At 42.3% G+C, this 114,676-nt stretch overlaps 1 long non-coding RNA gene and 1 other non-coding gene across 2 annotated transcripts; both read right to left on the minus strand.

Annotated features, from left to right (window-relative positions):
* Positions 1 to 10,231: 10,231 nt before the first annotated feature.
* On the minus strand, positions 10,232 to 50,007 carry LOC139406513 (uncharacterized). The gene is made up of 7 exons (XR_011633999.1): positions 49,495 to 50,007; positions 14,348 to 14,772; positions 13,413 to 13,519; positions 13,120 to 13,303; positions 12,845 to 13,016; positions 12,341 to 12,446; positions 10,232 to 12,191 (listed from the first exon to the last, which is right to left on the minus strand). It is a non-coding gene; the product is annotated as an uncharacterized lncRNA (long non-coding RNA).
* Positions 50,008 to 76,683: 26,676 nt separating this feature from the next.
* On the minus strand, positions 76,684 to 76,824 carry LOC139408121 (U4 spliceosomal RNA). Its single transcript, XR_011634179.1, has one exon. It is a non-coding gene; the product is annotated as a U4 spliceosomal RNA (small nuclear RNA).
* Between the last annotated feature and the right edge of the window lie 37,852 nt (positions 76,825 to 114,676).

Consider the following 114,676-nt stretch of genomic DNA (forward strand, 5'->3'; position numbering starts at 1 on the left):
CTGTTGCTCCTCATGACACGCCACAGACCACCAAATTGTAACGGTTCTCGTCCCCCTCTTCTGAGGAGGAGTAGCGAGAAGGATCGGAGGACCAATTTGCAGCGTGGTAAGTGTTCATGATGTAATATTTAATTAATCAAACTGAACAGAACACTGGAACAAAACAATAAACGTGAATAAACGAAAACCGAAACAGTCCTGTCTGTCGACATACACAAAGACAGAAAATAAACACCCACAAAACACAGGTGGAAAAAGGCTACCTAAGTATGATTCTCAATCAGAGACAACTAACGACACCTGCCTCTGATTGAGAACCATACTAGGCCGAACACAGAAACCAACATAGAAAAACAAACAGACTGCCCACCCCAACTCACGCCCTGACCATACTAAAACAAAGACAAAACAAAGGAACTAAGGTCAGAACGTGACACAAATATTCTTTACATCAACAACATAAGAATCATCACAAAACGTATTGTATTACCTCTTATACACTGTATTAGGCCAAGCCTTTGGAACTTTGGTTTTCCTAGATATGGCTACTATATTGTGATCACTACATCCAATGGATTTGGATAACGCTTTGAAGCAAATTTCTGAAGCATTAGTAAAGATGTGATCAATACATGTTGATGATTTCATTCCTAAGCTCGTTGTAACTACCCTGGTAGGTTGACTCATAACCTGAACCTGGTTACAGGCACTAGTTACAGTTGACTGTGATACGCACTTCTAGGAGTAGTGGGTGCGGAAAACAAGAAAATAGCAAAAATGAACAGAGGAACAAGCCCGCACAAAAGCCGGCGGGCATAACTGGCTTAAATAGCCCTAACCAAAACCTAAACAAGAAACAGGTGTAACCAATAAGACAAAACTAACAGAAAAGGGAAAGGGGATCAGTGGCAGCTAGTAGACTGGTGACTACGACCGCTGAGCGCCGCCCGAACAGAAAGAGGAGCCACCTTCGGTGGGAGTCGTGATAGACTGGCTTTCATCAAGCTGCTTTCATCAAGCTGCATCAAGCTGCTTGATGAAAGCCAGTCAATATTTAAATCATGAAGAAAATATACCTCTCTGTTGATATCACATACATTATCAAGCATTTCACAAATGTTATCCAGATACTTACTGTTAGCACTTGGTCTATAGCAGGGACACAGGCCCCCATCCTTCTTTCCCACAAAGAAGAAGCCTGGGCCAGCTGGGGAGGGTTGATGAATGAAGCCTGCCTCCAGCGACTCCCGTGGACATAGTCATCCATGGCTGCTGCTTCAGGGGCTGAAAGGGAGTAAAGACGGCCCCAGGGAGGGGTGGAGCTAGGTAGGAGCTCTATGGCACAGTCGTATGGTCGATGAAGAGGGAGGATGGCGGCTTGCTTCATACTGAAGGCTTTCCGAATGTCGAAGTATTTGGGAGGGAGAGCGGAGAAGTCTGCAGGGGTACGTGGCAAGGCTCTTGGTGAGGGTCTTAGGCATTTAGTCTGGCAGTCCTTTCCCCAGTCTAGTAGGTGTCCCGTGGACGAGGAGAATCGTGGGATATGCTGCACTAACCAGATGAACTGTAGGATAAGGGGATTCTTGGGAGCAGTGATCAGAAAAAAAGAGATTCTCTGAGTGGTTCACCCTAACCTGAAGTTGATATTCCTCCTGGCCGGAGCCAATGGGGCTCTGAGGGCTTAAATCTGCAGAGGGATGGGGGATTTCCTTCAAGGAATTTGTAATTCTCTGGCGAGGTCCTGATCTACAAAATTATCCGCTGCCCCAGAGTTCACAAAGGCTTGAATTTGGTGCTGATGGTTGTCCCAGTGGAGGGTGCCGGGTATTGACAAGTGGTGACTGGGCAGTCTGAGGGTCACTGCACAGCTTGTCAGGGTCTCCGTCTGTCCTGGCGAGCCCTGGAGTTTCTTGTCGGTTCTGGGCATGTAGAGTGGAGATGGCCAAGACTTCTGCAGTAGAGGCAGCAGTCTTTGTGCATGAGCCTTTCGCGTTTCTGTATGCTCAGACGTGTGCGTCCCAGCTGCATGGGCTCCTCAGTGCTTGGCACGGGGGGCTTGGGGTACTCAGGGACCTGGGATACTGGGGCGCTGTCTCACTTGTTCTCGGATGTGGATGTCAATTTTGATTGCCAGTGTTTTCAGGGACTTGAATGTCCTCTCCCAGTTCCCGAGAGGCCAGTTCATCCCTGATGGAGTTAGACAGACCTTGGTGGAAGGCGGTGACCAACGCCTCTATATTCCACCAAGTCGCAGTGGCGAGGGTGCGGAAATCAGTGGCGAAGTCGACCACTGGTTTGGGCCCTTGGCCGACTGGGTGGTCGAAGACTCGTCGCAACTCGGAAGTGAAGGCTGATATGGAGCTGCAAGATGTTGGTTGCTATTCCCAGACCGCCGTTGCCCACACCAGGGCTTTGCCCGAGAGTAGGGAAATGATGTAGGCGATCTTGGTCAAATCGGTGTGAAACGAGGAGGGCTGTAGCTCAAACACCAGCAAGCACTGAGTGAGGAACCCCTTGCATCTTCCCGGGTGGCCGTCATGCCTCTCAGGGGCTGGAATCTTGGTTTCCCGGTGCAGGTTCCCTGGGGGATCTACGGCGATGACTGGAGCTCTGGGCCCTGAGACTTGGACAGTGGGTCCTCCTGGGTTGGGGGTGCGCACTGGTCAGAGGGAGTTGGTAAGTGCCTGGAGAGTCTCAGATATTTGGGAGAGTTGTTTTTGCTGCCACCCCATCAGTGTTCCTTGGTGGGCTATGAGGTTCTTGATCTGGTCGATCTCTGCTGGGTTCATGTTGGAGGCGGAAGCTTGCTGTGATGTGATGTGGTAGAACCCTGGAGCAGAAAAGAGAACCAGACGAGGAACCAGTGGTTTAGGAAAAAACGTAAATACTATACTGGAAAAAGTTCAACAGAAAGTACAAAGCAAAACTGGGAAAACAACAAACACTAAGACTCGAACTCACTCAGGAGACAACGCACAAAGCTAACAAATCAAGCTTCTGCAAATGGTAACAGAAAAAATACCTCTATGAAAAGGAAATCATAATAAGTAACTGAAATCACCTGAGTGCCATAATAGTCTCTAGGGAGGTCTCTGCTGCACTCTGGTGACAGGTGGAACCATGCCAACAACAAATACAATACGGTCTACAGTGTTGCAGTGTGCTTCCAGAGCATGTGTGAAATGTTCTGTTTTTGTTTCCTCTACTTTTCACAAGGCAAATATGTTGATATGTTATTATCATTAACAACAGTTGTTTCTGGATGTTGTGCAATTTTACAGGCTTGGCATTGCTGTTGTTGATTGGTGCCCATTGTAGCTAAAATAAGTATGTGTATTGTTTTGAACCATTCATGTGCTTGTTAAGCCTTGCTCACACTGGCAGTTTGAAGTGACTCAAATCCTATTTGTTTGCATTAAATATAGAATCGGATATTTTTCCTGCAGTCTGAACAGCCACATCTCAAACCACCTTCATAGGTGTGAGACTTGTGTCTGAATGGTCAAATCTGATTTATTTGCCCTCAAGTGGTTTTTAGACTTATTTGGCATATATTGTTGCTTGCTAGCAACTTTGTTGACCGCTTGACAAGAACAAGTGATAGATAACTAACTTGTTAATTGTTTACAAACAAATAAGTGAATGTGCTAGCAAGCTAAACAGCTAGTTGACTGCTGTGGCTAGCCAAAAATGACACGTTTTGAAATTTGGATCATCTTATCCTTTGAGGTTTTAAAAGTGTTCTTATACTATGATTCCAAACACTCAAAGCAACTGGAAGACATCCATGGCTGGCATTGTTGTCACCTTAGCTTGCTACACAACAACTTCTGAGTGATAAGAAGCACAAGCACTATCACCAATCAGCCTACACCACTGTACACACGCTCACCCACCCACCATTACCATGACAAGTAGCATAGCCATGTTAGCAAATTACTACATTCTGAACATACACAAATCTAACTTGGTCAATTGTAACTTGCTGTTTAGACAGTCAGTATTACAAAAATGATTTGTAAAACAAACTGATTTGAGCATTAAGGTCTGCAGTGTGAACAAGGCTATAGTTACGCTGCGAAGACCTTTGGCTGCAACCAGCCAATCTCGAAGAGTCATCACAGGACTATACTGTACAGTACATCCACTGCGCTTCCCCTTCAGACCTAAACACCATGGTACACTGACAACAGATACAGAATGCTAGACAAATGACCCACAGGAATCATGGTGAGAAGGGTGGATGGAAGGGAGAAAGTGAAGCTATTCTAGTGCATTGAATCCTCATCGTTTCAGGCATCAATTTGTCTGGAAATAGCCTTTGTCAGGGAAATGATTGCAGGCGTGAAAGAGTGGAGATGCCTTGTGTGTGTGTGTGTGTGTGTGTGTGTGTGTGTGTGTGTGTGTGTGTGTGTGTGTGTGTGTGTGTGTGTGTGTGTGTGTGTGTGTGTGTGTGTGTGTGGAGGCAGACATTTGGATGTATCTTCTTTGTTTGTAGAGAGAAAGTGAGGCTAAGTGACAGGAGCTCTGTGGCTAACCAGGTGGTGTGAAAAATGCAGGGTTATTATGTGTGACCTGATCTGGAACCCGACAGAGTTCTGATTCTAAATGACTGTACGGTCTGGAATCCAACATAGTTCTGATTCTAAATTACTGTAGGATCTGGAACCAAACAGAGTTCTGATTCTAAAGTACTGCATGATCTGGAACCAAACAGAGTTCTGATTCTAAAGTACTGCATGATCCGGAAACCAACAAGAGTTCTGATTCTAAATGACTGCATGATCTGGAACCAAACAGAGTTCTGATTCTAAAGTACTGCATGATCTGGAACCAAACAGAGTTCTGATTCTAAAGTACTGCATGATCTGGAAACCAACAGAGTTCTGATTCTAAATGACTGCATGATCTGGAAACCAACAGAGTTCTGATTCTAAATGACTGCATGATCTGGAACCAAACAGAGTTCTGATTCTAAATGACTGCATGATCTGGAACCCAACAGAGTTCTGATTCTAAATGACTGTATGATCTGGAAGCCAACATAGTTCTGATTCTAAATGACTGCATGATCTGGAACCCAACAGAGTTCTGATTCTAAATGACTGCATGATCTGGAACCCAACAGAGTTCTGATTCTAAATGACTGCATCCCTCATCTGACTCTCTGACAATACATCGTAGAAATAGTCTTCTCTACTACTGTTTTGTCTCGTTTGATATATGTGAAGTCTATGAAAAGGATCTTAATCCCTCATTATATTCTGCATTCATTTATGGTATATCTTTTCAGATTCTCCTTTCTATGTTTAAAGACATGTATTTCCCTTTAAATGTACAGTGTGTCATTACAGGCCCTTTTCTCCCCTAATAATCTTTGATGGATCACATGCTTTGGGAGTGGGCCTTTTAATGTGATTTCTAATGAGAAATGCTCTCTCTCTCTGTGATGCTTTCATGCCTGAGACTAAACCCTCTGCTCTCTGAGAGATTAGAATTTAATCACACAGCCTGGTCTCATAGACTAGACGTAACATTGTAAAAGTAAATCCTAGACACTGAAATTAGTATGATACTGTATGTTACGTTTGTATGGTTACATGAGACAGAATGTTACATAACCTTTTCACACGTACCAACACACGGGTGTGATCCTGCTACAGTGGTCTCTGTAGCTTATGATCAAACTGGTGTGATTAGAACGCGTATTTAGAACGTCCAGTTTCGAATGGCGCAACAATCAGCATTTGAGCTGGCCACACAGTTTTTTCAGAAACATTTAGCACAAAAACAGTCCTCACAAAGTTATGTCCAGAATGTGAGCAGTTTATTTTTGGATGCAATGTTCAGACATTCACAGAAGAAGCTACAGCATAACACAATCTTCCAAATCGGAAAAATGTAGGCTACATTTGTCCTAGCAGCTAACTGAGAAAAGATTGATGTAACACAAGCGGTCATATTTTTATCATTCTCAGCTGACAGAAACTACAATATGAATTAGCTAATAGCAATTACTATTTATAATGAATCACATTATGGGTGAGCTCACCATTGATTGAAATAATTGAGTAAAACACTTTGTAGAAATGGAAAGTAATCCGATGATGGGTAGTTTGTGCGCGCTGCCATGCCTGTTTTTTTCTCACATCAACCAAATATAATAAGAGGAGACAAGATGAGTTTGGTCTGTTTATAGTATGCATGTTGAAGGGGTTGTGTTGTCCCTTCATTCACTTCCGGAAGTTTACCCGAAAGATGAGTGAACCATTCCTTCACCTCATTATAACATCTTTGGTCTGGCAGATTACGTGACACCCAGAATACATTGTATAATGTCAACAAATATGGCGCCACACATAGCTGGCAAATAGCTTATGTCATTATAATCAGTGCAACCTTCAGAAAAGTATTTTACACACATCATACGTGTCCATTACAATATATGCAATAATCGGAATGCATTATTTGTTACCAGTAATTGAAAATGTGAATAAAACTGTAAATACATTATGCTCCATACATACATACTGTACAGTAGACATGACTACAGTAGACACGACAACACGATATACAGAAAATAAGGAACTTACTTTGACAGGAACACACACATGTCCAAAGTTATTATATGTAAGTAAAGCAACAAGGAAGGCAAAGCGAGTGGCAGCAAGAAAATGTTCCAATTCTTGCAAAACTGAGCAAATATATGCATTCTTGTCCTGCTCAAACATGAGTGATGTGCAGTGGGTTCGCCTGGAAGAGAGAAGTTTATCTGGCTCAGGAAAGCCTCAAACATAAATTGTCCTCAACGCTGAAATGGATTACTTCTGTATGAATTAATGAGGAGGCGGAACACACCTCAATTCAAACTGTTGTTAGAATTTATTTTTTTTTTTTAAATAATTTGAAATTGACAAGTTGAAACATAGCCTATAGTTAATTAGCAGGCAGCTTGTGTTGCGTAATAATCACATTTTGGAACAGTGAGTGCATTCTGACATCACCTGCATAAAACAACTCACGCTGGGGTGAATGTTAGAGATATTTGGAACTCACGTGTGAAAAGGTTAAAACAAAAATTCAAGTAGAGTGGTTGGTTGGGATGGATGGGTAGACGTGTAACGCAAACAACTAGCAATCCAAATGTTGCGTGTTTGAATTTCAACAACAACATTAGCATTTTAGCTAATTAGCAACTGCTTTTTAGCTAATTTTCAACTGCTTAGCATGTTAGCTAACCCTTCCCCTTAACCCTTTAACCTAACTTCTAACTCTACCCTGAACCATAACCCTAACGTTAGCATTAGCCACCTAGCCAACTAGCTAAGGTTAGCCACACCAAATGTGGAATTCGTAACATATAACACGATTAGCAAATTCCTAACATATTGTATTAATTCCAATTTGTAACATATCGTACAGATTGTGATTCGTAACATATCGTGGATGATGGTCATCCACGAATGAATACATAACACATGAAACATAACATATCATACTTATTTGAGTGTACCAAATTTAAATTTGCTATGTTACGTCTACCCCTGAGTCCAGGTTGAATCAAAATGATATTACAGCAGACTAGAGCAGTCTGTCTCTCAGCTCGCCGAGACAGATTTATTGACGTTCCCTCCAAATGCCATTTGACCATTTTTCTTCACAACAGTGCGAGAGATAACAAGAGAGAGCCTGTTTGTAGACGTGTCAACTGAGATTTAAATAACTCACATATTATTGTCCTCCTCACTTCGGATCAAACTTTGATTCATCATTAGGCTCATTAAAGGGGAATAAAGAAAGAGAAAGAGAGAGCGAGAGAAATGAAGAGAACGTTTAGTAGGAGTTCAAAGGCAGGAAATAGGAACCAGATGTCCTGGCCCCACTTTCCTGGTCGTAAAAAGCATTTTTGTATATTTTTATTTCTAATAACTGGGCTCCGTGCCTTGTGGCCATTTTCAGACACGGTCTTCAGTCCTTACTGGCAAACAAACACTGAAGCAATTAAGTAATAGCTAAATATCCAACCTAGACCACTGCAAACATTTATACTGAACAGCAATATAAATGCAACATGCAACAATTTCAATGATTTTACTGAGTTACAGTTCATATAAGGAAATCAGTCAATTCAAAGAAATTCATTAAGCCCTTATCTATGGATTTCACATGACTGGGCAGGGATGCAGCCATAGCTGGGCCAGGGAGGGCACAGGCCTGTCATGCCAAATAATGCCTCCCAGCCAAAAAGTGTCCCCCTCTGCAGCACAATGGGATTTGATAACTATTAGTGTCCGTTGCTATATCAATGGTGTGATGACCTAAAGATTAGAAGTTTGAAGATCATTACAGCCTAAATTACGTTATTTTCATCATCGCTATGCAAACAAGTATTTGTTTAGCTAATAAAATGAAAACATTACTTCCAACTACTTTTGGGTACCTTGTTAACATTACAACATGAACTCCATGTCTTAAACATTGCTACGTTCATAAGAAAAAAAACGTGTAATCTGCTTGATATTAAAGTTACTTACCTTACAGATCATGAAGTCAGCTAATTTCCACTCCATTCATATGCAAATCCATTTGATTCATACACTGGTTTGTCTGGCTGTCATGTTTTTATTTTATTTTAACCTGTCATTCACTTATCTACACTGAAATAATATCATTTCTGTAGTTCTCTATTATGATAAATTTGTTCTATCTCGCATAGCTCACCAGTACACCCTTGTGGTTGAATATATATGTATCTATTGTGAATAATGTGGAACAAATAAATAACACCAAAGGATACCTTACAACTTACAACGATGAACACCTTGTGAAACAGCTGTGAAAACCAACCTGGCAATATTTAAGATTTTAATACATAAACAGTGATATTTTTTGGTACAGTTCTGTCATGAATTTATTTTTACAGATTTATTTGTACACTCACATGGAAATTATAGACTAAAATACTGAATTCTGGTGTGTGCAATTTTCAAATCAAATCAAATTTTATTGGTCACATACACATGTTTAGCAGATGTTATTGCGAGTGTAGCGAAATGCTTGTGCTTCTAGTTCCGACAGTGCAGCAATACCTAACAAGTAATATCTAACAATTCCACAACAAATACCTAATACAGACAAAGTAAAGGAATGGAATAATAATATATAAATATAAATATATAGATGAACAATGTCAGAGCGGGATAGGCTAAGATAATATATATAGTATATAATACATATGAGATGATTAATGCAAGATATGCACACCTTATTAAAGTGGCATTATTAAAGTGAGTAGTCTTCCATTTATTAAAGTGGCCAATGACTTCAAGTCTGTATGTAGGCAGCAGCCTCTCTGTGCTAGTGATGGCTGTTTAACAGTCTGATGGTCTTGAGATAGAGGCTGTTTAACAGTCTGATGGCCTTGAGATAGAAGATGTTTTTCAGTCTCTCGGTCCAAGCTTTGATGCACCTGTACTGACCTCGCCTTCTGGATGGTAGCGGGATGAACAGGCAGTGGCTCGGGTGGTTGTTGTCTTTGATGATCTTTTTGGCCTTCCTGTGACATCGGATGCTGTAAATGGCCTGGAGGGCAGGCAGTGTGCCTCCGGTGATGCGTTGGGCTGAACGTCCCACACTCTGGAGAGCCCTGCGGTTGCGACCTGCAATTGTCGTACCAGGCGGTAATACAGCCCGACAGGAGACTCTCAATATTGCAGCGGTAAAATTTTGTGAGGGTTTTAGGTGACAAGCCACATTTCTTCAGCCTCCTGAGGTTGAAGAGGCGCTGTTGCACCATCTTCACCACACTGTCTGTGGGGCCCCTGTGTTGAGGGGCCCCAGTGTTGAGGATCAGTGAAGTGGAGATGTTGTTTCTTACCTTTACCACCTGGGGGCGGCCCGTCAGGAAGTCCAGGACCCAATTGCACAGGGCAGGGTTGAGACTCCAGGGTCTTAAGCTTAATGATGAGCTTTGAGGATTCTATGGTGTTGAATGCTGATCTATAGTCAATGAACAGCATTCTTACATAGGTATTCCTCTTGTCCAGATGGGAAAAGGCAGTGTGCAGTGTGATGGCGATTGCATCGTCTGTGGACCTATTGGGGCGGTAAGCAAATTGAAGTGGGTCTAGGGTGACAGGTAAGATGGATCCTTGACTAGTCTCTCAAAGCACTTCATGATGACACAAGTGAGTGCTATGGGGCGATAGTCATTTAGTTCAGTTTCCTATGCATTCTTGGGTACAGGAACAATGGTGGCCATCAGACTGGGCAGCAGACTGGGATAGGGAGAGATTGAATATGTCTGTAAACACACCAGCCAGCTGGTCTGCGCATGCTCTGAAGACGCGGCTAGGGATGCCTTGTGAGGGTTAACACGTTTAAATGTCTTACTCACGTCAGGAGAGCCCACAGTCCTTGGTAGCGGGCTGCGTCGGCACTGTATTATCCTCAAAGTGGGCAAAGAAGGTGTTTAGTTTGTCTGGAAGCAAGACGTCGGTGTCCGTGATGTGGCTGGTTTTCCTTTAGTAGTCCGTGATTGTCTTTAGACCCTGTCACATACGTCTGAGTCATTGAATTGCGACTCCACTTTGTCTCTATACTGACATTTTGCTGGTTTGATTGCCTAGTGGAGGGAATGACTACTCTGTTTGTATTCTGCCATATTACCAGTCGCATTGCCAGGGTTAAATGCAGTGGTACGTGCTTTCAGTTTTGCGCAAATGCTGCCATCTATCCACGGTTTCTGGTTAGGGTAGGGTTTAATAGTCATAGAGGGCACAACTGCTCCTATACACTTCCTTATAAACTCACTCACCTATTCAGCATATACTATACAATATTATTCTCTGAGACTACCCAGGAACATATCCCAGTCCGCGTGATCGAAACAATCTTGACGCGTGGATTCTGATTGGTCAGACCAGCGTTGAATAGTCCTTAGCACGGGTACATCCTGTTTGAATTTCTGCCTTTAGGAATGGAGGCGCAAAATGTAGTCGTGGTCAGATTTGCTGAGAGGAGGGCGGGGGAGGGCCTTGTATGCATCTCTGAAGTAACAATCGTCCAGTGTTTTTCCAGCGCGAGTACTACAGTCAATATGCTGATAGAATTTAGGTAGCCTTTTTCTCAAATTTGCTTTGTTAAAATCCCCAACTACCATAAACTCAGCCTCAGGATATATGGTTTCCAGTTTGCATAAAGTCCAGTGAAGTTCCTTGAGGGCCGTCGTCGTATCTGCTTGAGGGGGGATATACAGGGCTGTGACAATAACCGAAGAGATTTCTCTTGGGAGATAATATGGTCGGCATTTGATTGTGAGGAATTCTAGGTCAGGTGAACAAAAGGACTTGAGTTCCTGTATGTTGTTACAATTACACCATGAGTCATTAATCATGAAACATACACCCCTGCCCTTCTTCTTCCCAGAGAGATGTTTATTCCTGTTGGCGCGATGCACTGAGAATCCAGGTGGCTGTACCGACTCCGACAGCATATCCCTAGAGAGCCATGTTTCCGTGAAACATGAGTATGTTACAATCACTGATGTCTCTCTGGAAAGCAACCCATGCCCTGATTTCGTCAACTTTGTTATCTAGGGACTGGACATTAGCAAGTAATATAATCGGAAGGGGTGGGTGGTGTGCGCGCCTCCGAAGTCTGACTAAAAGATCACTACGACTCCCTCTTCTCCGGCGGCGTTGTTTTGGCTCGGCCTCTGGAATCAATTAAAATGCCCTGGGTGGTGCAGACAAACTATCCTCTTCTCAAAAGTAATATTCCTGGTCGTAGTGCTGGTAAGTTGACACCGCTCTGATATCCAATAGTTCTTCCCGGCTATATGTAATAACACTTAATATTTCTGGGCTAACAATGTAAGAAATAATACAGAAAAACAAAATTCTGCAAAGTTTCCTAAGGACTAGAAGCGAGTAAGCCAGTGGTTGCTGTGTGGGTGGGAGGGTCTGCCTGTCACTTGTTCTCAACAGGCAGCCAGTCTCGGAAGGGGGACATGGAGAGGAAGACTGCAAAGTCCATGCACTGCTGCTCTCTTTTTTTCTGAGGGTTTGCAGTGCTAGTGTTTTTAGTTAATAACAGTAGCTGTAGATTATGTAATGAAAATATGGAGGGTGGCTGGTAATGAAGGACATCAGGTGGATCCACGTCTGGGTGTTGGGCAGAACCCCTAGGTCCTGGAGAACAGGAGCAGAGTTAGAGAAGACAGAGACGTAAACAAGCAAACACACAGGTTACACTTTACTGTGAGAAAATGTGATGGATTAATGCAGTGCTATAAATGGGAGATATGTACTTTTCAACATTTTTGGAAGGTATAGCCTACCTTAAACTGGTCCCCCTCCGAGTCAGAGCACAGAGAATCACACTGATCCAAACTCACTGGTTCTGGTGGATGGAATACCTCCTGGGGGCTTGAACAGTCGATGGTCCTAAAGTCATTTGGAGAGGTAAATTGAAGAGGTATATTTTATAAGCTCAGCATAACTACCATTTCTTGCTTTCTCAAATGACAGCCAAAGTGTCACGCCCTGACCGAAGAGAGCTTCTCTATTGTGGTTTGGTCAGGGTGTGATTTGGGTGGGCATTCTATGTCCTTTTTCTTCGTTTTGTATTTCTTTGTTTTGGCCGGGTATGGTTCTCAATCAGGGACAGCTGTCTATCGTTGTCTCTGATTGGGAACCATAGTTAAGTAGCTTTTTTCCACATGGGTTTTGTGGGTAGTTATTTTATGTTTAGTGTTTGCACCTTACGGGACTGTTTTGGTTTCATTTATTCTTTTGTTATTTTGTATTAGTGTTCAGTTCAATAAACAAACATGAATACTTACCACGCTGCGCTTTGGTCCGACTACTCTTCCTCATCCGTCAACGAAAGCCGTTACACAAAGCTTAAATACTTTGTCTATTGGGCGTCACCGAAGTGTAGGGCGTCAGTGCTTCCAGTGGTCGACCGTCCAACTGCTCCAACTGGAGAAGATTGTGGCTTCCACCGAGTTAACCCTAGGAAGACAGAACAATATCAGTGTTAGTGAAACTAAAACTAGCTTCAGGTTGTTTTATGTGCAAATGCAAATAGTTAATGTATGAGATTTTTTAGATTCACCTTAATAGATGGTGACCCCAGCTAGGAGCGAAGAGCAGCGAGGTTTCCCAGGTCTCGCCTTCCTTTCGTCCTTCTTCCAAACCAAGTAATTCGCCCGGATGTCGTAGCACATGGTTCCATTCTAGATTTTGCTCCCGTAGCTTTTCTTCTGTTTCTCCTGTGCCTTGTCGATGTTCAGTCTCACCTTGATTGATAACAGGAATAAATGTAATTATATTTCGTATTACAAATACATTTCTTACATGTCTCTTGGAGGGCCAGAAAATACATTAACAATGGACTATCATTTTCACCTGGTCGAAAACCTCTACATCCTCTCAGTCCGTGCCTGAAGGTGGGCCTCGAAGGCGTTCTGATCTGGTTTGACAACTTCCACCACATCTGGTGGGGTTTCAGTGATCTGAAAGTACGTCATAGAAAAATAGCAATAGACAAACAACAACACTAAGTCAATTATGGGTAAACTGTGGGTAGAAGATGTCCATCATCGCCTTGTAGGTGGCCTGGCCAGTCTCGTTGTTGATGGGTATCATACAAAACGAAAATCTCTTTTTGGTTCCAAGCACCCTTTTTAATGGGTTATACAGAAGGGAATTTAGAGTCAAGCACATTCTCTTCATTTAATAACCTTAATGGGTATTTCCCCCACACACTTGATAAAGTGATCGGTTGCCGTAAGACACCAGTTATTGCCATTCCTGAATTTCGGGAAGGGTCCGCTGAGGTGCACCCCTGACATTTAAAGTGGTCCGATGAGGTCCACCCCTAACATTCAAAGTGGTCCGATGAGGTCCACCCCTAACATTCAAAGTAGTCCGATGAGGTCCACCCCTAACATTTAAAGTGGTCCGATGAGGTCCACCCCTAACATTTAAAGTGGTCCGATGAGGTCCACGCCTAACATTTAAAGTGGTCTGATAAGGTCCATCCCTAACATTTAAAGTGGTCCGATGAGGTCCACCCCTGACATTTAAAGTGGTCCGATGAGGTCCACCCCTAACATTTAAAGTGGTCCGATGAGGTCCACCCCTGACATTCAGAGTGGTCCGATGAGGTCCACCCCTAACATTTAAAGTGGTCCGATGAGGTCCACGCCTAACATTTAAAGTGATCTGATAAGGTCCACCCCTAACATTTAAAGTGGTCCAATGAGGTCCACCCCTAACATTTAAAGTGGTCCGATGAGGTCCACCCCTAACATTCAAAGAGAAGATTACTTTATTCTTACCAAATCTGTATCATACAGTATGCAGATTTTCATATTTGTCAGGATACTGACACACACACACACTCAACTCCGGCGCCACAGTCTTCCTCCTCTCAAACTTCTGGCAGGATAGAAAGGGTACTGACCTTTAAGCAAAAAGTGACATTAAAACATTGTGTGGTCTCCGATATGACATTTATTGAAATCAAAATCATTTCAGATATAATAGAATGTGACTGATAAACAAAAGGTTATTTAACTTGCCCAACATTCCACCTCCTTGACAATTCTCCATCAGAAGAAGCGTCAGTTGATTTTGGCAATCATGTGCTTCACTCCGAAATGGCCAACATGTATCTCGGTCAGCATGGCCTCCTTCTCCTCCTTAGTAAAAATCACTCTCCTGTGTGGATGGCAATCCTTCCCCCATTGATACATATGATTGCCTAATAGGTTGGAAGAGAAGAGTTGTTGAAATACTCTAGTCTAAGTACATTTGCACTGCTGTCTTTATCTCTCTGTTTCTCTCTCTCCATCTCTCTGTCTGTCTTCCACTCTCTTCCCACCTCTCTCTCAACCTTTCTTTCACACTTTCTCTCCCCCCCCCCGACTTCAACTGTATGTCTGTTATATTGAGCTAGATACCTCAATATAACAGACATACAGTTGAAGTCGGAAGTTTACATACACTTAGTCATAAAAACTTGTTTTTCTCCCAATCCCAAAACTGGCAGGGTAAAACTGTCTTCTTCTCCTGAGCAAGGCAGAAGATGTGGATGTCAATCTAGGCAACCCCCTAAACCTCTCTGATTCAGAGGTTGGGTTAAATGCAGGAGACACATTTCAGTTGAATGCATTCAGTTGTACAACTGACTAGGTTTCCTATAAGTGAGAAACCTACATGAAAAGTATAGACCATTGTAGTGGAAATGTCCTGTATTTACCAAATCATGAGAGCAAACCACACACAAGTCAGAGCTATCATAAAGTCCATCTTTAATTATATGAGCTCCATCACAACCCTGTGACTCTCAGATCAATTCAGTGTCCATAAATTCATTCTCTGAAAGTCCTTACACATTGCAACTGAGATCCTTTATAGCAAAGACACACATGGCCAGACAGCATTGGCTATAAATTATCGTTCAGCTTTGTCTCCTAAACTATGTTCTGATCTCGCTCTCAGGACCATAAAACAAAACCTCATCAACAGGCATATATCAAATACACCCCTCCTGGACAATATCACAGAGACACAGTGAATGGCACACATACATTGTGGAGCCAAGAGATAATTGGTTTAAAAGATATGTTTACATATGAAGACAAGCTTGACCTCTCCCCTCTCTGCGGCCCAAGTGACTGAAGATACAATCTGATGAGAAGTAACTCACAAGCATATAATGAAAATAAAACATCTTATCTATGTTATCTATGTTACCCAACTAATTCTGATTTATCCCCAACACCATACAGTTGAAATCGGAAGTTTGCAAAAACTTAGGTTGGAGTCATTAAAATTTGTTTTTCAACCACCACAACTGTCTTGTTAACAAACTATAATTTTGGCAAGTCGGTAAGGACATCTGCTTTGTGCATGACACAAGTCATTTTTCCAACAATTGTTCATAGACAGATTATTTCACTTATACTTCACTGTATCACAATTCCAGTGGTTCAGAAGTTTACATAAACTAACATTTGAGTCAATTGGAGGTGTGCCTGTGAATGTATTTCAAGGCCTACCTTCAAACTCATTGCCTCTTTTCTTGACATCATGGGAAAATGAAAAGAAATCAGCCAAGACCTCAGAAAAAAAATTGTAGACCTACACAAGTCTGGTTCATCCTTGGGAGCAATTTCCAAATGCCTGAAGGTACCACCTTCATCTGTACGAACAATAGTGTGCACGTATAAACACCATGGGACCACAAGGCCATCCTACCGTGTTCTGTCTCCTAGAGAATAATGTACTTTGGTGCGAAAAGTGCAAATCAATCCCAGAACAACAGCAACGGACCTTATGAAGATGCTGGAGGAAACAGGCACAAAAGTATCTATATCCACAGTAAAACATGTCCTATATCGACATAACCTGAAAGGCCGCACATCACGGAAGATGCCAATGCTCACAAACCGCCATAAAAAAGCCAGACTACGGTTTGGAACTGCACATGAGGACAAAGATCATACTTTTTGGAGAAAAGTCCTGGTCTGATGAAACAAAAATAGAACTGTTGTCACGCCCTGACCATAGAGAGCTGTTTATTCTCTATGTTGGTTGGGGCGTGATAGTGACTAGGATGGGTCATCTAGGTGATTAATGGTTTATGTTGGCCTGGTATGGTTCCCAATCAGAGACATATTTAGGTAGCCATTTCCTCATTCTGCTTTGTGGGATCTTGTCTACAGATAGTTGCCTGTGTGCACACCAGTACCTTCACGTTTCGTTTGGTATTTTGTTGTTTTTGTTTGGTGTTAATTTAATAAAGTATAATGTATGCCCATCACGCTGCACCTTGGTCCACTGATTTCAATGATCGTGACAACTGTTTGGTCCTATGCTGGTCATTGAAGGGGGAGGCTTACAAGCCAAAGAACACCATCCCAACCGTGAAGCACGGGGGTGGCAGCATCATGTTGTGGGGGTGCTTTCCTGCTGGAGGGACTGGTTCACTTCACAAAATAGATGGCATCATGAGGTAGGAAAATTATGTGGATATATTGAAGCAACATGTCAAGACATCGGTCAGGAAGTTAAAGCTTGGTCGCAAATGGACAATGACCCCAAGCATACTTCCAAAGTTGTGGAAAAATGGCTTAAGTACAACAAAGTCATCCCAAAGCCCTGACCTCAATCCTATAGAAGATTTGTGGGCAGAACTGAAGAAGCCCCTCAGGGGTGCATGCTCAGTCCCCATCATTAAGTTTGCCGACGACACAACAGTGGTAGGGCTGATCACTGACCACGATGAGACAGCCTATAGGGAGGAGGTCAGAGACATGGCCGTTTGGTGCCAGGACAACAACCTCTCCCTCAACGTGATCAAGATAAAGGGGATGATTGTGGACAACAGGAAAAGGAGGACCGAGCACGCCCCCATTCTCATCAACAGGGATGTAGTGGAGCAGGCTGAGAGTTTCAAGTTCCTTGGTGTCCACATCACCAACAAACTGACAGTCGCGAAGAGGATACGAAAAAACCTATTCCCCCTCAAGAGACTGAAAAGATTTGGCATGGGTCCTCAGATCCTCAAAAGGTTCTACAGCTGCATCATCGAGAGCATCCTGGTTGCATCACTGCGTGGTACGGCAACTGCTCGGCCTCCGACCACAAGGCACTACAGAGGGTAGTACATAACTGGGGCCAAGCTTCTTGCTATCCAGGACCTCTATAGCAGGCGGTGTCAGAGGAAGGCCCTAAACATTGTCATATGCTCCAGCCACCCTAGTCATAGACTGTTCTCTCTGCTACTGCACGGCAAGTGATACCGGAGTGCCAAGTCTAGGTACAAGAGGCTTCTAAACAGCTTCTACACTCAAGACATAAGACTCCTGAACATCTGATCAAATGGCTACCCAGACTGTTTGCATTGCCCCCACCCCCTCCCTCTTTTACGCTCCTGCTACTCTCTGTTTATTATCTATGCATATTCACTATAATAACTCTACCTACATGTACATATTACCTCAATTACCTCGACTAACCGGTGCGCCCGCACATTATCTCTGTACCGGTACCTCCTTTATATAGCCTCGCTATTGTTATTTTACTGCTGCTCTTGATTTATTTGTTACTTTTGTTTATTATTTGTGTTGGTATTTTTCTTAAAACTGCATAGTTGGTTAATTAAGGGCTTGTAAGCAAGCATTTCACTGTAAGGTCTACACCTGTGTTATTCTGCGCATGTGACAAATAAAATTTGATTTGTGTCCAAACGTTTCATTGGTACTGTATTTTGAGAGCATCTGCTGGAAAACACATTTGTTTATTCAGAAAACAGAAGGGGGAGAGACTTTCAAAACAAACGGGTGAGATTTAATCAGGATTTTCCCTGTATGAAGTTCTTTTTCTGATAAAACTGTTATTTCCCCCAATCTGTACTAACTGTTTCCATGGCAACCTTGCTGCCGTCAGCCAGCTGTCCAAAGTAAGATAGTGTGGCAAATTGGAAAATAGTTCTATAAATTCCCAGTATGATCACATAGATTACCAGCTGTGGTGTAGCGTGTACCTAAAAGTTATTGCCACTATTTACAGTATCTAATTCAAGATGGCATCCACACATCAGCAGAGAATCATCAGCTCAGTGACAGAGAAGATATGTGCTTAACCAGAATTGAAAAGAAGAGACCAGACGATGGCTTGTTTGGTGGGAAAAACTCTGAAACTAGTATATACTGTAAATCAAAATATACGAGGTCATAGCAATCAATCATACACTGTAATCCCACACTGACATGACTTTTTCAGAGCAGTGCAACAATTCTCACTTTCTTGATGCAACATACAATTTACTAAACATTCATTCCATTTTGGTGGAAAGGGAAATCGTTTCTGATTTTATTCCAATATGTTTGCCTTGTTTGGTGAAAGCGAACGACACAAGTTAGTGTGGATGACTGCTATGCTATAAGCAACATAATGTCATGTAGTGGATCTGATGTACAGTATACTCAGAATACATCAACATCTTGTGTCATGAATACTGTTTACCCTCCTGGCTGTGTTCTGTAAGTGTTACCTTTAGAGATGGCATCATCTGTAATGGATAAACCGCCTGCCTATGACATATAAGCCCTGTTTACATGCGTGTCCCCAAGGCAGGGTCCAGGTGGCATACTGCATACACTCTGCCTGATATTGATGCTTAGTCATGATCTTGTAGTAGCCTACATACGGTTCTCATACAGTGCACACTCAGTTCAGTTCATTGATTTGATATTGATGCACATAAACTACAATTCCGCCTAAACCATGTGGAAATTATGACCACAGCCAAATAATTGCTAAGGAGAAGAGTTTTTCATAATTTTGCATTCTGTTTTAAGACAGGACAATGTTCATATCCTTGCTCTACATTTTTTTCCAATAGTGTCTAATAAGTTACCATGACAACTAGAGAGTAGAGAGCATTGCCCTGGTTAAACTATCCAAGGCACTTGCCAACTAGTTTCCCACTCTCTCCCACCAATGATGACTTTTTTGAGTTATACGGTAGAATTCATACCATGGGTTACCAACATATTCAAATAAATATTGACATATTTTAGACCTTGTCTCGGGCCTAACATCACCGTGCCAATATATCTTCCAAACACTGACTTCTTGGGCATTATCACTTAAGTAAAGACACCAACCATGGTGTTAACTGGTAAGACTTGATAGCATTAGTCAGAGATGCCACCAGTTAACTTCTAATATTCTTCAAACAATCAGCATTTGGTCCTCCAGCAGCAATAGGCAGACATTGAGCGAGCCAAACATTGCTCTTTCTCATGGATCTCAGTTACTCAGGCAAGTGTAAACTTAATTTTCTATAAAAACAACATGTTCTGTATAAAATAATAAAATACAAGTACTAACAAAGAAACAAAGACAGGAGGAAGAAGAATTTAAAAAAAGTAAAATCATACATACATTGAAATCATATATTGAAAGCATCTTTATATAAGTGTGTCTTAAGCAGGGATTTAAAAAGAGATACTGAATCTGCAAGTCTAGACTTCTCTTGCAAACCATTCCAAAGTCTGATTATGTGAGGCTTGACTTTTCTGATACCATTCTAATAACTTGATCCCCAGTCAAAGCCTCCTCTTCACTTGTTCTTGTGCTTCGCCCCAGAGGGTGTAAAAGTGTGGAATGACTGCATCTTTCTCTGTGTGATAGGATAGCCTGTCTCTTTGCCAGAGGCAACGCTTTACATGGTGATTCAGAAGCTCATCAACCGGCTCTGTCTGTCGTCTGAGTGGCCGCACTCATCATGATGACAGCCAGGACAGAGGATATGCCAGAAAATCACCCATCATCTCCTCTTCAACTCTCGTGGATAGAAAATTAAGTAGGCAGAACGTCAAACATGCCATTAAATGTAGCACACAAACAAAATATGAAATGCTAAATATAAGCAGAAATATTTAGACAAGAGCTGTACAATCTCTCTCTTATGTTGAAGATCTTCCGGATTGAAGTCTCTCTCATTGATCTTGTTTTTTAAGGGTAGACAGTTTTCATGGGAAATGGCTGTTAGAAAAAAGACCAGTGTAATGAAAGATTGGAGTCATTTTGTCTCAGCTTGTGTCTTTCATTATAGCAGGCGTCATGTCATACCTCTCACTGTTAATAAAGGGATGTGCTTGGGAAACCATCCCTGGACCATACAGCTGCAGAAGAAACACCAGAGGAATTATGGAAAATGACAATTCCAAGTAGGTAAGGCTCCCCCAATTGTATCCACTTTTTGTGTGAGAATAACATTGAAGAGCTAATAGAGATATTAGGGAGATTGTAGATACTTCACGTGAACACAGCATTTTGGCCATCAGCCACCAGAGAATCGGTCTTCAATCTAAATGATGGAAGGTGATATACACTTAGGGCGATGTATAGATAAACATAACCACACAAGAGCGAGCACTTCAGTGTCACAATACTTGCTGCATCAGCATCAGTTTTCTTCTGTAGCATCACAAAGTTCAAAGAGCCCAGGTTTGTTTCTTTGTGCAAGTATGAAACATCCAGGGTTGGTTCATGAGCTTGGAATACATTTTCTTTATTTTTTTACTCACATAAACTACAAAGGACTTTAAATGGGAGAGGAGCAGAGGCATTATTCCCATATTGGGCACAGGGGCACATGGCCCAAAGATTTAAACATGTTCATATTTTATAATTATTTTGTTAAATCTGTTGTTGTTGTTTCTCTGTAATACTACTAGCCACAAGTTGTTTTTAACTAGCCCAGATAGGTTCCCAATCTCCCAAGAGGCCATTTCAGGCTATCAATTAAGTTAGAGTAGCTATCTTATCTAACTATCTTAGCTGGCATAACTGCTGGCAAGGTTGGTAGACTTTAGAAAAGCAAGCAATTACTAAATAAGTCTCACATTCCTTTCAATCTTTTACTTAGATTTTAGCAGAGATGCATAGAAAGAAGCATATTTTGTTTCTTAAAAAAATAACCACCAGTCAGGAGGATACAGACAGACAGCTCAAGAGGTATGCTAGAAACAGTGCACTCGGGATAATATTCAGACACCATCCCTTTCATTTTTGGGAGCGTGGCTGGACAGCTATTTTCAGGTCTCTCTAGAAATGTTTGATCGGGTTCAAGTCCGGGCTCTGGTTGGGCCACTAAAGGACATCCCGAAGCCACTCCTGCTTTGGCTTGGCTGTGTGTTAAGGGTTGTTGTCCTGTTGGAAGAACTTCGCCCCAGTCTGAAGTTCTGAGTGCTCTGGAGCAGATTTTCAACAAGGATCTCTCTGTACTTTTCTCCGTTCATCTTTCCCTCGATCCTGATCAGTCTCCCAGTCCCTGCCACAGAAAAACATCCTCACAGGATGATAATGCCACCCCCACGCTTCACCGTAGGGATGGTGCCAGGTTTCCTCCAGACCTGACGCTTGGCATTCAGGCAATATTGGTTTCATCAGACCAGAGAATCTTGTTTATCATGTTCTGAGAGTCCTTTAAGTGCCTTTGTGCAAACTCCAAGTGGGCTGTCATGTGCCTTTTACTGAGGAGTGGCTTCCGTCTGGCCATTCTACCATAAAGACCTGATTGGTGGAATGCTGCATAGATGGATGTCCTTCTGGAAGGTTCTCCCATCTCCACAGAGGAACTCTGTAGCTCTGTCAGAGTGCCATCGAGTTCTTGGTCACCTCCCTGACCAAGGCCCTTCACCCCAGATTGCTCAGTTTGGCCGGGCAGCGAGCTCTAAGAAGAGTCTTGGTGGGTCCAAACTTCTTCCATTTAAGAATGATGGAGGCCACTGTATTCTTGGTGACCTTCAATGCTGCAGACATTTTTTGGTACCCTTCCCCAGATCTGTGCCTCGACACAATCCTGTCTCGGAGCTCTACGGACAATTCCTTTGACCTCATGGCTTGGTTTTTGCTCTGACATGCACTGTCAACTGTGGGACCTTATGTAGACAGGTGTGTGCCTTTCCAAATCATGTCCAATCAATTTAATTTACCACAGGTGGACTCCAATCAAGTTGTAGAAAAATCTCAAGGATTTTCCAATGGAAACAGGATGCACCTGAGCTCAATTTTGAGTCTCATAGCAAAGGGTCTGAATACTTACGTAAATAAGATTTTTCCATTTTTTTATTTTTAATACATTTGTAAACATTTCTAAAAACCTGTTTTTGCATTGTTGCTATGGGGTATTGTGTGTAGGTTGCTGAGGAAAAATGTTTATTTAATCTATTTTAGAATAAGGCTGTAACATAACAAAATGTGGAAAAAGTGAAGGGGTCTGAATACTTTCCGATAGTACTGTATGCAGAAAAATAAACATATTTTAAGCATAATTATTATGGCTTTAGTTTGCATGAAAAATATGTTTCAGGTGTTTTAAGAGTGCAAAATTTGTGCCCCCTCAGATTTTTTTGGGGTGCATGACACCCCTGGAGAGAAATTGTCTGTCTTAATCAACTTTAAAACGACAGCTGAATCACCAGACCAGTTATTTCCAATATTGTAAGATAACCAATAAGCATTCAAAACCAATCTGATTATTTTTTCCATGCTTCCTCTGTGTGATCTAGCTCACTATAACTGATGTGAGTAAGACCTTTAAACAGGTCAACATTTACAAAGCCGAAGGGCCATACGAATTATCAGGACATGTACTCAGAGCATGCGCTGACCAGCTGGCAAGTCTCTTCACTGACATTTTCAACCTCTCCCTGACCCAGTCTGTAATACCTACATATTTTAAGCAGACCACTATAGTCCCTGTGCCCGAGAACACCAAGGCAACCTGTCTAAATGACTAGCCCCATAGCACTCATATCTGTAGCAATGAAATGCTTTGAAAGGCTGGCCATGGCTCATATCAACACCATCATTCCAGAAACACTGGACCAACTCTAATTAACATACCGCTCCAAGAGATTCACAGATTACACCATCTCTATTGCATTCCACACAGCCTTCTTCCACCTGGACAAAAGGAACAACTATGTGAGAATGCTGTTCATTGACTACAACTCAGCGTTCAACACCATGGTGCCCTCCAAGCTCATAACTAGGCTAAGGACCCTGAGACCAAACACCTCCTTCTGCAACTGGATCCTTGACTCCCTAATGGGCTGCCCCCAGATGGTAAGGGTAGGCAACAACACATCCGCCACACTGACCCTCAACACTGGAGCCCCTCATGGTTGCGTGCTTAGTCCCTTCCTGTACTCCCTGTTCACCCACGACTGCATGCCCATGCACAACTCCAACACCATCATTCAGTTTGCTGATGACACAACTGTGGTAGGGTTGATCACAGATGACGACGAGACAGCCTATAGGGAGAAAATCAGACATGGCAGTGTGGAGACTGAAAGTATTTGGCATGGGTACCCGGATCCTCAAAAAGTTCTACAGCTGCACCGCCGGGTATGGCAACTGCTCAGCATCTGAATGTAAGGCGCTACAGAGGGTAATGCGTACGGCCGAGTACATCATTGGGGCTATGCTTCCTGCCAACCAGGACCTACAGTATGCATAGTCACTTTACCCCTACCTACATGTACAAATGACCTTAACTAACCTGTACCCCCGCACATTGACTCGGTACCGGTACCCCCTGTATATAGCCTCGTTATTGTTATTTTATTGTGTTACTTTCTATAATTTTTTACTTTCATTTATTTGGTAAATATTTTCTTAACTCTTTATTGAACTGCGTCATTGGATAAGGGCTTGTAAAGTAAGCATTTCACGGAAAGGTCTACATTTGTTGTATTTGGAGCATGTGACAAATAAAGTTTGATTTGATTTGGTGCCAGGACAACAACCTCTCCATCAACATCAGAAAGACAAAGGAGCTGATCTTGGACTACAGGAAACGGAAGGCCGAGCAAGCCCCCATTCACATCGAGGGGGCTGTAGTGGAGTGGGTTGAGAGCTTAAAATTCCTTGGTGTCTACATCACTAAGGATCTATTATGGTCCACACACACCAACACAGTCATGAAGAGGGCATGACATTGCCTCCTCCCCCTCAAGAGGCTGAAAAGATTTGGCATGGGACCTCAGATCATCAAAAAGTTCTACAGCTGTACCATTGAGAGCATCTTGACCGGTTGCATCACCACATGGTATGGCAACTGTTTGGCATCCGACCGCAAAGCGCTACAAAGGGCAGTGCGTAAGGCTTGGGCAGAGCCACCTGCCATCCAGGACATCTATACCAGGCGGTGTCAGAGGAAGGCCCTAAAAGTGCAGTGCCTTAGACCGCTGCGCCACTTGGGACGCTACCCGGACTATCTTAATTGACCCTTTTTGCACTAACCTTTTTGACTTATCACATATGCTTCTGTTACTGTTTATTATCTGTCCTGTTGAATAGTCACTTTATTCCTAGTTATATGTACATACTGTATCTACCTCAATTATCTCATACCCCTACACATCAACTCAGTACCGATACCAAGTGTATATAGCCAACTACTCATTGTATATTTCTTGTTATTTTTATTATGACCTTTTATTACTTTTCTATTATTTCTCTGTTTCATTTTTCTCTGCATTGTTGGGAAGGCCCCGTAAGCAAGCATTTCACTGTTAGTCTACACCTGTTGTTTACGAAGCATGTGACAAATAAAATTTGATTTGAATTGATTTGCCACAGTGACTGACCTTTCGCTGGTGAGTGAATTGAATCATCCACTGAGCCTATTTATACGGAGAGGAGCACATTATTAATTTGATAATACCTCCTGTCAATTCCCCTGGGTTCTGATTAAATAATGGAATGCCTTGACCTTCCAGATTAGATCGTCAACAGAATAAAGGCGATTGCAGACTAGGTTCTGTTTGCTCCTAGTAGAACACGGCTAGTTGTAAGTTCACGGCTGTGCTCGCATACTCCCTTAAAGACCTTCGCTAACATTTGAGCAGAGTTGAGTAGCCTGCTTCCTAACAATAGCTAGCTAGCTACCTGGACCTTGCTACCAAACGTTGACATCGGTTTTACCAACAGGAAGGCTATGATGTTCTTTCTCTGACAAAATGTTGTTTGATCAAAAAGTTGTACAGATCTTTAGCTTAGTTGGTTGGCTTGCTTTCTCTGCATGAGTGTGCATCTAGGCTATCTAGCCAGTCAAGAATCCCGTCCACACCCCTACAGTTGGCCAATCACTGATGAAGGGACTACCGAACTTCGACGTGCCTCAAGAAAAAGTTGCATTCCCCTGCTCAGACGTTGAAAGATCAACCAATGGTGCTGTGCTATGTGCTGTGTGCTCTTTTTGTCTCCTCTTATAAGGTGGAGAGCGTTGGATCAGTAACCAGTAACCAAAAGATTGCTGATTCAAATCCCCGAGCCCACTCGTTGAAAAATCTGTCGATGTGTGCTTGAGCAAGGCATTTATCCCTAATTGCTTGTGTAAGTCGCTCTGGACAAGCGCTTCTGCTAAATGATTCAAATGTACATCTTCTTTGCATAATGATGGACTCTGTTTGGAATTCTTTCATCCTGCATAGCTAGCCTTGTATCATAATCCAAAGCCATCCTGCAGCTGCCATTTCAACATTGATCATCCTGGTCCACTGAGGAGAGACATAGCACTGCAGGAGAGGGGAAATGCATCATGGGAGTTACTTGACAAATGAGAAGGACAAACATTGTGACATAAAGGTCATAGTTCAGCTGTGACGTGGAAGACATTGTGTGTTTGTCTCTAAGTGGAGGAGTCAGTTGTGTTATTCTCTTATTTCAGCTGAAAGAGGTAGCAGCAGGGCATTGGCCAGTCTAAATGCCATGTCTGCCCATGCCAAGGCTCACCGACAGTGCACAGTGACAGCTTTATAATGGCAGCGATAGCATGGAACTATTAAGTCACCCTCTATAGTCACATCTCAATGCTGGCACACAATAACTGTTGTCCTGTTGTCAATCCAGTAGAGCAGCGAAGCTCCACAGACAATGAGCACATCAGCGCTGTGTGTGTGTCTATGTGTGGAGATAACAAAGCGGTGTATCTCACATGAACACTCTCAGCCAGGCTCCGTCACTCCACACCCCGCTAGGCTTCTCTCCTCCCCAGCCATCTAGGGCTCTGATCAAAAGTACTGTACTATGTAGGGAATACGGTGCCATTTGGGACACAGTCCTAGTCTCTAGTCACCAACATCAATGTGTTCTGAATGTAAAAAATAACATATAGTGAGAGGGATTGGACTGTTACGTTAAATAACAGTTTATCTACTATATAATTTAGATCCACTTTAATGCTAAGACTGGAAGTGTACTGCCATACAGTTGACACTCTAAAGTGCCTTTTCCATACATAAGTGTCCCAATATTTGTCATCATGCACCATAGTTAATTTCCCAGACTTATAGCCATGTAAATAACCGTAGCTTGTGAGAGGGTTGGAGTGGTACACATAATACATTTTCATTCACAAAATGTGTAGTCATCATTTGGTCTTAATAGACCTTAAAACAACAGTTGAGCAAAAGGGGATTTGAATCACCAGACCAGTTAACCACAATATTGTAAATGATCTGGTCCTATTTTGCATGCTTCCTCAGTTTTACGTTCCATGAAAAGACTGCCACCGTAACTGACCTTTCACTGGGGAGAGAACAGAATTATCCACTGAGCCTATTTATATGGAGGACAGCTCATTATTAATATGTTAATACCTCCTGTCAATTCCCCCTGGGTTCTGATTAAATAATGTAATGACTTGACCTTCCGGAGCAGCCACCATCAACAAAATAAGGGTTAACCTATTTGAGAAAGTTGTTTAATTATACTTATCACCAGGACAGTGCTTCATACATCTTTTAATGTCAAGCTTTTTATTTCCATGCCACTGAACATAAATAATTCTGTTGAATTTGTTGTTGCATCCCAAATGGCACCCTGTTGCCTACATAGGGCACTACTGCTGATCAGAGTTCTATGGGTCTATAGAAGTGTGGGTTGTTAAGCAACAAAACCGATGCAGGTGCAACTCTTGGGGCAAAAAAGACAGGGTTGGCTTAGAATCAAAGGATCTTGAGAACATGAAAACTATATTCCCTTTCCAAATATTTATTGAAAACATAAATACATTTGCACAATGCGCACTTCTTGTCTCTCAAATACATCATTACAGTTGTTGGTTAGCTAGCTAGCGAATTTTATCCATATTAGAATAGACATGACAGTCAAAACCAGGGCCTAAAATGTACTTTTTGGTCCACCAGCCACTGTGGCAAGTAGATGGAAACATCTACCAGCCACTCATATTTTTTACCAGCCCAAATATTTATTGTTTTTTGCCATAATTATCAAAAGAAATCACACAAAAACAGATGATCATGCTTAATGTTTCTAATACAAAAAAATAATTAGTAAGAAGTAATGTGATTGATATATTGCTAGATTTTATTTAAAAAATGTGTGACCTGTCTTTTAACCAAAATAACAGATGAGACAAAATATTCAGCTGCCACTTTAAGGTAGGACGTAACCGTGGTAACGGGGCCACTCCAGTCCTGTCAAGTGTGTCTGTTCGCTCTCAGTTGAATAAGCAGACTCAAACTAACAACAAACAACCGACCTTGAAAATAAAACAAGGCACAGTGGCTTGCGAAAGTATTCACCCAAGTATTGGCATTTTTCCTATTTTGTTGCCTTACTATCTGGAATTAAAATACATTTTTGGGGGGTTTGTATAATTTGATTTACACAACATGCCTACCACTTTGAAGATGCAAAATATATTTGTGTGTGAAACAAACAAGAAATAACACAAAAAAAACAGAAAACTTGAGAGTGCATAACTATTCATCCAACCCAAAGTCAATACTTTGTAGAGTCACCTTTTACAGCTGCAATTAAAGCTGCAAGTATCTTGGGGTATGTCTCAATAAGCTTGGCACATCTAGCCACTGGGATTTTTTTCCCATTCTTCATGGTAAAACTGCTCCAGTTCCTTCAAGTTGGATAGGTTCCGCTGGTGTACAGCAATCTTTAAGTCATACCACAGATTCTCAATTGGATTGAGGTCTGGGTTTTGACAAGGCCATTCCAAGACATTAACATGTTTCCCCTTAAACCACTCAAGTGTTGATTTAGCAGTATGCTTAGGGTCATAGTCCTGCTGGATGGTGAACCTCTGTCCCAGTCTCAAATCTCTGGAAGACTGAAACAGGTTTCCCTCAAGAATTTCCCTGTATTTAGGGTGATCCATCATTCCTTAAATTCTGACCAGTTTCCCAGTCCCTGCCAGTTAAAATTGGGGGGATGGGGTCTTGGGGGATGAGAGGTGTTGGGTTTGCGCCAGACATAGCGTTTTCCTTGATGGCCAAAAAGCTACATTTTAGTCTCATCTGACCAGAGTACTTTCTTCCATATGTTTGGGGATGCCTTTTGGCGAACACATGCCTTTTGGCGAACACCAAACATGTTTGCGTATTTTTTTCCATAAAGCCCAACTCTGTGTAGTGTACGACTTAAAATGGTCCTATGAACAGATACTCCAATCTTTGCTGTGGAGCTTTGCAGCTCCTTCAGGGTTATCTTCTCTCGTCTCTTTGTTGCCTCTCTGATTAATACCCTCCTTACCTAGTCTGTGAGTTTTGGTGGGCGGCCCTCTTTTGGCAGGTTTATTGTGGTGACATATTTTTTCAATTTTTTAGTAATGGATTTAATGGTGCTCCGGTGGGATGTTCAAAGCTTCGGATATTTTTTTATAACCCAACCCTGATCTGTACTTCTCCACAACTTTGTCCCTGGCCTGTTTGGAGAGCTCCTTGGTCTTCATAGTGCCCTTGCACCTTTGCTTAGTTGTGTTGAGGACTCTGGGGCCTTTCAGAACAGGTGTATATAGATCATGTGACAGATCATGTGACACAGGTGGACTTTATTTAACAAATAAAAATCTATTTCAATTACAGGTTGTAATGCACAGCGCCTCCAAAAATGATTTTTGAAATTTTATTTAACCTATATTCAACTAGGCAAGTCAGTTAAAGAACAAATTATTATTTACAATATATCAGCACTGTGCACAAAGCTTCCTAGCAGGCAGTGTTGCTGCGTGAGGTGGGTTATAGATTAGTATTTCTTTGTGTGATTAGCATCTGTGAAACAAAACTATAGAAATACTATGAAAACAGCCACTGCAGCATTTTTCTGCTATAAATCACAACTCGCACAAGTCCTCATACTTGACTTTTTACCCGCAAATGCAAATGTAACGCTCACACTGCAGAGCCCTGCTGTCCACCCACCTATGTGGCTGGTGAAATAGACATTCTTACCCGCCAATATCTAAATCTACCCGCATTTGATGGGTGTTAATTTTATGCGCTGGTCAAAACACTTCAAAACAGGACATGGTATCAATAACAAGATACAAGGAGCTTTGGTTAAGGAGAAGGAAGGGGAATCTGAAAATTATTCATGTGAATATGCTGCATGCAAGAGCTGGCAGACTACTCAAGGAGTGTTCAATGCTTGATTTTTATCTCTCAAAATAATCTATATAAAAATCTTGACTCTGGGCCTCCTGGGTGGCGCAGTGGTTAAGGGTGCTGTACTGCAGCGCCAGCTGTTTCATCAGAGACTCTGGGTTCGCGCCCAGGCTCTGTCGTAACCGGCCGCGACCGGGAGGTCCGTGTGGCGACTCACAATTGGCCTAGCATCGTTAGGGAGGGTTTGGCCGATAGGGATATCCTTGTCTCATTGCGCACCAGAGACTCCTGTGGAGGGCCGGGCGCAGTGCACGCTAACCAAGGTGCACAGTGTTTCCTCCGACACATTGGTGCGGCTGGCTTCCGGGTTAGATGTGCGCTGTGTTAAGAAGCAGTGCGGCTTGGTTGGGTTGTATAGCGGAGGACGCATGACTTTCAACCTTTGTCTCTCCCAAGCCCGTACGGGATTTGTAGCGATGAGACAAGATAGTAGCTACTAAAAACAATTGGAGGGGGTAAAAAAAGGGGTAAAAAAAAAAAATCTTGTCTCCATAGATCTTGTCTCCAATCTTCTCTAATCTTACAAGTATATGGTGGTACAACAACAAATAAACATGTTTTATTGTCACATACACCAGATAGGTGCAGTGAAATGTGTCATAAGGTGCCCCTGGAGCAAATTAGGGTTAAGTGCCTTGCTCAAGGGCACATCGGCAGATTTTTCACCTTGTGCATTTGAACTAGCGACCTTTCAGTTACTGGCCCACACCCTAAACGTTAAGCTACTTGCCACCCATATAACACAGGGCCACAGGTCACAGAGCTTACCACAGGTTCCGCTCTTATCATCTTACTTCCCTCGCTGGATGAATTTTACTGCCCATTTCCTTTTGCGTAACTCGTTAAAATAACACATTGTACTCTTTGTGACTGGCCCTTCAGATCCCTCACAATGATTCCTCAACGTTTTCCCGCAATTCCTGATAGCCATCAGTCATTTCCGGGCTGAGTGAGTGTGGCAAAGCGGGCGATGTGACAGAGACTACTTCAATGTGGAGACTTATATCAGGGCCTCATTGATCCTTAAGGTCCAGTACAGGGAGGCACAAAGGGGGAAACCAACATCACATATCATATTTGATACAGTGCAGTAGAACAATGCTAGACAGATTTGGGGACCAATTCATAATGGGTCCTAAAGAATGAGAGATGTCTCTGCAGCCATTATATTGCTAATTCCGACATGTTTGATTTACATAGGTGGGAAAATGTACATGACTCATATGAATAAATAACTAAATAAATGGGTTTTCAGCACTGCCAAAAGCAGTAATCTGTGTTCCATTCTGCGTCATCTAGTCATTCTCATTGTTCAGTTCAGTTACTGATTTGTACAGGAGTTTGCCTGATTGAAAATGACTGTAGAACGGCTGAATGTAGGAACCTCACTAATATATGGAGTTTGAGCTTCACAAATCAGATGTCAAGTGCTCAGAAAGTCAGCCTCTGTCTGCACAAAGTCAATGTCTGTAAATTATTACCAAGACTCAAAGGTCAACCCACACACACAGGGGCACATTTATTCCAGAAATGGAAGAATGGGTCATGCTTAGATAAATGAGCAGGGTCTGGTGAGGACTGCCTAACAGGTTTTAAAGCGGGAGAATGGTGGGAAATTCCACTGAATAGCACTAAAATGGAAACATACAGTATGATGTAATCCACAATTTTTGTCACTTTATATACCTCACACTGCTTTCAGTTTACATGAAGAAGCTGAACTCAAGAGTTTTGATGATTTTAAGTTATGCTTGTGATATTTTTGGTTTTGCATTAGAGTTTCAGATTCTTATAGGATTTGTTGGCACTTAAACTAGGGGTGTTTCTCAATATGTGAACTATTTGTGCTCCGAGCATGAAAATTGGAGCACCGAAGGTTATTTAAATCAAAAACATTTGTAAAAATGTACCTTTATGTAACTAGGCAAGTCAGTTATGAACAAATTCTTAATTACAATGACAGCCTACCCCAGGCAATTGTACGGCACCCTATGGGACTCCCAATCACAGCCGGATGTGATACAGCCTGGATTTGAACCAGGAACTGTAATGACACCTCTTACACTGGAATGCAGTGCCTTAGACCACTGCGCCACTCATAGCATGAGTCCAACTCAAAGTATGCATTTATAAAAGCTGAAAATATTCCCAGGATTCTTTGTGAAATATGACACGATCACGTAAAAAAAGAAAAAAAATCTATTTTTGAGCTGAAGCAAGAGAAAACAATCTCAGACTTGAAATTAAATGTTGCTCATTAACATCTCATCTGTTGCCTTACTACAATATGTTATCTTGATGTGTGAATAAATACATACTGTGTCCATTTTGGCATGTTTAAAATATACAGTGCATTCGGAAAGTATTCAGACCCCTTGACTTTATACACATTTTGTTATGTGACAGCCTTATTCTAAAATGGATTCAATTATTTTTTTCCCATCATCAATCTACACACAATACCCAATAATGACAAAGGAAGATGGGTTACCAGGGCGTGTACTCCAAGCATGCGTTGACCAACTGGCAAGTGTCTTCACAGATATTTTGAACCTGTCCCTTACTGAGTCTGTAATACCAACATGTTTCATGCAGACCACCATAGGCCCTGTGCCCAAGAACAGCAAGGGAACTTGCATAAATGACTACCGACCTGTAGCACTCACGTATGCAGCCATGAATTGCTTTTGAACGGCTGGTCATGGCTCACATCAACACCATTATCCAATAAACCCTTGACCCACTCCAAATTGCATACCGCCCCAACAGATCCACAGATGATGTAATCTCTATTTCATTCCACACTGCCCTTTCCCACCTGGACAAGAGGAACACCTATGTGAGAATGCTATTCATTGAATACAGCTCAGCGTTCAATACCATAGTGCCCTCAAAGCTCATCAATAAGCTAAGGACCCTGGGACTAAACCTCTTCAAATGGATCCTGGACTTCCTGACGGGCCACCCCCAAGTGGTAAGACTAGGTAACAAAACATCCGCCACACTGATCTTCAACACGGGGGCTCCTCAGGGGTGAGTGCTCAGTCACCTCCTGTACTCCCTGTTCACTCATGACTGCATGGCCATGGTCATTAAGTTTGCCGATGATCCTAAAAATTGTCAAAGACTCCAGCCACCCTAGTCATAGACTGTTCTCTCTGCTAGGCAAGCGGTACCGGAGTGCCAAGTCTAGGTCCAAAAGGCTTCTTAACAGCTTCTACCCCCAAGCCATAAGACTCCTGAACATCTTATCAAGTGGCTTCCCAGACTATTTGAATTGCATTGCATCCTTTTACGCTGCTGCTACTCTCTGTTAATTATCTATGAATAGTCACTTTAACTCTACCTACATGTGCATATTACCTCAATTACCTTTACTAACCTGTACCCCAGCACATTGAATCTTTACCGGTACCCCCTGTATATAGCCTCGCTATTGCTAGTTTAGTACTTTTTAAAAAAACTTTTATTTGAAGTGTTTCCTTTTACATTTTTTAAACAATTATTTTTTTTAAACTGGATTGTTGGTTAAGGGCTTGTAAGTAAGAATTTCACCGTAAGGTCTACCTACAACTGTTATATTTGGCGCATATGACAAATAACATTTGATTTAAAAAAAAAAATAAATGAAATATTTTGCAAATGTAATAAACATTTTAAACTGAAAAATCACATTTACATAAGTACTCAGACCCTTTACTCAGTACTTTGTTGAAGCACCTTTGGCAGTGATTACAGCCTCTAGTCTTCTTGGGTATGAAGCTACAAGCTTGGCACACCTGTATTTGGTGAGTTTCTTCCATTCTTCTCTGCAGATCCTCTCAAGCTCTGTCAGGTTAGATGGGGAGTGTCTCTCCAGGAATGTTCGATCTGGTTCAAGTCCGGGCTCTGGCGGGGTCACTCAAGGACATGCAGGGACTAGTCCCGAAGCCACTCCTGATTTGTCTTGGCTGTGTGCTTAGGGTCGTTGTCCTGTTGAAAGGTGAACCTTTGCCCCAGTCTGAGGTCCTGAGTGCTCTGGAGCAGGTATTCATCAAGCCACTTAGTTATCACTTTTGCTTTATGGCAAGGTGCTCCATAATGATGGAAAAGGCATTGTTCATCACCAAACTGTTCCTGGATGGTTGGGAGAAGTTGCTCTCGGAGGATGTGTTGGTACCATTCTTCATTCATGGCTGTGTTCTTAGGCAAAATTGTGAGTGAGCCCACTCCCTTGGCTGAGAAGCAATCCCACACATGAATGGTCTCAGGATGCTTTACTGTTGGCATGACACAGGACTGATGGTAGCGCTCACCTTGTCTTCTCCAGACAAGCTTTTTTTCCGGATGCCCCAAACAATCGGAAAAGGGATTTATCAGGGAAAATGACATTACCCCAGTCCTAAGCAGTCCAATCTGTCCCTGATGTTTTTCCTTGAGAGACGTGGCTTCTTTCCAGCCCTTCTTGACATCAGACCATCCTCCAAAAGCCTTCGCCTCACTGTGCGTGCAGATGGACTCACACCAGCCTGCTGCCATTCCTGAGCAAGCTCTGTACTGGTGGTGCCCCGATACTGCAGCTGAATCAACTTTAGGAGACGGTCCTGGCACTTGCTGGACTTTCTTGAGCGCCCTGAAGCCTTCTTCACAACAATTGAACCGCTCTCCTTGAAGTTCTTGATAAATGGTTGATTTAGGTGAAATCTTACTGGCAGTAATATCCTTGCCTGTGAAGCCCTTTGCCTGTGAAGCCCAAAGCAACGATGACGGCACGTGTTTCCTTGCAGGTAACCATGGTTGACAGAGGAAGAACAATGATTCCAAGCACCACCCTCCTTTTGAAGCTTCCGGTCTGTTATTCGAACTCAGTCAGCATGACAGAGTGATCTCCAGCCTTGTCCTCGTCAACACACTGTGTTAACGAGAGAATAACTGACATGATGTCAGCTGGAGCATATGAAAATTGCCATCATACAAACTGAGGCAGCAGACTTTGTGAAAATTAATATTTGTGTCATTCTCAAAACTTTTGGCCAAGACTGTATCTTTTTTTTGTGTTTTTTTTTTGCTACGTACATTTTTCCTCGATCCTGACTAGTCTCACTGCCGCTGAAGAACATCCCCACAGCATGATGCTGCCACCACCATGCTTCACCGTAGGGATGGTGCAAGGTATTCTCCAGACGTAACGCTTGCCATTCAGGCCAAATAATTCATCTCGGTTTCATCAGACAAGAGAAACTTGTTTCTTATGGTCTGAGAGTCCTTTAGGTGACTTTTGGTCAACTCCAAGCGGGCTGCCACGTGCCTTTTACTGAGAAGTGGCTTCCGTCTGGCCACTCTACCATAAAGTCCTTATTGTTGGAGTGCTGTAGAGATTCATTATGGAATGTTCTCCCATCTCCACAGAGGAACTCTAGAGCTCTGTCAAAGTGACCATCAGGTTCTTGGTCACCTGCCTGACCAAGGCCCTTCTCCCCGATTGCTCAGTTTGGCCAGGCGGCCAGCTTAGGAAGAGTCTTGGTGGTTCCAAACTTCTTCCATTTAAGAATGATGGAGGCCACTGTGTTCTTCGGGACCTTCAATGCTGCAGACATTTTTTAGTACCCTTCCCCCGATCTGTGCCTCGACACAATCCTGACTCGGAGCTCTTCGGCCAATTCCTTCGTCCCCATGGCTTGGTTTTTGCTCTGACATGCACTGTCAACTATGGGACCTATGGGATCTTATATACTGTAATCAGATGCGTGCCTTTCCAAATCATGTCCAATCAATGGAATTTCCTCAGGTGGACTCCAATCAAGTTGTAGAAACATCTCAAGGATTATCAATGGAAAAAGGATGAGCTCAATTTCGAGGCTCATAGTGAAAGGTCTGGATACTAATGTAAATAAGCTATTTTATTTGCAATACATTTTCTAAAATTTCTAAAAACCTGTTATTGCTTTGTCATTATGGGGTATTGTGTGTAGATTAATGAAGAAAAATGTGTACTTAATCTATTTTAGAATAAGGTTGTAACATAACAAAATGTGGAAAAAGTGAAGAGATCTGAATACTTTCCAAATTCGCTGTACGCTGCTGCTACTCTGTTTATCATATAATCTGATGCCTATTCACCTTAACCCTATATATACAGTGCATTCAGAAAGAATTCGAAAGCCCTTAACTTTTTTCCACAGTTTGATGTGTTACAGTCTGGATTTAAAATACATTGAGATTTGTGTTATTGATCTACACACAATACAGTATAATGTCAAAGTGGACATTTGTTTGTAGCACATTTTCTACATTAATAATGAATGAAAAACTGAAAAGTCTTGAGTCAATAAGTATTCAAGCCCTTTGTTATGGCAAGCCTAAATAGGTTCAGGAGTAAAAATGTTAACACAACAAATCACATAATAAGTTTCATGGACTCATTCTGGGTGCAATAATAGTTGTTAACATGATTTTTGACTTTCACATCTCTGTAATGCACACATACAATTACCTGTAATTATCTCAAAAGCAGACGCTGAATATCTCTTTCAGTATGCTGAAGTTATTAATTAGTCTTTGCACGGTGTATCAATACACCAAGTCACTACAAAGATACAGGCGTCCTTCCTAACTCAGTTGCCGGAGAAGAATGATTTTTATAGGATAATGGACAAATATTGTACAATCCAGGTATACAAAGCTCTTAGAGACTTACCCAAGAAGCCTTACAGTTGTAATCGCTGCCCAAGGTGTTTCTAACTTGTATTGGCTCAGGGGGGTGAATACAAATGTAATTAATATAAAAATATATTAATATTGGCATTACAAAAATTACAATAAAATCAATTTTAATCCCAATTTGTAACACAACAAAATGTTTGATAAAGTCAAGGGGTGTGAATACTTTCTGAAGGCACTGTGTCTACCTATATCACTCCAGTATCCTGTATATAGCTTACTTACTTCTCGTGCTCTTCTTATTTTTTTACTTATTGTGTTTTTTTTTGTTCTACCTTGTTATTTGTACTACTACATTGATATTGATTACTGCATTGTTGGCATAGTAGCTGGCAAGAAATGCATTTCACTGTATTTATGCACATGATATGAAAACTTGAAACTCTCTTGTGTTAAACCCTGAATCCCAATGCTTGAGAGATCTCGTAGTAAGCCCTGATTGTCAGTGTAGCTTTGCATTCTTAGAGCACAGCTAGCAGTAGAACCGGGCTGGCGGTGTGTCCCTATTGTCTGGCTGAAAAGCTAAGAGAACTTTCAGACATGGGTTATGATGGCTTAGGAAAAGCTAAGGCTAAGGGAATAGAGGTTGGTAACAGACAGGTCTAGGGTGCAGCTTAAGCATTACACAAAGTATCAAATTATAATTAACAGGCCTTTAAAAAGTTGGGCAATATTTTGCAGTACAACAATGCAATGTAACTTTTTTCTTGATTCTCCTCTTAAGGCTTTCTTACAATTCTCCAGCTGCCGCCTTCGTATTAGTCAATGTTCTTTTGCACTTTGGAAAACTCAGCCGTTTTGCAAAAAAATTCCATGGTAGACTAGTCATAGCTATGAATTGGCTTTCATGTGGTAAAGTTTATTAGTCAGTCTGTGTAACGCCTCACTAAGACACCTCTATAGACATACACATTAGTGGGCACCTCTCGCACCAGCATTAGGATGGAGAAAGGAGATAGAAAGGGGATCAAGTCCTGGAGAGGGCTCCACTCATCTCATGACACCTAGTTACTGGCACTGGCATTTAGATAGGCCAGTAAACAGAGAGATAGGTCTGAGGTGCAAGAATAATAGATGGACTTAGGAACTAGATAAGCCAGCAAATAGGGTTCTGTCTCCTCTCACTTCCATTAGTGTTCCTGGTAGGGTGTTTTTGCCAGGAATTGGGTTTTGAAAATGGTTCCAACAACATAAAATTATTTTCTGTCACAACATCGTATATCAAGTGTACTCGTTTAAAAATTGGAAGACCACTTGTAGCTTGGACTGTACATAATGTGCGGCCCTTTTAATGCCGTACAGCTCCCTGATTTAAAAGTTATTTGAATAATACTCTGTAAAACAAAGAATGAACTGCATTTTAAAGTCACTGTTCAGAAGAGTGATTGGTCAACATTGTAGGTAATGAACCATGTGAGGTATACATAGATGGTCAAGGCTGAGTGGGCTGCGCAGCCAACCCTGACTTGGACACAGGCAGACAATACTGACACCAGACTCAAATTGATTTACCAGGGATGGATCACTGGCTGACAAAACAATTAGCACAGCTGTGCCACGGAAATATGGCCGCCCAGTTTGAGTTTAGTTCTTCCTGCCAGCCTGCTCTTCTCCTCTCTTCCTGCCTGAAGACAGATTCTACGTTCAAAATGGCACCATTTTCCCCATATAACGCACAACTTTTGGGCCCATATGGCTCTGGTCAAAAGTAGCCCACATTGTATGGAATAGAATGCCATTTGGGATGCACATAAAGTGATGGAGTGATGGAAGGAGCGGGTGAACAAGTGGCCGCTAGAGCTGCCACTTAGTTGGTTAGTTCACCCTGTCTGTCTGACATTCCCCATCCGGCTCATTAGAGCCTTCTACACTTTGTGTGCACCCCAAATGGCAGCTTATTCCCTATATAGTGCACTATATAGGGAATATATGGTCAAGGGCCCTGGTCAAAGCTAGTGCACTAAATAGGGAATAGGGTTCCATTTGGGATGCAGTGCTGATGAGCTGTAATTAAAGCGTGTCTGAGTGTTTTAATTACTTAGTGAAATACCTCACCAGGACAAGGGTTACTTATGTTAGCCTCTAATACGTCCCAAACCCCGATTCAGATGTAAAAAACAACTCGGGAGTACAAGAGAATTGGGCAGAAAGTAGACAATGGTTTCCAGACTAACATTTTGGGCCCACAGTAATGTTGATCAATGTTGATTCTTCCCTTGAAAGGACTCTCAGAGACAGGATATAGAAATGTAATTGTTCTCGGCAGGATGATTCATGTTAAGGCAAGGGTTGTTTGTGTATGTTTTGTTATGAAGCCTGAAGCCCTTGCACAACAACATAAAATACATTAATTCAATATTGGGACGCAAAAAGGCTGCTCAATATCTTGAAACTTGAATCACAAATAACATATCTCAATGTGCAGGCACTCAGGGTTGAGTGTGATAATGTGGATGGGGTCGGGTTAAACTAACCAATGTGAGTATGGTTGAATACCCTCCTCATGTTCCTATTTGTTTCCCTGTCTTGGCAACAATCTACTTCTAGCCTCAAGGCCATTGTCACTTTGTCTCTATGATGATTTGTCTCCATGTCCTCCACATACTTCATATTAAAGGTGAAAATAAATAAATAAATAAAGTATTTCATATTATTTCAAACTCAAATTCTTATTATCACGATTACAGGGAGGCTCTGCAAAAGCAGATACTGTCAAACAGATGTGTTATAGAGGCTGAATATGTAGTGATGACTGTCTAAACACATTCTCAGTAAGATGTACTTTGTTTTTGGCTGAAGTTTGGGTAATGTTTATATGATCCCCTTTCAAACAGCTCAATCTTTACCTCTTTCTTGCCGGCATTCACCTTTTATGTAGCCATTACTGAGGATGCAACTGAGCAAGAGACAATCAACTTTGACCCTGTTGTTGCGACCATTGTCGTGGTAACCTGATGCAGAGATCAATGGAAAACAGACCGTCGGGGGATAAAAGAAGGACTCGGGATTGGCCCACATTCAACAAATCTGATCTAACAAAGTGGACATTCGTCAAATCCGTCATGATTTGTATTTAATTTTAATTTAGTCTCACACTCACACACACTGACACTCCAACACACACATAACACTCATTTATACTGACTATACACATACACACTCACATACAATCATCATTTAACGCTGCTGCTACTAGACATCATGATGCCTAGTCACCTTACCCCTATACATATCTGTAAGGGGTGCGTAACCGATGGCAGGGAAGTCAGACGCAGGAGAGCAGAACTTGGTAATAGCCGGAGCAGTTTAATAGCAAAACCAACGGCATAAAAATAACAAGATATTGAGTAAAAAAACCCGTCGCGCACCAATAAACACGTGCACAAGCACTTACAATAAACAATCCCACACAAAGACATGGGGGGAACAGAGGGTTAAATACATAACAAGTGATTGAGGGAATTGAAACCAGGTGTGAGGAAAAACAAGACAAAACACATGGAAAATGAAAAGTGGAAGACCGGCTTGTGCGGCTCCAGCAGCGCGCCGACGACCCGGAGGGCGAGGCGCAGGGCATTCCGGATGGAGACGGTGGAACTCGCGTATCATTGATGGGTCCAACACGTTCTCCACTGGAACCCAGCACCTCTCCTCCAGACCGTACCCCTCCCACTCCACGAGGTACTAAAGGCCACTCGCCCGACGCCTCGAATCCAGGATAGAGCGAACGGAGTACGCCGGGGCCATTTAGGGGGCGGAGGAACCTACCGCACCTCAGACTCCTGGAGCGGGCCAACCACCACCGGCCTGAGGAGTGACACATGGAACGAAGGGTTAATACGGTAATCAGGGGGAAGCTGTAACCTATAACAAACCTTGTTCCCTCTCCTCAGGACTTTAAATGGCCCCACAAACCGCGGACCCAGCTTCCGGCAGGGCAGGCGGAGAGGCAGGTTCCCGGGTCGAGAGCCAGACCCGGTACCCCGGTGCGAACACCGGGGCCTCACTGCAGTGACGGTCTGTGCTGGCTTTCTGGTGCAGCACGGCCTGCTGGAGGTGAACATGGGCGGCGTCCCATGTCTCCTCCGCGCGCCTGAACCAGTCGTCCACCGCAGGAACCTTGGTCTGAGTCTGATGCCAAGGCGCCAAAACCGGCTGGTTTTGGCGCCTTGGAAGGGTACGCACTGGAAGGGGGAGAGGTTAGTGGAGGAGTGGCGGAGCGAGTTCTGAGCAATCTCGGCCCAGGGCACGAACGCTGCCCACTCCCCCGACTGATCCTGGCAAAACGACTGCAGAAACCTGTCCACATCCTGGTTCACTCTCTCCACCTGCCCATTACTCTCGGGATGAAACCCTGAGGTAAGGCTGATTAAGACCTCCAGATGTTCAATGAATGCCTTCCTGACCCTCGAAGTGAACTGGGGACCTCGATCAGACACTATATCCCCAGGCACCCCGTAGTGCCTGAAGACGTGCGTAAACAAGGCCTCCACAGTCTGTAGGGCCGTAGGGAGACCGGGCAAAGGGAGGAGACGGCAGGACTTAGAGAACCGATCCACAACGGCCATGATCGTGGTCTTTCCCTGTGAGGGGGAGGTCGGTAAGAAAGTCCACCAACAGGTGCGACCAAGGCTGCTGTGGAACGGGTAAGGGGTGTAGCTTCCTTCTGGGCAGGTTCCTAGGAGCCTTACACTGGGTGCACACCGAGCAGGAGGAGACATAAACCCTCACGCCCTTGGCCAAGGTAGGCCACCAGTACTTCCCAACAAAACAGCGCACCGTCCGACCGATTCCAGGATGACCAGAGGAGGGTGATGTGTGGGCCCAATAGATCAACCGGTCACGGACAGCAGACGGAACATACAGACGCCCAGCGGGATACTGGAGGGGAGTGGGCTCTGCACATAACGCCTGCTCAATGTCCGCGTTCAGCTCCCACACTACCGACACCACCAGGCAGGATAACGGGAGTATGGGAGTGGGATCCATGGGCCGCTCCTCTGTGTCATACAGTCGGGACAGTGCGTCTGCTTTCACGTTTTGGGAATCTGGTCTGTAGGAAAGGGAAAAAAACAAAACGGGTGAAAAACATGGCCCACCTTGCCTGGCGAGGGTTCAGTTTCCTCGCTGCCCGGATGTACTCCAGATTGCTGTGGTCAATCCAGATGAGAAAAGGGTGTTTAGCCCCCTCAAGCCAATGTCTCCACGCCTTCAGAACCTTGACAACAGCCAACAGCCCCCGGTCCCCCACATCATAGTTTCGCTCTGATGGGCTGAGCTTCTTCAAGAAAAAGGCACAGGAGTGGAGCTTCGGTGGCGTTCCCGAGCACTGAGAAAGCACGGCTCCTATCCCAGTAGCGGGTAACTGTACCTCACCGTGATCTGATTTAGGCCTCGGTAGTCAATACACGGGCGCAGACCCCCTCCTTCCTTTTCACAAAAAATAAACTCGAGGAGGCGGGTGAAGTGGAGGACCGAGTGTACCCCTGACTCAGGGATTCGGAGACATATGTTTCCATAGCCGCCGTCTCCGCTTGTGAGAGGGGATACATGTGACTCCTGGGAAGTGCAGAGTCTACCAGGAGATTTATTGCACAATCGCCCCATCGATGGGGTGGTAATTGAGTCGCCTTCTTTTTGGCGAAGGCGAGAGCCAAATTGGCATATTCAGGGGGAATGCGCATGGTGGAGACCTGGTCTGTACTTTCCACCATAATAGCACCAACAGAAACCCCTAAACACCTCCCCGAGCACTCTCGCGACCACCCCGTGAGAGCCCTCCGTTGCCAAGAAACAGTGAGTCATGACATGGCTAACCAGGGTAGGCCTAGCACCACGGGAAACGCAGGAGTCAATGAGGAAGAGACTAATTCTCTCCTTGTGACCCCCCTGGGTCATCATACCCGGTGGCTTCCCTAATCAACACTGACCCTAATGGTCGACTGTCTAAGGCGTGAACGGGAAAGGGCACAGCCACGGGAACAATGGGAATCCCTAAACTAAGGGCGAACGATCTGTCTATAAAATTCCCAGCCACGCCTGAATCGACGAGCGCCTTATGCCTGGAATGTGAGAAAAACTCAGGGAAAGAAACATACAAAAACATGTCTGCAACAGAGGGCTCTGGGTGAGAAGGGTGCCGGCTCACCTGGGATGACGCCAGAGTGCCCTGCCTGCTGCCTCGATCCCCAGAGGAACCAACCCGGCACCAACCGGCAGTGTGACCTCTGCGGCCACAGATGGTGCACGAGCCGGAACCTCCTCCGGTCTCCCTACGCACAGCACCACCCAGCTCCATGGGTACCGGAGCGGCGGTGCTGGGGGATGGAACCAATAGAACCCGATCTGGACGTCAGGTCAGCAGGTTATCCAGCCGAATGGACAGGTCCACTAGCTGGTCAAACGTGAGGGTGGTGTCCCTGCAGGCAAACTCCCAACGGACGTCCTCGCGCAAACTGCTCGGTCAGGGCCCTATCGTTCCATCCCGTGCCGGCGGCCAGGGTCCGAAAATCCATGGCGAACTCCTGGGCGCTCCTCGTCCCCTGCATCAGATGGAAGAGACGTTCATCCGCCGCTCTACCCTCGGGTGGATGGTAGAAGACTGCCCGGAAGCAGCGGGTGAAATCCTTGAAATGGTCCAGTGCCGCATCTCCTTCGCCCCACACGGCATTGGCCAACTCCAAGGCTTTCCCAGAGAGGCACGAGACGAGGGCGGACACCTTCTCACAACCTGAAGGAGCCGGGTGGATGGTTACCAGGTAAAGGTCGAGCTGTAACAGGGAACACTGGCAGCGTGCAGCCGTCCCATCATACTCTCGGAGAAGGGCGAGACGAGTCCCACTGGGACTGGGTGAAGGGGGGGCGAGTAGTGGAGACCATGGTTGTGCTGATGGAGGCGCTGGAGGAACTCCCTGTCTCTCCCAGCGGTCCATAGTTTGGACAACGCGGTCCATGGCGGCGCCGAGATGGAGGAGCATCGCCACATGCTCCCGGACACGCTCCTCCACCCCTATTCCAGTGGCACCTGCTCCCACTGACTGCATATAGTGGTGTGGGATTCTGTAAGGAGTGCGTAACCGGTGGCAGGGAAGTCAGACGCAGGAGAGCAAAACTTGGTAATAGACGGAGCAGTTTAATAGCAAAACCAACAGCATAAAAATAACAAGATATTGGGTACAAAAACCCGTCGCTCACCAATAAACAGATTGATTGAGGGAATTGAAACCAGGTGTGAGGAAAAACAAGACAAAACACATGGAAAATGAAAAATGGATTGATGATGGCTAGAAGACCAGCAACGCCGACCGCCGAGCGCCGCCCGAACAAGGAGAGGACCCGACTTCGGTGGAAGTCGTGACAATATCTACCTCTATCACTCCAGTGTCCCTGCACATTGTAAATAGGCTATATGAACTGAATCTGTATATACTGTACATCTTGATATTTTACCACACACATCAATCACAAAGATGTTTCCACTCTAAACCAGCCCAAATGTTCTCTGTTTTAATTAAAATTTTGTTTTGTCAATGATTAATGCCACACTGGACACAGAGGCCATTAAAATAAGTCTCAGACCACTGCAGGTGCTTTTATAGAGAGAGAGAAAAGGAAAGCCCCAGTTAAGTTGATTTCCCTGTTGGCTAGCCTCAGATTTGGAGGGAAGTTCCCCAGTGACCGATGCTGCCATTTTAAATGGCATTTATTGTTCTTCTCAAGACGATTGTGAGCTCAACTGACTCATCCTGCATATGAAATCCCACAGTGAAAGAGGGAATTAGAATATTATTCAAATAGTAAGGAGCTGTTGAAATTCAAGCAGACCACCCTAGTTCCTGTGCCCAAAAACGCCAATGTAACCTGTTTAAATGACTATCGCTCACACAGTGTTGTAGTGGTGCCTGGAGAAGTGGGTATACTCTAATCTTGCCAAATGTTTCCCAAACGGCCTGCCAGGTGAAGGAAAGGTGGCCTGTGTGAAAGATTCTATGAGAAACATTGACATACACTCTAAAAGTCCTAAAATAATGAATCACACATTGGTCATTTGTACATACTGTACTCGATACCATCTACTGTATCTTGCCTATGCTGCTCTGTACCATCACTCATTCATATATTCATATATCCTTATGTACATATTCTTTATCCCCTTACACTGTGTACAAGACAGTAGTTTTGGAATTGTTAGTTAGATTACTTGTTATTACTGCATTGTCGGAACTAGAAGCACAAGCATTTCGCTACACTCGCATTAACATCTGCTAACCATGTGTATGTGACAAATAAAATTTGATTTGATTTGACATTGGTCATTCAGTCAGTCCAATATCCCAACCTGTAGGTTACTGTGCAAGTAAGCTAATAGTAGGCATATTATTGAAACAGATACATGAGTCTGTCAGCTGAGTCAGAAATTCACAGTCTTCAGTCACACTTTTTTTATTTTCAGAAAAACAACAAAATTGTATTTTCTAAGTTCATAACAATGCTTAAACCACATCAGGAGACCACTTTTGAGGTCTGGGAAACATCTAAGAAATGAATACTTTTTTGTTAAAGTGTGCTAGTTAACATTTAATAGAGAAGGTTTTTGGGAAAGCCTTTCCATCTACCAGACAGTTACGCCTACCATTAACACTGCTAGATTTAGTTTGAAACCTGGACATTTGACTTCATACTGAATTACGAGGCATGTCTTACCTTGCTTCAAAGTAGCCAATAGCAAAAATAGCCCACCATAGAAATGTGGAGGCAATTCCTTTTATAAAGACTTACTCATATGCTGTTCTAATGGTTTTCTTTCAACTGTCTTTAATTGTCTAGCAGCCAAAGGCATTATCCTACTCATATTAGCAACCCCTGATGATTGTTGAATCTTTAAATCCCCTGCTCTTTTTATATTTCTAACAGATAACAGTCCAAGGAACCGTTCGCATGCGCATTTTAGAACAGTGTTTTCCCGCAAATTGCATTTTGGAACATTCACAGGTGTGTACATTGCTGCGCCTAAAATATGAAGAAATAATAGTTTATTAACATGTTAAACATTCTGATCTGTTCCATCAGCCTTATTAATTGATACAGTGTATACCCCCACTACACTATTTTGATACATATCAGTGGGAATTTAGAAGTGAGTAGGCCTATATGCAATTCCCATTAAAAAATAAGTAGGTATACAGTGTTTACCTCCCTATTAGTGGTGCGAGGGTCAGCTGTTTGTTCTCCTGCCCCCACCTACAGTGTTTACCTCCCTATTAGTGGTGCGAGGGTCAGCTGTTTGTTCTCCTGCCCCCACCTGCAGTGTTTACCTCCCTATTAGTGGTGCGAGGGTCAGCTGTTTGTTCTCCTGCCCCCACCTGCAGTGTTTACCTCCCTATTAGTGGTGCGAGGGTCAGCTGTTTGTTCTCCTGCCCCCACCTACAGTGTTTACCTCCCTATTAGTGGTGCGAGGGTCAGCTGTTTGTTCTCCTGCCCCCACCTGCAGTGTTTACCTCCCTATTAGTGGTGCGAGGGTCAGCTGTTTGTTCTCCTGCCCCCACCTGCAGTGTTTACCTCCCTATTAGTGGTGCGAGGGTCAGCTGTTTGTTCTCCTGCCCCCACCTACAGTGTTTACCTCCCTATTAGTGGTGCGAGGGTCAGCTGTTTGTTCTCCTGCCCCCAACTGCAGTGTTTACCTCCCTATTAGTGGTGCGAGGGTCAGCTGTTTGTTCTCCTGCCCCCACCTGCAGTGTTTACCTCCCTATTAGTGGTGCGAGGGTCAGCTGTTTGTTCTCCTGCCCCCACCTACAGTGTTTACCTCCCTATTAGTGGTGCGAGGGTCAGCTGTTTGTTCTCCTGCCCCCACCTGCAGTGTTTACCTCCCTATTAGTGGTGCGAGGGTCAGCTGTTTGTTCTCCTGCCCCCACCTGCAGTGTTTACCTCCCTATTAGTGGTGCAAGGGTCAGCTGTTTGTTCTCCTGCCCCCACCTACAGTGTTTACCTCCCTATTAGTGGTGCGAGGGTCAGCTGTTTGTTCTCCTGCCCCCACCTGCAGTGTTTACCTCCCTATTAGTGGTGCGAGGGTCAGCTGTTTGTTCTCCTGCCCCCACCTGCAGTGTTTACCTCCCTATTAGTGGTGCGAGGGTCAGCTGTTTGTTCTCCTGCCCCCACCTGCAGTGTTTACCTCCCTATTAGTGGTGTGAGGGTCAGCTGTTTGTTCTCCTGCCCCCACCTGCAGTTGCTAATAACCAATCTGCAACCGCTCAACTATATGTGATAAAGTGAAAATCTGAGGCCGGCAGCCGACCCTAACCCGCTAATACAGAAAATGTGCAGTAGGCTATAGTCAGAGATAGCAAAAAGTATTTTGGACAGGTGTTGTGGGATTGTGTTTTGACTGATTAATATGTTTCTGCTTATAATTTCCAACATTTTGGTAGGCTATTTGTTATCTTTTCTATAAGTAGATACATGCAGCGTCTCTTCTCTCATTATACCCTATGTTGCCCTAGAAGACTACATAAACTCTTGTTCATTAGAATAATGTCATACATTAATGGAATGAATGCATCAATCTAGTTGACATCGGTAAGGTTCTCATCTCATCTTCTTTCACAGAGGAAAGAGTTTAGGGACTGGGGAGAAAATGCAAAAGAATTGGAAAGATTTTCTGTAAAAAATGTCCAAGTTTGACTGGTTGTAAGGAAATAGATAGCTGTGAAAATGAACCAACATTTTTCTGATAAAATTTCAGTTTGGCTTGGATGAATATTGTATGTGGTTCAAATACTATGAAACCAAATCAAATTTTATTAAGACATACACATATTTAGCAGATGTTATTGCGGGTGTAGCAAAATGCTTGTGTTCCTAGCTCCCGTGCAGTAGTATCTCACAATTCAATACACACAAATCTAAAATACACACAAATCTGCATTGACTAAAATACAGTAGAATACAGTATATACATATGACATGAATAAAGCACTATGTAAACAGTATTAAAGTGACTAGTGTTCCATTGTTAAAGTGGCCAGTGATTCCATGTCTATGTATACAGTGCCTTGCGAAAGTATTCGGCCCCCTTGAACTTTGCGACCTTTTGCCACATTTCAGGCTTCAAACATAAAGATATAAAACTGTATTTTTTGTGAAGAATCAACAACAAGTGGGACACAATCATGAAGTGGAACGACATTTATTGGATATTTCAAACTTTTTTAACAAATCAAAAACTGAAAAATTGGGCGTGCAAAATTATTCAGCCCCCTTAAGTTAATACTTTGTAGCGCCACCTTTTGCTGCGATTACAGTTGTAAGTCGCTTGGGGTATGTCTCTATCAGTTTTGCACATCGAAAGACTGAAATTTTTTCCCATTCCTCCTTGCAAAACAGCTCGAGCTCAGTGAGGTTGGATGGAGAGCATTTGTGAACAGCAGTTTTCAGTTCTTTCCACAGATCCTCGATTGGATTCAGGTCTGGACTTTGACTTGGCCATTCTAACACCTGGATGTGTTTATTTTTGAACCATTCCATTGTAGATTTTGCTTTATGTTTTGGATCATTGTCTTGTTGGAAGACAAATCTCCGTCCCAGTCTCAGGTCTTTTGCAGACTCCATCAGGTTTTCTTCCAGAATGGTCCTGTATTTGGCTCCATCCATCTTCCCATCAATTTTAACCATCTTCCCTGTCCCTGCTGAAGAAAAGCAGGCCCAAATCATGATGCTGCCACCACCATGTTTGACAGTGGGGATGGTGTGTTGCTTTTACGCCAAACATAACGTTTTGCATTGTTGCCAAAAAGTTCAATTTTGGTTTCATCTGACCAGAGCACCTTCTTCCACATGTTTGGTGTGTCTCCCAGGTGGCTTGTGGCAAACTTTAAACAACACTTTTTATGGATATCTTTAAGAAATGGCTTTCTTCTTGCCACTCTTCCATAAAGGCCAGATTTGTGCAATATACGACTGATTGTTGTCCTATGGACAGAGTCTCCCACCTCAGCTGTAGATCTCTGCAGTTCATCCAGAGTGATCATGGGCCTCTTGGCTGCATCTCTGATCAGTCTTCTCCTTGTATGAGCTGAAAGTTTAGAGGGACGGCCAGGTCTTGGTAGATTTGCAGTGGTCTGATACTCCTTCCATTTCAATATTATCGCTTGCACAGTGCTCCTTGGGATGTTTAAAGCTTGGGAAATCTTTTTGTATCCAAATCCGGCTTTAAACTTCTTCACAACAGTATCTCGGACCTGCCTGGTGTGTTCCTTGTTCTTCATGATGCTCTCTGCGCTTTTAACGGACCTCTGAGACTATCACAGTGCAGGTGCATTTATACGGAGACTTGATTACACACAGGTGGATTGTATTTATCATCATTAGTCATTTAGGTCAACATTGGATCATTCAGAGATCCTAACTGAACTTCTGGAGAGAGTTTGCTGCACTGAAAGTAAAGGGGCTGAATAATTTTGCACGCCCAATTTTTCAGTTTTTGATTTGTTAAAAAAGTTTGAAATATCCAATAAATGTCGTTCCACTTCATGATTGTGTCCCACTTGTTGTTGATTCTTCACAAAAAAATACAGTTTTATATCTTTATGTTTGAAGCCTGAAATGTGGCAAAAGGTCGCAAAGTTCAAGGGGGCCGAATACTTTCGCAAGGCACTGTATAAGGCAGCAGCCTCAAAGGTGCAGGGATGAGTAATCGGGTGGTACCCGGCTGGTGGCTTTGAGATAGAAGCTGTTTTTCAGTCTCTCGATCCCAGCTTTGATGCACCTGTACTGACCTCGCCTTCTGGATGATAACGAGGTGAACAGGGCGTGGCTCGGGTGGTTGATGTCTTTGATGATCTTTTTGGCCTTCCTGTGACATTGGGTGCTGTAGGTGACCTGGAAGGCAGGCAGTGTCCCCCCGGTGAAGCGTTGGGCAGACCACAACACCCTCTGGAGCAAGAAATAAATAAATAATAAATAAAAAAAGTTATAGAAAAATAACAAATAATGAAGGAACATCAATAAAATAACAGTAGCGAGGCTACATACAGGAGGTACTGATACAGAGTCAATGTGTGGGGGCACCGGTTACGTGTTTTACTATTCTATTAGTTCTCTATTTTCTTCCACTCTGCATTGTTGGGAAGGGCCCATAAGTTAGCATTTCACTGTTAGTCCATACCTGTTGTTTATGAAGCATGTGACGAATAAAATATGATTTGAAATTCAAACTACCATCACCTTTATTGTAATTGGGCTGTTGTAGGCCTACTTGTGGGAAAAGTTTTTAAAGTTTTCCTAATCTCATTTCCATTGTATATAGAACGAATATTAAAACAGTAAACATTTTCATTATTTTGAATTGACTCTCTCAGCTTCTGCTTGGTTGAATAGGAACAAAGCAATATTGTTGCTGCATTGTGAAACTAACATAGGGGTATTTTCTCAAATTGATTTTGTGATTGTCTCTCAGGATGAAATGTGGTGCCATACTTTGTGTGTGTCAGTTGCCACTCCACAATCTGACAGCAGTGCTCCCTTTAGCCACTCATGGAGTGGCTTAGTTAGATCGACAAAGGGCTTTGATCACCCAACAACAGGCTTATAAGAACAAGACACTCCACTTCCCAACAGCTAATTAACTAGAGTGTCCTAGCAGGACCTTGACAGAACCGGTGCCAAAGCAGTCAGCTGCCATGCTATCACTTGGCATCACAGATAACATACCTTTACTGAGCCATATCATTGTAGCTCAGGATGGTTCTTAATACATTTTCCATTTACTTATAAAATGTGTTGTTTTTGCCTCAAGAATGGATCATTTCTTCATTCATCATAGTTTCATCCTTGAGCCATGAACAAATTATTTTTAAAATCTCTTCGAATAACATCCTCCTGGGGTAGAAGTGCCGTTAAACCTATTAAAGGTTTGTGCCAGATCAGTGTTTGGTCATTACTTGCTGAGAGGCGACACAGATGAGAGTCACCACACAGCCCCAAACCCCAAGGCTCCAATTACACTACTGCAAGAGGTGCTGACAGAACCGGGTGAAAAAAGAGACGTGTCCAGACTAGTTCTAATGGGATTAGACTTTACTATAGTATTTACTGTAGTTCTGCAGACATATTGTAGTATTAGTATAAATACTGCAGTAAGAAAACATTTGTAGTATATACTATAGTAATTACTGTGGGGGTTTTGCAGATTGTAGTATACTGTAGTGATTTTACAGACATTACTGTAGTATTTACTATAGTGTTTTTGTTGTATTATCTTTGACGTAGCAGTGGGGCTTTTTCCTTGAGGAAACCTCCCGGACAAAATACTCACAACAAATATTCCATAACCTGTAGGTAAGACTGAGGTCTGAAAAAACATTAAGAGAGTCAGTTGTACAACTGAATGCATTCAACTGAAATGTGTCTCATGCATTTAACCCAACCCCTCTGAATCAGAGAGGTTTAAGGGGGCTGCCTTAATCGACATCCACATCTTCGGAGCCTGGGGAACAGTGGGTTAACTGCCTTGCTTAGGGGCAGAATGACAGATTTTTACCATGTCAGCTTGGGGATTTGATCCAGCAACCTTTTGGTTACTGGGCCATTCCAGTATAGCCAAAGTCAGAGTTGGTATGGTTTCACCACAGATATAGAACTGATACATTGTCTATGGGTATTATGGCCACAGATCAATCTGTTTTCAGCAGTATTTTTTTAAGTTGTGGAGGCATCATTGAATGACTGGCTATTCTTGGCTATCTGTGTGTCATGCAGGGTTGACCATAAACATAACATATCTCTCTTGAGGCCTATGCAGAGTAAGATGAAGGACCTGACCTTCAACTGTCCATTAGTGTATGTGACATCACCAGTGTGGACAGGAGGGAGCCTTGCCTGTGGCCATTTCCCTGTGTGTGGAGCACACAGCCTCATCTCCCTCATCTCTCAATGTCAAAGCCAAAGGAGACCATCACTCAATCACTTCAGGCTTGTTGTTTTTACCAGCCTATGCTGTTTTAGCTGTTGTTCATTATATGTTGTTTTTACCAGCCTATGCTGTTTTAGCTGTTGTTAATTATGTGTTGTTTTTACCAGCCTATCTTTTATCTGTTGTTTCTTCGCAATTCAAGTGTTTTAATTAAAGGTGTTAACATATTTTTTGTATTTCTATTTATTTAACATATCATAGCACCTTTTTGTGCTAAGTAGAACTCTATATGTAGAGTGGTTCTTCCTAGAACCCTCTATGAACAATTCCTTCAGCCTTATCAGCATTAAAATGGAACTCTTTATGACAATCCATTTATCATAAGATCTTTCTTCAAAGGCATAGTTATACTCCAACACAGTGGTGTTAGGAAACTCCTGGTTTACAGGCCACATCAGGCGTGAAGGTCACGTTATACTGGCTTTCAAAGTGATTAGTAATTCCTATTGGATAGTGAGGCTATCCAACAATTTGAACGTTTAATCACCCGCAACCTGCATTCAGAATGACTGCCAGGGTAGAGAAGACTGAGTAATGAGACTACCTAAATCATCTAACCTGAAACAAGTATCTCGGTAATGGGTGCAATTTGTCTAACTACTAACAGATTGGATTAGTTCAGAAAAAGATATGTTATTTATGTTTGTGTAGCATGACATTAATCAACCAACCAATGTACATGCAAAGACACAGATAGTGAAACAGACAACTGTGAATAGAGCATGCTGGGAAATGTGATAATGATGGCCAAGGTTTTGACTGTTTTACTCTACACAGTTAAAATGACACAATCGCAGGGGTCTGAGATACTGCATCGCAGGGCTAGCTGTGCCACTAGAGATGGTTCGAGTCCAGGCTCTGTCGCAGCCGGCAACGACATGGAGACTCATGGGGCGGCGCACAATTGGCCCAGCATCGTCCGAGTTAGGGGAGGGTTTGGCCGGCAGGGATGTTCTTGTCTTATTGCGCACTTGCGACTCCTGTGGCGGGCCAAGCGCAATGCATGCTGACACGGTTGCCAGGTGTACGGTGTTTCCTCCGACACATTGGTGCGGCTGGTTCTGGGTTAAGCAGGCATTGTGTCAAGGAGCAGTGCGGCTTGGCTGCGTTGTGTTTTGGAGGCCACACGGCTCTCGACCTTCGCCTCTCCCGAGTCCATACGGGAGTTGCAGCGATGGGACAAGACTGTAACTACCAGTTGGATACCACGAAAAAGTGGTAAACATTTATTTTTTTATAAATACAATGACACAATCACGCTCAACTCTGGTTATTAACAACAACACTGGGATTTTTTTACACTGTTGAGTGTTAAGTTCATTTAACTTCTGAATTAAAATTAGAAATGTTACACTGGAAAATCAACACAAGGTCAAATTTGCCAATGTGCTGTGTACCATACAATACACTGCCGGTTCATTCATACTCCCTTCTATTCTCTTACTCTCTGCTCAATAAAATCCCTGAAAATACTAATTTGAAAGACAGACATCATGGCAAAGATATTTATGTCAGTACTGTATATGTAAAATGATTAAGGGAATACCAGATATGTGTACAAATATTCACATATAGCTACAGTTGAAAACATTCTCACACCTATCTTTTTAAACTGATCAGATTACTCAAACACCTGACGTTACGGTTTAAACACTGAGGTAAACACTAATGCTCAGGCACTATTTAAAAGTACAATAAAACAGCTTATTCAGATTCAGAAGGGTTCTTTGAAGAAAGAATCCTTCTTGCCTCCCAAAGAATCACCAAAGAACCCTTACTTCAAAAAGGATGTCAAAGGTTCTAGGTACAACACTTTGTCTTGCAAAGAACCCTCGTCTTCCAAAAAAAGGGTTCTTCAGGTGAATATGGTTCTTTGTAGGACCCTATCCCTCTGCAAAGAACCATTTTGGAACCCTTTTCTCTAAGAGTGTACTAAGATAGGTTTGAAGCAATGAATCGCTCCCTAGAAAACTATTTCCGATAGGTTAACTAAATTGTGATTGTTATGACATTTACCACGGCAGAAAATGCTCCTAAAATTGCTTTCCCTCCCAGAGCTTCTTTTGTCAAATGTCAGTTGTTATTTTACCATCCTCCTGTACGTGATCATCATCAAGTTATCAGCGACTCTCTCAGTCCAGTAACAAACCAACGGCAAACAATGAAAATCAGTGAGATATGTCTGAGGCTGAATGTTCTACGGTAACAGCCACAGGTGATGCGATTTCTGGATCAATACACTGGACAGAAAATAAGCAGAAATTAGACATTTATGTTCGATATAGAATCCATTTATTTTTCATCTCTGAATTGATCTTACGCTCACCTTTGATTCTCTTCCCTAACAACTTTATAGATAGATATTTACCACTTGACCTGAAGACCTAATAAGAAGAGATGGAGTAGACAGAAGAGAACTGTGGCCAGGGGATGTGTATTGATGACATATCAGTGAGCGGAGCCAGTGACAGAGAGAGCAAGAGACATATAGACAGACAGACAGCTGCTCTATACAACTGAGCCCTCTCTCCTGTTATTGAGAAGAGTCTGTTGACTGGGGACAGAAGACTTTGCCTCCCTCTGCCTTGATACACAAGCGCTGACACCAGCATTCACACTACAGGGTCACTGGCAGGATGACTGCTGACAGGACAGAGGGACTGTAGTGACTTCTTTATGAGTCAAACACAGTCACTACTCAAGCCTGATTGTGGTTGTTTCAGCCCACATTAAAAGTTCCCAAATGGGAAATCCAGGGATATGATGCAACAAAAATAGGCTTTATTTTCTTTTAGATCTAACAAAAAGTATTCCCCGGTCAACTTAAAGCATTGATTACTGGAAATGAAATGACACTATATGGCCAAGAGACTTTACTGCTCCCACATCTAGCTAGGACTCCTCCTACAGAAGGCCCAACTTCCATTTATCCTACACCTGCACACTTGGCACAGTGCAATGAATGTGCAAGAGGGGGAGCCATATTCTAAGGTACACTGATAACCAAAGGAATGTACAGTACATGTATCAATCAGGTATAAATCATAAGAACACAATATTTCATCTCATAAATTAATATTCTTATTTCATAGATATACTGTACATGGTGCTCTGTATGTTTTCTGTGTTCTATACAATATGGCTAACCGGCTCTAACAGGACCCCATCTGTGGTAAAGCACAATATAGGACAGATGCACAGACCACGTTGTGGATCAGTGTAACTGGGATCTTCTTCTTTGTATGTGTGTGTGTGCTCTCAGACTGAGGCATTCATACAATTCTACTGTGTGATGAAAACCCAAGCACCCCACTGACAGGCCCATGTAAACTACAAGGATATAGTATTAAAACCCTGTCTGCAGTGCACACACCAATGTTAGTAAATATTAATAATTCAGCTATGGCTCAGATCCTTACATATGAGAGGCCAGCCTGACAGAAATGATATCCCTAATATCCAGGATAGCAGGACCCTATCATATACCCACTTCCTCTGGAGAACTACAGGTAACTACCAAAATAAAGGAAACACCAACATAAAGTGTCTTAATAGGGCGTTGGCCACCATGAGCCAGAACAGGTTTCAAAGCACCTGCACCTTGGCATAAGATTCTGCAAGTGTCTGGAACTCTTTTGGATGCGAAACACCATTCTTCCATGAGAAATTCCATAATTTGCTGTTTTGTTGACGGTGGTAGAAAACACTGTCTCATGCGCTGCTCCACAATCTCCCATAAGTGTTCAATTGGGTCATCTGGTGCCTGAGATGGCCATGAAATATGGTTTACATCATTTTCGTTCTCATCAAGCCATTCAGTGACCATTCGTGCCCTGTGGATGGGGGCATTGCCATCCTATGGGAGCATAGCCATGATAGCCAAATAATGGCCTGCCCAGCATTTTTATACATGACCCTAAGCACGATGGGATGTTAATTTCTTAATTAACTCTGGAACCACACCTATGTGTAAGCACCTGTTTTCAATATACTATATGTTTTATCCCTCAATTACTCAAGTGTTTCCATTATTTTGGCAGTTACCTACATATATTGACTCCCAACATTGGGACTGGATAGAGGGAATATGTTGTTTCATATGGCTGAAATAGAGTCTTTCAAATGACTGAAAGCACCAGTCAAAGGGCACTTGTCTGAAGGGTCTATAAGTGATACCCTATGTTATCTCTCAATGTACAGTCACCAGGTAGGACTTAGTCTCTCTTGACAGAAGGGCTGCCTCCCACAATGTACCAATGTTCCGTCACTGCTGTTGCCTAGGGTCTGGGTTTCTGAGACTAGGTAGGACTCGACATCCAGTAGCTTAACTGACAAGTGTTTGCACAGTAAACAGACTTCAAAATGTGACCCTCTAAAATGGAGCAGTGGTTCATTCCTGGAGCTGTGAGTTGTGACAGTTCTCTCCTCCACTTTGATAACTAATGAACTGTTGCAACAATGTCTACTGTATGAGTAGCTGCACCTACCTCCTGTAGCACCGCCCTGTTGTTTTTAATCAATTTCTCAAATTAAGGATTCCCTTTTCCCAAACTGGTTTGATCCTTGTTTGTACTTCACACCGAGAGTGAGACAACAGCAGCTTCTCACCTGTCTGTGGTTGAGCTTTGCTGCCTGAGGTGTTTATCTGGGCTGTGACAAAGACAATATGTGGATGTGACATTGGGGATCCTCCATCACACATTGATTGTGTAAATTATTCACCAATGATCACGCTCTGAATGTATAATTAAACTTGCAGATATCTACACTTCCACACGGTCTCTTAGCAACTACTGTCTACTACTGCATCAACAACAGCAATATTAAATGGCTTTTTTGTATCAAGAAACATCCAGGCCGTTAGCCCCTTCTGCTTCAAGAAGTCCACTATCATCCCCGTGTCCAATAAAGGGAAAGTAACTGAATTGAATGATTACCGACCCGTCGCACTCACTTTCGTCATAATGTGGTGCTTCGAGAGGCTAGTCAAAGACCATATAACCTCCTCTCTCCCCGACACACTCGACCCTCTCCAATTCACCTACCGCCCCGACAGATCCACGGACAACATAATCACCATTGCACTGCACACTGCCCTCACCCACATAGAGAAAAGGAATGCATCCGTGAGGATACTATTTTTATTATTTTTATTATTGTTCATCCATTTCACTTTGACCTGCACTGTTGGAGCTCGGAGCATAAGAATTTCACTTCCTGCTATTACATCGACGACCCTGTACATGTGACTAATAAAATCTAATCTAATCAATTGCCTAATGCTAATAAATCCTCTACTTTGACAAAGTGTCTCAATGTTTTGTCCTTACTACTTAAGAAGTCATAACTACTGTTATCAAACAAAAATCTGTTTAGCAAACATTCACTTCAGTCCAGACAGACGCCAGCGAAGTAACAGTTCTGCTTTGTAGTTTGATCCAAACATCCCTAGCTGCCTTCTTCCATTACCCCTCTTCTCTGTGGAGCAGGCCTGGGGTCTCTGGACCCTGTGTGTCAGACTGGCTGGCAGGCAGACATCCCCAGAACAGGGAGCTAGACTGCAGGCAGGCTGTGGCAGACAGACACAGACCAGCCTAGGTCTTAGTCACTACACACCCTGTTGGTGTCTCAGAACACATGGCATCTCTCCAGTGGATGGGAAAGGATCAGACTGTAGCGAGGATCAGTCAGAGAGATGGCTATGGAAAATGATAAGGCTATGATTGGTGTTCTGGATCAGTGGAGAGCAACTGAGGATGGATCAGTCTTCAGTCACCCCTGTGGTTACTCTGTGGAGGTGAGTCCCATCAGAACATGTGTGGGGAGTTGTCAACAGCATGCTTCACATTGCTCTCATTTCATGCTCTGCCATCTCTCCAAATGGAAGACATTTTTAGAACTTCAAAGTTGTCCTCATTTTGGCAAGTCCTTTCTCTTGTTTTGATTGAAATAATCAGCCTTTTAATTGGGCAGAAATTCTGTTCTAGCTCTGCGGCGTCCTACACAGATTTTCTCTCAAACACACACACACACACACACACACACACACACACACACACACACACACACACACACACACACACACACACACACACACACACACACTCTTATTGCATGTCTAGCCGTCGCCACCGGGGGGGACTCCCTCCTGTGAGAGGAGCTCTGTGTCCCCATATCAGGAAGATCTCCTTTTTGGCATGTAAAGGATTGTCTTACCCAGAATCAGACACACGGCTGTGTAATTCCTTACCAGCCTTTTCCCAGACTAAATCAATTGCTTTTCATAATCTGATCTAATTGTTGGCTTTCTTACAGCTCTTCACAGGCTTTCCCCATTTAGACAAAGACCAATAAGTTTACACAGGCAGCCCAATTCTGATAATTTTTTCACAAATTGGTCTTTTGAGCAATCAGATCAGCCCTGAAAAAGATCAAATGTGAAAAGATCTTGTGATTGGTCAAAAGACCAATTAGTGGAAAAATTATCAGAATTGGGCTGCCTGTTTAAACGCAGCCTTAGTGACTTGAATGTGTTGATTGTTTTCCTACCTAGAAACGTTAGAAAAATGTAACCATGTGTGACAATAAACACTTCCAGAGCCTGGCTAACTCAATCGCTAGACTTTAATTTCCCTTCAACTTGGACAATATTGTTTGAAATGTGCAATTCTGTCCCAGACATGACTATATAGTGAATAAATCAATAAGTACATTAAAACATGTTGGGGTGTTGTTCATTTGGAATGGAAACATAGCTGATTGATTATTATTAATGAAGATAATCTAATTTAGAAAATGTGATTCTCCTGAGTCGGTGCTTAAGAGAGCATAATGACAATGTGTGCAATTAACATGTCATTACTTTTTCCATCTTTTTTTTTTTAGACACTGGTCTAAACCCAATTGAGACTATTGTTTAGCTGCATTTCAATCTGAAACTGTTCAACACCGTAGAGGACGATAGTGGATGTATTTATCCTGCTATTTGAAGTAGGGTTCAATTATATCAAATCTCTATTACTTATACCTATTTTCTTTCACCTAGAAACAATATGAGATAGAAACAGTGTTTTAGAGTGGATGGGTCCAGAAATGCGTCATCAGTGCTTAAGCCCCAGCAGCATAGAAATAGAAGTGAAGACAGATGGTGTTGATGATGTTTCTGCAGTTCCTCATGTCTTTAACTGTTAACTTTGTTCCCAATCAGAAGAAATCACAAGAGTTCAGCAACAGTCAAGTCATAATGATGTAGCTATGTTCATGTTTGATCTGTGAATTATTCAGTAATCAAAATTGGACGGTTACGATTTAGCTTTTCTCCATAGTATTTTCGACATATAATTGCTCTCTGAAAAAGCCTTGAAGCACTCCAAATTAAGTGATATAATTTACATAATATTGACCTTTCGACCATGGTTGAAACCATGGTCTACTGCGTTTGTAGTAATATGACAACCACTTGCCAAAAGATGTCTGATCTCTCTCTCTCTCAGGATGTGTGCATGGCAGAGCCTGTTTCTCAGGGTAATGGCCCTGAGTATTTAGCAGACTGGGTGAGGACCTGTCTGACAGAGGATTGTCATGGATGTTGACCATACGCTGTCACTACATATCCCATCTGTTCTCCCTGTGTGTGTGTGTGTGTCCTGTTCATGTTTGTGTGTGTCCTGTTCGTGTGTGTGTGTGTGTGTGTCCTGTTCATGTTTGTGTGTGTCCTGTCCGTGTGTGTGTGTGTGTGTGTGTGTGTGTGTGTGTGTGTGTGTGCGACCCGCCAGACCTGGAGAGATGCCTTGAACCAGCACCCCACACCTGCACTGTGGGTAATAATCTCAGAGCTCAGGGGGTCAGGGGAAAGGTTGCAAGGCAAAGCCTTTTATAGACCTGTTTGATTCCCCTGCCGCCTGTTCTCTCTATTGACTTCCCGTCTTTCACTCCCACCACATGTCAATAGATCTCCTTGACGATAGCACTGATCCTATAGAAGCTTTTCACTGGAGAGCATTTGTGTGTAATGTCAGCAACAGGTGGCTTTATTGATTAATCGCGTCCACTGACGCTACAGAGTGGAGGCTATTAGCTAACAATAATGCTTTTTAAAGATTGCGCTGTTCTGGCTCAGTCAACTCAGGAGGCACTGTCAGAAGGCATTAAATGTCATATCTGATTGCAGCTTTTTTTCTGTCATTTCTACTGCATGTTCAGCTTCTAAGAGTTTCAGAATACACATTCATCTGTCACGCTCTCCAAGAAAGAGTCATCCCTCAACTCAACCACAGCGGAAATAATCTGAATAGGTGTCTTACCATACACATTATACATCAATGATGTCACTCTTGCTGCTGGTGATTCTCTGATCCACCTCTACGCAGACAACAACATTCTGTATACTTCTGGCCCTTCTTTGGACACTCTGTTAACTAACCTCCAGACAAGCTTCAATGCCATACAACTCTCCTTCCGTGGCTTCCAAATGCTCTTAAATGCAAGTAAAACTAAATGCATGCTGTTCAACCGATCGTTTCCCGCTCCTGCCCGCCCGTCCAGCATCACTACTCTGGACGGCTCTGACTTAGAATATGTGGACGACTGTAAACTCTCCTTCCAGACTCACATTAAGCATTTCAAATCCAAAATTAAATCTAGAATCGGCTTCCTATTTCGTATCAAAGCATCCTTCACTCATGCTGCCAAACATACCCTCGTAAAACTGACTATCCTACCAATCCTTGACTTCGGTAAAGTCATTTACAAAATAGCCTCCAACACTCTACTCAGCAGATTGGATGCAGTCTATCACAGTGCCATCTGTTTTGTCACCAAAGCCCCATATACTACCCACCACTTCGACCTGTACGCTCTCGTTGGCTGGCATTCGCTTCATATTCGTCGCCAAACCCACTGGCTCCAGGTCATCTATAAGTTTTTGCTAGGTAAAGCCCCACCTTATCTCAGCTCACTGGTCACCATAGAAGCACCCACCCGTAGCACGCACTCCAGCAGTTAAATTTCACTGATCACCACCAAAGCCAATTCCTCCATTGGCCGCCTTTCCTTCCAGTTCTCTGCTGCCAATGACTGGAACAACTTGCAAAAATCACTGAAGCTGTAGACTCATATCTTCCTCTCTAACATTAAGCACCAGCTGTCAGAGCAGCTCACAGATCACTGCACCTGTACACAACCCATATGTAAATGGCCCATCCAACTACCTCATCCCACATAGTTATTTATTTTTTTGCTCCTTTGCACCTCAGTATCTCTACTTGCACATGTATCTTCTGCACATCATCACTCCAGTGTTTAATTGCTAAATTGTAATTATTTCATCACTATGGCCTATTTATTGTCTTAACTCCATTATCTTACCTCATTTGCACACACTGTATATAGTCTTTTCTATTGTGTTATTGACTGTATGTTTGTTTATTCCATGTGTAACTCTGTGTTGTTGTTTGTGTCGCACTGCTTTGCTTTATCTTGGCCAGGTCGCAGTTGTAAATGAGAACTTGTTCTCAACTGGCCTACCTGGTTAAATAAAGATGAAATAAAATGTTTTTAAAAAACATCACCAGTACATCACATATTACCATACTAATGAGATGTAATGACATGGGCTATTTAGGAAAATGTAATGGCAGAGGCTATTTCGTGAGATGTAATGACATGGGCTATTTCATGAAATGTAATGACATGGGCAATTTCATGAGATGTAATGACATAGGCTATTTCATGATATGTAATGACAGGCTATTTCATGAGATGTAATGACATGGGCTATTTCATGAGAAGTAATGACATAGGCTAATTCATTAAATGTAATGAAATGGACTATTTCATGAAATGTAATGACATGGGCTATTTCATGAGATGTAATGACATAGGCTATTTCATGATATGCAATGACATAGGCTATTTCATGAGATGTAATGACATGGGCTATTTCATGAAATGACACGGGCTATTTCATGAGAAGTAATGACATGGGCTATTTCATGAGATGTAATGACATGGGCTATTTCATGAGATGTAATGACATGGGCTATTTCATGACATGTAATAATGAAATTGGCTATTTAATGAGATGTAATAATGAAATGCGATATTTCATGAGATGCAATGACATGGGATATTTCTTGACCATTCCTGAAAGCTGAAAGAACAGCTGCTTTTAAAATAGCTATACATTCACTTACCCACTTAGCCTAAAAGAGGCTATTTCCCCCCAAAGTTCCTTGGTAAAAGGATTCTCCTGCCGTAGGCTACATGCCAGACCAATGTCATACAGCAACACTGGAACAAAAAATCACTTCCTACACTTTCCTCTCTCACCTCTCCTTGTTAGCAGACTTTGCCAAACTGTCCTTGAGGGAACAGCAGGACATCCTAACAAGGAATAGAGACTTCAAGGCGCTGGTGTCAGACCTCGTGCAGTTCTGTCGGTCCTGCCTACTGACCATCTGAGGTCCCAGCCTTGAAGTTGCTATACCTCGTTAGGACCTCCTGCTGTTCCTTGAACAGAGCATGTCTTTCTTATTGTTGCTCAGCAGTGACTGACTGACTGACTTGCTCGCCAAAGGTCTGGGGAGGTACATATAGGACCAGTCCTTCAATATTTTCAGCACAAACACACATTCACATATAGACAAAGTTGGAGACATGAGCTGTTGCATATGTTCTACAGAAGAAATACTGTAAAACTGCTGTTAAAGGCTAAGTTCATTAGAGCCACCATGACAATGTTGTGATACCAGGTATCGTAGATGCCAGTAGTGGCTGCTGAATTGCCATTGTCTCTTTTCAATTCTATAATGCAAATCAGAGCTACGCTTCCCAAAATATTGCTGTCTACTCATTATCACTACAAGTGCTTATTCAGAAGAAGAAATTGTATGTACTTCCTAAGAATTGAGTGCCTTGACCTTTCATGTTCTGTCATAATGGGATTTGCAAGAAGCGTTTCTCTGGGGATAATAGGGTTTGTGTGAGTGTGTGTGCCTACAGTACACTGTAGCTTTGAGAAGCCAGTTTTCATTTTGGAGGTTGGAGCTTTTGAGTGGTCTGGTTTCAGGGAATAAAAAGCTGTTATTCTGTCTGCACACATTGGGGGATTTTCATTCAATGATGGGACTTATTATCAAAGGCCATGGGTCTAGAAATATCCCATATTCTAAGTACTGTCATGACTGTCCTGATCAGGTCAGGTTACAGGAGACCACAACTCTACAGATGATCTCTCAACCCCAACAGAGGAGGAGAGATCTAGGGGTCTGACGATGTGGGGTTTTTATGACCCCTCACGCCCCTGGTAAATCTCAGGCCACAGACAAATTCCTTTGTCATGTTACTATGGAGAACCAGCTTCAGAACATTAAACATGAAATAAAGGGACTTTGGAACAATGGTTTCCATCAGCCACAATGGTGGTCATGACGATAGATGGAATATGAAAATGTATGTCATTTTTGTTTTGTTATTAAAGGTTAATAGATTACGTTATTACGAAAACATTAACATCAACAGTTTTCCTAGTATATGTTTGATGTTTATACATTGTACGTTGTGTGGAAACTGTCCAAATCAAAGGAAATGTTTTGGTAAAGATGAAACGTGAAGTTGTCTAAAATTGGATTTGAGAAAAACCTAGACCTTGCTCATAACTTGGTACGCCCAGAGAATTGCCCTAAAGGCGGTCACGCCCACTTCTGACCCAAGGGTATAAAACCTGTGAGTAAAGAATTTACAGACAAGACTACGTGACCCAAGCTGCAGTCAAGGTCTAAAAAGTCAACAAACCCAGAACGCAACACAAGTTTGAAGACAAATAAATATTTTTCTACCCAAGCTACGGACGAGTAGCTGTGCCTAAGCGGGTGTAATCAAGCCGGACCCCCTTAGCATCCAATCCCAGCGAATCGTGGTATCTAAAAGGTTTCATTCCTTTGCTGTGAGCTCTGAGCTACAGAGCTGTCTGTCCTCAGAAGACCCCTTCCAGAGCAAGGGTGAGGGAACAGACTCCTAAGCCAAAAGGACACTGACATCGTGAGGATGACCAGAAAGGTGCGCCGGAGAAGTGCGTCAACGAGCAGCCTGAACGGTCTATGCAGAGAATCCTCAGAAACCTTCCCCACGTAATTACATCATTATATTCTGACCCATAAGAGCGGCAGTTTGGGGCAAGGCTAGGGTTAGAATAAGCATAGCTGACAAATTCACCCAAATGTATATTTCTGTTGTGTACTTTCTTTCTCTCTCTCTCTTTGAAATCCCCATTTTGGGTAACAGGCGCAATAGTGTGATGGCCCGTTATACTAAGTTCTAATCAATAGCCTATAATGTGTTTTGTCTATGTGTATATTTTATCATCATTTAGCTTTTTAGTAAATAAATATTCAACTAAGATTGGTGTGGTACGAACTCATTGGTGAGACCCGGTTCTGTGCAGATTCACGGACTATACGACGTTCAGAACGAGATTGTAGAGGTAACTGGTTAATTAGCGGCTGTTGTAAAATCGATATTCTGATATTCTTCGAGTTAATTTGGGAAATAGAAACTCAATAAAAACGAGTTTTCCCATGGTGCTCCAGGTTAATGAGATAATAATTGCTTTATTCAGTTGATCACGCAATTAGAAACTTTTAATCATTTGATGAGCAACAGTCATCATATTAACTAATACAATGTCACCCCAGTACATATAGCAGAAATGTATGTACTTTTTCAAGACCCAAACAAAAATTGACGGTGACACACACCACCAATTGTCAAATTACTGCATTTGACCACATTCATTTTGAAAACTGCTTCAGAATCAGTGGCTGGGTGTTGTTCTGAAGTGTGTATATGAGGAGTTCTGATGCTAACAGTAGTCTGGTAACAGAAATCCAATTAAAAGCACCTGGGCCCTGAGGAAATGGGGGAGGCCGATACCTTTTAAAAATACACCACAGATCCTAGCAGGCTATGAGTGGGGCTACTGGGCCCTTGACTGACTGCTTCTATAAGTCTGAAAGGACTTCTCTCTGCCAGTCCATAAAGACACACCCACACGTGCAGTCCACAGATACACAGGTGTACACACACAGATGCTGCAAACATGTGCAATCACACTATCACGGTTGTCGTAAAAACGGGACCACGGCGCAGCGGATGTTGAGTTCCACATATTTCATTCAAAGTGGAACTTAAAGCAAAAACAATAAATCAATAAATGAACAACAAAACGTGACTACGTGGTGCACACGCACCATGCAATATCCCACAAACACAGGTGGGAAAAATAGCTACTTTAAATATGATCCCCAATTAGAGACACCGATTACCAGCTGCCTCTAATTGGGAATCATACAAACACCAACATAGAAAATATAAACTAGAACACAACATAGAAATTATAAACTAGAATACCCCCTAGTCACGCCCTGACCTACTACACCATAGAGAAACAAGGGCTCTCTATGGTCAGGGCGTGACACACACAAACACATCTAACACACACAAATTAATATGCATACACACACCTGAACCCGACCCTGTCCATGGACATCTTCACTGACTTCAAAGGCCTTTAAAAAAAAGCCTCAATGCTCAAAATTAGGTGGCTGAAGAGTGCTCAAAATGAAGAGGGCTCACAATGGCACGTGATGAACAGCTTCCTACTATGAGGTCTGGACTGTCAGCTCCAGGTCTATGTGAGTGAAATAGGATGATTGACAGATCTTTTATAATCCACTGGTATGAATGAATGTCCTTCAGCCCCTTACCAACACGCACACGCACACACAATCATCTTTCCCTGGGGGATTGTGAGGTTATTAAAGCTAAAATATAATAATGGTGAGGCGGGATGACAAAGATCAACATGAGCCAGTTAATTGGGGGTGACCCGTCCTGCGCTGTGAAGTGATTAAGAGAAAGACAATATTAAAAGAGTTCAGGGGATGTTTAATTGGTGGCGCTGAATCATTATCACGCTTGTTGTTGAGATTCTGAAGTTGATTCCTGTGATCTTGAATCTAGTTCTCAGGTATAACAGTGTGTAAACAATGGGGTAATTTCTGGTCACCATCTGGTCACCAGATGATGACTCATATCAGAAAAGGTGATATTTATCCATAATTGGACCCACAAAGTTTATATTCAGAATTGCACCTGGTGTTCTTCATAAGTGAAGTGTGCTGCGTGCCTCTCTTTGATGACATAGCTGATGTTCAGACTATTTTAATGTGCTTGTTAACGGATGTGTGCTTTATTGATGTTGAGCATATCACCAGAATAAAGATGACTGTTTTCTCTCATTTTGAAACATGTTCTAATTAGGTTCATTTAGATTTTAGATCACTATTCTCATATGTTCTACAATGTTATGTAGAAGAGTAGAGGATAGATGTATTGTAAAATGAGCGCATAACAGTACATAGCTAGGGAGTATCAAACACAGAATCTTGGAGAGCTTACTGTACATCTATTCTGCAGGGATAATACCAAGCACCTAAATACTTCACACAGCCTACATAGTTGTCACCATATTAGCTAACGTCAAAGTCAACATAGCTACTAGAACTAGTGCATTAGTGAACCCGCTATAATCATGCAATACAGTGTACAGTCAGCAAGGAGTTTAGCATTTACACCAGCGGGCACTTGGAAGAGCTCCGGTGTTGAATAGCCATAACCAGCTAGCTAACATAGCATCCCTCTCTGTCTGAGCCAGGTGTTTGAGTAGGCTAAACTAGCTATCTGCATTCGCTTGTTAAGTGAAAGTGAAAAAAAATACAACAAAATACAGCTAGCTCTACCTCTCTCTCTCTTGCTTCTCCTTCATTTTTGACAAAATGAATTTGTAAAGGACTTTTCAACTATTGTCTTTCTCTTTCTTTGAGTCAACTACTCACCACATTGTATGCACTGCAGTGCTAGCTAGCTGTAGCTTATGCTTTCAGTACTAGATTAATTAACTGCTCGTTTGATTAGGTGGACAACATGCTGCAATAACTCTGATAGGTTGGATGATGTCCTCCAGAAGTTGTCATAATTACTGTGTAAGTCTATGGAAGGGGGTGAAAACCTTGCGCCTTCTAGGTTTGCTTTGATGTCTATGTACCCAGAGGGGTGGACGGAAACTAGCTGTCCTCCGGCTACACCATGGTGCTACCCTACAGAGTGCTGTTAAGGTTACTGTAAACCTTCATTGCAAAACAGTGTGTTTTAATAAATTATTTGGTGACGTGAATATATTTAGTATAGTTTGAACTAAAAATGGCAACTTTTTGAATCACTATTTTGATTTTTATAAAATTCACTGAGGATGATGGTCCTCCAATTCCTCCTCTGAGGAGCCTACACTGCTACACATGCACACATTTACACATTGCGTTTGTCATACAAGGCTGGTAAAACGATTTAGGACATTAAAGAGACAGCGCGTCAATAGGAGAGGAACGTCTTTTGAAAAGCTACTAGGAATGTAGTGACTGGGTCTTCACAACTGTCAAACCCTGACTTAGGGAGTGGTAAAATAATTTAAACACTATTCACACACAGAGAATATTATTGCACATTTCCTCAAAGAAATGAGAGAGGTTACATTGGTTACCATAGCAATTGTCGACAGTGTCAAATGGTTACCTAGAAACTAGTCCTAGAGCCTATCTATTTTTATGGAGCATGCAGCCTCTACATTTGCTGTCTGTTTGGTCAGAGTAATGTCAGAGGGATGTAATTGCATTGTCAGATGCTGGGAAGGGACAAGGCCTATGTCACATCCTACAGGGTTACATTGAGGTCAGTTGGAACACAATGACAACATTAACCCTGTAAAATTATGGTGGCAGATACCCTAGCGGTTAGAGCATTGAGCCAGTAACTGAAAGGTTGCTAGATTGAATCCCTGAGTGAACAAGGTGAAAATATGTCTGTACCCTTGAGCAAGGCACTTAACCCTAATTGTTCCAGGGTTGCCGAGGGTCAATCCACCCTATCCCAAACTTACGGGAACTTTGTGAGGTTGATCCGAGGCACAATTACTTGTGAAATAGAACAAATGTAAGTACCCACCAAATAATTACTATTATTAATTAAATAATCTCAGTAAAGATTGATAAATGGTAATTGGCAGCATGCTGTAGATACATACTCTATATAGAAATGCAAGAGGATGAGTAGGTTAAATGCGAGAGTAAATATAGTGAATTTAACCTTTATTTAATTAGGCAAGTCAGTTAAGAACAAATTCTTATTTACAACGACGGCCTGCCAAGACTCTGAATACAGTGCCTTCGGAAAGTATTCAGACCCCTTGACTTTTTCCACATTTTCAATATTATCGCTTGCACAGTGCTCCTTGGGATGTTTAAAGCTTGGGAAATATTTTTGTATCCAAATCCGGCTTTAAACTTCTTCACAACAGTATCTCGGACCTGCCTGGTGTGTTCCTTGTTCTTCATGATGCTCTCTGCACTTTTAACGGACCTCTGAGACTATCACAGTGCAGGTGCATTTATACGGAGACTTGATTACACACAGGTGGATTGTATTTATCATCATTAGTCATTTAGGTCAACATTGGATCATTCAGAGATCCTCACTGAACTTCTGGAGAGAGTTTGCTGCACTGAAAGTAAAGGGGCTGAATAATTTTGCACGCACAATTTTTCAGTTTTTGATTTGTTAAAAAAGTTTGAAATATCCAATAAATGTCGTTCCACTTCATGATTGTGTCCCACTTGTTGTTGATTCTTCACAAAAAAAATACAGTTTTATATCTTTATGTTTGAAGCCTGAAATGTGGCAAAAGGTCGCAAAGTTCAAGGGGGCCGAATACTTTCGCAAGGCACTGTATATGCATAGTATTAATATATTTGGATAGAAAACACTCTGAAGTTTCTAAAACTGTTTGAATGATGTCTGTGAGTATAACAGAACTCATATGGCAGGCAAAAACCTGAGACAAAATCCAACCAGGAAGTGGGAAATCTGAGGTTTGTAGTTTTTCAACTCTTGGCCTATGGAATATACAGTGTCTATGGGGTCAAATTGCACTTCCTAAGGCTTCCACTAGATGTAAACAGACGTTAGAACCTTGTTTGATGCTTCTACTGTGAAGGAGGAGGGAATGAGAGGGGATTGAGTCAGTGGTCTGGCAGAGTGGCATGAGCTGACCACGCGCGTTAGCTTGAGTTCCATTGCATTTCTGAAGACAAAAGAATTCTCCGGTTGAAACATTATTGAAGATTTATGATAAAAACACCCTAAAGATTGATTCTATACTTAGTTTGACATGTTTCTACGGACTGTAACGGAGCTTTTTGACTTTTCGTCAGCTCGCGGGTCATGAATTTGGATTACTGGGCTAAAAGCGCAAACAAAAAGGAGGCATTTGGTCATAAATTATGGACTTTATTGAACAAATCAAACATTTATTGTGGAACTGGGATTCCTGGGAGTGCATTCTGATGAAGATCATAAAAGGTAAGTGAATATTTCTCATGTTTTTTCAGACTTCTGTTGACTCCACAACATGGCGGATATCTGCATGGCTTGATTTGTTGTCTGAGCGCTGTACTCAGATTATTGCATGGTGTGCTTTTTCAGTAAATCTTTTTTGAAATCTGACACAGAGGTTACATTAAGGAGAAGTGTATCTTTTATCAATGTTTATGAGTATTTCTGTAAATTGATGTGGCTCTCTGCAATATATATGTATATAAATATGAACTTTATCGAACAAAACATACATGTATTGTGTAACATGAAGTCCTATGAGTGTCACCTGATGAAGATCATCAAAGGTTAGGGATTAATTTTATCTCTATTTCTGCTTTTTGTGACTCCTCTCTTTGACTGGAAAATGGATGTGTGTGTTTGTGTGACAAGGCTCTGACCTAACAACAAATATGTTGTGCTTTCGCTGTAAAGCTTTTTTGAAATCGGACACTGTGGTGGGATTAATAACAAGTTTATCTTTATAATGGTGCAAAATACTTCTATGTTTGAGGAATTTTAATTATGAGATTTCTGTTGTTTTGAATTTGGCGCCCTGCACTTTCACTGGGTGTTGTCATATCGATCCCGTTAGCGGGATTCAAGCCATAAGAAGTTACTTGTTACTTTTATCTCTTATTCTTATCCATATTTTTTGAAACTTCACTGTCTGTTAGGGGCTCGTAAGTAAGCTGTAAGGTCTACACCTTTTGTATTTGGAGCATGTGACTAATACAATTTGATTTGATTATACTGCACTATCAGTATGTTCTGTAGCCAAATACCCTACAAATGTAACAAGGTGATTTAAGGGGTCGCACTTGCATCGTAAATGTGCGCACTCATTTAATTGGGTGCCTGATTGCTTCCCATCGTCATAGTGAAGAAGCCCTCTCTTGAAGGAAGCCATTCCTAATCATCACAGCCCACTACAATCAGGGCTCCTCTCTCAGACCACATTACTGATTGGCACCGAGGGGCACTAAGCACACTTTTACTAATGTCAACATTCCCAAACCTATCATTCGTAGATTCTATAAAGAAGAAGCAATCAATAACAATGCTCAACTATTCTGAATAAAGGTGTAATATTTGTACGAATGGAATGCATGCACGCACAATACTACTCTGTCGCTTTTTGATGAAAGTGTCTTGCTACATGGTATATTATTGCTATTATATTATTTTAATACAATGGCAATGTTAAATACTAATGGCTAAGGATGGCTAAGGATACAGCCCTTAGCCATGGTCTATTAGCCATATACCACAAACCCCCGAGGTGCCTTATTGCTATTATAAACTGGTTACCAACATAATTAGGAGAGTGAAAATAAATGTTTTGTCATACCCGTGGTATAATATGGTTTGATATACCATGGCTGTCAGCCAATCATCATTCAGGGTTCGAACCACCCAGTTTATAATTTCCTATAAAGCACGTCATGGTAGAATTCAATGACTATAGTTCATTCTTACATGTTCTATGTTTGAGCTGCTTTGGAAAGCAAAAGTCAAATTGAAAATATTATTGGCCTCGTTGAATTCGATTTTCTTAATAGCAAGACATGGACGGTTAGTTCCACTCCACTAGCAGGTAGTGGAACACATCTGCTCCATCGTTCTTTATTTTGCATAGAACATATCGTTGATTATCCCTTATTTTATACCATGGCATTGTTGAATACTCGTTTCTGATTGGCTTGAGGAGCACTAGAGCGTACATAATTTCACTATAACGCGGCGTATCAGTAAGGTAGAATCCAATTGCTATAGTTCATTCTTATATGTTCTATGTTTGAGCTGTTTTGGTAATCTTGCGCTTCGTAGAACAAACCTTCCACGTAGTTTATATTTTCCCCTCGTTGATGATTTATTCTTATTCTGGTGTTTCAATACATTCTCATACAATACAATACTGCCCTCACCTGGATGCTGAACGTCACTACATAACCAAAGTATTTTGGACAATGGCATGTACTGGTCATTATAAGGTACGACACCATCACTTTGCATACACACTATAAATGGTAAAAAGCCGGGATGACTTTAAATTCCATTGAACTTTTGAAGCACCAGATACATGTTGACACAATGTACCAATAACTCCTCCCCCATACCTTCCCCATGAGCCCCCCCCCCCCCCCCCTTACACACACATCAAATAAAATCAAATGTTATTTGTCACATGCGCTGAATACAACAGGTGTAGTAGACCTTACAGTGAAATGCTTACATACAAGCCCTTAACCAACAATGCAGTTTTAAGAAAATCCCTAAAAAATTAAGAGATAAGAATAACAAATCATTAAAGAGCAGCAATAAATAACAGTAGCGGCGATATATACAGTACAGTATTTAGTCAGCCACCAATTGTGCAAGTTCTCCCACTTAAAAAGATGAGAGAGGCCTGTAATTTTCATCATATGTACACTTCAACTATGACAGACAAAATTAGGGAAAAAAATCCAGAAAATCACATTGTAGGATTATTAATGAATTTATTTGCAAATTATGGTGGAAAATAAGTATTTGGTCACCTACAAACAAGCAAGATTTCTGGCTCTCACAGACCTGTAACTTCTTCTTTAAGAGGCTCCTCTGTCCTCCACTCGTTACCTGTATTAATGGCACCTGTTTGAACTTGTTATCAGTATAAAAGACACCTGTCCACAACCTCAAACAGTCACACTCCAAATTCCACTATGGCCAAGACCAAAGAGCTGTCAAAGGACACCAGAAACAAAATTGTAGACCTGCACCAGGCTGGGAAGACTGAATCTGCAATAGGTAAGCAGCTTGGTTTGAATAAATCAACTGTGGGAGCAATTATTAGGAAATGGAAGACATACAAGACCACTGATAATCTCCCTCGATCTGGGGCTCCACGCAAGATCTCACCCCGTGGGGTCAAAATGATCACAAGAACGGTGAGCAAAAATCCCAGAACCACACGGGGGGACCTAGTGAATGACCTGCAGAGAGCTGGGACCAAAGTAACAAAGCCTACCATCAGTAACACACTACGCCGCCAGGGACTCAAATCCTGCAGTGCCAGACGTGTCCCCCTGCTTAAGCCAGTACATGTCCAGGCCCGTCTGAAGTTTGCTAGAGATGATCCAGAAGAAGATTGGGAGAATGTCATATGGTCAGATGAAACCAAAATATAACTTTTTGGTAAACACTCAACTTGTCGTGTTTGGAGGACAAAGAATCCTGAGTTGCATCCAAAGAACACCATACCTACTGTGAAGCATGGGGGTGGAGACATCATGCTTTGGGGCTGTTTTTCTGCAAAGGGACCAGGACGACTGATCCGTGTAAAGGAAAGAATGAATGGGGCCATGTATCATGAGATTTTGAGTGAAAACCTCCTTCCATCAGCAAGGGCATTGAAGATGAAACGTGGCTGTTTCTTTCAGCATGACAATGATCCCAAACACACCGCCCGTGCAACGATGGAGTGGCTTCGTAAGAAGCATTTCAAGGTCCTGGAGTGGCCTAGCCAGTCTCCAGATCTCAACCCCATAGAAAATCTTTGGAGGGAGTTGAAAGTCCGTGTTGCCCAGCAACAGCCCCAAAACATCACTGCTCTAGAGGAGATCTGCATGGAGGAATGGGCCAAAATACCAGCAACGGTGTGTGAAAACCTTGTGAAGACTTACAGAAAACATTTGACCTCTGTCATTGCCAACAGATGGTATATATCAAAGTATTGAGATAAACTTTTGTTATTGACCAAATACTTATTTTCCACCATAATTTGGAAATAAATTCATTAAAAATCCTATAATGTGATTTTCTGGATGTTCTTTTCTCATTTTGTCTGTCATAGTTGAAGTGTACCTATGATGAAAATTACAGGCCTCTCATCTTTTTAAGTGGGAGAACTTGCACAATTGGTGGCTGACTAAATACTTTTTTGCCCCACTGTACCTCAGTGAAATCACACTGTGCTTCCATTGCAATGAACAGGGCGTACTATAAGTTAAGAAATAATAGGTTGTTAAGTTTGATAGATATGATAACAACAATAATGATAATAGCAAATAATAATAATACCACTCCCCTCCAGGAATATATTTCAGGGTGTAGAAGACATCCCCCCCCATGAAGTCACAGCATGTCACATCAGCGTCCAGCTCTGCAGGAGTTTGATGTATGAATTGTGTGTGTAGTGTAAAGACTGTAGGAAATAGGTCCCAAAAAGTGTCAAGAATAATACAAAAGAAAATGTATGAGCAATAACAGTAGTGTGCTTTGTATGCTGCAATCACAGAAATAATAATAACTATTCATATGTTATAACAGAAAATAGGACTAATACAATACACTGAATAGCATCTTACCATCTTACCATCAAAACAAACGCCCCACAGTTGTTTGAGAAACCTTGCTTTGGTAAGCCCTGTGGTGTGAACAAGGTACCATTTTCAATACAGGAATGACGATCAAATGGTACAGTTCAGTGGAATCATTTAAAGGAATATCCAACCTGAACATCATCCACACCAAAAGTCCTCCAAGGTCCAGGCGACAAGATCTGAGCAATGTTTCTGTGAACACAGTGTATGTAAAAGTGAAGAAAAAGTACAATTCAACACCTTTTTATACTCCAGCATGCATAACAGTTTTGAACACAGTTGGAACTGAATTAGCCCAAGTATTTTTCACAACATGTATGGGTGTTGCTGGTCCATAAAATGTATTTTCAACTGCAAACACACCATTTCTCACATCAATGCACTCACATGCCAAAACTCTTTCCCTGGACACTGTTTCAAAGAAATGTGTAGGCTTTCTTCGTAAATGTGTTTTCAAGTTTTTCTTACTTAACTTAATTTTGCAGTGTGGACAAGTTACAAAGACTTTTCTAGACTTGCAATGCATGTTGGAACCAGGTGATTTCATTATTGTATTTACTATGTGTAGGCCGTGTAGACTCGCTATGTGTAACTAAGGGAATGGCCGTCGGCATCAACGATACACATTTAGAACCAGCCAAACACAACAAGGCATACATTGAAGAAACACAGAAAATCAGTGATCAAATCGATTACATAACTGTACATGTAAACCTAGGCTTACTGCTCAAGTAGGCAAATTTGTCCAAATAAGATTCCCTCATTGTAAGCAATTAGCTAGCTCACATTCAAAAGGGTGCTATTGCTAATTAGCTAGCTCAAGTGCAAATGGGTGCTAATGTGTGGTAGTTGGTTATATAAAAATATACCACTGCACTGGTATAACATTAACATTAGAAAGTACATTACACATAATGACAGTCTCACTTCCATGGTTGATATTTTATCCATGTAGGTTAGGTTCGATTAAGATTCGCTTTCGTTGATGTTGATACCTTCGACATGAACCTAAACTAGGGTGAGCTTGAAGGAGACGGGACAGGAAGGGTTTGGGTTAAACACATTTGACTACGCCCACATTGAGCCCGCCCCGAACTGCACACTGCAGTCAAGTGCTTCTCACCACATCCCACGAGCATCGGAGCCGGTGTAGTACGCTTTGCCTGTTTGATGGTTCATCGGGGGTATAGCGGGATTTCTTATAAACTTCTGGGTTAGAGTCCCGCTCCTTGAAAGCGATAGCTCTACCCTTTAGCTCAGTGCGAATGTTACCTGTAATCCATAGCTTCTGGTTGGGGTATGTACGTACGGTCACTGTGGGGACGATGTCCTCGATGCACGTATTGATTAAGCCAGTGACTGATGTGGTGTACTTCTCAATCAATGCCATTGGAAGAATCACGGAACATATTCCAGTAGTTTAGCACTGTAGTTTAGCATCTGCTTCATCTGAGCACTTTTTTATGGACCGAGTCACTGGTGCTTCCTGCTTAAATTTTTGCTTGTAAGCAGGAATCAGGAGGATAGAGTTATGGTCAGATTTGCCAAATGGAGGGTGAGGGAGAGCTTTGTACACGTCTCTGTGTGGAGTAAAGGTGGGGTAGACCTTTTCCCTCTCTGGTTGCACATTTAACATGTAGGTAAAAATTATTTAAGTTTCCCTGCATTAAAGTCCCCGGCCACTAGGAGCGCCGCCTCTGGATGGGCATTTTCCTGTTTGCTTATGGCGGAATACAGCTCATTGAGTGCGGTTTAGTGCCAGCCTTGGTCTGTGGTGGTATGTAGACAGCTACGAAAAATACAGATAAAAACTCTCTAGGTAGATAGTGTGGTCTACAGCTTATCATGAGATACTCTACCTCAGGTGAGAAAAACCCTGAGACTTCCTTAGATATCGTGCACCAGCTATTGTTTACAAATATGCATAGGCCCCGTGTCTTCCAAGAGGCTGCGGTTCTGTCCTGCTGATAGAGTGCATAACCAGCCAGCTGTATGTTCTTAATGTCGTCGTTCAGCCACAACTCTGTGAAACAAGATATTACCGTTTTTAATTTATCGTTGGTAGGATATACGTGCTTTCAGTTCGTCCCATTCATTTTCCAGCAATTGAACATTAGCTAGCGGAATGGAAGGCAAGTGCAGATTAGCCACTCGTCGCCTGATCCTCACAAGACATCCTGATCTCTTTCCTCAAAATCTATGCTTCCTTTTCCAGTGAATCACAGGGATCTGGGCCTGGTCGGGTGTCCAAAGTATATCCCTCGCATCCGACTCATTGAAGAACTCCTTGTCCACTTTGAGGTGTGTAATCCCAGTTCTGATGTCCAGAAGCTCTTTTCGGTCATAAGAGATGGTAGTAGCAACATTATGTACAAAACCAGTTACGAACAACGTGAAAAAACAAACAAAATAGCATAGTTGGTTAAGAGCCGATAAGACGGCAGCCATCTTTAGCGCACATAAGGGTAGTTACTTGCTACATTGGTCATGTTCGAGAGGATCAAAACCGAAATGTATAATTGGTAAATTGTAAATGACTGACTGATCTACAAATAATAATGAGTAGTTATTTATTTTATCCCTTTCCGTGGTATCCAATTGGTAGTTACAGTGCATCCTCCGAAACACAACCCAGCCTCACTGCTTCTTGACACAATGCCCGCTTAACCTGGAAGCCAGCCGAGCCAATGTGTCAGAGAAAACACGTTGACACAGTTGACAGGTGTATGGTGTTTCCTCTGGTTGTAGCCGGCTACAACCAGGAGACCCATGGAGCGGCGAACAATTGTACCATCGCCCGGCCTGCCTCAGGAGTCACTAGAGCGCGATGGTACAATTGTTCGCCGCTCCAGACAGAGCCTGGACTCGAATCAGGATCTGTAGTGGCACAGCTAGTGCTGCGATGCAGTGCTTTAGACAACTGCGCCACTCTGGAGGCCCATGAGCAGTTATTTCTGATGTAAGGTTCTCTGTAGATCAGTTAGTCATTACTCACCTGCACTGTCGGCTGCATAGTCGAACAAACCCAGTGATTTCCAACACAGATCATTTCAGATTTCCATGATAAATAGCGTTTCATGCGCTCGTACAGGTAGCATTATTATTAACACTTCGTACGATTCATGGTTTATATTTCACAAGCATATCAGTCTCCTGAGAGACCATCAAAAATTGCCAAAGCCAACTATATTTCAAGTCGTCTTGGCGGGGTATTGGGTAAAGTTTTCAACTAGCAATAATCGCGCCTCGGATAAACCTCATAGGCTACGATACTGCCACTGCGCAAAGATAAATCAATTGTGGGATTGGGTGGATTTAGTTTCGACACAATGATGATTCCTATGACGGTTTCAATAAAAAAAAAAATATAGACAATATACAAATAGACATAGATTAGGGAAACGTGTAAAATGATATTATGATGTGAACGCAATTATAAAAAAATGTTTTACATTTTATATTTAAAATATTCAAACAATGCCGTGCATTGTGGGATACATTGTGTCAACATGTGGAGAACTGGAGATAACTAACCAGTTGCTTACAGACTGGATAAAACACGAATAGGTTTAGGGGCTTTCCCACAAAATGGCTTTGTAGCGTTTTTTCCGAATTGTGGCTCGTTTTTTACCGTTTATTTCCACAATCGTCACTCGGGAGCGCACTAAACAACGCACCGTGGTTTGTTCAAAAAGGGTTGTCTTGTGCGGTTCGCTGCAGAACCAGTCCGGACCAAACACAGGAAAAAGTATTATCAGACAGTACAGTATGCTTTAGAGACTCTGTTGTATTATTGGTTGTTTGGCAGCGAGCAGTTGATGAAATGCACACAGCGCAGTAACGTAATTTAATATATCTTAAATATGATATGATTTGCAGCGCATTTATGAATGCATCCGATGCAGATTAGGCTACATGGGTGTTGTACGCCTATTCACGTCGCAGTTTAGTTAGAGCGGCTATTGTTGGAAGACCAAAGCGAAAGTAATATGTAACATGGGATACAAGTTAGGCTTCTTGATCATTATAATGTGAGCATTTTTCTCCAAGAAACAAATTACTTGCATGAACACTTGGTTTTGTTTAGGCATTTTAGGTGGTTTGACATTTGGCAATGTGAAACCAACCGGACCAAATGAAAAAAGTACAATGTAACAAATAATCGAACTCAGACATATGTGTGAAAACGCCCTTACTGGGTATTCAGATAGGAATCTATTTATATGTAGAAAATGTTGAGATTTTTCTGCAGAATTTAGAAGCATGTCCTGTCAGCTACATTTTACATTTCTGATTGCAATGTTCTCATTTGACGCAAGTATGGTGGGCCCATAGGAAGCATGGCGCTTGTATCCTTTAGTGGTTGAAAACGGGACCATTTTTGTCTCACGGATAGTACCTTCGTTCTATCTTTGAGGTGTTGTCACTTCTATTTAGACACTAACACTAGGCGGTTCATTGATATAAAGAACATATTCATTGACTGACCACCAAACTATCCCTAGCTACCACAAACTCATGAAATGAACAAGCCCTATCAGCGTTCTCTAGTCTGATAGATTGCTTCCGTAGTGTGCCATTCAAACCACCAGATGGCAATCTAATCCATGCAAAGTGGCATAGTTTAAAGATTATTTCTGTGATTACCTCCAAGTTAAAAATATATATAATTGAATCCCTTTTTAGATTTCATTTTAAGTCAGCAAATGTGAAGACTGTGCAAGGGGTGTGTAGACTTTCACTAGCAACTGTATATTTCCCTAAGAGTTGTCCAAAGTTGCTAGAATCTAATTCAAAATTATTCACAGCTGCAATGCCTGCCAAAGGTGCTTCTACCACTGGTGTGTAGACATGCAGTCAAGACACCTTAATTTTGTATTTGTTATTAATTTGGAAAATGTTCTGATTTTTTTTTCACTTTAAAAATGTGGAATAGGTTGTGTAGATTGGTGTGGGGGGGAAATCGAATGTAATCTCTTTCTACATTTCATTTAAGGCAGCAAAATGTGAAGACTGTGCAAGGGGTGTGTAGACCGTATGACTGTAGGCTCCATTTGTAACTTGATGATTCTGTTCCCTGTGTTTCCACCCCTGAAGGAGACCTCTCACATAATCAGTTGAAGTATCCACTTGACTACAGCATGACAATTTCAGCTATTATAAGAACTGTCATTTCTATGCAGAAATCATGGAAAGGGTAAGCTACATATTCTTGCATATCAATGCAAAAACACTGACAAACAGTCAGATTGATACCAGTTTAGATGGATAGGTAATAATGCCTAATACACTAAGCTTCTTCTAAATATCAATAAAAAGCCGGATAATAATAATAATAAACCCTCATTTCCTATGGAGAGTGAACATTAAAAGCATTTCTGTTGTTGTGAAACCTCAATGGGATAATGCCATTTACTTTATATAATGTAGGCTCAGCAGCAGATAACCAGTAGCATGCCGGTTGTAAAGCAGCCTGTCCTGTGCTGTGCTGCTGACACAATAGGGAGGATTTGCTCCTGCCAGTCATAGACAGGTGCAATTAGTCTTACAGTGGCAGGATCACCGTCAGGGACAGGACAGGTAAGTATGTAGATAAAGGGATTACACTGTGTCTAGGCCACATAATCTGAAATGAATCCGGTAAGCTTCTGTTTCATTCTGAGCCTAGCATGGCAATCCATTTTCATCATCACACTACAAACTGGCTATTACTTCAGTGCAACCCAAGAAAATATGAGAAGAGCTGTGTTCACTTTGCCAGATGAACGATCTCTCAAACCAGGCTTGTGTGCCAAACCTGTATGCCAGTTGTGGACATTTGATAATGGTGGTGGTCAGGGGGGATAATACGCTTTAATTCTCTTGAGGTGCCTTGATTACTTCTCTGAAAGCCCTATCAAGAATCTTACTGCATTTCCAGCCATTCACTCGGGGATGTGTGATTTTATTAATCACCTGTGACATGCTATAGATTAGATCTGGTCCAGCTGACATAATACCCTGCTTTCCAATAGGGCCCAGTTGTAGTCCATGGTCTTAAACACACTGGCATCATCCCTTTTTTTGTTTAGTGTATTCATTTGTAGAGCTTTGTTTTTAAGTCAATGCCATCCAGTACAAGGATAAGCTTATGTCATGTGTAGCAGCTTCTACTAGGTTAAGTAGGAATTTTTGTCTGGGAAATGTATGTATGGCTTTCCGGTAAAACCCTTCGACTGGTGTGTGCCAACCAGGCTGATCCAGCTTAGACCCAACCAATCACACTCTCAGACCTCCGTCCACCAACACACTCAGCCTCCTTAAATCACTGATCAGTGATTCATCAGGATCAGCGGGTATAATGAGGTATGTGTTTGTTTGTAGGGAGTACCTGTTTACCTGTGTACGTGTGTGTCTCTGTTTGTGTGTGTGTGTCTGTGCCACTCAGAGTGTGTGCATGTATTTGTCTGTGTGTTTGTATGCCGTGTGTGTGTGTGTGTGGTCCGATTTATATCACAGCAGGCTGGGGGACAGACAGGCAGGCATTGATGCTGGCCAGCCCCTCTCTCTCTCTCCTCTCCCTGTGTCACACTATGCTTTACAGTACAGACAACCAGCCAAGGCTCTAGTCTGCACACAGTAAAGTTAGGTCACTCAAAACATCCCCGGCCGTCACAGGCTTCCACTGCAATAAGTCATAATGTCAGACAGTGCTGTGCTCTGCTAGGTCATGGAGCCATTCAAATCAAAGGATGCATTCCAAATGACACCCTATTCCCTATATAGTGCACTACTTATGGAACCTGGTTAAAAGTAGTGCACTGTATAGGGATTAGTGTGCCAATTCGGACGTAACCAAACTGCTCCTTTAAATAACCTTCTTCTGTCTCTCTAGCGAGTCTTCACGCCCTGCATCAGCCCCCCCTCCCCCTGTGACAGCTTCCTGTGTCCACGAGCAGCCTCCATCTGTTATCCCCATGTCTCCTGTCTTCTGAACTCCATCCCAGAGATGCTACATCTGGCAACCTTCAGACACTGACACAGAAAGTCATAATAGTGCATGTGTTTTTGTATAAGCTGATACTACTGTATCGCATAGCAATGTTGAATATATTTGGAGATACATAGTAGCACAATGCAACGATATCAATACTGGTCACAAAGTTATTAAATGTGCACAATTTTAATGACGATATAGTAATACCCACATGTACAGTAGGCAGAGTTAACAGTACGTAATCTATACATCGTCCCAAAGATAAGCATGCATGCATTATAACAGAAGCACTGACACCTAAAATGTATATGTCGGCAAAACACAGCTCTCTCACCGAATGAAGTACAGCACTAACATTGTGCATAATTAATGCAGGCACTTGAACACATGCACTGCAATAAGGAACCAGCAGAGTGCACTCTATTCATATGACAAACAGGTGCTGAAGCATGCTACTGAACTACAAGTTTTGGTTAGACCTTGACTGAACACTCAAGAAGAGAGAATGAACTCACTGACTTCAATACTAACATTGTGTGAATAGAATAATTTATTATCGGGTAAATGACTGAGCAAACTGATCTAATATTAAGATACCGAGTGCTGCAATCAAATCAAATGGTGTTTGTCACATTTCCGAAAACTAGACTTTACTGTGAAATGCTTGCTTACGAGCCCTTCCCAATGATGCAGTTAAAAGTAATAAAAGCATAGTAACAGAAGAGGAATAAAATATACAAGAATGGATCTATGTTCAGGGAGTACCAGTACCAGATCAATGTGCAGGGGTATAAGGTATTTAACGTAGTAGATATATGTATGTACATGAAGGCAGAGTAAAGTGAAAGGCACCAGGATAGATAATAATAAGAGTAAAATAAAGAGTAGTAGTGGCAGCATATGATCAGTGTAAAATTAAGTGTGTTTGTGTTGTGTAGGTATGCTTGTGTGTTATGCGTGCGCATGTAGTGGAGGTGTAGTGTGTGTAAACACTGCCTTTGGAAAGTTTTCAGACCCCTTGACTTTTTCCACATTTTGTTAGGTTACAGAGGAACTCTAGAGCTCTGTCAGAGTGACCATTGGGGCCCTTCTCCCCCAATTTCTCAGTTTGGCCGGGCGGCCAGATCTAGGAAGAGTCTCGGTGGGTTCCAAACGTCTTCCATTGAAAAATAATGGAGGCCACTGTGTTCTTGGGGACCTTCAATGCTGCAGAAATTTTTTTGTACCCTTCCCCAAATCTGTGCCTCAACACAATTCTGTCTCGGTGCTCTACGGACAATTCCTTCGACCTCACGGCTAGATTTTTGCTCTGACAAGCACTGTCAACTAAGTGACCATATGTACAGATGAAGACAGAGGTTTACATACACCTTAGCCAACTACATTTAAACTCAGTTTTTTCACAATTCCTGACATTTAATCCTAGTAAAAACTCCCTGTCTTTGGTCAGTTAGGATCACCACTTTATTTTAAGAATGTGAAATGTCAGAATAATAGTAGAGGGAATGATTTATTTCAGCTTTTATTTCTTTAATCACATTCCCAGAGGGTCAGAAGTTTACATACACTCAATTAGTATTTGGTAGCATTGCCTTTAAATTGTTTAACTTGGGTCAAACAATTTGCGTAGCCTTCCACAAGCTTTCCACAATAAGTTGGGTGAATTTTGGCCCATTCCTCTTGACAGAGCTGGTGTAACTGAGTCAGGTTTGTAGGCCTCCTAGCTTGCACACACTTTTTCAGTTCTGCCCACAAATTGTCTATAGGATTGAGGCTTTGTGATGGCCATTCCAATAACTTGACTTTGTTGTCCTTAAGCCATTTTGCCACAACTTTGAAAGTATGCTTGGGGTCATTATCCATTTGGGGGACCCATTTGCGACCAAGCTTTAACTTCCTGACTGATGTCTTGAGATGTTGCTTCAATATATCCACAACATTTTCCTACCTCATGATGCCATCTATTTTGTGAAGTGCAAAAGTCCCTCCTGCAGCAAAGCAACACTGCAACATGATGCCGCCACCCCCGTGCTTCACGGTTGGGATGGTGTTCTTCGGCTTGCAAGCCTCCCCCTTTTTCCTCCAAACGATGGTCATTATGGCCAAACAGTTCTATTTTTGTTTCATCAGACAATAGGATATTTTTCCAAAAAGTGCGATCTTTGTCCCCATGTGCAGTTGCAAACCGTAGTCTGGCTTTTTTAGGGCGGTTTTGGAGCAGTAGCTTCTTCTTTCCTGAGCGGCCTTTCAGGTTATGTCGATATAGGACTCGTTTTACTATGGATATAGATCCTTTTGTATCTGTTTCCTCCAGCATCTTCACAAGGTCCTTTGCTGTTGTTCTGGGATTGATTTGCACTTTTCGCACCAAAGTACGTTCATCTCTAGGAGACAGAACATGTCTCCTTCCTGAGCGGTATGACGGCTGCGTGGTCCAATGGTGTTTATACTTGAGTACTATTGTTTGTACAGATGAACATGGTACCTTCAGGCATTTGTAAATTCCTCCCAAGGATGAACCAGACTTGTGGAGGTCTACAATTATATTTCTGAGGTCTTGGCTGATTTCTTTTGATTTTCCCATGATGTCAAGCAAAGAGGCACTGAGTTTGAAGGTAGGCCTTGAAATACATTCACAGGTACACCTCCAATTGACTCAAATTGTGTCATTTAGCCTAACAGAAGCTTCTAAATCCGTAACATAATTTTTCAAAGCACAGTCAACTTAGTGTATACAAACTTCTGACCCACTGGAATTGTAATACAGTGAATTATAAGTGAAATAATCTGTCTCTAATCAATTGTTGGAAAAATGACTTGTGTCATGCACAAAGTAATGTCACAACCGACTTGCCAAAACTATAGTTTGTTTACAAGAAATTTGCGTGGTTGAAAAAGTGAAAAACGAGGTTTAATGACTGTATGTAAACTTTCGACTTCAACTGTAGACAGGTGTGTGCCTTTCCAAATCATGTCCAATCATTTGAATTTACCACAGGGTGTAGAAACATCTCAAGGATCTTCAATGGAAACAGGATGCTGCTGAGCTCTATTTCGAGTCTCATAGCGAAGGGTTTGAATACTTATGTAAATAAGATTTTTCTGTTTTTGCTTCATCATTATGGGGTATTGTGTCTAGATAGTTTTTATTTAATACATTTTAGATTAATGCTGTAACGTAACAACATTTTGAAAAAAGTCAAAGGGGTCTGAATACTTTCCCGAAGGCACTGTATATAGTCTTGTGAGTGTACACAGAATTAGTGCAAGATTGGGTCAGTGCAGATCATCCGGGTAACCTTTTAATGAACTATTTAGCAGTCTTTTGGCTTGGAGGTAGAAGCTGTCTCGGAGCCTGTTGGTCCGAGAGCCAATGCTCTGGCACCGTTTGCTGGATGGTTGCAGGTTGAATAATCTATTTCTTGGGTAGTTGGAGTCTTTGACAATTTTTTGGACCTTCCTCTGACACTGTCTGATATAGAGGTCCTGGATGGCAGGGAGCTCAGCTCTCGTAATGTACTGGGCTGTCCACACAACTTTGTGTAGCTCTCTGCGGGGATGCAGCCAGTCAAGATGCTCCACGACTGTGCGGGTGTGTGTGGACTATGTTAAGTCCTTAGTGATGTTGACGGCAAAGAACATGAAGCTCTCGACCAACTCCACTACAGCCCCGTCGATGTGGATGGGGACGTGCTCTCCCCTAATCACCACCTTCCACTCATCTCCTTGTGTAATGAACCATGTAGTCAGTCTCTGTCAGTCCCAGTGCGTTACGTATGAGAACAGTAAGCGGCTGACTATCATTCGCTAGTCAATATGTAATGAGAAAATGATCAAATACAAATATGCTATCAAATATGCTATCATCATACAAGTATACAGGCTACAAGATTATTCCTTGCTTACCAGTTGATCATATTCACAAGAACGATCTCCATTCAAATCAAATCAAAGTTTATTTGTCGCGTACAAACTTTTGTAGATACTATCGCAGGTGCAGCGAAATGCTAATGTTTCTAGCTCCAACAATGCAGCAATAGCAATACAATAACAATACACACATAATTCCTTCCCCCAAAAATAAGAAGGAACAAGAAATGAAGACATACAGAAAGAAGTGTGTGACAGCTTCCCTAGCTTGGTGTGGTCAAGCCTATAACCTACTTCCAAGACTCATTACTCCTGAACACTTAGACAAACAGGTCAAGCATTGTGAACTCAAGCATCATATAGACAGCAGATTTGGCTCTGCTTGTTTTGCTGTATCCACTATCCTAGCTGTGTTTCTTGAGTGTTCAGTTTCTGCTCTGATAGTAGTGTTCTGTTTGTCGATCTCACTCCATCTCTCTGTGTCTGTTTACCTGACATTAGTTTCCATCTCATCGGTCAATGTGAAAACCTGTGAAGGCCATCTCCCTCATCTCCCTCAGCCTCTCTGCTGCATCTCTGCCACTCTTCTGGCTGTGTCAGCAGTAAGGGGCTGACTCACACCCCCTCAGCCCCATCGTCCCTCAGGGCCCTTCGGGCAAAGACGACACGTCGCTCCCCCAGACAGACAGGCTCATTTGCATGGCCGTAAATCACTTACAAAACTGACACCCAACCAGAGCACAGCAAGGATTATGAGACAGGGCCATAAAACTATTACTCCATGTGCCAAACTGCAGTGTTATGTGAGATGAGGCTCCCAGGCAGGAATATAAACTCTTCAAGTGGTTGGTGAGGTGATGATGTTTGGTGGTTGAGAAAACTGATCTGGGTTCAGTCTCACATGCAACATGCAACGTTTTAGCCCCTGGCTGGAATGCGACAGCATTCAGGAGAGGTGTGTTTGGAAAGGTCAGGGATCCCAAGTTTCTTCAAAGTTGTCTAGTATAGCCTACAACTAACAGTGCATGATGCAACCTCACCTTCTGAGGTGAAAAGCCAAGACAGCCACTGCTAGTAACTGTGAAGGATTGACTATTTCATTATACAGTAACAGGCAGGCTTGATGGAGTCAATACAACAAGAAAAACAAATGGTTTCATCATTCATCATATGGGTTTTAAAATCAATTAAGTTATCTAAACATTATCTTACAATTTCAATCCTTCAAGCGGTGTATAGGCCTACAACACTGTAAAAATAGAAAGACTCAAAACACCATGATTGTCTAATAAAACCATGGAAAGTAGTACACCTAACCTAAGATCTGGTGTTTGGATTGTGGTTGAATGTAAACCCAAAGTATGTTTTATGATACACAGAAAGTGTTTTAAAACAGAATACAAGTATTCTAAAACGCCCAAATTGTTCTTCAGTCTGAATAAAAAAAATGTAAAGATTGTTTTCAGCGCATGTAAAAAGGCAGCATCAAAACACACACACAAAAAGCTGTGTGTCTCGTACAATCAAACGGTTAAGAAATGCAAATAGTTTATAGTCTAAATATTGATTGGTGATAAAGGCATATTGAGAATATTTTTTATGGAACTCCTCCTTTATTTAGACATTAAAAACAGGTGACAGAGAAGAAGGAAAGTGGGACAGGCGAAAGCGGTATTGAATCCCCGACTTCTGGGGCAATAATATGGTACATTTCAGTGGAATTTCATTGGAATATTACACACTCAAAAATACTGCCACACTGTAAAAAATATTCTGGAGTGAATTAAAATGGATTTTTTTTTTTTAAATGACAACCAATTTATACTTAATGAACGCAGGTCGTTTCAATTATTTGTTCATTTCAGTTTACTCCCCAAAAACATCCTGCTTAATATGTTGCTAAAAATGTTACTATCTTTTATGAGGATAAACATAGATCTAAGAGAGTGAATTAACTGATTTGAAGCCTGGTTTCAATCTCCTTGCACTTCCTATGTTGCCACTTCGCTCTGTTTTCATAGGATTGTGGGTAATTCAATATTTTTTTTTACATTATTATTATTTTACACAATGTTATAAGCATGTTTGAATAAATAAAATTATACTTATATATTAGTAGTAAGCAGCTTGTTGTGCTATGAGGTGTAATGATTCAGGATGAACGGATATCAAAACCTTTAGACACAATTACATTAATGATGACACAAACCATTCCCACATGTGCATACTTTAATACTAGAGGCAAATACAGAATCTTGCTATGTTTGCTGTAAAACCTTAGGTGGATTGCTGCATAAATCAACATTGAACATTACAATACTCCAGAAGAAGATATCTAACTCTGCATTATACAGGGTTTGAGGGCACCACAACAGTTTTAGATGTTTTAGAGAGAGGAAAGGACAACAAAAGAGAAGGTATCTAATTCTGCACTAAACAGAACTCAAACATCAAACTACTGTTTTCAACCTTTTCTGTTAGTGCTCCCAGTCCCTGGCAAGGTGTTGCACTACAATTGATTAAATAGTGTTACAACACCATGTAATGTTTCAAAACATATCAGGTGATGTGCGTAAATCTAAGACACTCCATTTAGTATGATATGTTATGTTTTGTATGGTATCTATTAATTTGTGTCCATCACCCATTTCATATGATATGTTACAAATTACAACTCGTATAATGTTACAAATTTTCAAAACGTACAATATATTACACATTTTCAAAATGCGGTATATGTAACAAATTTGCTAAATTTAAGATATGTAACGAATTCTAGCTAGATAGCTAACGTTAGCCTCTGGCTAATGTTAGCTAAAATAGGGTTTAGGATTAGCGGTTAGGTTTAGTAGTTAGGTTAAAGGGTTAAGGTCAGGGTTAGCTGAAAGGGTTAAGGTTAGGGTTAGGGGAAGGGTTAGCTAAAAGGGTTAAGGTTAGGGGAAGAGTTAGTTAAAAGGGTTAAGGTTAGGGTTAGCTAAAAGGGTTAAGGTTAGGGTTAGGGGAAGGGTTAGCTAAAAGGGTTAAGGTTAGGGGAAGGGTTAGTTAAAAGGGTTAAGGTTAGGGTTAGGGGAAGGGTTAGTTAAAAGGGTTAGGGTTAGGGGAAGGGTTAGCTAAAAGGGTTAAGGTTAGGGTTAGGGGAAGGGTTAGCTAAAAGGGTTAAGGTTAGGGTTAGGGGAAGGGTTAGCTAAAAGGGTTAAGGTTAGGGTTAGGGTTAGTTAAAAGGGTTAAGGTTAGGGTTAGCTAAAAGGGTTAAGGTTAGGGTTAGGGGAAGGTACAGCTAAAAGGGTTTGGGTTAGTTGTAAAGTAGCTTAAAAGTTGTAAGTAGTTAAACATTTGCACAAGTTATCCATGATGAGATTCAAACTCGCAGCCTTTGGGTTGATAGAAAGTCACGTAATACACCCACCCAACCACCCTAATTTTGCCTTAAGTAACCATCTTTCTTGTGTAACCATACCAAAAGTAACATATCATACTAATTTGAGTACCCTGGATTTCTTTATGTCTAGTCTATGAGACCTGGCTGGTGTACACAAGAATAATAGTGAAGACATCAAACAATGAAATAACACATATGGAAACATTTATTTGGGCTGAAATCTGAGGCTGGTCTTCTTTCCTGTGGCGGTCCTCATGAGAGCCAGTTTCATCATAGCCCTTGATTGTTTTTGCTACAGCACTTGAAGAAACTTTCAAAGCTCTTGATATTTTCCAGATTGACTGACCTTCATGTCTTAAAGTAATGATGGGCTGTCGTTTCTCTTTGCTTATTTGAGTTATTCTTGCCATAATATGGACTTGGTCTTTTACCACCCCTACCTTGTCACAACACAACTGATCGGCTCAAACGCATTAAGAAGGAAAGAAATTCCACAAATTAACTTTTAACATTCCACACCTTTAATTTAAATGCATTCCAGGTGACTACCTCTTGAAGCTGGTTGGGAGAATGCCAAGAGTTTGCAAAGCTGTCATCAAGGCAAAGGGTGACTACTTTTAAAAATCTCAAATATAAAATATATTTTGATTTGTTTAACACCTTTTTAGTTACTACATGATTCTATTATATTATTTAATCGTTTTGATGTCTTCACCATTATTCTAAAATGTAGAAAATAGTGACAATAAAGAAAAACACTGGAATGAGTAGGTGTCCAAACTTTTGACTGGTACTGTATGTGATTGGATTTGCCCTTGAAACTGCAAAGAATAAGCTATGTCAGTCATAAATACTTTATTTATCATGACCTCCATCTTGAAGACATTAGAGTTGATTTATGACATCATGAGGCAGTTATCATTATCAACCATGGTCCCCCATGACCCTAGGGACAAGTTTGGACAAGCAAATGCTTTTGGATGGTTTGAATTGTTGGTTGGATTTAGAATATACATTTTTACATCCGAGGAATAAAACGGCCATAATCTTCCTTTAGACATTAATCTGCAACAGATTAAAAAATAAAACCACTTTAAGATTTTGAAATAAGCATCAAGGTTAAGACAACTATGCCATACTGGGCATAGGGCGGCAGGTATCCTTCTTGAGGTTGGAGCGTTGAGCTAGCTAGTAACCAAAAGGTTGCTGGATGGAATACAAAAACAAACTAATTGAAAAATCTGTCGATGTGCCCTTGAGGAAGGCACTTAACCATAATTTGCTCCAGGGGTAGCGTACTACTACTGTGGTTGACTTTGTAAAACAACACATTTCACTGCACCTATCCGGTATCTGTTCCAATATTATTTTTAACTGAATGTGAACTCGCATGCATGAGCTATTTCAATACCTTCCCTTCATTACAATGATTTGAAGCCGGTGGCGACCGAATACCATATTATACTACTTGCTCCTTCGCTTTTCTTGATATTTTGTAACCATTGCCTGGCAGTCAGTGAACTATACAGTCTTTTGCGTTTTGGAAGGGGGAGGAGAATAATTCCTCTCTCGTCCCGGTCGATGTTGCGTTCTTCCTCTCCACGCATTCCCCACTATAATGTCATGGTTCTCAAATGCAATGTCACTCAAGGCGGATGTGAGCGGATCTCACAGGTGTATTGCCAATTTAGCCAGAGTTCGAGAAGAAACACCTGGAATCATCATGTGATCCTGTACCTGGGCGTGGAGAAAGTGCCTGTTATTTTCTGGACTCTTGTTGAGTGTCGTCTTTCCGTATGAATTGTCAACCAGTGCCCCACTGTATTTTCTAAGGAACAGTGCCTTTCTGTAACCCTTTCCGCGCGAATTCAGGAAGAGTAAAATGTGAACTTTACATGCATTTTGCTTGGGGGTTATTTTAAATTTTTAGGGGGACTTTGAAACCCAACGGCTTGTGTTTGTGCAACTATACTGTTCTTCCAAGGTGAGTTTGACGGGTGTTCTCCCGCTACAGCAACGGACCCAGTCTGTCTTTTATATTCTATACATTTTAGAAGCGAATTCAAATACATCTTCGGGTCAGTTAGAATATAGCTGGCTGTATACTCATTTGCCTGCGTAAACATCTGCTGAATTTACAATTGCGATGATAGTAGTACATGTATTACTTCCGATAATAGCGCCGCTGTACAGCAGACATGACACGATGAGACACGCATGTTTTGCACATTTGTCTTGAAACCTAAGAAAACGTATCCCTTGAATTCACATATAAATGTAGGTTACATATTGATTGGAAGTATTGTCTTTGTGAGATTAAATGTTTTTCCTCCAGCATTATGAAGTGATGCAACTGTATGGAAATAATGCTTTATGAATGGTGAACCTGAGTTTTGTTTGAGCAGTTTAAACACGAAATGGATTTCTGTAGTCACTCAGTACTAGTTGCTAAACCGCCCATAGCATATGCACTTGTATGAGTAGATACAGTCTAGCCTACATTTAACCCATTCATAGCTAACTACATTTAGCGCCTATTGACAATAGTATCTGCTTTGGGAGTTTGGTTAAGAGCCCCGACTCTCGTAATGAACCTTAAATCGCATCGCTTGTGGTAGGTGCGGTTTTGAAAACGTAACATGCAGCCCAAACCGCAAGTGTTGCGTGCGAGAGCGTTGCAAAAATAATTGTACAAATACATGTTATTCAATGATTTCACCCACACTGCTCCGCACGTCAAGGTGAGTCTGCGTAGCCAGGCGCAAAAAAACTAACTAGGTTTCCCCTTTTATCTGTGGATTAATTGTCTGAGTAGAGAACACTCAATTTCGTGTGACTCAAAATGGGTAAAAATTCTAAAATTATCCAGCAAAAAAGGGACCATGTGCATTTCAGGTAAAATAATAACCCAGTGTTTATCTCCTAGGACAAATTAGCTATCAACAGTAATCTAGCTACATTTCCATAAATGTTTCATGTGTGTTTCGACCTGTCCCCAAATTAATATAGTTGGTTCACAGTTGGTTTTAGTATTTTAACCTGCGAGTCATGAACGCATCTGGTGGGGATAGACAAAATAGATGGCGCACGCGGATGCATGTGCGGAGTCAGTTTGGTCAACATATAAGGAAGGTATCATTCATATCAGCGAGAAATACTTTAAAAAAATGTTAAATTACTACACACCTTTATGGGTTTAGGGTGTTCCCACACGGCCATATATCCATGTTACAGTACTTGTTTACAAAAGACCTGTGCTAATTAATCAGCACTCTCTTAAAACCTGTGTGTAAGCTTAACTGGGGAGGAAGTGTAGTTTGTCAACTGGAGGCACACAGAGCAAATGGATCTGTGCAAATCTGCTACAGTAAGTGTGTCTTTTTTATTTTAAAGATTATTTCTCACTGATGTGAAAGATCTGGGGCATATCGACATGTTTCAAAAACCGTTTTGGCAAACAGGGATTATTGACGTTTCTAAACGTTAAAACACAGCTTTGTAGTTCACACGCGGCGGAAGCTAATGGAGAAGGGTGTTCGAGAGCTAGCCTACAGTGAATTCTGAAAATATTCAGACCCCTTGACTTTTTCCACATTTTGTTACATTACAGCCTTATCCTCAAATGGATTGCATATTTTCCCCCTCATCAATTTCCTCACAATAACCCATAAAAACAGGTTTTTAGAAATTTTTGCAAAATGTATAAAACTTAAAAATAACTGATATCACATTTTACATGCAATACCAGTCAAAATATTGGACACACCTACTCATTCAAGGGTTTTTATTTATTTGTACTATTTTATACATTGCAGAATAATAGTGAAGACACCAAAACTATGAAATAACACACATGGAATCATGTAGTAACCAAAAAGTTTTCAACAAATCAAAATACACTGCTCAAAAAAATAAAGGGAACACTTAAACAACACAATGTAACTCCAAGTCAATCACACTTCTGTGAAATCAAACTGTCCACTTAGGAAGCAACACTGATTGACAATACATTTCACATGCTGTTGTGCAAATGGAATAGACAACAGGTGGAAATTATAGACAATTAGCAAGTCACCCCCAATAAAGGAGTGGTTCTGCAGGTGGTGACTACAGACCACTTCTCATTTCCTATGCTTCCTGGCTGATGTTTTGGTCACTTTTGAATGCTGGTGGTGCTTTCACTCTAGTGGTAGCATGAGACGGAGTCTACAACCCACACAAGTGGCTCAGGTAGTGCAGCTCATCCAGGATGGAAAAATCAATGCGAGCTGTGGCAAGAAGGTTTGCTGTGTCTGTCAGCGTAGTGTCCAGAGCATGGATGCGCTACCAGGAGACAGGCCAGTACATCAGGAGACGTGGAGGAGGCCGTAGGAGGGCAACAACCCAGCAGCAGGACCGCTACCTCCGCCTTTGTGCAAGGAGGAGCAGGAGGAGCACTGCCAGAGCCCTGCAAAATGACATCCAGCAGGCCACAAATGTGCATGTGTCTGCTCAAACGGTCAGAAACAGACTCCATGAGGGTGGTATGAGGGACCGACGTACACAGGTGGGGGTTGTGCTTACAGCCCAACACCGTGCAGGACGTTTGGCATTTGCCAGAGAACACCAAGATTGGCAAATTCGCCACTGGCGCCCTGTGCTCTTCACAGATGAAAGCAGGTTCACACTGAGCACATGTGACAGTCTGGAGACGCCGTGGAGAATGTTCTGCTGCCTGCAACATCCTCCAGCATGACCGGTTTGGCAGTGGGTCAGTCATGGTGTGGGTTTGGCATTTCTTTGGGGGGCCGCACAGCTCTCCATGTGCTCGCCAGAGGTAGCCTGACTGCCATTAGGTACCGAGATGAGATCCTCAGACCCCTTGTGAGACCATATGCTGGTGCGGTTGGCCCTGGGTTCCTCCTAATGCAAGACAATGCTAGACCTCATGTGGCTGGAGTGTGTCAGCACTTCCTGCAAGAGGAAGGCATTGATGCTATGGACTGGCCCGCCCGTTCCCCAGACCTGAATCCAATTGAGCACATCTGGGACATCATGTCTCGCTCCATCCGCCACGTTGCACCACAGACTGTCCAGGAGTTGGCGGATGCTTCAGTCCAGGTCTGGGAGGAGATCCCTCAGGAGACCATCCGCCACCTCATCAGGAGTATGCCCAGGCGTTGTAGGGAGGTCATACCGGCACGTGGTGGCCACACACACTACTGAGCCTCATTTAGACTTGTTTTAAGGACATTACATCAAAGTTGGATCAGCCTGTAGTGTGGTTTTCCACTTTAATTTTGAGTGTGACTCCAAATCCAGACCTCCATGGGTTGATAAATTTGATTTCCATTGATACATGTTGTGTGATTTTGTTGTCAGCACATTCAACTATGTAAAGAAAAAATTATTTCATAAGAATATTTCATTCATTCAGATCTAGGATGTGTTATTTTAGTGTTCCCTTTATTTTTTTGAGCAGTGTATATTTTATATTTGAGATTCTTCAAAGTAGCCACCCTTTGCCTCGGTGACGTCTTTGCACATGCTTGGCAATCTCTCAACAAGCTTCACCTGGAATGCTTTTCCAACAGACTTGTGAAGGAGTTCCCACATATGATGAGCACTTGTTGGCTGCTTTTCCTTCACTCTGTGGTCCAACTCATCCCAAACCATCTCAATTGGGGTGATGTCGGGTGATTGTGCAGGCCAGGTAATCTGATGCAGCACTACATCACTCTCCTTCTTGGTCAAATAGCCTTACACAGCCTGGAGGTGTGTTGGGTCATTGTCCTGTTGAAAAACAAAAGATAGTCCCAGTAAGCGCAAACCAGATGGGATGGCGTATCACTGCAAAATGCTGTGGTTGTCATGCTGCTGATGTGTGAATTCTTGAATTCTAAATAAATGACCAACAGTGTCATCAGCAAAGCACCCCCACACAATCACACCTCTACCTTCATGCTTCACAATGGGAACCACACATACGGAGATAATCCGTTCGTCTCACAAAGATACAGCGGTTGGAACCAAAAATCTCAAATTTGGACTCATCAGACCAAAGGACAGATTTCCACCTGTTTAACCCCATTGCCTGTGTTTCTTGGCCCAAGCAAGTCTCTTCTTATTATTAGTGTCCTTTAGTAGTGGTTTCTTTGCAGCAATTTGACCATGAAGGCCTGATTTCACGTGGTCTCCTCTGAACAGTTGATGTTGAGATGTGTCTTTTACTTGAACTCTGAAGCATTAATTTGGGCTACAATTTCTTAGGCTGGTAACTCAAATGAACTTATCCTCTGTAGCAGAGGTAACTCTGGGTCTTTCTTTCCTGTGACGGTCCTCACGAGAGCCAGTTTCATCATAGTGCTTGACGGTTTTTGCGACTGCACTTAAAGAAACTTTCAAAGTTCTTGACATTTTCCGTTTTGACTGACCTTCATGTCTTAAAGTAATGATGGACTGTCGTTTCTCTTTGCTTATTTGAGCTGTTCTTGCCATAATATGGACTTGGTCTTTTACCAAATATGCCTATACAACACAACTGATTGACTAACACATTTAGAAGGAAAGAAATTCCAGAAATTAACTTTTAAATGTTTTTTTTTTTTTTTACCCCTTTTTCTCCCCAATTTCATGGTATCCAATTGTTAGTAGCTACTATCTTGTCTCATCGCTACAACTCCTGGGCTCGGGAGAGACGAAGGTTGAAAGTCATGCGTCCTCCGATACACAACCCAACCAAGCTGCACTGCTTCTTAACACAGCGCGCATCCAACCCGGAAGCCAGCTGCACCAATGTGTTGGAGGAAACACTGTGCACCTGGCAATCTTGGTTAGTGCGCACTGCGCCCGGCCCGCCACAGGAGTCGCTGGTGCGCGAAGATGACAAGGATATCCCTACCGGCCAAGCCCTCCCTAACCCGGACGATGCTAGGCCAATTGTGCGTCGCCCCACGGACCTCCCGGTCGCGGCCGGTTACGATAGCCTGAGTCCTGAGTCTCTGATGGCACAGCTGGCGCTGCAGAAGAGCGCCCTTAACCACTGCGCCACCCGGGAGGCCCCCACAAATTAACTTTTAACAAGGCACACCTGTTAATTGAAATGCATTCCAGGTGACTGTTGACTGATTGTTAAACACTTTGATTCCAAATGTGTTATTTCATAGTTTTGATTACTTCTATTATTCTATAATGTAGAACATTTGTAAAAATTAAGAGAACTTTGAATGAGTAGGTGTGTCCAAACGTTTGACGGGTACTGTAAGTAGTCAGACCCTTTACTCAGTACTTTGTTGAAGCACCTTTTGGCAGCGTTTACAGCCTCAGTCTTTTTGGGTATGATGCTACAAGCTTGGCACACCTCTATTTGGGGAGTTTCTCCCATTCTTCTCTGCATATCCTCTCAAGCTCTGTCAGGTTGGATGGGGAGTGTTGCTGCACAGCTATTGTCAGGTCTCTCCAGAGATGTTCGATCGGGTTCAACTCCGGGGTCTGACTGGGCCACTCAAGGACATTCAGAGACTTGTCCCAAAGCCACTCCTGCATCGTCTTGGCTGTGGGTTGTTGTTCTGTTGGAAGGTGAACCGTCATCCCAGTCTGAGTTCCTGAGCTCTCTGGAACAGGTTTTCATCAAGGATCTCTCTGTACTTTGTGCCGTTCACCTTTCCCCATTCAGGTTTCCTCCAGATGTTCGACTTGGCATTCAAGCCAGAGAGTTCAATCCTAGGTGCCTTTTGGAAAACTCTAAGCTGGCTGTCATGTGCCTTTTACTGAGGAGTGGCTTCCATCTGGCCACTCTACCATAAAGGCCTGATTGGTGGAGTGTTGCAGAGTTGGTTGTCCTTCTGAAATGTTCTCCCATCTCCATAGAGGAGCACAGGAGCTCTGTCAGAGTGACCATTGGGTTCTTGGTCACCTCTCTGACCAAGTCCCTTCTCCCCCGATTGCTCAGTTTGGCCGGGCGGCTAGCTCCAGGAAGAGTCTTGGTGGTTCCGAACTTCTTCCATTTAGGAATGATTGAGGCCACTGTGTTCTTGGGGACCTTTAATGCTGCAGACATTGTTTGGTACCCTTCCCCAGATCTGTGCCTCGACACAATCCTGTCTTGGGTCTCTACGGACAATTCCATTGACCTCATGGCTTGGTTTTTGCTCTGACATGCACTGTCAATTGTTGGACCTTTATATAGACAGGTGTATGACTTTCTAAATCATGTCCAATCAATTGAATTTACCACAGGTGGCCTCCAATCAAGTTGTAGAAACATCTCAAGGATGATCAATGGAAAAAGATTACCCTAAGCTCAATTTCAAGTCTCATAGCAAAGGGTCTGAATACTTATCTAAATAAGGTATCTGTTTTTCATTTTTAATCATTAGCAAAAAATTCTATAAACCTTTTTTCTCTTTTTCACTATGGGGTATTGTGTCTAGATTAATGACCCCAAAAAAGATCATCCATTTTAGAATGAGGCTGTAACGTAACTAAATGTGGAAACAGGAAGGGGTCTGAATACTTTCCCGAATGCACTGTATCTCATTCATTTGTACAAAGTGATCCATGCACTATGAAGTTATACAGTTCACTAAGAAGGCATTTGCCTAGATCCTTATGATGACCACTTCATGAATGCATTTACCTTCACAGGCTTCATTAGTATTTCATTTGTAGTAAACCATCCTTTGATTAACTACGTTGGTTGTGGAGACATGTCTAATTTGACTAGGCTGTTCTCTGCTTGTCTCCTTCTCACAGTAACATGTGAAGACAGAATAATGGTCCTGGAAACTGTAGAGTAGCTGATCAGTCATCACGACTCCACAAGAAACATCTCTCACACAGTCTCATACAGGCAATCTCGCTGAGCCTGACCATGTGAAACACTCCCCTGCCTCCGAGTCGGCATGTGATTATGTATTTTGATTAGTACTGTTTGTTTTTAACTTTCCTGTGGAGAACATGTAGATAGTCGTCCCATTCATGTCCTCCTCAAATCTCCTGAGTAGTGCTGTGAGTCTGTGTCTCTCTGGCCCCGGCCCTCTGCTCTGCTCTCTCACTGTATAGCCTTGTTGTCTGTCTAAATCGTCCTTTGATTCCATTTCGCTGAGCCACCCACCCCTCACATACAGACCTACTGTACATGGGATGCTCCATCTCCTGGGGATTACCCCCATTAAATGACATTAACAAACGTTGTCGTGGTGGAAATTGATTAGTCCAGGTCGGGGTTACTCCGCTCGAGGGGTATCAGGAAGGATGGTCGGGTGGGGTGGGCATAGTTGGTTGGTAGTTTTTTTGTTGTTGTGGGGGGCGGTGTCACTCGGCCCAAACTCCTGACACAGCAAGTCTGGGTTTCCAATAAGGGCCATCTGCTCAAAGGAACACACACAGTGAGGCAACCTAAAACCAGGTCTCTCTGTCTGTGACCCACAATGCCTCATTCAGGGATTATCTCATCCTCCCTGAATAAATAGACACATTATCTGTGTGGAGGGGAGGAGAGCGACCGGTCAGGGATAAATTATTTTTCCTGCTCCCCACAAGCGTGAAAAAGACAAACATACCACACTTGTTCATTACATATGCTCTTTTCATTTTGAAGATGCCACATTTCTCATAGGGTTTTGAGGGTTTTGTAATTCTCGTCAGTCAAATCGAAGCTCATACTATGTATCTAACGCAAGTTATAAAAAAACTCAGGGAATAGCAGACATTACAACATGCCTAAACAGCGTAATAAATATTGGAATATTGTACCACTGTAGTCATGGTTGGTGTTAGCTTTGTACATTGATTTTTTTGTGATGTCCATTCCACTGCACTTATTTTGGTCTTGTGAAATCCAACATTGCAAAATGTAGAAACTTTCCTATGTGACTTGTTTAATTGCTCATAGCTTCCCTTCTATGTACTCGCCATCTGAGGACACAACTGTTCAGCGTAGGCATAAATCATACAGCATCTCTCTATCCAGATAGTTTAGTCTCTTGTCCTGCTGGTCTGCTGCTGATATGCTATACTTCATTTCATAGACTTCCGGCTGGTCAAATGTAGTTAAATCTATCCATCCTTTGTCTCTTTGTATGCGTTCTACAGGATTAGTAGGCATAACCTCTTGGTCCTTTTCATTTCTATAAAGTACAGCCTTAATCCTGGTTAGCTATGTAAAGCCCGTCATCACCACCCCACCCTACCCCAATGCAGCCCAAACCCAGTCGCTGTACTGCTAGAGCATCTCATGATGATGACCCCAAATGTTCCATATATCCTTTTCAAAATGGGCGCAGAATTTTAAACATCAAATACATTGCTATTACATGTGTACAATATATGGCTAGGTGGCTGATGTTAGCCTGGCTTGTTCTTATTTGTCTGTCAGAACTAGGCCTACACCTTTTATATTGTGGCGGGGGTGAGAAATAGGGTATGGTTATGGGGCTGTCAATTTTGCATTAATTCAGGCTCAAGAGAATAGCGATTTCCTTCAGATTGGAGATAGTCTTTTTTTATGTTTGGTGGATTATCCTGTGATGAGGCGGCATCATGCTGAGGTGCTTCTGTGATCTCATCTCTTAGCATTTGCTGCTGCCACCCTTTGTCCTAATGCCCTTGGCCTTACTGGGCACCGTCCCAAACGCTGGCCTCCTAACCTCTCCCCTTCTGGCTCTGTCATGTCGCTGCCTATGCTTCATGGTGAATCACTTTAGAAGCTCAGTAAATAAAAATGTCTCTTGCAAAATCAGGGATAATCCAAAAACACAAAAAAGCAGACTGCGTGCACAAAGAAAGACAGTTCACTGAACTATTTTCATGTTATTTACTATATTTAGAGCAGATCATTTGGGTTAGTGGTTGTAACACAGCTATACAGTACATGCCTATACACCACACAGCCCCTGCCTTTCTATCCCCGTCCCCTCCACCACCCCTGACTCTTGAGATCTGTTACAGCTGATACCAAAGCCATTGTAGTAATGACAGGCCCACAAGGTGAGATCACATTCATTCTCACACTTCCTCTCCAACAGCTGGCAGCTCAGCTGGGCTGTGACTGTGTTCGCTTGCAGGGGGCGGGGGTAGGGGCATGCCTCTGTCTGTAGTGTAACTTCCTCCCCACCCCACCATGCTGCTCAGAGACCCTCTAGTTCCTACCACCCAACCCCACACAGCCAACACCATCCAAGGCTTTAGCTCCTCACTACTATTGACTCTCAATACTGTAGGAGTCCACTTAAGCCCTCGGCCTTCACCATAATGGCTTCATCCACACTCTGCAGGGTTCACTTTACCCCTCAAACAACCTTGACACTCTGTCTCAACCCACACTGCTTTCATCCTATGCCGATGCTCTCCACAGTGCTCTCAACCTACCCATGGCTCACTCCACACCACTTCTCATCGCATGCTGATTCTCGGAACACTACCCACTCTCGCCAACTTTGACTACTATCATCTTTAGGTCTTTACCTTGAACTATTCTGAGTCTGACTCTTCTCACAGAGGATTTCATATGAGTCAGAGAGAGAACGAGAGAGATAATGTGTCGTAATTCTGTAATGCACACATTCTGGAAATATATACATTATTTGAGAGGGATGAGGGAGGGATATTATACATTGTTAAGCGTGGGAGTGAGCAGTAGTAATATTTCATAGGGATAGAGCCAAGAGGGAGATAGTTGATATGATATAAGGTGGGGTGTAGGACTGGGAATTGTCAGGGACCGCACAATACTAGAGGTCATGGGTAGATTGGTCGTCTGACAATTCTGGCAAATGCCAGAAGGGCCGGACCATCTTTTATTGGGGTGGGCTGGTCGAAAATGTAATTAATTTTTTAAAATATTTATTTGATAAAAAATGACACAGCTGGCAGAGTGGCCCTGTTTTTTTTAATGACTTTTGCACAGTTCCTCTGCTGGCATAATAATCTGTAGTATATGGTGCATTTGTCTGACCAAGCTGGGCCGGCCCGGTTTTCTGATTGGCTGAGCTGAGGTGGCGCAAATTCACATTCAAAGTCAAACGCGCATCATCAAAGAATTTCCGAGCCGGTTTTTGAGCTGGTCATGGGTGCACCTCAGCCACGCTCAAGGTCCTAAGCGATATCATAACCACCATCGATAAAAGACAATACTGTGCAGCCGTCCTCATCAACCTGGCCAAGGCTTTCGACTCTAACCGCATTCTAATCGGCAGACTCAACAGCCTTGGTTTCTCAAATGACTGCCTCGACTGGTTTTCCAACTACTTCTCAGAGTTCAGTGGGTCAAATTGGAGGGCCTGTTGTCCGGACCTCTGGCAGTCTCTATGGGGGTGCCACAGGGTTAAATTCTCGGGCTTTTCTCTGTATACATCAATGATGTCGCTCTTGCTGCTGGTGATTCTCTGATCCACCTCTACGCAGACGACACCATTCTGTATACTTAAGGCCCTTCTTTGGACACTGTGTTAACTAACCTAAATGCATGCTCTTCAAACGATCGCTGCCCACGCCCGCCCGCCCGTCTAGCATCACTACTCTGGACGGTTCTGACTTAATATGTGGACAACTACAAATACCTAGGTGTCTGGTTAGACTATAAACTCTCCTTCCAGACTCACATTAAGCATCTCCAATTCAAAATTAAATCTAGAATCGGCTTCCTATTTCGCAAACAAAACATCCTTCACTCATGCTGCCAAACATACCCTCGTAAAACTGTCTATCCTACCGATCCTTAACTTCGGCGATGTCATTTACAAAATAGCCTCCAACACTCTACTCAGCAATTTGGATGCAGTCTTTCACAGTGCCATCTGTTTTGTCACCAAAGCCTCATATACTAACCACCACTGCGACCTGTATGCTCTCGTTGGCTGGCCCTCACTTAATATTCGTCGCCAAACCCACTGGCTACAGGTCCTTTTATAAGTCTTTGCTAGGTAAAGCCCCGCCTTATCTCAGCTCACTGGTCACCATAGCAGCACCCACCCGCAGCACGCGGTCCAGCGGGTATATTTCACTGGTCATTCCCAAAGCCAACTACTCCTTTGGCTGCCTTTACTTCCAGTTCTCTGCTGCCAATGACTTTAACTAATTGCAAAAATCACTGAAGCTGGAGTCTTATCTCCCTCACTAACTTTAAGCATCAGCTTTCAGAGCAGCTTACCGATCATTGCACCTGTACACAGCCCATCTGTAAATAGCCCATCCAACTACCTCATCCCTATACATATTTTTTGCTCCTTTGCACCCCAGTATCTCTACTTGCACATTCATCTTCTGCATATCTATCACTCCAGTGTGTAATTGCAATATTGTAATGATTTCGCCACTATGGCCTGTTTATTGCCTTACCTCCCTAATCTTACTACATTTGCACACACTATATATACATTTTTCTATTGTGTTATTGACTGTACGTTTGTTTATCCTATGTGTAACTCTGTTTTGTTGTTTGTGTCGAACTTGTTCTCAACTGGCCTACCTGGTTAAATAAAGGTGAAATGGAAAAAGTGGAAAGAGAGTGAGACCCACCCAGTAAATGTGTGAAATTAACCAATTTATTTGCTAAAAGTTCTGGCTCTGCTGGTCCGAGAGCTGTGTCTGTGAGAGATGACAAATCAGCTGCTGTGATGTAACCAAGGTAGGAAGAAAACAGAGAAAGACATGCTCACACACAATGACACAGATCATGTAGCCTACTGCTGCCAGTTAGGCCTAATATTTTGGCTGTATATTGTATGAAATACCTTTTCATATCTACTAAAGGGGGGATTCGGGGGAACATTTAGACACTAGGCTACTTGCAATGTAGCCTAACACAAGTGAATAGAGTTGTATTTGTATTTATTATGGATCCCCATTAGCCAAAGCAGCAGCTACTCTTCCTGGGGTCCAGCAAAATTAAGGCAGTTTATACAATTTTAAAACATTACAATACATTCACAGATTTCACAATGCAATGTGCGCCCTCAGGCCCCTACTCCCCCCACTACCACATATCTACATTACTAAATCCATGTGTGTGCATGTGTCTGTGCCAGTGTTTGTGTTGCTTCACAGTCCCCGCTGTTTCATAAGGTGTTTTTTTTTAATCTGTTTTTGAATCTAATTTTACTGCTTGCGTAAGTTACTTGATGTGGAATAGAGTTCCATGTTGTCATGGCTCTATGTAGTACTGTGTGCCTCCCATAGTCTGTTCTGGACTTGGGGACTGTGAAGAGACCTGTTGTGGCATGTCTTGTAGGGTATGCATGGGTGTCCGAGCTGTGTGCCAGGAGTTCATAAATAAAAGTAGTGATGAAGTCAATCTCTCCTCCACTTTCAGCCAGGAGAGATTGACATGCATATTGTTAATATTAACTCTCTGTGTACATCCAAGGACCAGCCGTGCTGCCCTGTTCTGAGCCAATTGCAATTCTTTTTTTGTGGCACCTGACCACACGACTGAACAGTAGTCAAGGTGCGACAAAACTAGGGCCTGTAGGATCTGCCTTGTTGAAAGTGTTGTTAAGATGGCAGAGCATCACTTTATTATAGACAGATTTATCCCATCTTAGCTTCTACTGCATCAATATGTTTTTGACCATGACAGTTTACAATCTAGTGTTATTCCAAGCAATTTAGTCATCTCAACTTGCTCAATTTCCACATGATTTATTACAAGATTTAGCTGAGGTTTAGGGTTTAGTGAGTATTTTGTTCCAAATACAATGCTTTTAGTTTTATAAATATTTAGGGCTAACTTATTCCTTTCCACCCACTCTGAAACTAACTGCAGCTCTTTGTTGGGTGTTGCAGTCATTTCAGTCACTGTAGTAGCTAACGTGTGTAGTGTTGAGTCATCCGCATACATAAAAATGTGGCTTTACTCAAAGTCAGTAGCATGTCGTTAGTAAAAATTGAAAAAAGCAAGGGGTCTAAACAACTACCCTGGGAAATTCCTGATTCTAACTGGATTATATTTGATAGCCTGTTTGGGAAAGGCGTGCCGCTATCGGGACACCTCGACAACATCCGGTGAAATTGCAGGGCGCCAAATTCAAATTAAATAAATACTATAATACTATAAATATTTAACTTTCATAAAATCACAAGTGTAATACATCCAAATAAAGCTCCACTTCTTGTTAATCCAGCTGCCATGTCAGATTTCAAAAAGTCTTTACAGCGAAAGCAAACCATGCGATTATCTGAGGACAGCACCCCGCATACAAACACATGAAAAACATATTTCAACCAGGCAGGTGCGACACAAAAGTCAGAAATAGCGATATAAAAAATGCCTTACCTTTGATGATCTTCTTCTGTTGGCACTCCAAAAGGTCCCAGTTACATCACAAATGGTCCTTTTGTTCGATAATGTTCTTCTTTATATCCATAAAAACTCAGTTTACCTGGCGCGCTTCAGTCAATAATCCATACAGTTTCCCTCCATCAAAATGAATCCCAAAACGTTTCTAATAAACTTTTCCAAACAAGTCAAACAACGTTTATAATCAAACCTTAGGTATCCTAATATGCAAATAAACAATACATTTTAGGACGGAGAATAGTATGTTCATTACCGGAGATAAATAAGAAAGAACGCGCTTTCATCCACGCGCTTGGAAACACTACAGCCAAAATGGGAACCACCTAGAAAAAGGTCAATTTCTGGATAATTTTTCCAAAAAACAGCCTGAAACTCTTTCTAAAGACTGACATCTAGTGGAAGCCATATGAACTGCAATCTGGGAGGACTTGGCCTTATAATTAAAGTTCTAGCCATTGAAAATCGTGGTAAGCTGAATTTCTTTTTTTTGGGGGGGGGATAGTTTGTCCTCAGGGTTTCGCCTGCCATATCAGTTCTGTTATACTCACAGTCATGACTTTAACAGTTTTAGAAACATTTGAGTTTTCTATCCAAATCTACCAATTATATGCATATCCTAGCTTCTGGGCCTGAGTAACAGGTAGTTTACTTTGGGCACGCTTTTCATCTGGACGTCAAAATACTGCCCCCTATCCCAAACAAGTTTTAAAGAACACCCTATGTGTTCTGTTAGACAAGTAACTCTTTATTCACATTATAGCAGGGGATGCAAAGCCATAACACAAGTTTTTCCAGCAGTAGACTATGATCAATAATGTCAAAAGCTGCACTGAAGTTTAACAAGACAGCCCCCACAATCATTTTATCATCAATTTCTCTCAGCCAATCATCAGTCATTTGTGTAAATGCTGTGCCTGTTGAGTGTCCTTCCCTATAAGCATGCTGAAATTCTGTTGTCAATTTGTTTACTCTGAAATAGCATTGTATCTGGTCAAACACCATTTTTTCCCCCAGACGTTTGTTAAGGGTTGGTAACAGGCTTATTGGTTGGCTATTTGAGCCAGTAAAGGGGGCTTTACTATTCTTGGGTAGCAATATGACTTTAGCTTCCCTCCAGGCCTGAGGGCATACTCTCTTCAGTAGACTTAAATTGAAGATGTGGCAAATAGGAGTGGTAATATCGTCTGCTATTATCCTCAGTAATTTTCCATCTAGATTGTCAGACCCTGGTGGCTTGTCATTGTTGATAAACAACAATTCTTTCACCTCTTCCACATTGACTTTACGGAATTCAAAAGTACAATTCTTGTCTTTCATAATTTGGTCCGAGATACTTGGATGTGTAGTGTCAGCGTTTGTTGCTGGCGTGTCATCCCTAAGTTTGCTAATCCTTTGCCAATGGAAAAAGTCATTAAAGTAGTTTGTAATATCAGTGGGCTTTGTGATGAATGAGCCATCTGATTCAATAAATGAAGGAGCCGGGTTGGCTTTTTTTCCCCCAAATTTAATTTAAGGTGCCCAAAGCTTTTTTACTATCATTCTTCATATAATTTGTCTTTGTTTCATAGTGTAGTTTTTTATTTTATTTAGTTTAGTCACATGAATTCTTAATTTGCAGTATGTTTGCCAATCAGTTGGGCCAGACTTAATTGACAAACCTTTTGCCTCAAACCTCTCAACCGTACAATTTTTCAATTCCTCATCAATCCAAGGGGATTTAACAGTTTTTACAGTCATTTTCTTATTTAATGGGTGCGTGCTTATTAGTAGCTGAAATAACTAGTTTCATAAATGCATCAAGTGCAGCGTCTGGTTGCTCCTCATTACAGACATGAATTACTACAAAACTTATTGTATGACCTCTTAAACACTATATTAGGCCCAGCCTTTGGAACTTTGGTTTTCCTAGATATGGCTATTAATTTGTGATCGCTACATCCTGCGGATATGGATACTGCTTTCAAGCAAATATCTGTAGCAACCTGATCCAGGTTGCAGGCACTGGTTACAGTTTTAAAAATATTTCCTGAGTGGGCAGCTTGATGATAGCCAGTCAATATTTAAATCACCCAGAAAATAAACTTCTCTGTTGATATCACATACATTATTAAGCATTTCACACATGTTATCCGGATACTGACTGTTAGCACTTGCTGGTCTATAGCAGCTTCCCACTATAATGGGCTTTAGGTGAGGCAGATGAACCTGTAGCCGTATTACTTCAACAGTATTTAACATTCAATCTTCTCTAAGCTTTACAGGAATGTGGTTCTGAATATAGACAGCAACACCGCCTCCATTGGCATTTCTGTCTTTTCGGTAGATGTTATAATCATTGCTGCCTCTGTCTCATCAAAGGTATTATGTAAGTGTGTTTCAGAGATAGTCAGAATATGAATGTCATCTGTTACAAGCAAGCTATTTTTATTTTGCTTTACTGGGAAGCTTATCAGAGGTAAACTTACTCATGTTATTTTCATTGGAGCTGATAGTGCAGGGTGAGCTGCATAAAGTGGTCTTGCTACTATTGCACACCGCCTCAGTGCTAACAGTGTAACTCTGGTTTATAGGCTCATGATTACTGCTTCCAATAGCTGTAGGATAAACAGATTGGCTGTTATAACTTATAGGTAAGGTAATAGCCATCTACTAGACATTTATACACTGCATTTTATTAAACACAAGTCATCATGTAACGGTAAATTTGGGGACGGTCTGTATTTTAATTGTTTTATCAATGTATATTCGCTTCTGAATTCCAGTCTCTTCAGCCCAGCGAGTGGGTTTATGAGCTGTAGTAACAAGTGACCCTGGTGTTGGATTACATTACACAGTCACCACCACTGGGGACTGGAAGGTCCCGCTTATCCCCTGTCTATTTCATTCGCTGAAAGGCCCTCCACATCTAGGCAGAAAGACGCGCACTGTGAAACGAAGCACAACACAGAAGGTTGTGTATTGAATCCAATAGACCAAAACAGAGAGAGTGGGATATAGAGAGACTGACAGTTCCTTTAATATAGCCATTGCCTGTATTAAACAGCCAAAACATTCATTTTTACTGCAGTGGGCTATATCAGTGGGCTAATTATTAGTCTTAAACAAATCTACTTTGAAACAAAAGTATACACCTTACTCACATTGTTATGGGCTTAAAAAACAAGATACATGTACTATGTTAGATATAGAGTTGACATTTTATAAAATGTTGAGTTTGCATCCCATTGTTTTACTTTATATTCAGACCCCTTTACTTTTTCCACATTTTGTTACATTACATTCTACATTCTAAAATGGATCATTTTGATCAATCTACACATAATACCCCATAATGACAAGAAAAGCATGTTTTTAGAAATGTTTTCAAAAAACCCTGAAATACCTTATTTACATAAGTATTCAGACCCTTTGCTATGAGACTAGAAATTGAGCTAAGGTGCATCCTGTTTCCATTGATCATCCTTGAGATGTTTGTACTACTTGGAGTCCACCTGTGGTAAATTCAATGGATTGGACATGATTTGGAAAGGCACACACCCATCTATATAAGGTCCCACAGTTGATGGTGCATGTCAGAGTAAAAACCAAGCCATGAGGTCAAAGGAATTGTCTATAGAGCTCCAAGACAGGATTGTGTCGAGGCACAGATCTGGCGACGGGTACAAAACAATGTATGCAGCATTGAAGGTCCTCCATCATTCTTAAATGGAAGAAGTTTGGTCCCACCAAGACTCTTCCTAGAGCTGGACGCCCGGCCAAACTGAGCAATCTGGGGAGAAGGGACTTGGTCAGAGAGGTGACCAAGAACCTCATGGTACTCTGACAGAGCTCCAGAGTTCCTTGGGGAGATGGGAGAACAATCCAACCATCTCTGCAGCACTCCACCAACAGGCCTTTATGGTGGAGTGGCCCTACAGAAGCCACTCCTCAGTTAAAGGCACATGACAGCCTGCCTGGAGTTTGCCAAAAGGCACCTAAATGACTCTCAGACCATGAGAAACAATATTATTTGGTCTGATGAAACCAAGATTGAACTCTTGGACCTGAATGGCAAGCGTCACGTCTGGAGGAAACCTTGCCCCAATCGTACGGTGAAGCATGATGGTAACAACATCATGCTGTGGGGATGTTTTTCAGCGACAGGGACTGGGAGACTAGTCAGGATCGAGGGAAAGATGAACAGAGCAAAGTACAGAGATCCTTGATGAAAACCTGCTCGAGTGTTCAGGACCTCAGACTGGGAAGAAGGTTCACCTTCCAACAGTACAACGACCCTAAGCACACAGCCAAGACAAAGCAGGAGTGGCTTTAGGACAGGTCTCTGAATGTCCTTTGAGTGGCCCATCCAGAGCCTGGACTTGAACCCAATCAAACATTTCTGGAGAGACCTGAAATTAGCTGTGCAGCAACGCTCCCCATCCAACCTGACAGAGCTTGAGATCTGCAGAGAAGAATGGGAGAAACTCCCCAAATACAAGTGTGTCAAGCTTGTAGCGTCATACCCAAGAAGAGCCGAGACTGTAATCGCTGCCAACGGTGCTTCAGAGTATTGACTAAAGGGTCTAAATATTTATGTAAATGTAATATTTCATTTTTTTCTACATATGCAAAAAATGTCTAAACCTGTTTTTGCTTTGTCATTATTGGGTATTGTGTGTAGATTGATGGAAAAAAACGAAAATATCAATTTTAGAATAAGGTTGTAATGTAACAAAATGTGAAAAAAGTCAAGGGGTCTAAATACTTTCCAAATGCACTGTACATCACAGAAGACTGAAATATAACAAAACATTTGACATAGAAACATCAGATTTTTGAGCGTTTAAAAAAATAAATATATATATTTATAACATTCCACCCATGAGGCCACTAGGTCATTTCACTGCAGGAAAGGGCTAGAAAGAAGTTGGAGAACAAGTTATAGGATGGAAAATACTGGAGTTTTGGCACAGGTGCAGTCAACTATCGCTACCCAGTAAAAACAAAATCGATACTTGGAGTCAAAGTATCGCTATAATATCGTCCAAAATAATATTGCGATATCTGACATTTTTTTTTGCCCCATCACTAGTGGGTTGTGAACTGAGGGAAAGGAAGGGGAAGACTATTAAGATTGTCCGCCTAGAGGAAAACATGATCCTCATTGCTCATCAAAAAGGCTGTATTAGGAACATAGCTGGTGAAAACTGTCAGAGTCCCCGAGGTGGCATGGCATAGCTGGGGACCTTACGCAAGTGTGTTAGACACAATTCAGTCCTCCTGTGCCAAGCGTTCCTCTCTTCTCTCTCCCTCTTTACTCTCCCACATTCCCTAACTAGCTGAGCTGACACACAGACCGACTGGATTAGGGATTTGAAAACTCTTTCAGGCCAAGATGAGAAAGGTGTACCTTCAGCCCCTTGGAATATTAGTAAATTATTTATATTCCAGAGTCATTTTGGTGTGAGGAGAGAGAGGGGGAGAGATGGAGAGAGAGTGTAATTTATTTGGGCGTGGATGTGAATACAGAGTTTTCGCCCCCCCACCCTGCCCCTCACGAAGCCTCTTTCTCAAAGCCAAGGACCCGGATCACGTTTTACGCATGTGTTATTTTACGCACATATTTTTTTCTACGTAGCTGCTGCTCACACTCCCCCTCCCTTCATGTTTCTCACTTTACTCACCCTTTTCTGAACCATGGTGATGTAGCCTATGTTTCTACCTCATATTTCTGAACAGCTGAAATAAAATCCCTTCAGCGATTTGAACAAACATGCAAGACCATTATGAAGGCTACAACCATCTCTGTCTGTTGTAACAGATATTGCAGTTGCACAAGCAGGACGCAGTCACTACACTTTGCATTGGAAGATGGCGCCAGAAGAAATGGCAGCCGTTATCCTCGTCATTGCCAGGAGAAAGAGACGCAGGTATAGAGGACACCGGGCTGGGTGCTTTGTAAAGATCCACCGACAGCGAGTGGGAAATCTGCCTTTACCATCAATATTACTTGCCAACGTACAATCATTGGACAATAAATTAGAGGTACGATCACGAATATTCTACCAAAGGGACATCAAAAACTGTAATAGCTTATGTTTCACTGAATTGTGGCTGAATGACGACATGGATAACATTCAGCTGGCGGGATATACTCTGCACCGGCTAGATAGAACAGCACACGCACTCCTAAGACGAGGAGGGGCAGTCTGTGTATATTTGTAAATTACAGCTGGTGCACGAAATCTAAAGAAGTCTCTAGATTTTGCTCGCCTGAAGTAGAGTATCTCATGATAAGCTGTAGACCACACTATTTGCCAAGAGTTTTCATCCACAGATGAAGTCGGAAGTTTACATACACCTTAGCCAAATACATTTAAACTCAGTTTACACAATTCCTGACATTTAAACCTCGTAAAAAATTCCTGTATTAGGTCAGTTAGGATCACCACTTTATTTTAAGAATGTGAAATGTCAGAATAATAGTAGAGAATGATTTATTTCAGCTTTTATATCTTTCATCACATTCTTAGGTTGAGAGCTTTAAGTTCCTTGGTGTCCACATCACCAACAAACTAGAATGGTCCAAACACACCAAGACAGTCGTGAAGAGGGCACGACAAAGCCTATTCCCCCTCAGGAAACTAAAAAGATTTTGAATTGGTCCTCAGATCCTCAAAAGGTTCTACAGCTGCACCATCGAGAGCATCCTGACTGGTTGCATCACTACCTGGTATGGCAACTGCTCAGCCTCTGACCGCAAGGCACTACAGAGGGTAGTGCGTACGGCCCAGTACATCACTGGGGCTAAGCTGCCTGCCATCCAGGACCTCCTATACCAAGCAGTGTCAGAGGAAGGTCCTAAATATTGTCAAAGATTCCAGCCACCCCAGTCATAGACTGTTCTCTCTGCTACCGCATGGCAAGTGGTACCGGAGCACCAAGTCTAGGACCAAAGGGCTTCTCAACAGCTTTTACCCCTAAGCCATAAGACCCCTGAACAGCTAATCAAATGGCTACCCAGACTATGCATTGTCATTATGTCCCCCCTACTCATCCACCCTGCCAACCTTTCTGTTACGCTGCTGCTACTTTCTGTTTTACATCTATGCATTGTCACTTTAACTAATCCTACACATACATCTTAGCTCAAATAGCCCGACTAACCTGTGCACCCGCACATTGACTCTGTACCGGTACCACCTGTATAGAGCCTCGCTTCTGTTATTTTTTTGTACTGTTTTTTTTTTTTTATATCTCTTTACTTATCTATTGTTTACCTAATACCTACAGTCGAAGTCGTACGTTTACATACACTTAGGTTGGAGTCATTACAATTAGTTTTTCAACCACTCCACACATTTCTTGTTAACAAACTATAGTTTTGGCAAGTCGGTTTGGACATCTACTTTGTGCAATTTTTCCAACAATTGTTTACAGACAGATTATTTCACTTATAATTCACTGTATCACAATTCCAGTGGGTCAGAAGTTTATTTAAGGGCTTGTAAGTAAGCATTTCACTGTTGTATTCAGTGCATGTGACAAAAACTTTGATTTGATGGAGCAAAAACAATCTGGGTTTTGTGCAATGATGTATGCTAATCTTTGTAGTTACTGCCATATCGTAGCCACTAGCCAGAGTTACTGAAAAAGAACACTACTGTACTTTGACTGGCTGTCTGCCTCCTGCTTAGCCAATGTTTTTTTAAAGAATACGGATGCTGCATTGTGGCATACACCAGATAGGTGCAGTGAAATGTGGTGTTTTAGTATGACACTCCTTTTTTTGCAATGATTCAAAAATAACATTAAATTGCTAATTAGGATTATTGTCTGTGTCTTGCTTGTGTTTGATATGCCGCTAAGATAGCTGCATGTAACTCCGCACTTGAGTTTTGCATTGGGGTTTGTACGAACATGTTGATCATGTCTTTTGTGCACAACATCTAAATAGCTGTATGTAGCCATATCCAACTTTGAGCCTAATAAAGATGAGCTGACGCATCATTTCAGTTCAAATTGATATGTGGCTTTCTTAAAGAGATTTGGACATGGAAGCAGACTTAAGTTAACACATAATTTAAAAACTACAGAGCCACTTATTCTACCTGTAATATCATTTTTAAAGCTTTTGTTTTTGAATGAGAGTTGTGGCGTTTGGAGTTTAATCTTAGCTCAGCTCAGGCAGCACCGGAGGGTGCAATTAATTTGTACCCATGTGAGCAATGTCACACTTAATCCTGAAAACGGACCAATTTCCTCACACCATTTGTAATTATCACCTCCGCTATACAGCTAATATGAAGTCCAGCTGCTTCCTGTTAATGTGGTGGGAGCGGATATTGCACTCCTGCTTATTTTTGCTGATTAATTATGAAGTAGTAAGTGGGCCAGGCAAGCAGGGCTTGTGTTGTGCGACAGATGCATGAAGGGTCAGTGCATTGCCAACAGCTGATGATAAAGGTCACAATAAATCAAATCCAAATCGGATGTTATTTGTCACATACACATGTTTTGCAGATGTTATTGCGGTTGTAGCGAAATGCTTGTGTTTCTAGCTCCAACAGTGCAGTAATATCAATACACACAACCTAAAAGTAAAAGAATGGAATTAAGGAATAAATAAATATTAGGATGAGCAATGTCGGATTGGCATAGACTCAAATAGAATAGAATATAATACAGTATATACATATGTACAAAAACATTGTTTTACCAAACACCAACCTGAGAGAGGCAGCGAGGTGGAGAGAGGGAGGTGGAGAGAGGGAGGTGAAGAGAGGGAGGTGGAGAGAGAAATGGAAAGCGAGAGAGGAAGTGAGAGAGACTTGAGACTACTCAACTGGCCGTGGAGTACAATGTGAAGGAGATGCAGGTTCAGTCAGTTAGTGAGATGTGATGAAGCTAACTTTATAATGAAGTGCACAGTGGTTGTGGAAGATACTTGTTTATGACACCACCCAAGACTACATCCATGTCCTTGTGTTTCCATAATGAGCAGTGTAACGGGGTCGTTCGGTAGCCTACACACCAAGACCCATTAATAACAAGCCCTTACAGGAATTTGTCCAGTTACTGAGCCTCGGGCTAAAACCAACATCACAAGGTCGGCATCAGCTGCCTCTCATGTGTATACTACTCACAGACAGATTTAGAGCAGGCAGCAAACAGTTTGGTGTTTTCTAGTTAGCACCCCAATCCCCTTGTGGCCATTGGTGTCAACGGTGGTATCCCAGAGGAAATGTGGTCTGACTGTTTTTGTTGGATTAGGCAAGAGAGGGGGGGGGGGCATGTCATGATGTTGGTTCAGCCTTTAGGGTTCCTTAAGGATCAGGTCCCGGAAGGTGAGATTAGTAGCTACGGACTTGGTTAACATCAGCCAGGGTTCCTCTGTGGACTTTAGAGTCACGGGGCATGTCTGACTGTCTTGTCTGGTGGTGCATGGATGCAGGCCTTCATTCCACAGTGGACTGGTGGTAAACTGCTGGAATCCCAGCTATGCCCACTAATTAGCCAGCCAGGACCAGAGCACATGGACAGCGTGTACAGACAGGAACACCCAACAACTTCCTGTTGTTCAGTTCACCCTATCGCCCTATCTCTCTCAAGGTCACTTTCTTGTCAGCCTTCATTATCACCCTGTTTCTTTTTTTTTTTTATCCTGCTGCCTTTTTTCTCCTCCTTCTCTCTCTTTTTCATTCCTCCTCTATTTCTTTTTCACTCCCTTTCGTTTGTCCCTGTAGTCTGTGTGGATATGAATCTTCTAGCCCTCCCCGGGCGTGGATCTGTCTCCTGAAATGCAGATCTTGGTGGAGGTGTCACCATAGCTGTGTGTCTAGTGTGTCGGTGTGTGCCCCCCAGCCTCCCTCTCTTGTTCAGAAACAGTAGTGATGACATTCATTATTCCACACTGACTCATCTTGTTACCACAGGACAGACTCCAAAGCCCTACACTCTGGTTTCACCTCTGCACAGTTGTAAAGGAGGTTGAGAGCGATTTTAGTGTCTGCATCTACATCTTACGAGCTCATTCAATTCTGGGACTGTATCCGTATTTCACTGAGATGTCCCACAAGTTGATGATGTTCATCTTGTTAAGATTATATCTGTGATGTTCTGTAAACTTAACCCTTACACACTGTTTGTTTTGTTTCACCCAGAGGCATGGCACGGTATCTCTCAGCGTTGCCCCCATGTACAACAATGTTTTTATGTTAACCCTGTGCAGGGAAACTGTTTTCTGCTTTTAGCCAACCAAATGACAGACCTTGCTCCATGACATGACATCACAGTCTGTGTCAATTCCCCCAAAATAATGCCTTGTCGTGAAGTCAAAATACTAGAATTTTGTCTTCGATATCGATACCATGTTTAGTATCACGATACGCAATACCATCACAATATTCGATATCAAAACGATACCACAGCAACAACAAAAAAAAAAATATTAACCAAAGTCACAATGACACTTCATCCAATCTCAGTTACTGCTCTTTTCAATCATAACAACATAACTACATAATCATAACTACATAACAACATAATGGTAATCATTTATTTGAATGATAAACTGGGCAGATCAAGTTTTTGGTTGCAATCAACTTTGATATTGGCAAATTTTGCATTATGGTTTGCACAAACACAGTATAGGGTAGTAAATTGATATTAGCTTCAGCTATAAGCTAACCTAACAAGGAAAGTTGGCCTACAAAGCTGAAAGCTACTGGTATCTTCTTGCGTCACAAAGTGTTCTAGACTGTATAGACATTGTTTTGAAAACAGTAATTAACAGTTAACATTTCTACATGCCATGTCGCATGTTAACTTCTGTGCCGCATGAGTGGGGAGCTAACATGATGTAGCCCAGACTCCCAGTGTAGGCTGTGGGGAGCTAACATGATGTAGCCCAGACTCCCAGTGCAGGCTGTGGGGAGCTAACATGATGTAGCCCAGACTCCCAGTGTAGGCTGTGGGGAGCTAACATGATGTAGCCCAGACTCCCAGTGCAGGCTGTGGGTAGCTAACATGATGTAGCCCAGACTCCCAGTGTAGGCTGTGGGGAGCTAACATGATGTAGCCCAGACTCCCAGTGCAGGCTGTGGGGAGCTAACATGATGTAGCCCAGACTCCCAGTGTAGGCTGTGGGGAGCTAACATGATGTAGCCCAGACTCCCAGTGCAGGCTGTGGGTAGCTAACATGATGTAGCCCAGACTCCCAGTGCAGGCTGTGGGGAGCTAACATGATGTAGCCCAGACTCCCAGTGCAGGCTGTGGGGAGCTAACATGATGTAGCCCAGACTCCCAGTGCAGGCTGTGGGGAGCTAACATGATGTAGCCCAGACTCCCAGTGCAGGCTGTGGATGTAGCCCAGACTCCCAGTGCAGGCTGTGGGGAGCTAACATGATGTAGCCCAGACTCCCAGTGCAGGCTGTGGGGAGCTAACATGATGTAGCCCAGACTCCCAGTGCAGGCTGTGGGGAGCTAACATGATGTAGCCCAGACTCCCAGTGTAGGCTGTGGGGAGCTAACATGATGTAGCCCAGACTCCCAGTGCAGGCTGTGGGGAGCTAACATGATGTAGCCCAGACTCCCAGTGCAGGCTGTGGGGAGCTAACATGATGTAGCCCAGACTCCCAGTGCAGGCTGTGGGGAGCTAAC

The sequence above is a fragment of the Oncorhynchus clarkii genome, chromosome 4 (genome assembly GCF_045791955.1).
Source record: "Oncorhynchus clarkii lewisi isolate Uvic-CL-2024 chromosome 4, UVic_Ocla_1.0, whole genome shotgun sequence".
In the NCBI taxonomy this organism is placed as follows: Eukaryota; Metazoa; Chordata; class Actinopteri; order Salmoniformes; family Salmonidae; genus Oncorhynchus; species Oncorhynchus clarkii.